Genomic DNA, 121,896 nt, shown 5'->3' on the forward strand with positions numbered 1-121,896 from the left:
CGAACCTCAACCCTCTGGTTCACAGTCCTGCACTCAATTCACTGAGCTACACCAGCCAGGGCGGAAAATTTTCTATGACAGACGCGTCTAGCATGCCACATGAGATAAGGTTTGTTGTTTTTCAGCCAAAGTGTAAGAGATGTGAGGTTCTCGGAAACTCTTACTATTTACTCAACAGTAATGAAAATTCAGATTCCGTAAGACAGGTGGGCAAGTGGTCTTTGGGGGCCTTTAAATTTTTTTAATGAAAGGGCCTTAAGCAATCCATGAGCCCCATGGACACATAGAGTGAAGGGCCACCTGGCTGCAGTCTCCAGCCCTTGGAAATGTCTCATAGAGCATCTGGATCGCACTCCCCCAAACACCTGGTAATCTTGCATTTGCGGAGCCGAAGCAAGCAGGAATTTCATATCTCTGACACGACAGGATGCACTTGGCTCTCGGGGGCCACTCTGTAGAAGCAGGAAAGCAGCCCGCTCAGCAGCATCATGAAGGCAGCCAGCACCGCCAGGCCACAGGTGCTCCCCACGTCCTGTGCCTGCGGCTTGAAGGGCAAGGCGAAGGAGGGTGGGAAGGCAATGCCCTCTGCCTTGAGCACAGAGCAGTAGTTGCAGACCACGGCCACAGAGATACAGGTGCCGGCGGCGACCTTCAGAATGCCTGCAGTGAGAAAGAGGTTCTGGGCGGTGACGTTCGTGTCCAGGCTGCCCACGAAGACGTGCCGCAGCGCCAGCACGAGCAGCCCTTTGCCCAGGAGCCCCAGGATGCTGGCAGCCAGCAGTAGGTTTCGGGAGGCTTGGATGTCCAGAGGCAGGTAGGCATCGGTGTAGTGGTACAGGTGGCAGGCGATGTCTCTCTTGGAGTAGCTGCTATGGCGGTAAATGCAGACTTTCCATACGCCAATGCAGGCCAGGCCTGCGGAGGACATCGGCGTGCGCTCCAGGTACCACATCCGCCACTCGGTGAGGCCCATGGACATCATGCAGAAGATGCAGGCCAGGGTGCCTACCGCGAAACCCGCCACTTGGCGACGGGCGCTGTGCACAGCCAAGGTCATGCTGACCACGTCTCCAGGGGAACTGCGAAGCAATAGAAGGCGTCATGAGTGTGGGCCCCACCGGCCTGGGACAGCCTCCCACAAGAGCCATCTTGTGTTTGGCCGTCTTTTCACTTGGCCGAGCGCTCTCAAGGGTCACCCACATTGCAGAGTAGTGTTCAGATGTGTGGATGCACCATCGTTTGTTTACACACGCATCAGTTTGGGCACACGCAGATGGGTTCTATGTTTTGGCACTTACCAATAACTCTGGGATGAACGTTTGCATAGGTAACCTTGTACGAGCATAAATGTTCTCATTGGTTGCGAGTAGTTACCTAGGAGTGAGGCATGTGGGTCCTACTGTGTGTGTTTAACTTTGAACAAAGTGCTCAGCTGTTTCCCCAAGAAGCTGCCCTTTTGAGATGATGGCCAGTTGGGAGCTTTCTACATTCGCCCCTGCTATATACGAGGGTTCCATTTTCTCTGTATCTTCTCCAGTATTTGACCATTTTAGTCCTTTCGATTACAGCCATTCTTTTTGGCCATTGAAACATGGTGTGACCAGCCCCAGATGGTGTGGCTCAGTAGACTGAGCACTGGCCTATGAACCACAAGGTTACTGGTTCGATTCCCAGTCAGAGCACATGCCTAGGTTGCAGGCTGGGCAGGTGGGGGCATGTAAGAGGCAACCAGTTGATGTATCTCTCACACATGGATGTTTCTCTCACTCTCTCCCTCCCCCTCTCTGTAAAAATAAATAAATAGAAATATTTTTTAAATCGTAACATGACCAATACACCGAATATAAGCAGTATGTTGCAAATTCATGTGCAAGATAGGATTGTGGATATGAAGAAAATGGAAGTCTTTGTGCTGAGTTGCAAAGACATTTTAACTGGGCTACAGGGATTCTGTGTTTTTTTAAGGCTATTTGCATTGTGAGCAATTGCCCACATCAAGAAACGCACACAAAATCTAAGTGTAAAACGAAAATGCACATGGCCACCACTCAGCCTAAGAGACATGACATCACCTCGTCCCTGCTTGTCATTAGTTCTTCCCCTCAGCATGTGTCCCCAAACACCTTGGTTCAGTTCTGCCTGATTTTCAACACCAGAATCATGCCATAGGTACTCCAGTATGACTAGCTTCCTGCAATCAACACGGTGTTCATGACAGCAGATTATCATTTTTTAAAGTAATGTGTGGCTGTGCAATACTTTCAGATATTTGTCATGACCCTAATTTTTTTTTTTTGGAATTAAAAAGAAAGAAACTTGTGAAGTAATGGAGGAGTAATTCTGGCACATAAAAACACTGCAATACCGGGTATGTATTAAAGTAATTCGTTCAGACTTCTGGCCAAGAAGGGGGCATAAGTAGTAGATACACTTTGCCTCCTCACACAACTAAAAGAAGACAACAGAAAATTGGAAAACAAAAAATAACCAGAACCACTAGAAAAATCAAACTGTCTAGAAGTCTGACCACCATGGAGTAAAAGAAGAAAGAGTCATGCAGACTGGTAGGAGGGACAGACCTAGGCAGCCAGGGTGGTGAGGACATGTGGATAGAACAGGAGTAGCAACTGTGGAGTGAGACAGACTGCGCAACCCAGGATTCCAGTGCAGGGAAATAAAGCCTCAAAACCTATGACTGTAAAAGCCTGTGGGGTTGGCGGTGGTAGGAGAAACTCCCAGCCTCACAGTAGAGTTCATTGGAGAGACCCACAAGGTCCTAGAACATACACAAACCCATGCACCTGGGAATCAGCACAAGAAAAGCCCAATTTGCTTGTGGGTAGCAGGGGAAGTGACTGAAGGTGGGGTAGCAGCTGAGCAAGTGGCATTGTTCCCTCTCAGGTCCTTTCCCCCCCCCCCACAGACAGTGCCACAATGCAGTGATGTGGGTTGCCCTTCCCTGGCAAATACTTAGGGCTCTGCCCCTTACTACGTAACAGGTGCGCCAAGACAAAAATATAACGTCCACATGAAAGAACAGATCAAAGCTCCAAAAGTAGAACTAAGCAAGGAAGAGATAGCCAACCTATCAGGCGCACAGCTCAAAACACTGGTAATCAGGATGCTCACAGAATTGGATGAGTATGGTTGTTTGCAAAATAGAGGAAGTGAAAGCTATGAAAAGTGAAATAAAGAAAAATATACAGGGAACCAACAGTGATGGGAAGGAAACTGCAACTCAAATCAAATGTTTGGGCCAGAAGGAAGAAATAAACAACCCACCAGAACAGAATGAAGAAACAAGAATTCAGAAAAAATGAGGAGAGGCTTAGGAACCTCCAGGGTAACTTTAAACATTTCAACATCTGAATCATAGGGGTGCCCGAAGGAGAAGAGGAAGAGCAAGAAATCGACAACTTATTTGTAAAAATAATGAAGGAGAACTTCCCCAATCTGGCAAGGGAAATAGACTTCCAGGAAGTCCAGGAAGCTCAGAGAGTCCCAAAGGAGTTGGACCCAAGGAAGCAATACCAAGGCACATCATAATTACATTACCCAAGATTAAACAGGAGGGAATCTTAAAAGCAGCAAGAGAAATAGAGACAGTTACCTACAAAGGAGTTCCCATCAGACTGTCAGCTGATTTCTGAAAAGAAAACTTACAGGCAAGAAGGGGCTGGAAAGAAGTATTCCAAATCATGAAAGGCAAGGACCTACATCCAAGATGAATCTATTGAGCAAAGCTGGCATTTAGAATGGAAGGGCAGATAAAGTGCTTCCCAGATAAGGTTTGGTTAAAGGAGTTCATCATCACCAAGCCCTTTTTATATAAAATGTTAAAGAGACTTATCTAAGAAAAAGAAGATCAAAACTATGAACAGCAAAATGACAACAAACTCACAACTATCAACAACTGAACCTAAAAAAAAAAAAAAGACAAACAAACTAAGCAAACAACTAGACCAGGAGCAGAATCACAAAAACAGAAATCACATGGAGGGTTATCAGTGGGAAAAGAGAGAGGGAATGGGGGAAAAGGTACAGGGAATAAGAAGCATACATGGTAGGTAGAAAATAGACAGGGGAGAGGTTAAGAATAGTAAAGGAAATGTAGAAGCAAAACAACTTGTATGTATGACCCGTGAAAATGAACTAAGGGGGTGTGGATGCTGGAGGGAGGGGGGTGCAGGGTGGAGAGGCTATATGGGGGGGAGTGGGACAATTGTAATAGCATAATCAGTAAAATATACTTAAAAAATAATTTAAGGATGAAAAACTCCCAAACTCTTTTTATGAAGCCAGCATCATCCTAATTCCAAAACCAGATAGAGACACAACAAAGAAAGAGAACTTCAGGCCAATATCACTGATGAACATATGCTAAAATCCTCAACAAAATATTGGCAAATAGCATCCAACAATATATCAAAAAGATCATACACCATGACCAAGAGGAATTCATCCCAAGGATGCAAGGATGGTTCAATATTCGCAAATCAGTAAATGTAATACATCACATAAACAAAAGCAAAGACAAAAACCACATGATCATATCAACAGAGGCAGAAAAAGCTTTTCATAAGGTACAACACCCATTTAGGATAAAAACACTCAGCAAAGTGGGAATAGAGGGAGCATCCCTCAATATAATAAGGGCCATATGTGAGAGACCTACAGGCAACATCATACTCAATGGGGAAAAACTAAAAGCTTTTCCACTAAGATCAGGAACAAGACAAGGATGTCCACTTTCACCACTTCTATTCAATATAGTATTGGAAGTTTTAGCCACAGCGATCAGGCAAGAAAAGGAAATAAAAGGCATCCAAATAGGAAAGGAGGAAACAAAATTGTCACTGTTTGCAGATGACATGATAGTGTACATGGAAAATCCTAAAGACTCTACCAAAAAACTGCTCGAACTAATTAATGAATTTGGCAAAACAGAGGGTTACAAAGTCAATATCCGGAAATCAAAGGCATTTTTGTATACCAACAATGAATCAGCAGAAGCAGAAATCAAGGAAAAAATTTCATTTGACATAGCAAAAACAAAAATAAAATATCTGGGAATAAACCTAACCAAGGAGGTAAAAAACCTGTATGCAGAAAACTCCACAGCACTGAAGAAAGAAATCAGGGAAGACACAAACAAACAAATGGAAACGTATACCTTGTTCATGGATTGGAAGAATTAACATCATCAAAATGTCCATACTACCCAAAGCAATATACACATTCAATGCAATACCTATTAAAGTACCAATGGCATATTTCACAGACATAGAACAAACACTTCGAAAATTTATATGGAACCATAAATGAGCCCGAATAGCAGCTGCTCTTTTGAGAAGGAAGAACAAAGTAGGAGGGATCACAATGCCTGATATCAAACTGTATTACAAGGCCACTGTAATCAAAACAGCCTGGTACTGGCATAAAAACAGGCACATAGACCAATGGAACAGAACAGAGAGCCCAGAAATCAACCCAACTCTCTACAGTCAATTAATATTCGACAAAGGGTGCATCAACAGAAAATGGAGTAAAGATAGCCTCTTCAACAAATGGTGTTGGGAGAACTGGACAGCTACATGCAAAAAAAATGAAACTTGAGCACCAACTTACACCATACACCAAAATAAATTCAAGGTGGATAAAAGACTTAAATATAAGCCGTGACACCATTAAAGGCCTAGAGGAGAACATTGGCAAGAAAATCTCAGATATTTCATGCCGCAACATTTTTACTGATATGTCCCCTAGAGCAAGGAATATACAGAAAAGAATAAACAAATGGGATCTCATCAAAATAAAAAGCTTCTGCACGGCTAAAGAAAACAATATTAAATTTAAAAGACAACCAACTGTATGGGAAAACATATTTGCCAATGATACCTCAGACAAAGGTTTAATCTCCAAAATATACAAACAACTTACACCACTCCACTCTAAGAAGACATCTAACCCAATTAAAAAATGGGAAAAGGATTTGAACAGACACTTCTCCAAGGAGGACATACAGAACATTCAGAGACACATGAAGAGATGCTCAATATCGTTAGCCATCAGAGAGATGCAAATTAAAACCACAATGAGATACCACTTTACACCAGTCAGGATGGTTATCACAAACAAAGCAATAAACAACACATGTTGGAGAGGTTGTGGGGAAAAGGGGTCCTTAGTTCACTGTTGGTGGGATTGCAGACTGGTACAATCATTATGGAAAACAAACAGTATGGAATTTTCTCAGAAAACTAAAAATCGACCTGCCTTTTGACCCAGCAATTCCACTGCTAGGATTATATCCTAAGAATCCTAAAACATCAATTTCAAAGAACCTATGCACCCCAGTGTTCATAGCAGCACAATTTGCAATAGCCAAGAGTCGGAAGCAACCTAGGTGCCCCTCAGTAAACGAATGGATCAAAAAATTGTGGTACATATACACAATGGAATTCTATGCAGCAGAGAGAAAGAAGGAGGTACTACCCTTTGCAACAACATGGATGGAACTGGAAAGCATTATGCTGAATGACATAGGCCAGGGGTTGAAAGACAAATACCATATGATCTCACCTTTAACAGGAAGCTAAACGACAAACAAACAAGCAAGCAGAATAAAAACAATGACACTGAAATGGAGAACAAGGGGACAGTGACCAGAGGGGAGAGGGGAGGGAATTTAAGGGGGAAAAAAAGGGAAGGGATTTGGAGGAACAAGTATGAAGGACACAGGGACGAGAACTAAGGTGGGTGGAAATGGGAGGAAGGTGGGGAGCACGGGGTGGGGGAGGCTGGGATGGGAGAAATAGACAAAAAACTGTACTTGAAAAATAACTAAATAAAATTTTTTTAAAAAAGAGATTTGCAAAAATATTTTTAAAAAATAAAATAAAATAACTCATTCACTGTGGTATGTAGCAGACATTAAAATGAAAGTGTATTCAGTAACATGGGAAAACATCTGTGGTGGATCACACTGAAAATGAGGAAAACAAGCTCAGTGGATTAGAGCATCGTCCCGTACACCAGAAGGGTGAAGGTTCAATCCCCAGCTGCACCATGTATGGAAAACAACCAGCATGTTTCTCTCTCTCTCAAATCAATGAACATATCCTCAGGTGAGGATTAAAAAAAAATGAAGGTAAGACAACTGGGGACTTCCACCAAGATGGAGGCATATGTGGAGATGCCGTGCTTTCTCACACAAACCAAGTTAGAGACAACAAAATGTTAGCAACAGAAAACACATCCAGAACACAGAAAATTGAACTTTTTGGAAGTCTGATAACAACGAATTCTTCAGCCTGACCGGTAAGAGGGGCAAAGCCAGCAGCTGGCGGAGCGGGGTTGCACAGAAAAACTCGGTCAGACAGACTCACCCAGGTGTGGGGTTGCAACGGGCAGACCCAGTGAACGACCGTCAGACCCAGCAGGTTGACTGTGGTAGCACATTCGTGTGCAGATAGACCAGAGAGGGAGTGGGCAGTGAGATGGGACCGAGCAGGCCCCAGCGGCCAGAGGCAGCAGAGGGGGCCGCCATTTCCCTGCTCTGACCCTGCCCCCACATGCAGCGTCACAACCCAGCGACCTGGGCGGCCCTACCCTGGTGAACATCTAAGGCTCCGCTCCTCATACTTAATGGATGCGAACAGATAAAAAATTGCTCAAGAAGATCTCAAAGCCCCAGAGCCCATAACTCTAAGTGACGAAGAAATAGCAAAACTTTCAGAGGCACAGTTCAAAACACTGGTGATCAGGATGCTCACAGAACTGGTTGATTTTAGTCACAAATTAGAGGAACATATCAAGGCTAAACTAATTGAAATGAAGGGAATTGCACAGGAAACCAATAGTGATGAAAAGGAAACTGGGACTCAAATCAAGGGAGTGAATCAGAAGGAAGAAAAAAATGGCCAAACAGGGAAATATGAAGAAACAAGAATTCAAAAAAATAAGGAGAGACTTAGGAACCTCCAGGACATCTTTAAACGTTCCAACATCCAAATTATAGGGGTACCAGAAGCGGGAAAGGAACAGCCACCAGTGGAAAACTTATTTGAACAAATAATAAAGGAGAATTTCCCCAATATGGCAAAGGAAATAGACTTCAAGAAATCCAGGAAGCACGGAGAGTCCCAAAGAAGTTGGACCCAAGAAGGAACACACCAAGGCACATCATCATTACATTAGCCAAGACTCAAATGAAGGAGAGAATCCTAGAAGCAGAAGAGATAAGGGGACAGTCACCTACAAAGGAGTTCCCATCAGACTGTCAGCGGATTTCTCAAAAGAGACCTTACAGGCAAGAAGGGGCTGGAAAGAGGTATTCCAAGTCATGGAAACCAAAGACCTACAACCAAGATTGCTCTATCCAGCAAAGTTTTCCTTTAGAATGGAAGGACAGATAAAGTGCTTCTCAGATAAGACCAAATTCAAGGAGTTCATCATCACCAAGCCCTTATTATATGAAAAGCTAAAGGGACTTACCTAAGAAAAAGAAGATAAAAAAGATGAACAGTGAAAGGACAGCAAACTCAGTTATCAACAACCACACCTAAAACAAAAGCAAATTAAGAGGACAGCTAGATCAGGAGTGAACCATAGAAATGAAGATCAAGTGGAGGATTAGCAACAGGGGAGTGGGAGGAGGAGAAGGGGGGGAGAAGGTACAGAAAATAAGTAGCATAAACAGTAGATAGAAAATAGATAAGGGGGAGGTTAAGAATAGTAGGGGAAATACAGAATCTAAAGAACTTGAGACACGTGCTCATGAACTAAAGGGGGGGAAATGGTGGGGGAGGGGTGTGCAGGGTGGAGGGGAACAGAGGGGGGAAATAGAACAAATGTAATGGCATAATCAATTAAAAAAATTTTTTAATAATAAATAAAAAAAAGAACCACACCTAAAACAAAAGCAAACTAAAAAGACAGCTAGATCATGGAGGGTTAGCAACAGGGGAGTGGGAGAAGGAGAAGGGGGGAGAAGGTACAGAAAATAAGTAGCATAGATGGTAGATAGAAAATATGGGGGGGGGCAAGAATAGTATGGGAAATAATAGACTCTAAAGAACTTGAGACACATGGTCATAAACTAAAGGAGGGAATGGTGGGGGCAGGGGGGTGCAGGGTGGAGGGGAATGAAGGGGGGAATAGAACTGTAATGGCATAATCAATAAAAATAAATAAATAAAATGCAAAAAAAGGAAACTGGGAGCATGTATCATGCATGATATAACTTTCGTGCGCCATAGACTATATGATAAATAAAACTGGGATTACTAGTGATTTTTGTTTTGTTTTTATATTTGAAGGTAGAAGTCCATTCCTTTTTTTTTTTTTCATAGAAGAAAACAGAGTGACATTGAACAATAAGAGGCCAGAAAGGAGTCCAGGGTGAGCAGCAGTGGACATGAAAGCTGGCTCATGGGGCAGATTGTGGGGCACAGACTTTATCCTGTGGTCCCAGTGAGACCGAGACACAGGGCAAGAGATCTTCGTGACTGACGCCAGGAAGCCCTACCCATGGTTCGTAGAAGACGCATATTTAGAAAGATGGTTCCTTTGGGCCAGGGAATCCTGAACAAATCATTTGGAAGGAGCACTTTCACTGGCGCGTCAGCAGGAATGAGACAGTCAGCTTGAGGGTACTGAGTGGGCTCAGAGGCTTTCTTCTGCAGTAAATACAGGACCCGGCCGCTGCGAGCTGGCTGCTGGGGTGTGAGGAATGGAGAGCAGGAACAACACGCTCAAGGGGATGGAAGGTGTCTGAGAGGAAATTCAAGTGCGGGGAAGAGACAGCATGCTACCTCTGCTGCTGCCACAGACTCAAGTGGCTCAGTCTGTCACCAAGGGGCAGGGGACCCTTCAAGCCCACCCACCTGTTGTATGGGACAGTCCAGAGAATAGTCCCAGGATGAACATCAAAAGTAATGAACAAGCAAAAGTCCCAGGCTCCCTCTGACGTCCCAGGCGTGGGCCAGAGACTCTGACGTCCCAGGCATGGCGAGTGAGGGCGGGTGAAGGCGCTATGCTGGAACAGAGGGGACGCAAGACCTGAAGGATCAGAGGACAGGCATGAGTTACGATGCCCACGCTAAAAAAAAAAAAAAAAAAAAATGGGGGTTGGGGGTTAGCGATTTCCTGCCCAGGGCTGAGGAGCTGTTGAATCAGAACTTCTGAGAAGCCCAGCATGTCAGCCACCCAAGCCACGTGGTCATCGGGAGGCACAGGACAACTTTCTCGCTCTGATATCACTCATAAATCTCCATGACCTAATGTGAAGGAGGCAAAGGGGCGCTTTTGCTCTTGGCTCCAGAAGACAAGGCTTGTAGCTCTCGCTCTGGGGTAACTGGCCCCAGAAACTTGACATTCCCTTCACACATCAGCTGGCCCCTTCTCTGCTAGTGGGCCACTTCCAGCCCACCTGACGTCACCAAGGGGACTTGGAAGGGTGCTGTCACACTGGTCTAGACGTGCCCTCATCAAACTTCTGTGCGCCACTTATGTACCAGGTGCAAGCTACACATATCTAGCACCTTAAAACCATTTAAGAACATTCTGGAATATGGAGGCCTTGCGACGTGGAGCTGAGTGGAAAGTGTGGGGGGGGGGGGCAGGTCGTAGGTTCTACACTGTTTGCTCCAGGGCAGGGGCACCTGGGAAAATCGTAAAGACAAGACTCGGTTCTGCTGTGGCTCGCAGGTGCCTGCAGCTCATTTTTTCACCCACCTGGGCGCGTTTCAACCACGGCTCCATTGTCTTTCCTTCATCAAAACAGCTTAATGACACACCATTCCCACACACAGGAAATCCAGCCAGTGAACAACCGAGCGGCTTCTGCATCTTCACCAGCCTGCTCCACCATCACCAGCCCATCCTTTCAGAATGTCCTCCTCACCTGTGGGGGTCACGCCTCCTTCCCTCCTAGGTTCTGGCGCTCCCCTGGCCCACTCACTCTCTGCCCATCTATGGCAGACACTTTGTATAAATGCGGTCATCACTGAGCACAGTGTTTTCGGGGGTGCGTCCCTCAGACATCAGCACCTCATTCCTTTTCACAGAGCAGTCATATCGTGCTGGGTGCATATTCCAGCTGATCGATCCCTTCATAGCAGTGGATGGAGAGTTGCTGATACTTTGGGGCTATTTATTATACATGATACAGCCACGGGCATTCATGAGTGTCTGTGTGGATGTATTTGTTTGACAGATTTTATTTATTTATTTAATGCTCACCCAAGGATATCTGTATAGTGATTTTGGAGAGAGAGAGAGAGGGAGGTGGAGCGACACAAACGCCAATGTGAGAAATATCGATCGGTTGCCTCCTGCACACGCCTCAACCAGGGACAGAACGCACTGCCTAGGCAAGTACCCCGAGCGGGGATCGAACCCACAATCTTCGGTGGGTGAGCATGACACTCCAACCAACTGAGCCACCTGGCCAGGGCTGGGTGTACATTTTCATCTCTCCTGGGCATGTACCTAGGAACGTAACTGCGGAGTCACAAGGTGACTGCTTTATGTTTAGAGAAAGCCCCCTCGGGTCACAAAGTGGCTGCACCGTGTGACAGTCCCACAGCCACATCTCCGTCCCCAAGACACTTCTTCCTTCCTACCTGTTTGGCTTTGGTGGCTGTGTATCTGGAATTGCTATGTGCTCTTGGTGGGCAGGAACCTTGGGGATGAGGAGCACTTTAAAAGTGATTAAAACACAAATATCTAGCCAGACTCTGGCTCATGATCCGAAAAGCCGACGGCGTCCCTCCTTTGAATTACACACACCTCTAGGAACTCAGAAACCACTTCCCTGAGATGGGGACCCTGTGCGCGCAGTGTCCTGGGACATGCAGGCTCCCAGTGACAATGGCCATTTAGCCCTTACACGTTGCTCAGGTTCTGAGGTGTCCCTGGCTCAGGTGAGCATCCCCAGGAGATGAGGGCGGGGAACAGAGGGCCCAAAGTCGCCTCCTCTCAGGGACAGTCCGATTGTTTCTCCACTAGATGAAGAGACTAAGCGGGTGTCAGATAATAGGGAACATAAAAGAAGAAGGGGAATGAGGTCAAGAAGACACACGCAGAGAAGCAGGTGGGAAAGGTGCATGTCGTGGCGTGTGTAAATGAGCTTGAACCAGGGCCGTGAACTCCCAGTAACCTAGAACAATTAGGAGGGCTGTTTGACGATGCCAGTGCAAAGATGCCCTGCACCGAGGCTGCAGAATGGAGACAGACCCTGCTAGGTGCCAAAGCGGGATGACTACATGGCCTGGTGGGAAGGGTACTGTGGTCAGTGACCGGCTCGCTCCTTCCACCTGCTTTAGTCTCCACAGGTGAGCAACACTCACCTGCTGCTGCTTGAACCTGTGTCAGAAGAGACCCACGGACAGGAATGAAAATGGAAACGACACACAGATGCAGCCGGTCACCATCAAGAGTGAGTGAAACAAGCAGTGTGTGGCCAGGGATTCAGTAAGGAAGGACCAAGAAAGCACAAGACAGAGTCCCCAAATTCATCGTGGAATTACCCCCCAGATCCACCCCCTGCCCCCATTTTTGGATACATACCCCAAAGAAACAAAACAGGGGTCTCACACAGACCCTCGCACGCCCATGTTCAAAGCAGTGTTATTCACAGCAGCCAAGAGGCAGGAACAAGCCCTGTGTCCACCAATGGGTATTTGGATTCAGTAAATGTGGTCTGTTTACACAGGGAAAGAGTATTCAGCCATGAAAAGGGAGGAAGTTTTCGTTCACGGCCTGGCATGGATGGACTTTGAAGACACTCTGCCGAGTGAAACCAGGCAGTAACAGAGACAAATACGGTCTCCTTCCACTTATCTGAGGCACCAAGACCAGTCAAAGTCATGGGCAGAAAGCCACAACGGTTGCCCAGGGCTGGGGAGGGGGCTGGGGAGCTGGCGTTCAGCGGGGACAGTTTCAGGCTGGGAGGATGAGCAAGTTCTGGAGATGATGGCGGAGCACAACAGGATGCAGGTCCTGAACAGCAGGGAGCCGTACCCTGCACACACGCGAAGGCCATAGGGCACATTTTCGTTACCTCGCCTTTCCCACAACAACACACACACACAACAAAGGGGGCGGAGCCTCCACTGACCTGTGCGACGTCTCCAGGCGCGCGGGCGTCCGCACCAAGCGGGGCTGGGGGCCGGCCCTGCCTCTCCGGAGGTCCTGCCCGTGGGCTCCCCGCTGTGGGCAGACCGATTCCCCACCACTCCGCAGGCTTCTGGCCCGTTACCGCGTTCCATCCCACCCACCCTCAAGATTCTCGGTTGCTAGGCCCCACCCACCATGACAACTGCCACTGTGACGACCACAGCCTCGGCTTATTCTCATCAACCTGTCCCTGCTGGGTCTGCCCACTTTCCAGGGCAAGGGGGGGGGGGGGGGAGGGCGGCGGGGAGGCTCAGCAAGGGCGCATAAGAGGCCTTGCAGGGTGTGCCAGACCTGAGCCGTGGCTTCTCACGCCCTCCTGCCCCCACCAGTGGTCACTCACAGATACCCTGCTTCACAAGCGCAATGAGGACGTGCCTGTGCAGGTGTTAGCAGATGGGGACGCCAGTGGGCGAGAGTCAGCGTGGAAACACTAGGGACGGGGAACCCAGGAGGAGGGGCACCCTTCCGGCGTGGGACGTGACCCGCTGCTGGAGTCTTGCATCTCCGCCTTCTCGGAACCTGGTCCGCCCGAGCAGGGCTGGAGGGGGCGTGTCAGGCGGTTGATTCCGCAGCGTGAGAAACTGGCCGGCTAAAGACTGGGGATACTGGCGAAAGGGTTTGCTTTTTTTAATATAAGAAATGACGCTGCCAAACAGGCACAGGGGGTCAGCTAGCCAGCACTAAATTTTATTTAATAGATTTTATCCTTTATTGTTAGAAAGAGGGGGAGGGAGAGAGAGAGAGAGAAATATCCGTGTGTGGTTGCCTCTCCCCTGCCCTGCACTGGGGACTTGGCCCAGAACCCAGGCATGTGCCCTGACCAGGAATCGAACTGGTGACCCTGTGGTTTGCAGGCCAGTGCTCAACCCACTGAGCCACACCAGCCAGGGCTATTTACTTTGTATTAAAAAAAATATTTTATTCATTTATTTTTAGAGAGAGGGGAAAAGGAGGAGAAAGAGAGGGCGAGAAACATCAGTGTGGTTGCTCTCAGGCGCCCCCTACTGGGGACCTGGCCCACAGCCCAGGCATGTGCCCTGACTGGGAATCCAACCCTTCGGTTTGCAGGCCCGCACTCAATCCACAGAACCACACCACCCAGTGCTCAGGACTAAATTTGATATGGGGGTCCAAGCCCCCCTGGAGTCTTCTGCTTACACTTTCTATCATCTGGAGACTTTTCTAAGCAAATGAATGGAGAGGTACAAAGATGTACATGAAAAACACACCCAACGAACTTCCTAACTGAGGTTACAGTGGGGACAAGTAGAAAAAGAATCCTAAAAACCCCGTTTAGAGAATACGTTCAGTAAACCATTTTATGTCTTTATAATGACATATGACACAGGAGTTCAACAGTAGGTTGAAGAATAATTTGCAGAAAAGTTTCTAATGGGGTGACTTAAAAAGCAGGTTCCAAAACTACCGGATCAGCCTGGGTGGTGTAGCCCAGCGGACTGAACGCAACCCTGAGAACCACGGGGTTGCGGCTTTGATTCCCAGTCAGGGCACATGGGGGAGGGGAATTGCAGGCCAGGTCGCCACTAGGGGGCGCACAAGAGGCATCCACACACTGATGTTTTTCCTCCCTCTTTCTCCTCCCCTTCCCCCCTCTAAAATAATAAAATCTTTTTTTGAAACGGGATCATACAACCATTTCTTGGAAAAAAAGGAGGGGGAGGAAGAGACGGAAGGAAGGGGATGGAGAGAGAGAAAACGGGGTCAGAGGGGAGAGGGGAAAGAAGGTCCGTGATGCACACCACCAGGTTCTGAAAATGACCACCGCAGCGGTGGCGTGGCACAGCACCCTGAGGGGCCTGAGAGACGGCACTGCTCGCAACATCTGGATGCCGGTGCTGCCTTGGGGCTGCCGGAGAGACGGATGTGGGGGGGGGGGTTGTCATTACCTGGCGACCCTACCATGCTCTGAACATCCCTTGGAAAGAAACACAGTGAGACTCTAAGCAGAGCAACATCTGATGAAACCCATTCCACTCATCGTCAGCTACTGGATATAAACAGAAGCTTCTATGACATAGTTCCGGCCACAGAAACATCACCAAACTTCAAAATAAAGACCCCAAAAACACTCCTACATGAAATATTGAAATATATGGGAGCCACATGTACGTTTAAGAAAGATCAACGAAACACCAGCAAAACGACTTTTGATTTTCCAACCCGCTGATCGCAGTTGCCTCGCAACCGTCTAAGCTTCAGGTCCCCCAGACATGCTCCGTAACAAGCATTTCTCATCCCCCTCCCCCCAACCAAGGGCAGCCCCTGGGCCTGGGGGGTGTGCGGGTGGGGAAGGTGTCCCCCTCACCCAGGCTGCATGCTGGAAACAGAGGGGCACAGGCTGATCCGTGCTGGCCTGGGTTCGAAGCACGTGTGCCCTCAGCAGCTCACAACCTCCCAGTAGCTCTTCTCCAAATACAAAGGGGGAAACTGAGACTCGGCGAGGCTACGCCAGGAGGGGCAAAGGCAGAGAGGGGCTCTGCTCCAGGAACTTGGGCTGTGTCAGGACCTGCTAGTCACTCTGCACGCACGTGGGCCCTGGTGTGGGGGGTGGACTCTGTGGGAAGCCCTAATGCTTCCCCATAGCAGCCCTTGGCCAGGGGACTGGACTTCCCTACACAGAAGGGTTTCAGCCCTCCCCGCCCCCCTTGGACCTCGGGTTTGGCCGTGGGACGTGCTCCTGCAACGGGAGCAGACGTGGAAGGCACCTTTGTCCCTCGTGTCATTTCCGCACGCACCTGCCACCGGCCGAGCCCTGGCCAGGAGTAGCATGACAGGCACGCAAGGGCCAGAGCCTGCTGGTGCACACGCCCTGAGCTAAGACCTACTTCGCCCTGGACACAGTGGGCGTTTTCCAGCTGCTTGTCAGGCCGTGTTCCCAGGGCAACCGCTGACCCATGTCACCCCTGTCCCCGAGGTTTCTGGACTGCGAACGCACTGGCCCGACGTATCGAGTGGCATCGGCAGGCACACACCCATCACCGCATCCCGTGGTGAGTCCACGGGGTTCGGGATCCGACCAATTGGGAGGACTCTGCACTGGCTCCCGAGAGCTGTCCTCCTCCCGTCACTAAGTCAGAGACACGCGCCGTGCACTCGGAGACACTATTTATTTCGTGAAGGTCAAGCAGGACGATGTGTTGAGAGAGGTAAGTGTCGGGCGCGACCCCTGCACACGCGACCCACGGTGAACCGCAGGCGCGGGGCCGCCCGGAATCGGAGCATTCCACAGTGGGGCGATGCCACGGGCTCAGGACGCAGCCCCCTGCCCCGCCAGGAACGCCAGTGGCGGACAGTAGCACCAGATGGGTTTTCCAGGCAATCATGGAACTATGTACAACATCACGTATATACATCAACTCGCCGGAATCTTTGGGTCCCACCCCCACCCCAACACTGAACAGGCAAACAGGGGAACAGCACTCCATGTCGCCACGTACGAGAAAGTGCTCGGGACACATCAAAGGCTGGGTACAGACACACAAACTCTTAGTCACACGGGACACAGACAGCATCAAAACCAGCACAATACTGTATGCGAGGGGAAGGTGTCACAGATAAAACCTTGGTCTAAATTAAAAAGCGAACACACGGAAATGAGGGTGGTGGCCTCCCCGGGGGAGGGAGACGCAGGGAGGTCCACGAACAGGCAGCTGGACCTTTTGTGGCACGGCCAGTCTTCAGAGCCAGAGGCCACCGTGCAAACAGAGGACACTTCCTGGGCGGGTCGTTCAAGTCACAGAGCTTCATCCAGTGGGAGTGAAGACGTCTGGAAAGGCATTTGTCTTTTCGGGGTGGAGCGGGTGCCAAAGAGAGACTTATCGCCTGTGCTAGCAGGGCATGCCCGTGCAGACCACTCTGCACAGCTGAGGACGTGGGCACGGGAGTCCGGCTCCGCCTCTCCGGCGCCTGAAGGACGGACACATGCCCTGAGACATTTCTGCGCGTGTGCGTTCTGGTAAGGCGGCGGTCCCCCCGGACACAGATGCCTCCCCACCTGCTGGAAAACTTCTTTTATGGAAACAATCCCTCCATCCAGCAAATGTCCAAATGCTACCTTCGCATGAACTCATCCCAGGGGTTCCCCCGCCATTAACCACGCATGTGGTCGCATGGAAGCACGCACAGGTTCTACGGTGATTTAGGTGGGAGCCAGGAAGCTCCCACCAAGCCGGTGGCTGGTCCTCTGTGGTGGAATCTTTTGCCCACAATTCACTGGGGCTGTTTCTCTCGGAGGCTAGAGCTTTAATACAATCCTTTACGTATTCTGGAGACAGTTCCTTTGTCACATGCGTGATTGGCCAATATTCTCTCCCAGCTGGTGACTTGTCCACTAGACATGGACAGCACAGTGGTGTTTTTGTTTTGTTGTGTGTTTTAAGTGAACAGATTCTCTTTAGAATCTTGCTGTTTCAACCCGCACACAGGGCACAGAGGCTGTAAACTCGGTGGTGGGCTTGTTCCGGTGACGGGACCTCTAAAAAACCGGAGCCTGGGCTCTTATAGGAAACGGACCGGAGCCTTCACGGCATGCTGGTCAATTTAAAGACAGGAAAATAGGAGAGTAGCCGGTCACCACGAACGGGACCGTACCCACACAAGATAACTGTTCTGGGGGAAAAGGAACTTAAGAAACATCCTGCTGGTCTCATGAGACAAATACTGAGCGAGCACAAGACGGCCAGATACACGTTCCACGTCACTGAACACCGCAGGGAAACATCCACCCCGTGCCTCCAGGGCAGGCGGGCGGAAGGTCTCCGCCCCGTGCACGCGTGTTAAAGCATGCTCACAATCTGTGCTGCAGGGTTAGCATGAGGAAACCCAACACACAGCATATGCATTTCACAGTTGGTTTTGCACCACTGGCAAAGTAGTCACCTTTGTAACGTGTTAATAAATTACGATCGTCATCAGGGACTCTGCCAGGTCAGGGCACACCATGACAGAGAGAGACAAGGAACACCAATGCTTCTGGACAAAGGTGGATGAAAGGGGCAACCTGTGGCCCGGAGGAGTCCCAGGAGGAGACGGGGACCAGGGCTGTGCTGCCGCCGGGCACCCTGCATGCGCCCTCCTTCGCTTCCCAAGAGGCTGGTTCAGCAGTGGTGGCCAGAGGCGGGACCCACCGACCACCACCCACCAGGCCTCATGCACGACAGCCCCGGAGCCCAAGGCTGCAGCCCAGAAACTGCCGCGAACCCCAGACCGGCGCCACCTCTGGTTCCTTGGGAAGGAGAACAGCCGACCAGGAGCCACGGGGCTCCATGTGCTCAAGGGAAAACAGCAGCTTCCGTAAGTCACCCCGAGCACACACAGGAGTCACTGCTTCCCTCGGGGCCGCTTCGCCACGGGACGGTTCTGGCTGCGAGACACAAATACAGGCTTGCAGCCCGGGGACCGCAGCGCCGAGGCCCCGTGTCCGCGCCCCGCCGGGGACGCCCGTGTCACTTGCCCCTGTCGGGCTGCAGGCTGTCCACCAAGCACCTGAGCTGCTCCTCGCCCAGGTGGATCTTGTCCTCCAGCTCCCGCTGCTCGATGATGAGGGCCGACTTCATCTTCACGAAGTAGGCGTAGTCCGCCAGGCTGTCCTCGCTCAGGTAGCTGGCCAGGATGTCCAGCACGACGCGCTCCCGGCGGTCCAGGTTCTCTTTCAGCTCCTTGGCGTCCTCGTGCTGCTGGGTCAGCACCCGCTGCTTCTCCAGCAGTGACTGCTGTGGATGGAAGGAGAGACATGCCTGTGAAGGACCACCCTCGGGGAAGGCAGGGGGCTGCGGCCGACATCCTGAAATCACCGGACGCTCTGGGACCGGCACAGAACTCTGGAGAATGTGCACAGAGGGGACGCACGGCTGTGGAAGGCCCCTGGCCAGTCCTCCTGTCCACCCCCCATCCACCCAGTTCTCTCGGACCTCACCTACCTGCCCCCAACGGCTAACAGAAATAGCCCCAACCAGCCCAAGAGTGACCAAGACACTAAAAACAGCACAATTTGACCCTGGCTGGTGTGGCTCAGAGGAGTGAGTGCCGGCCTGTACACCAAAGGGTCACAGGTTCTATTCCCAGTCAGGGCACGTGCCTGGGTTGCGGGCTGGGCGCCTGGTTTAGGGACCTGAGAGAGGGGACCACACATCAATGTTTTTCTCCCTCCCTTCCCCGCTCTCTAAAAATTAAAATCTTAAAAACAAATTTTTAAAGAACTCATTAAAAAAAATAAATTAAAAAAAAAACCACGACAAAAATTTGGACATGCTCCGAAGGTACAAAAAGGACTCAGGAAATCTGCCTCCATCAAGGGCCTTCCTGTGATAATACAGTGGCAAAAGGAATAGATTCTAAAGAAATCCTCAGGCCCTGGCTGCTGTGGCTCAGAGGTTAAGTGGCGCCCTGAGAACCAAAGGGTCGCTGGTTTGATGACCAGTCAGGGCACGTGCCTGGGTTGCAGGTCAGGTCCCCAGTAGGGGGCGTGCAAGAGGCAACCACACATTGATATTTCTCTCCCTCTCTTTCTCTCTAAAAAACAAAACAAATAATATCTTAAGAAAAAAAAAAGAAATTCTCGGGCAGGGTTTAGTAAAGTGTTCCGGTAGGACAAGCCTGCGGACAGACTTGCAGACAAGGACACAGGAGGGAGCAGAGAGTGGGGTAGGGGAGCCTCACACGGCTGTGGGGGAAGGTTCCCTCTCTCCTTGCAAGGGTCTTGCTCTGGGCACACAGACGACCCCATTCCCAATATGGGGCACTCGAGGTCACCCTCTACCCACAGAACATGCGCGTCACTTCCCTAAGTTCCCCCCGAGGGTCAGGAAGGTGGACAAAGGAAGCCAGAAACACAACTCCAGCGTGGGCAGGGGCCGGGGGGTGGGGAGTGTGGCAGGAATTCTTTCCTCAGTGGGACTTCCTCATTTTCACTTGGCTGCCACACACACTGCCTGCTACCCGACTGCCTTGCAGCTGGGTGGAGGACTGTTGGCCGCGGCCACAGCCAGTGTCCCAGGAGGCGGACGTATAGTACAGCACGGTAACGCAGCGGGACCTCCGTGAAGGTGAGGCGTTCTGCCGCGGGGAGCTGCCGCAGAGGCTGATCTGGGTGTGCAGCCCCTGAGCACACACTGGGCCAGGGTGTACCACCCGCCCCTGGGGACACCTGCACCCAGGTGCTTGCAAAAGAAAGGTGCCGTGAGCCCAGATCGAAACAGGGGAGGCTACGCCAGTGAATTCCAGGCCTAAAGGGAAGGAGGTGGTAATGGATTCCAGAAATCCGGCTCAGGCTGAAATCGGCTGAGCTCCCCGGTGACTGGACCCTGCCAACATGGGGGGGAGGACCTCGTGGTCTGTCTGCGTGTTCATGGCCTATCTGGAGACACGGAGGAAGCCTTCTAAAACCTCACTCCCTGTCTCCTAACTCGTCGGCCTGTCTCTGAAACCCTGAGCTGCCCCACACCCACACGGAGGGGCTCGTCTGATACCAGCCACACCGAAGACCTGGTCACTGACGGGCACCTAACGTGGCAATGGAAGGTGGGAGGTGAGGGCGGGGAAGCTAGTACCAGGAGGGCCATGTTACCCCTCTATGACAGGAAGAGAGGGCTCGCTCCACTTCAACAGCATCCGTACTGACCAGCCCCCCAGCCCCCGATTTCCAGGTCAGATGCGGTCATATATACCCGGTCACCAGGAGAAGTACTGTCGTCCAAATTGTTGAGGGCGTTCTCCACCCGGGCCAGACGACCGGACAGGGACAGCAGGAGGTTGACCACTTTGTCCAGGTCCCCGATGAACATCCGGAACTTGTCGAACTCGTTGGGCTTGCAGACGTCCTTGGCGATGGCCTCCACCTCGTCCCCGAGGGCGTTGTTGGCCTGGATGTCCTCCAGCAGGCTCTCGCGGGCTTCCCGCAGCACCTGCAGCTTGCGGCTGATGCTGTCAATGAGCTCCTGCTGCGGGGCACAGGGCACATGCAAACAGTCGTCAGGGGCACCACCCCGGCCTATCTACCGCTATGGCAACAGCAGGCAAACCACGTAGGGGCTTCAGCAGCATCGAAGCACACAGGGTGCGTCAGACCAGCGGATGGATACTGACTCCCAGTTAAATCACTGCATTTAATTTAGAAATAAAATAAACCGCCCTGGCTGGTGTGGCTCAGTGGATGGAGGGTCAATCTGCGAACCAAAGGGTCACTGGTTTGATTCCCAGTCAGGGCACATGCCTGGGTAGTGTAGTGGGCCAGGTCGCCAGTAGGGGGCGCGCGAGATGCAACCACACATTCATGTTTCTCCCCCTCTTTTTCCCCCTTCCTTCCCCTCTCTAAAACAAATAAATTATTTATAAGAAAAGAAATGAAATAAACCTATTCTCACTCTCTTAATGTTGTACCAGATTACAAAGATGTTGACCTCTGTGGGCTACTCATGGTAAACCTCATTTCAACCCAAATCTTTGCAAAAGTTCTCAGGGTCCCTGAGAAACTCTGTGCTTCTATTCTGGGAATTCCCAATTTAAAGATTTACATGTACAGCGGGAACTGAGAGGCAGGTCCAATCCTGAATCTCATGATTAAAAAGTACGTTCTACACAGAATTAGCAAATTAACAATTTAGGCAAGCCCTGGTTGTATATGGGTCAGTTCATTGGAGGGTCATCATGGTCATCAAAAAAGGTTGCAGGTTCAATTCCCCGGTCAGGGTGCTTAAGGAGGCAACTGAGTGATACTTCTCTCTCACATCAATGTTTCTCTCCCTTCTCTCTAAACAAATCAATAAACCTATATTTGGGTGATTAAGACAAATAAAGGGACGTCGAGGAACTTAAGTCTTTTAGAATAACCTACTGGTTTCCACTTGACAAACATACATACAAGTGACTAATTTTTACTGTGGCACATCAGATATGACATAAAATGTACCATGGTGCCCACTTTTAAAAAGTGGCATTCCGTACGTACACGTCACCTTCACCTCCATCCACCTCTAGAAATTCTTCATCCTCCCAAACAGAAACTCGGACCCTTACACACACACCACCTCCTCATTCTCGCTTCCTGCCAGCCCTGTAAATGACTCATTTTCAAAGAGTAAAACTAAAAAGTAAAACCCGTAAGACCTTTAACCCGGCCACCGCCCCAAAGTGAAGCGTGCCATGCGGTCTGAGGTGACCCGCCTCCCCCACCCTCATGCCTAAGAAAAACGGCAGGAATGGCTCAAAGAGAGACGAGCGGGCGCCCCTCGCCTCGGAACGCGCCGGAAGGAAACTAAAGGGCCCCTGAGCCCGCCACTGGGCCTGTCAAAGTCCCACAACAAACACTCTTCATTTTCATTTTGTTCCAGGAGAGCTACCATTTCCTAAATTAAAAGCACTTTTCTTCATGTACGGTTCACAGCAGCACGGATCTCGGACAACATCCAAGGTGCTTGCAAGCTCCCAGGAGCACCTCGGACCCAGGAACGATACAAGCTGACTGTCAGTCAACATAACCCTTGGCAAAGGTCTTGTCAAGGAAAAATAAATAGATCGGTATGATTTATGAAAGGCCTCTCACATGGAGAACACTCACAAACTGACGGTTCCCTTCTTTTTCTTCTCCTGCTATTGACTGTTTAGGTCAATAAACATCTTGTTTCTTGTACACTCCCCAACCAGCCGGGGACCGAACCTGCAAGCTAGGCACATGCCCTGATCGGGAATCGAACTTGCCACCTTTTGGTCTACAGGGTGATACCCTCACCAAGTGTGCCAAGACCCGCTTAGGTACTACGCCACCGGATCTGCAAGCAGAAGGACAGCAAAGCGATCCAGGTGGAAAGGACCGGTGTTAGAACGGAAGACTGCACCCCGGGCTTAACACGACCGTGCAGCAGTGACTCTCACTCACAAAAGACAAACTCAGGCGCCCCCAACACGCCGTGCAGGCGCCTGCCAGCCCGCCCGCCCCTCGCCTGCCTCTCCGCGTGTCCCCATGTGGGGCCTGGCTTTCCTACCTTCTTCACAGACAGGTCATGGTCCAAGTCGCTCCCCGAATCGTCTTCGGGCTCCTGCTGCTCCTGCAGATCCTTCATCTTGATCAGCAGCTCCGCCTTGGGGGCCGACGTGCTGTAGTAGGTGGAGTTGGTGGCCAGGAACGCGGCTGCCGGCGCGCTCGGCTCCTCTCTCCTGGGGGCACACGTGGGAACACGGGTCAGCCACGAGCACTCGCTGAGGTCACTCACTGAGAACCTGGGCCGCCACGGAAGGACACCCGCCAGGGCGGTGGCACCGCCGAAGCGGATATTCGCGACTACACATACCGGCCAGGTACATACTCATAGAATCTAACTCATGTGGTCTCTAAAAGCGGGGGAACGCCAATCAGCCAGGGTGTGTGGGTAAACATCCGCACACGGAAGGGAAGAGGACAGAAGGACGCCGTCTATCAGAAATGCACCCTCCTAGGGCAGCCATACTGCCTCCCTGTTGCTCTGGTCCCCACCGCTCCCTCTTGCTCACCTGCGGCTCTGCACTAGGACTCCGCGGAGCCAGTGGGCATCAGTGAGGGACAGGCGGGCCCACGTGACCCCCCTGCAGGCAGATGGCTGCCTGAGGCACCAAGGACGGCGTTTGCAACGCCCATGAAAACTAGTTCTTTCACTCCCATGCACACGCAGCTGCCTCTGCTCTCTGATCCACACGTCTACCCATGCACACGCCTTTACGCCTCCTGGGACAGGTGTCCCCGCCTCCGCGCTGTGGCCCTGGGCAAGCTCGCTCTGTGGCAGGGCCCGCAGTGGGCACTGCAGGACACTGACAGGCATTCCTGGTCTCCCCCCAGCAGACGCCAGGAGCCTCTCTTGCTGCCCAAGACCAGAAACACTGTATCTGGACATTGCGACCCATCCCCTGGGGGGACACTACAGCCCACTAGGAACTGCTGTGCTGTGACAAACGAGCCCTGTGGGCGTCCCCGAAAGCCACACCGGCCTCACGCCAGCAGGCCCGGAACCTACGGAATGTGGCTATCATTCCTGTGCCAGATCCCAAGTCGTGAAGCTGCGGAGGACGTCCGACATGCCCGCCCTTCTCTTTCCAGAGGGTTGCACACAGCCGAAGTGGGCTACGCAGGGGGCCGGTCCCCACCCCGAACAAGCACCTGAGAAAGGACACACACACCCAGGCCCCCCGCCCTCTGCAGCCTCACAGGGAGCACGGCCCCTACTCACTTCTCCTCCGTGGTTCTGGGCGAGGGGACCTTGGGCAGCAGCTTCCTGCGCTGCTGAGCCTCCTCCAGCAGGTGCTGGTCCTGGGGGAAGATGCCCGCCATGAGGTCCCTGGTGGTCTTCATCCTCACGCCGGGGTCCAGGATGTCGGCCAGGGACTTGTCCTTGCCCACGATCTCCCGGGCCAGCTCCTCCGACTTCAGGTCCTCCGCCGTCCGCTCTCTGGCCTTCACGTAGCTGAGCGCGGGCGGGGAGGCGCGGCCGTCGGGGGCACCGGGCGCTGCAGGCGGCTGGGCACGGGGCTCCGGCTCGGCGCCCGGGCGGCTGTACAGGCAGAAGCGTGAGTAGGACTGCTCCGACGTGCTGAGCGTCTTGATCTGGTCCCGCTCCAGCCCGCTGGGCAGCGCGGGCGGCTCGGCGGGGGCGCGCGCCAGGCCCTGGCGGCTCTCCTTCTCAGGCTGGCTCTCCGAGTGCACGATCTTGATGGGCACCATCTTCACCGTGGTGTTGTCGATCACCCGCTCGATCCTGCTGAGAGAGGAACAGCCGCTGGAAGGCCCGGTGCGCCTGGGGCCGCACCCCCACCCAGGAGGAGAGGCTAGCGCCTCTTTGGAAAAAAAAAAAATAGTGTCTTAGTCCAAGAAGCTGGACAGGCGTCCAGAGCACCCACGGGAAAGAGAAAACGGAGAGAGAAATAGTCTGGCCAGTACGATGCGGCTGTGTTCGTTCTGGACACCCTTCCGAATGGCAGCTGCTGTCCCCACCGCCCCTCGCTGGACCATACCCCGGGAGGCCCTGCGGAGGACCGCCACCAGGACCAAGAGCTGTTCCCAGCATTTTTTACGGTCATATCGGAGAAAGAGAGCCTTCTAGTGGTGCTCAAGAAGAAAGAGAGGGGGGAAAAATAATAAATACACCACAAGCTCAACTCCCAGCTTATTTCTAACTCAGTGGGCTTAACCTCACTTCTGCAACGAGACCCTGGCAGACCCAGTTCCATGGAGCACAAGGAGGGGGGCTGTTCTCACCCTTTCCCTGGTGGATGGATCTTTCCCCATTTAGGATGGATCTATTCCTAAGCGTGTGTGCAGGTTGACATGGGACAATTATGTATTCTCTTCTCTCCCAGTGCAAACGTTCACAGCAGACATGTTTAATACAGGTGTTCATGTACCACCCTGATTACACCGCCCTCCTGAGCAAAAAGTAAAAGCCTCACTGCGCAGTCCCAGCCGGGGGGCTTAGCTGGCTGGAGCACCAACCCATACACCAAAAGGTTACAGATTCAACTGCCAGTTAGGGCACCAAGGTCGCAGGTCTGGTCCCTGGTCCGGGTACGTTATGGGAGAAAACAGACTGATGTTTCTCTCTCTCTCTCTCTCTCTCTCTTTCCACACACCCCTCCCTCTCTCTGTAAAATCAATACACATACCCTTCGGTGAGGGTTAAAAATTATTTTTAAGAAAGCTAACTACGCACAAAATACCATTTTGCTTTGCCCAAGTTTAGAGGGGACATTCTGGCCTGTTACGCAAGTGACAAGAAGCAAGATGCCCTGTGCCCTCCTTTCATGGCCCACCCCTCACCCCCGGCCACCAGCTGCTGACGCCCCAGGCAGCCTGCAGCTCTCCCTGCCCCCTGCGCATGGGTGCAGAAGTGCCATTTCCAGCTAAGGTACTGGGGAAATACAGGGCCCACAGCTCCGCCACAGGTGGGGGTGACTTCCCAACACAGCACCCCTGCCTGGTCATGCCTACGCACTGAAAATGGCCCCGACTTCCACACAAAGAGTTGCAAAAACGGTCACTTGGAAACGAGCAGAAAACGGAGGAGACCTTACCAGCGGAGGGACCGGGCAGGGCGAAGCGCGGCAGCCTCTACGGGACTCAGAGGGCGCTCCCTGCGGTCAAGTCAGCGGCCACCCGAACCGGCCAGCCCCCAGCATTGCCCCTGCCATCCTGCTCCACACACAGGGTCACTCCCAGAGCCGGCCAGCCTGCACACCCCCCTGGTACGGTCCACAACCCACTGAGGAGACTCAATCAAACACGATGCTCAAGGAAACCAATCAAACCTAAATCGTCTGCGCCCTCATTTCAGAACGAGATGGAAACTCTCCACTTGTTCCCGGTCTCACTTCTTCAAAGGCACTCAGACAGGAGGGGCCGAAAGCTCAGCCGTCAGAGCCCTTGACTGGCCGGTCCTGGCTCCCCCAGCCCTGGCACGCACCGGTGTCTCCACGGGCACGGCCCACAACCGCATGCCTGAAATTCCGGCACCAGCGCCGGGAAATGGAAGCACTGTTTCTCCTGCTTTCGGACAAGGTGCATGGCAGCTTAGCTTTGTCCCACAGAAAGATGCATGGAAGGATTACATGGTATGAAACACGCATTTCACTAACACAGGTACTGATTACGAACAGAAAACTCGGAGATGCCGGGGGACATCCGAGACATGAGAGGTTAGGGGCTTGGACCAAGGGGACGAGGCAGGGTCTACACCCTCCTTCACATCTGTGGGGGGCAAGGCAGCTCCCCAACAGGTTGCAACCTGCAACCACTGGAAGCTGTGGTTCCCTCCCCGTTCGTCCCGAAGACCAAGTGGAGACCCGGCACCTGGGGCCGATGCAAAGCTCCGCTCAGGCACCACCCAGGAAACATGCACCAAACCCTCCCACGGCTGGAAGGGGGCCTGTGGAAGGGGAAGAAGGCAGAGGCCACCGCCCCAGGACAGCACCTGGCCGAACTGTCATCCTGGATGAGCAGGGGGGGTTTGTCCGTCAGCTTCTGGGGGGCGAACTGAGGAGAAGGGGAGCGAGAGGTCTCCATGCTGGACAGCGGCAGGGGCCGGACCCTGGACGGGGGCAGGGCTTCCCGCCGAGGGCAGGCTGGGTGCTCTTCTACATGCTGAGAGTCTGGGTCCACAGCGGGCTTTGGGGCGTCTGCGTGCTGGCTGCCACTCGGCCTCTCCGCCAAGGCACGGGGGCTGCAGGAGAGAGACAGGCGGTCCACGCACACCTCCAGGGCCTCAGGTGACGGCGGGGGAAGGGGCCTGCCAGGTGCAGCCAGGTGATTGGCCGCAGGTGCGCCCACAGGTGCGCCTGGGGGAACGGCACCGGCCGGTCCCCTGAAATGTCTCGGCTCGCGCTTGGGTGGCGGCGGCCTCTGTGGAGCCGGGCGCTTGGCGAGGGACGAGGCACTCAGAGGCCGGGGGTCCAGCCCCCGCGTGTGCGGGGCTGGGGGGCTGCTGTGCGTCTGGGATCCTGGGCCTGGCGGTGGCAACAGGACGTGTGCAGGGCTGCGGTCCTCTGAGTATCTGTAGTCACAGGGGAGGGTCCCCGCTCTGCTGCGGCCCTCGTGGGGCGCCTCCGCCGCGTCCTGGGCATGGGACGGCTCAGAGCCCCGGGCCGGGTGCCGCGGGGCCCGGCATGCTGCTGCACTGAGTTCCGGATCCTGGGCGTCTGCTCGTCTAGGGGAAGAACGAAGAAAGGTGAGCAACCGAGTCCCAAAGAGAACGGCGAGGAACTCAACCCACAGGCACGTTCCTCCACCGGCTCCTACTGCAGTCCCTGATACAAGCTCCAGAGCCCAGACACATCCCGGGCCCCATCACGCTGCGTGTTGGCACGTCCTGCAGCCGGATATGAGGTAGTAAAAACACATGCACCCGCCCGGGCTGGTGTGGCTCAGTGGATGGAGCACCAGCCTGTGAACCAAAGGGTCGCTGGTTCGATTCCCAGTCAGGGCACATGCCTGGGTTGCAGGCCAGGTCCCCAGTAGGGGGCGTGTAAGAGGCAACCACACATTGGTGTTCCCTTCCCTCTCTCCCTCCCTTCCGCTGCCTAAAAATAAATAAACAAATATTCTTTAAAAAGTAAAAACATATGCACCCATGTTAGACACAGACGAACATACACATCCACACAAAGTCCATTTGGGGGCAAAAACCACAATTTACACCACCACCTTAGAAGCCAATGTTTGTGAAAATTCTCGGACACAGCTCTGTTCAGAAATATTTATTTCACATTGCAATAATATTCAGAAAATGTCTACGGTGGGCTGCACATTAACATATTTTAAAAAAACATTAAAATCAGCAGTGTATTAGCAAAAAAAGGAAAAAGAAAAAGACTTGCTTTAGGAAATGGCAATGACTTAACCATCTTTTCGTATTCTTACCCATTTCCAAATCCAAACTCTGCTTCTTTCTTCCCATACTATGTACATCTGTGTGTATTGATGCGCAGGCACATACACAAACATGCCTGCAAGACCACATGTGCATGCTTCACACACGTTTCCCTGCACCACACCTGAAGCTCACGGCCTAACAGGCGTCAAACTGGCAGCAACTCAGCCGGCCACACCTTTGCCAATACCCTGCCTCTTGTAACATGACACAGCAATAACACAAGCCCCTGAGCGAGCCTCCCAGTCAAGGCAAGAGGTATTTTCCATGGGGAAGACAAGCTCTGAGTGACACTAAAGGAGCCCCTGGCCAGGGCAGGGGACAGAGAACCAGGAGGTAAAGCGTCTATAACCTGCAAGGACCAGGCTCGGACACGTTGCCCTGAGCACCAGCGCCCCCTTGTGGCCCAGGAGCGAGTCTGCAGCCTGGGACATGATACCTGGCCTGGGCAGTACCTGTATCTCCTCTCTGCCACGGTGCTGCATGCCATGTGCCAGGCCTCTGTCCCTCTTGTTAGGTCCTCAGGAGAAAAGCCCCCTCCAGGTTCGGTGGACGCCCCAGATGCTTTCAAGTAGGAAAGCAGGTATCATGCCAGAGTCCGTCCATTGTCCCTGCCTGGTCAGCCGCCTGGGGCTGCATTCCCCGCCCAGCACCACCCCAGTAGAGAGAGAAAACCCGGCCCCCGAGCCAGAAACTGGGATCCCTCAAACAGATGACACAAAGCGTCACATCCTACAGGGGCCCCCAAGAGAGGACAGGCATGCTCTCTGCTTCCCGGAAACTCCCAATACCTCCTCATCTGCTTAGAAAACAAGCTGTGAGGGAAGAGTCGAGTGTAAGAGCTTCGGCAAATGTTACGTTTTACAGATACATGTATTAGGACGGCACTGAGACAAACTAAAACGGACCGAAACGAGCTGATCAGAGCAGCAAAGGGTCACTGGAAAACACACGCCACAGCGGACAGCGCATTCTGGGGGTGCAGCTCCGGGGGCCTGGCCAGGGGGAGCGAAGGCCCCCTGCCCCCCTCCTCCAAAGGCAACAGCCGACGTCCATTCAGCAGGGCCTGCCCAGTGTCTCCCTCCCAAGACTTGGTGACCTTGTCCTTCCCCTCCTGCTAAAACTCTTGCTCCCTGATCAAAGCACCTGGTGCCTGCTATTTCATAACTACTCCCCACCCAACAGAAATGGGAAAGAATTAGTGAGAATTTACCACTTCAATCTCAGGGCCCTTGGCCATCTGGAGTCCCACTGGGTGTGTTCATGGAGATGAGTTCTGCAGGCAAAGTCCCTGACATGGGCTAGGCTGCCAGGTCCAGCCAGATGCAGGAGAGCAGTCACCTGTGGGAGCAAAGTCCCGCTGCCCAAGTAAATGAGGACCCAGAGACAAACCGCAGCTGCCCAGGGTGGGGTCCGTCCCGCCTTCCTCACCAGAACACCCTGTGCGGCAACAGAGGACACGCTGCTCCCCAGGACAGTGGCCCCCGATGGCCGTCGCTCATTCTAGAAGCGCGCTTCACCGTGCTGCAGCCCCAAGCCTCGCCCAGTTCCGTCCACCGCACGCCGCAGTTTGGGGACCAACTCTGCCCCCCACCTTCCATGCCCTCTTCACCTCCCCCCAGAGGTGAACTCTCCTTTGCAAACTCAAAGGCATCAAAACAGTAACTGGTTTTTATTGTCCCAGCTGATAAGAACTCAGGAAATCAGGGCCCCCCCCAAAAGGAACAACCGTGGGTATTGGGGGTTCTGCTAGGTACGGATCGGGTTCCAATCCGTGTTTCTCATAGGTTCCAAGTGACTGCAAGGCAGATAGTCTGCTCACGTCTGTCTGCATCATGAGTGCTGTGTATGTGTGCACCTGAGCCTCGGTGCATATATGTGTGTGGGTACATCTGTGTATATATGTACACAGATGCACACACACCCCCCGATGTTCACAGCAGCACTATTCACAATCACCAAGATATGAAGAAGCACCCCAAGTGCCCACCAGGAGATGAGTGGATAAAAAAGCTGTGGTCCACACCCTGGCTGCTCCGGTTGTGCACCTGAGCCCCGAGTCAGGTCACACAAAGGGACATGGAGAAGGAGCTGCACGTAGCATCCTTGCCATCAATATTCCAGCCAGTTGCATGTTTACGTGCATGCAGAGCACACACAGGACACGCTGCCAAGGAGACACCTGCCTGTGCAGGTCCGGTTGGAGGGCAGCAATATATATATATATCTCAGACAGATGCCCGTGATGCTGAAGGACATGGCTGCTCCCACAAGTTCAACCCCAATGCCATCTCGTAGACTTGGCACAGTCACTTCTTCACGGTGGACGCTCCACGCCAGCTACTCTCTCAGTGCCAGCCCCAAACGGGCCCCCTGGCCCCCTTCCGTGATTCCAGTGCCACGTGGGGACAGCAAACCCTCCAGAAAGTCAGGTGACCATCACTTCCCTCCCAACTCAGAATACCCTCTGCCCGGACCACGGAGGGGGGGGGCAACATTTTAATTTTTACCTGGGGGTATTAAAGCTTTGAGAAGCAAGAACATTCCCACCACGTGCGTGACAGAAGACACGGTCCACCCCCATGTCTCCAAGACATCGAGTGCACGTGGCCCCTCTGGGGACCTCAAGCCCACCCGCCCACTTTTCCTCTAGTGAATTCTGACGGAAAGGACACCTGAGAGTTTCGGGTGTACAGATCCAAGCTCCCCAGAAATCCAAGTGCTCCATCGGGAAGGCAGGCCTGGGCAGAGGTGGGGGCCGGTGGGAAAGCTTCTTTCTCGGAGAAAACCGCCTGGGCACTCTGGACGGCCAGCCAGCCAGCGGTGGCTGCCTGCTCCATGGGGTGTCTGTCCCCCGCCCAATGTCTAACCACCTGCTTGTCCACCCACTTGGCCGTGAAGACGAAAAGCCACTCCCGAGGTTCTCTTTGGCTTCCTGTGTCCCTCCCCTGTGAGATTTTCATCTCTGGAAAAAAATGTTTCACCTTACTCCTCCTAAACCCAGAAAGGCATCTCAAACCCTGGGTCTGGGAAGGGGGCCCTTGGCCTGTATCTGCTGGCCCCCTTGGTCTAGAAGGCAAGGCATGTGTTCATTTTTCTTTAGAAAAAAAAATGCGACTTCCGCCAAGATGGAGGTTTAGGTGGATGTGCCATGCCTCCTCACACAACCAAGTTTAGGGACAACTAAATATTAGCATCAGAAAACACAACCAGAACACGGAAAACTGAACTTTTCGGAAGTCCGCTAACAACAAATTCTTCAGCCCGACCGGTAAGGGGCGAAACCGGCGGCTGGTGAGGAGTTACAAAGGAGGGCTCGGTGGGACCCGGGCGCGAATCCAGACGCACGGGTTCCAAACCCAGGATTGGACCTAGTGAGCGACCGAGCAACCCACCAGGTGAGCGACTGCAGAGGAGACAGTGGGGAGGCGGTGCAGCGTGTTGACTGCGGTTGCCTAATTGCGCGCGAGCGAGGGAGTGGGCGGTTGGACCGGCCGCGGCGGTGATAGACGGCGGCCAAGGCCATAGAGGGCGCCGCCATTTCCCCGCTCTGACCACGCCCCCACATACAGCGTCACAACCAAGCGACCTGGGACTCCAAGGCGCCGCTTCTCCCACTTAAAGGGCCAGAACAGACCAAAAATGTCACAGGAAGACCTCAAAGCCCAACAGATAAATCTAAGCGACGAAGAAATAGCAAAACTCTCAGACGCACAGTTTAAAACACTGGTCATCAGCTTCCTCACAGATCTGGTTGATTATAGCCACAAATTAGAGAAACATATGAAGGCTAAATTAAGGGAAATGAATGGAATTCCACAGGAAACCCATAGAGATGAAAAGGAAACTGGGACTCAAATCAATGGAGTGGACCAGAAGAAACCAAATAATGGCCAAACAGAAAAGAGTCAAGGAGCAAGAATTCAAAGAAATGAGGAGAGTCTTAGGAACCTCCAGGACATCTTTAAACGCTCCAATATCCGAATTATAGGGGTACCAGAAGGGGGGAAAGACACAACCACCAGTGGAAAAACTATTTGAACAAATAATAAAAGAAAATGTCCCCAATCTGGCAAAGGAAATAGACTTCCAAGAAATCCAAGAAGCCCAGAGAGTACCAAAAAAGTTGGACTCAAGAAGAAACACACCAAGGCATATCATAATTACATTAGCCAAAATTAAAATGAAGGAGAGAATCCTAGAAGCAGCAAGAGCTAAGGGGACAATCACCTACAAAGGAGTCCCCATCAGACTGTCAGCAGATTTCTCAAAAGAGACCTTACAGGCAAGAAGGGGCTGGAAAGAAATATTCCAAGCCATGAAATCTAAAGACCTACATCCAAGATTGCTCTATCCAGCAAAACTTTCATTTAGAATGGAAGGACAGATAAGGTGCTTCTCAGATAAGACCAAATTCAAGGAGTTCATCATCACCAAGCCCTTATTATATGAAATGTTAAAGGGACTTATCTAAGAAAAAGAAGTTAAAGAAACATGAACAGTGAAAGGACAACAAACTCACAGTTATTAACAACCACACCTAAAATGAAAGCAAACTAAAAGGACAGCTAGATCAGGAGTGGAAACATAGAAATGAAGATCTCAAGGAGGGTTAGCAACAGGGGAGTGGGAGGAGGAGATGGGGGGAGAAGGTACAGAAAACAAGTAGCATAGACAGTAGATAGAAAATAGATGGGGGGGCAAGAATAGCATGGGAAATATAGAACCTAAAGGACTTGAGACACATGGACATTAACTAAAGGGGGGTAATGGTGGGGTTGGGGGGACAGGGTGGAGGGGAATGAAGGGGGGAATAGAACAACTGTAACAGCATAATCAATTAAAAAAATAAATAAATTAAAAAAAAATGCAAGCATGTACTTGCTCATTTCCGTAAGCACGCTGAAGAGAATGCTAAAGCAGGGAGCGAGAAGAGACTATTTACATGCAGTGGTGGATGAAATGAATTTTTAAAGCTGTATGCCATGTTGAACTCTCTGGCCTCTTTTCAGCCACTAGAGGGAGCCCCACAGCCTGTCCCTGGAAGCCGTCACAATCAGAAGGAAGCACTGAGACCCACTGAGTCCCTGGGAAGAGTATTATTTTGTAGGGCAGACATTCATTGAGCTCAGCCGTGGGGTTTGGAGCATCCATGCCATGCAGTGTCAATGAGGCATGATCTATCTATCATTGGTAAGAACATAGGCTAGATCCCCGGTCAGAAGCAGTACTGGAATTTGGGTTCACCTTCAATCTGGCCCCTCTGCTACACACTCGGCTTTTGAACGACTGACTTTTTTATGTGTTTGAATGTTTAGAAATCTAGCTACGGACCTAGAAGGTTTTCATATGACCCGATCTTTTCAAGTCCATTCGTCCCCACACCCCCACCACAAGGTATGACCCGCGTACCGTAAGACTCACCGATCGGCGGTGGAGACTGGGGGAATGTACAGAGTGCAGCGTTCACCGCCCCCCGGTCACGGCGGACTGCAATTCCGGTGCCCGGAACGTTCTCCCCTGCCCTCACCGTGTCCCTGCCCAAAGCTCCTACAAGACACAGCGTCCTCACCTGTGAGGGTGGGCAGCGTGACGCAGCCCATGCCAATGATCTAAATTCTCTCAAAATGCAGGGAAGGAGGAAAGAGAAAGGAAGGATAGGAAGAGAGGGGAGCAAGGCCGGCCAGCTGCTTTTGTAAAATTTCATCTTTTCGGTAAGTTTCATGTTGACCACGTACATTTACAGCCATCACCGCACTGTGGTCCATGTCCGATGAGTCCTTTCTCCTTTCTGCTCCATCCCTCCGCACTGTAACCACCCCTGCCACCTGCCACACACTTGATTTTCCTGAGCCTCCTGACCCCCCCAGCACCGCGGCCACATACACCGCTGCTGGGGACTGAAGGCTGTGTCCCGCCCCCCCCCCGCCGCAAATTGGCCTGTCCAATCCGAGCCCCCAGAGGGGTGCCGCCAGGTGCGAGGGTGTTTGGGGGGCTGCGGGTGGAGCCCTGCGTGTTCCATGAGGGCTCTTATAAAGGACACCCCACAGAGCTTGCTCCCCTCTCCTTTCTCCACCACATGAAGGCAGAGCAGGAAGACAGCCAAGGGACAGGTCCCGCCTGGAACCGAACTCCCCGCCACCTTGACCTTGTTCTTCCAAACTCCCAAAGTGCGAGAAATCCAAGTCTGCTGTTTAAGCGCCGAATCTACGGCCACTTGCTGTGTTGTCCCCCTACCAACACAGGACAGCTCCCTGCAGGGAGGTACTCTCCGGGCCCACCTTCGTCCCATTCAAGTCACGCACCCACACGCCGCTGCCAGATGCAACTAGGTTTGTGGGCCCAGGAAGGGCCATTTGAAGTAACTCAACTTCTCCATAAAGCAACGACCCTCTAGAAGCAGGAAGGGGTCACTGGGAAGCCCTTCGCTCTTGTCAGTGTGTTTCTATCGCTGGTGACAGGACCTCTGTTTATTTTGACCCATTCACACCCTGAATGTGCAAATGCAGTAAAGGTGGCCCACTGAAGGGAAAGCACACACGTTTTGGGGGGAGGATTCCAACAGCATCACTACAAAGTCACTGAAAAATCACAGGCTTCGGCCGGCTTCCTTTTTAAGTTTTACTTTCATCCTCACCTGAGGATATTATTTTTTCATCGACTTTAGAGAGAGAGGGAGGGAGACACACCACACGGAGGTGAGAACCATTAGTCCACTGCCTCTGTATGTGCCTGGACTGGAGACTGAAGCCCGCAACTGAGGTAGGTGCCCTGGCTGGGAACTGAACCAGCAACCTTGCGGTGCACGGGAGAATGCTCTAACCAACTGAGCCCCGGCCCCGGCCCCAACCCAGGGCAGAAGCCTTCCTTTCTCTCAAGTTCCTGTAACCCCATGTTCTGAAAATCGCACAGCTTGGGTTATTGTCTAAGTCTTGCCACTTGGATGAACTGTATTTGGAAATGAATCATGTACCCAGTAGACTGCAAATATTATTGTGTATGTGAAAATTAACTTTGTGTTCTACAAGTACATGTCTAAGACATGTCTATCTGTGTGATGTGTAGATACACATACATGTGTGTACATGTTAAGTAAATATGTGTTTTCTTTAAAGACTTTATTGACTTTTAGAGAGAGGAGAAGGGAGGGAGAAAGAGAGAGGGAAACATCTGCGTGGTTGCTTCTTGCACGCCCCCTAGTGGGGACCTGGCCCACAACCCAGGCATGGGCACTGAGTGGGAATTGAACTGGTGACCCTTTGGTTCACAGGCCAGAACTCAATCCACTGTGCCACTCTGCCACTCTGCCAGGGCTGAATGAGTGATGTCTTTTTTCTTTTTTTTTTTTAAGATTTTATTTATTTATCTTTAGAGGGGAAGGGAAACAGAAAGGGAGAGAAATATCAATGTATGATTGCTTCTTGTGCGTCCCCTGCTGGGAACTGGCCGGCAACCCAGGCATGTGCCCTGACTGAGACTCAAACTGCGGTTGTTTGGTTCTCAAGCCCGCACTCCATCCACTGAGTTACACCAGCCAGGGCTGGATGTACGATTTCTTAATGGAAATTCACGTCCTGCCTTCTCTCCCAGAAAATCAAAAATCATTACAGCTGAAAGGGGCCTCAAGCATCATGGCATCCGCCCTGTCTGGCATAGCTCAGTGGATTGAGTGCAGGCATGCAAACCAGAGTATTGCGGTTCGATTCCCAGTCAGGGCACATGCCTGGGTTGCGGGCCAGTTCCCAGCAGGGGATGCATGAGAGGCAACCACATATTCATGTTTCTCTCCCACTCTTTCTCCTTCCCTTCTCCTCTCTCGAAAAACAAATAAACAAAAAAAATTTAAAAAGAATCATCTCATCCAAATTCCTTATCTGATGGATGAAAAAACACAGGGCCCTGTACCTGGGTGCCTGGTCAGTCAGCCTGACTGCGGGTCCCTGCCCTGCAGCCCCGGGAAACCTGGGCTGGAATACCCTTCCCTCTGCATTGCTGCCACACCAGACACGTGACGCGTAAGTTAATGAGAACACGGGCTGAACACGGGCTGAACACGGGCTGAGCCGGCAGCTTGCAGCAGGTCTGCATTCAGGCCAAGCTCATCTGTAGCACCTGTCACATTGGGGGGGGGGGGCTCGCAGGAGCCCACCAGATTCAAGACCAACCCCACTCTACACATAAGCCGCCCTTTGAACCCAGTCCCAAAGGCTGGTCTGCCTGCTGCAAAATGAACCTGGCACCTGCCTGGGGAGGCCCCAAGGCACCCGTGTCAAAAGGCTTTGTGACCCGGAAGGCATTAACGCAAAGCATTCCGCAACTGTGATTTACAGCTGGAAAAACGGGATGACTCCAAGATCTCTGTCTCCACGTCCCCTACGAAGGCCCTGACCGCCCAACCCCTGCAGGCGCCCAACCCCTGCAGGCAGAGCTGGGTAGAAGACACAGCCGTCCCGGGACTGGGGGAAAGATGGCTTAGAAACGATGCCCACGAAGTAGCAGCCCGGGTTTTGACGGCTTCCCCACCTGCAGCTTCTTCCACCTTCATGGACAGAGGAGGGAAAGACTGACAGGCGGCGAGAGTCAGACCTTCCCATGCATGGTAAAGGCCGTATGGGCTATTTGCACCTCCCACCCCCCGAATTCAGGGGTGGACCCTGGGAGAGGGGGCAGCCCCTGCTAAGCAAGCAGCCGTTGGGGCGCACTCACTGTGGGGGTGTCTCTCAAGGCGGCCGGGCCGCAGCAGCCGTGTAAAACTGCTATTCTTGCCTGTGGTTCATGCTACCCCTGCAGATGTTTTTTCCTTAGGGGGTGTGTGTGCACGTGTGTGTGTGCATGTGCATGTGCGGGAGAGAGAGATTGCAGAGAGTGTACAATGTTTCCCCTATGCGTGAGCAAAGCACAGAGCTGTCCTTCTCTCTGCCATCCACAAAAGACTTTTCTGCAACACAATCATAAAAAAAAAAAAAAACCCAACAAACAAAAAGAGCCTAGAATACGCCTTCAAAGACCCTGCTCTGCAAAGGAAAAAGAAATGTGCCAGCCAGCCATCAACTCTGTCCCCGACCTCCGGTTATTTTTTGGGACACATGAAAACACTGCTTCTCATGGCCACATTCAGTAAAGGTGCCCACAGTGGGGAAGACCGCCAGCCGGCCGTTCCACTGTAAATGCAGCAACATGGGTTTGTGAAAAGCTTCCTCCTGTCCTGTCACCTGGCATGACCAGGAAGCGTGCATGTCACCATGACGGCTACCCACGAGAGCCCGCACATGCCGAGCTTGCGTGTGCACACATGTGCACACGGGACTCTGCAGCAATTTCCCTGCCACACGGCATCCTCCTTCCACACATAGCAAAGCGTCCTTGAGCGGGCACGCTTCTGTCACAGAGAAACAGCCAAAATGAATAATAATCGATTTCTTTCCTCAGACTACAAAAGGCAAGATAAAAAGAAAACAACCCAGAAAAATGACAGCACACGGGTAGCCAATTTAGCGTGTCCTCTGAATGGTCACAGTCACACCGAGGAGAGCACAGCCCAAGAGCCAGAACATGCTCAGAACCAGAGCCCATTTTCCCCACTTACATTTTGCGCCGCACTGAGCCGGCTGTGTTTGCGCTCAGAGCATTTCCCTCAGGACCGAACATGCACACCTCGCTTCAATTTTTTTTTTCCCCCATGTCGATGCAGCTGACTCACCATTTTCTTTCAATATCCACCCCATGGGACGCCTCAGTTGTAAGAACGCTCATTTCTCAGTGCCATGCAAAAAAATAAAAGGCAGAAAGCAAGGCAGAGCGGGTCCTGGGTGGGCCACCCACCCTCCGCAGGGAAGGGGCGTTGGTGCCCCTCACAGGAGCCGCCCCTCACAGCAAGGCTCCCCCCAGCCCGGCACAAGCGGCGCTGAGGGGCACTGCCTTCTGGTCCCAAGGCCAACGCCACGCTGCTGCAGCTGCCAAGCTGCATGTATGCGCAGGCACGGAGGCAGCTGGGACGCGCGTGCGCGCAGCCCCGCACGCCGAGCGCGCGTGCCCGAGCCCCGCTGCCCGAGGCGCACGACCTTTCATCTCCAGGCGGAACAATAGCACGCAGACTGTGTGCAGATGTCCCCGGGTCTCCCCGCGCGCACTGCGAGAGCTGACAGCTGGCTCCTGCGGGCAGGAGAACAAAAGAGGCCTTGCAAGCCCAGGCGGCAGGCACGGGGCCCCTTCCTGGACACGCTGTGGGGAGGACACCGCAGGGCTGTCTTACCGGGCTCTCTGCGCGCGGCACGAGACGAGACGCCGCGCTTGCTCCAGGGACCCGCAGCCCCTGCCGGCTGCAGCCCTTGTGGGTCACTGCCTTGCAGCAGGGAGTCTCGAAGCCACGCTTCCCGCGTCTGGCCTGTCTGTGCCTGCTGCCTCTGACATGCAGGTTCACGCAGGTGCACGCAGCCTCCAACAGCGCGCCGTGACTCAGCCACCCTTGGATTTCCTGTGAATTCCCGGCCAACTCCTGACCTCCGGGGACGCTCTCCAAGCTCCAAGCTCCAAGCTCCAAGCTCCAACCTCCGGGGGCTTGCCCTTTTCCAACAGCCCCCCACCCCCACCCCTCAAGGCTGGGGTGCCCTCCTTTCTCTCATCCACCGCTTCCTCTATTACCTGCGGGAAGTAATCACGGAACGTGCGTCCTCTGCCACAACCCTAACAACACAAGTCTGACGGGCTAGAGGTTTAAAAAGACACGTTCAAAAGCGCATGGCACATCCATGGGTAGGGCGCCCCCGATTCATTACGCACTCGTTAGGAATGTAATCCAGCACACCAAGAACAAAGTCTGCCCAGAAGTTTTCCTGTGGGCCGGCATTCATCCGGGCAGGCACAGGAGGAGGGGCGGGCTGACCCCGACCCACGCACTGTGCCCCCTCACAATGATGTGTATTGAGAAGACCCTGAGCCATCCGCCCCACCCCCCAGGGCAGCTGGGAGCTCAGCCTGCCCCTTACACCCCGGAAGTGCCCCTCCCCCCAGGGTCCCTCCCACTGGAGACCCCCGACCCCCCCACCCCATCCTACCCCAAAGTCCTGCACTTAACCTTCGGGGTGGATTTTCTCGTTTCAACCCGCTTCTCGCAACCTCTTCTCACGGCAGTTATTTCTGACTCTTGCTCAGTTACCCCAACAACACACGCCACGTTTTGCAGCGTCTCTGGTATTACTGCTACTTCAGGAGCACGACTTCTTCATCTTCTCCCCCCCCACCAACTTGGTCCTAAGCACTGTGCTGATACATGGCTACTATATCCATTAAACAGTTAGGTTAAGTCTGTGAGGAAGGTTGTTATGGGTGCCCCTTCACGAGAGCACCTGAGTGACTAGCAAGCTTAGGGGCACTGATACAATCCATCGCCCGAGTCTGCATTCTTTCTACTTCTCCGCCCTGCCTTTCCCCTCCATCCTTCCCTTTCCTTTCTCTGCTTCCTCTCAGCACTCGCCTCTTTGGAGGTGCCACAAGACACCCCAGGCTCAATCTGTAGCTTCCGTGCCCTTTACAGAGTCCACCACTCCTCCAAGGAACCGCTGGAGAAGCACATTCGAGTCGGACACCTGGGCGCAGGTGGTGCCTGGGAAGCCTTTCTTAACCAAGACCCTCACCGAGTTACTTCGAAAGAGAAAGCACTTTCATGTTTCTTAGAGTGAGGCCTTTAAAGATGAGGAGAGCCGATAAAGATGCTCAAATCCGAGTCCACAGCGACGGGATGTCGTAAATACTTCCAATTTGTGACCTGCACATCTGCGTTTCATTGGTGCAGAGCGTCTGTGCACATGAAAAATCCCTCCACAGAGGGAATGGAACAAAAGCGGCACCGTAGTGCACACGCCTTCCCTTCCACAAGACCTCTCCCTCCCTGCCTCCTCTCAGCAGCCTCTAGGCCAAGCCTCAAACCTTCCTCTTCCTCAAACCTTCCCCTTCACCCTCGCTCCCTGGAGTCAAGCCCTAGCCGCAGGACAAACTCCCCAAGCTAAACAGCCAAACACCAGGCAACTGAAATTCGAGTCACGAGAGGTGGATTTCAGGTGGCGAGAGATTCAGAAATGCTGCATCTCTGTAAAGGTCTGGAAAGGTCCCACCTTCCCAGTGCAGGAAGCCCACCCTCTGCAGGCCACCCCTGTCTGCCTTCACCCCCACCCCAGGGCTGGCCAACCTGCTCTGTCCAGTGTCACTGACTGGACGGCAGTCACGCCATTCCTTGGCGGACTGTCCCTGGCTGCAGAGCCGAGCGACAGAACAGGAGCAAAGCCAATGTCCCTCAAAAGCCAAAACAGGTACTTGTCTGCCCTTCTCACACTTGAGGCACGCACACCCTCATTTCCAGTCATCAGATTTTCATTGGAAGACAACTTACTTCTTTGTGGATTCCCGGTGGTGACCGAGGTTTCTAAAAATGGACATGAAGTTTACACACGCTTACCCACAGGGTCCATGTTCCGAGACCCCCTGGGGGTGCCTCAAACCGCGGACAGCACCGAACCCTCTACCTAGAGTGTTTTTTTCTAATCACACACAGCTTCCCACTTACAGCAAGCCCTTTCCAGCTTCTCTGTGGCTGATCGGAGTAACTGCCAGCTTCGTTACTCCTGCACGTTGGGGCCAGCAGTAAGCACAGTAAGGGTGACTCCAACGGAAGCACTGTGGCACCGCGGCAGGGGACCTCAAACTGACGCAGCCACTGAACAGCCGGTGGGTGGGGAGCGTCCAAGCGTGAATAGGCTGGACACGGGGATGCGTCCCGTGCTAAGCGGGACAGAGCAGGACGACATGAGATTGCATCACACACCTCGGGACGGCACACAACCTAAAATGCACACACTGCTGATGTGTGGAATTTTCCACTTACTATTTCTGGGCCCCGGCTGACCTCGGGTAACCGAAACCGTGGTAAGGGTGGGGGAACTGCTGCCCCGGACCACTCACCCTCTGAAAGAGTGCGATTCCACAGCGGTGGTACAGCCATCACTGCCGTGTGATTCCAGAAACGTGTGCCATGAAGCAGCGTAGGGCTCGGCTTATCTTTTCTTACATTGTTCGCCGTGTCTTCATATAAAACGCCCACCTTCCTTATTTCTACGGCCCTTGGCGTGCACAGCGGAAAAAAATCTGTTCGCTACCGGAGAGCGAAACGACATCGCTCCACCACAATGGCGGGTTGCAGGGAGCCGGGACGCACCCCCACCCCGTCCGAGGCCCAGATGCCAGGGCTGTGGGGGCAGGGGACCTGGGCTGTCCTCATGGTTCAATACGGCTGCTGGTTTAGATGGAACTTTTAAAACAATGAACAACGGGAGGGGTGCCGAGGCGTTGCTGAGAGCACACCATGGCTCTGTGCCACGGGACTTCTCTTGGGTTCAGCCACCCTGGTTCCTGTTGCCACCAAGGGATGCATCACTCGTCTTTTGACCCACAGAACACAGCTCTATTGGCTTGTCACCCAGACGTCTCGTCTCTTGTCTTGAGCAAGAGCTTGGTCTACATGAGACAGCCCGGCCTCCCTCTCTCCTGCCACCAGGAACAAGGACGTTATCACCACTGACCAAGGGACACCCCCCCCCACACACACACACACGTCGTGCAGTTCACCAAAATACCAACCCTGCAAGGCGAGCAGGCCCCAAATGCCATGGGTGTATGAGGAAACCCGAACGCCTGCTTTGGGGCTGAGGCTCAGTCTTGTCGCCGCCCCATGAGAACACGACAGTGCCCGCTGAAATCTGCATGGCCGCGGGAGTGGCCGCTGCCTTGCCTGCCTCGGCACTAAAATACAGGACGATGGTCGGAACCCCGGCAGAGAGAAGGAAGCGTGGCTGGAAGGACCCAGAAGTGCCGGGTGCCGGGGTGCCCGGACGCAGTTCTGGACAAATGCAGAAGCACCACAGGACACCTTCACGTGCAAGGTCGGCCCAGATGCACCCACAAGGCTCGGAGCAGAGCCGTCAATGGACAAGAGGGGACACGAGCAGAGTGGTTATCGCCTCAGAACAAGCCAGGGAGGTCGACCCAACTCACAAAGAGAGCAGCCCCGGCCCAACCCCGAGCCCCATAACCCTCCCACCGCAGCCTTGAAGAGCTGCCTCCCAAATAATGTGAAGCCACAGGGCCACACCAGCAAGTCGGCAAAACCTGCAGGCCGCCGGCCCGGACTCTGCGCTTCCTGAAGCCACGTGGGTGGAGGCGCGAGGAGGAAACACAGCTACCAGTGAAGACTCGGAATGAGGCCAGCAACCTGCCCAGCAGCTCAGAGCACCGCTCTGATGTGCCCAGCTTGTGGGTTCAATCCCGGTCAGGGCACAGTGTTTCTCTCTCTTTCTAAAAAAATCGACTTTAAGTCCTGGCTGGTGTGGCTCAGGGGACTGAGCACCAGCCTGTGAAGCAAAGGGTCGCCGGTTCGATTCCCAGTCAGGGCACATGCCTGGGTTGTGGGACTAATCCCCAGTAGGGGACGCATGAGAGGCAGGCAACCACACATGCATGTTTCTCTTCCTCTTTCTCCCTCCCTTCCCCTCTCTCTAAAAACAATCTTTTAAGAATTTTAAGGAACACGTGCATGCAAGCTTACGTACCTGTCTAAATTAACATGTATGAACACACATAAAACACAAGGCAGCAGACCCGGGGTACCGAGCTTTTCCATAGGCTGCTATTTCTCACCTCTCAGATGACAGGGTTCCACCTGCAAGCCCTCTCTGCACACAGGCTGCGATGGCAGGAAGCCAGGCCTGGCGGGGGGGCTCAGCCCTGCCCGTCCTCGAAGGCTGAGTTTCGCCCTGTTACCCCTGCTTCCTAATTACCCAGCCGAGCAGTTCAGAATGGAAGCCTTCCATGGCCCCTCCTGTAATTGAAGGCCCGGAGACGTTCACGCCCTCCTCAAAGCCACACACGAGGCGGAGCCTGGAGGGGAAACCTGCCTGTCTTCCCCCGAAATCACCACTCTCGGCCCTCAGCCCTGTCCACAAGTTACCTCTCAGGCAAAAAAAAACCACACGGGAAAGTGACCCTCAGGTGGGCTGTAGCTTGCTTATAGATCTGAAAGCAGACCTGGGTAGGGGGGCTCAGTGGATTGAGCACCGGCCTCCAAACCAAAGGGTCGCCCGCCAGTAGGGGGCGTGCAAGAGGCAACCACACACTGATGTTTCTCTCCCTCTCCTTTCTCCTCTCTCTAAAAATAAATAAATACAACTTGTAATTAAAAATATGTAAGTAAATACATAAGTATGAAAGCACATCTTCCCTGAAGACCTTGATTTCATCCAGATTCAATTCAGTGGCTGTCATTGAGACTCGGGATGGGTGGCCATTCTCGACCGCCTCTTCCATCTAACCCAGTGGAATATATCGCTGCGGCTCAGCACCGGCCCCTCACACAGGTGGGGTGCAAGTGGCTGCAAGGTGGTGAAGAAGAGGGGACCTGCCAGGGCCTGCAGCTCCACCCCCAGGTCCCCTTTTGGCTCTGGCTCCGGCTCCGGCTTTAGCTCCAGCTCCAGCTCCGACACCTCCTGGAACACAATCCTCACCCCAGATGCTCAGAGCGGAGCAGCCAGCGATGACCAAACGTGGGACTGACTGCTCGGCTTTCCTACAGAGTTTAGACTCCATACCAGAAAACACACCCATGCTTCTCCCCCCGACCTGTATTTTGAGATGTTGTGTCTTGACTCTAAATGCTACATGAGCCCAGAAGGACCAGGGCAGCCCGCCTCACTTCCGGTCATGTATTCTACAACCTACGTGGGACTTCAGCGTCCAAAGTGCACCGACAGGGAATCATGTTCACCACCCTCCACAAGGACTCACTCAAGGAACCTCAGGCTGGGGTCCCTCCCTGCAGCAATGGATCCCTCTTTCTGCCCGCCCACCCATCCACGGGTGTGATGGCCCTTCTGACTCGCGTGAACTGGTCTCTCATTGTGGTTTTAATTTGCACCTCTGGTGGCTGGCGATACTGAGCATCCTTTCATAGGTCTCTGGGTCCTCGGTATGTCCTCCTTGGAGAAGTGTCTGTTCAGGTCCTTTGCCCATTTTTTAACTGGGTTGTTTGCCTTCCTGGTATGGAGTCCTCTGAGTTGTTTTTATATTTTGGAGAGTGAGGCCCTGTCCGAGGTATCACTGGCAAGTATCTTCTCCGACATGGTCAGTTCTCTTTTCATTCCGATGTTGGTTTCTCTAGTCCTGCAGAAGCTTTTTAATTTGATGTGGTCCCATTTGTTTATTTTTCTTTTTATTCCCCTTCTTCTGTCATCCCAAAATAGGACAACAAAAACGTTTTTATGATTATGCACTGCGTAGCAGATTTGCAATTTATATTCTTTATACAGACTTGTTTGCATTACTTTGTTTTTTAAAATATTTTATTATATTATTTATTTTTAGACAAAGGGGGGGGAGAAAGAGAGGGAGGGAAACAAAAATGTGTGGTTGCCTCCTGAGTGCCCCCTACTGGAGACCTGGTCCACAACCCAGGCATGTGCCCTGACTGGGAATTGAACCAGCGACCCTTTGGTTCCCAGGCTGGCACTCAGTCCACGGAGCCACAGCAGCCAGGGCTTGTTTACATGACTTTAAACCCATGTGAAATTTTCGCGCATCTTGAAATCTTTGCACTTACACTTCTTTTTTGGAGGGAGGATGTCCCTTGCCTGAATTTTCATTTCTTTTACCATCAGACGTCATGTTTCCAGGGCACTATTCCTTGCCAACACTTCAGGAAAGAAACATTTTCTGGAATAAGCAGGAAAACCACTTTTCCATATTCCTGCCCTAGCATTTCCCTGCGGCTTGCCACGCTTTAAAGGCGCCCGCGATTCTGCAAAGTACTAGGTCTGCAGCTGCACAGCAGGAAGCTCCTGGAACTCATTTCTGCTGAGCGATTATGCGGTCTGCCGGAAGACCCGGCCGTGACTCACAGAGTGTGCGGCCCCTCCCCCTTCCTGCTGACCCCTTCACTATGGATAGAGCCACTCACAGCACAGAGCTCAACTCCAAGCAGCACACTCATGACTTGGGGACAGAAGAAAAGCCCGTGCCATGGGCACAGGACGCCGAGAGGCTGCACCCAAAGCCACAGCCGCACCCACGGTGCGCCCTTCCAGCAGGGGCTGGGGGTGGGCTCTGAAGAAAGTCCAGCTGGCGCTCAGCTCTGACGCGTTTGGCATCCGCAGGAATAAAGCTGTAATTGTGCTCCGCGCACTCTGTAGGTGTATAATGCACCGGCCTTTTTGTCTTACTGGGGCTTCTCCGGTTTAGCCGTGCAGAGTGCTCGGTCCCTTGATTCCCAAAGACCACCACCCCCGGGTCTGCAGAGGCACCAAAACACCAATCCCCCCGTGGGTGGCTCACAGCTCTCAGTTTCCAGGTAAGTGAAAAGCAACCCCATGCCATCCGGCTCTCACAAGCAAACATTTCGCTGAGTTCCTTCTGCGAGGGAAGCTGGAACTCTGAGGGTAGTGTCTACAGGGAACATGGCGCCCATCAGCAGAGGTTCCCTAGGTCCGAGAAAACTCGGCACGCGGCAAGCCTATGGTCCAGGGGCTTTATTCCCAGCCCTCGATCAGGCTTGTTCCATAGGGTCATGCCCCAGCTGTGTCCGGGGACCTATGCCTTTCTCCTCCGCCTGCCTCTGCTGTGAAGGGCAAGATGACACCGTGTACTTATTAATGGGAACTCCTTGCTGGCAACACGGAAACAGCTACACCTGCAACATTTTACAACTGTGTCCCAAACTGTCACTCCGGCCGCCACCCACATCCTCCCAGAGGCTCTGAGCTTTCCTTGGGGACCCAGCAGACTTGACCTCTGGTGGACTCAGGAACCACGCCCCCTTTAGAGAGACCCGCCCCAGGAACCACGCCCCCTTTAGAGAGACCCGCCCTCAGGAACCACGCCCCCTTTAGAGAGACCCGCCCCAGGAACCACGCCCCCTTTATAGAGACCCGCCCCCAGGAACCACGCCCCCTTTAGAGAGACCCGCCCCATTCCTTTCTCACTGACAACCCCTGGAGACCACTCGGATTCGCAGCCTGCGCCCCGGCCACCCAGCTGCGAGCGAGGTCCCAGAAGCACCCTTTCATCAGCATCCCGGAGGAAGCCTTCCATTCAAGGGCACAACACTGAGTTTCTCCTGCCGACACACAGAACCTCACTGGACAGAACACGCAGCAGCCATTTTCAGAACTGAAAAATACCACAGTGGCACTGGACGTGTCCACGGCCGTCTGGGCCCCTCCCCAGGTGGCATGTGGGGCTGTGGCTCTGGCCAAGAAGCGGGGTGGAGGCTGGGGGTGGGGGGGCACCCGGGGACACTGGAACGCCGTTAGCAAACCCTTCGGGTTGCGCCAAAACCACAAGCCCAACCCCGTGAACCAAGCAACTACCCCCAGAAAGACAGCCAACCCCAGAGGCTGTCTTGCTCACCCCAAACCCGAAGTCAGGCGCTTACCTTGGGGCCGGACACGGCTCCTCGTCCTGGACTGCGGAGACCAGTTCTGTGTGCTCCCCAGAGTCCTCTGCTTGTCGCCGCGGCTCGACGGGAGCTTCCTGCCAAGGGCAGCACAGGGACACGCGCGTCACCAGGCTGCCTCCTTCAAGACATCTGTTATTACGAACCCCGTCATTGTGGGCTCTCGGGAGAGCCGGCACCACAGGGGCAATGACGCAGCCTGCCGCCTGGCAGTGGCACTCGGCCACAGGGCTGGGACCTCAGCTCCGCAAACTGCTGCCCCAGGACGGCCCAGCCAGACCCCGCGTCCACACCGTGAGGCCTGGAACGCCGGGGGGGACACGACTGGCTCCCAAAACAAAAACAACAAGAAAAAAACACAGTCCTCCAAGCACAGTGCAATGCAACCTAGCTGCGTCGGACAATGCTCTGCAGCAGAGCCTTGAGCCACTGACCTGCCAAAGCTGGGATTTCCGTGCCTTGACTGAGCGAGCCAGGAATTCTCGGTGGTCACTCTGCACAGGCCACGGGCCACAGGCCAGGGCACCCACAGGGGAGAACACCACACTCCCTGCTCAAGCCCAGGGACCTCCCAGAGCCCGGACTCCACAGACCCGGGCCTCCCTCCCTCGCACCCACACCCTGACTGCTCTGTGATAACTCTGCTGCCGGTTCTTCTCGAGAGACTGCCCCGGGTGCCGCCGCAGCAAACCGCTCAGACACACCGACGGGCAGGTTTGGGGGCCCCAAAACGCAGGAGGAGAGAGAGGGAGGCCATCCACAAGGAAGCTCGGACACAAAGATGGAACTTGTGCGGAAGCTTCCGGTCACGTTTGACCGCCCACACTCTCACCTTAAAAACAGTGCAATGCAGGGCTCTTTCATCACCTTTGCCCCAGACCCATCTTTTAAAATGCTTGCAAAAAACTTAAAAAGAGCACTAAAAAGAACAGATACTAAAGATATTCAATGATACCCATGTTCGAAAAGCAGCTGTCGTTCCTTTTCCCTGTTTACCTAAGACACCGCTTTTCATTTCAGAGGACAACTCACCATCTTTCACAGTTTCCTACCAGGTCTTTGCTGCCTGTTAACGCAGGGACCAGCTAAGGGGGGGGGGGGGGGGGGACAGGGGAACCCAGGGATGACAGCAACAGGACTGGGGACTCAAAGAAAAAGGAGGGCCCTTTAAACTATCAGGGCCCTGGCCGGGCGGCTCAGTGGGTTGGAGCATTGTGCTCGCACCGAAAAGACTAGATTTGCTCCCCGCTTGGGGCGCATACTGGGGCGCATACGGGAGGCAACCAATCAATGTCTCTCCGTCTCCGCTTTCCTCGCTCTAAAATCAATCAATACACGTGCTCGGGGAGGATGAGAAAACAGCGAGGCCCACCTGTGTGTAGAGCTCTGTGGACGGCGAGGACCGCGAGCGCTCGTGCAAGTGCTGCAGGCGCTCGCGCGGGCCCAGGCTCACATCCAGGATGTCGTCGGCCGAGTGGTACCGGCCCGAGGCCCTGGCGTCCGGGCCTCTCCCCTGCATCCTCCAGCAGGCCTGGTACTCGGCAAAGGTTCCCAGCCGCTGCGGCGCTGCCGCTGTCGCCGCCTTCCTGGCGCCGCCAGCGCCTTCTCCGAAGGAGGTGGTGCGGGACCTCTCCTGGGGCCGGAGCTCGGGGCCCTGGTCCCCGTGGGCGGTGGCCCACGGCCTGTCCAGCCTCTCCCGCGGGCCCGCGGGGAGCACCTGCCTCGGGCAGGCCCTCTGCGCCAGTGGCCTGCTGGTTTCCTCGAAAAACTTCCACCTGTCTGCGAAGGTGCCCACGGCGTCCTCGGGGGGCGGGCGGGGGCGGCGACCCCCGGAGAGCCCCACCTCATTCATCTTCTCGGGCTCGGAGTACGACTTCAGCTTCTGCTCCGCCGAGAACCGCCTGCGGCCCCCGATGCGGGCCACGTGGGGCGCGCCACCTGCGCAGGAGGGCGGCCGGGCCGGGCCCGCCTCCCAGGCGCGGGGCCCCGCGGTGGGCTCCGGGCGGTGGTGGCTCCCGGCCCTGGGTTCCGGGGACCCCGCGTACGGCTCCGCGGGGCTGGGGTCCAAGTCGCGGCGCTTAAACGACGTGGCCCGGAGGACGCGGGCCTGTGCCTCCTTCAGGTGGTCCTTATAGGTGCCCAGGAAAGCGGGTCCTGGGGCGGCGGCCCCGCGCCAGCCGCCAGCCTCGCCCTCGGCCTCGCCGTTGGGCCCAGCCAGCGCCACGGTGCTCTTGCTCTTCTGCAGCTTCGCTCGCCGCTGCTGGATCTCGTTGCGCAGCGTGGTGGCGAACCGGTCGCTCCTCCGCGTGGGCTTGCCCACCTGGGCGTCGAAGGGTGGCGGCCTCTCGGGGCCCCCTTCCCGGCCCTCCTGGGTCAGCGAGTGCAGCAGGGGTGTCTTGTGAGCGGAGATCTTGCCGCTGTCCCCGTCGGCCCACTGGAAGGCGTCCGCCACTTGCTTCCGGCTGGTGCGGTCGCCGTGCCTGGCCCCCGGGGGCCCCTCCATCCCCGAGGAGCAGCCGCCCGCCGCTCTGTCCCCTGCGTCAGCCCTCTCCTGCGCACCCTCGTGCTGTGGGAAGTGACCGCGGGGCTTCTGGCCCGCCGGCTGCGTGGCGGGACCGTCCAGGGCACCCAGAGGCGACCCGCAACGCCAATAGCCCTCCCGGAGCTGCGACAGCTGAGGGCCCCCCGGAAGGCCCTGTCTTGCAGTGATGGCGCGCTGGTGGCTCTGCCCACCGCTGTCCCCCTTCCGGTCAGCAGCATGCGGCCACCTGGCCTGGGAGGGCTGGTCTTCCAGAAAGCGCTGGGCGGGAACCTCCGGCCGAAGCGCCGCGGCAAGGACCCCGCGCAGCTGCCCTCCCTGCGCCGTGGTGGCCCCGGGGCCCTCGTGCGAGAAGGGACTCTGGTCGCTGGACTGGCGCAGGTGCTGGCAGCCGTAGGGGGTCGGCGGGAAGCGCACGTCGGTGCTGGACAGAGAAGCCTGCAGCCGGCCCGCGGCCCCGGGGCTGGCGGACCGCCCCCCGCAGTCTAGGTGCGCGTCGGCTGCACAGCCGGAGCTGCCCGGTCGCCGCCGGCCATCTCCGGGGCGTGCGGGCCAGCGCTGGGCCTCAGCGGGCTCTGCTCCCCAGTCGCCGCGGGGCTGAGCCCGCGCCAGACCCGCCCAGTGCTGGGCGGCGGCGGCCTCTGCGAACGCAGGGCCCTGGGCCTTCTCGTGGCTCTTGGTGGCCGCGAAGCTATCGCTGCGCAGCGGGGGTGGGGGCGGCGGCGGGGAAGCGGGGGCCTTCTTCTTCTCTGGAACATACCAGACGGGCCCGAGGCTGGCCCTCCCCGACGCAGGCAGCTTGGGCTCCGGCCCGTCCTGGGGCCTGGGGCTCCTGCTGCTGTCACGAGCCACCCTGGGCGCCCAGGGCCCGAGCCCACACTCCAGGCCAGGAGTGTCCTGGCGGCCGCCGGCCGGCCGGGGGGCCTCCCACACCCCCACCGCGCAGAGGATGTTCTCCGTGGAGGAGGCGTCCGCCTTGGGCAAGGTGTGGTCGGGCGTGCTGCAGCTGGTGGAGAAGGAGCCGTAGGCCGAGTCCCGCTTGCTCCGGCCGCCCAGGTGGTCGATGCTGCTGTTGGACTTGGCTGCCGAGAGGCGGCCGGAGGCGTAGGGCTGTGAGGGCTGGTCCAGGCTGTCCACGCTGCCCAGGGAGCTGGAGTGGCCCGAGGTGCGCTGCAGGCTCGTGGGCTCCCATGCACCCGACAGGTCCTGGGAGGACGAGCTGGGGGCGAGAAGAAGCACAGGGTTTCAGGGGTTGCACCGTAGGCACCAGAGGCTGGTGAACTGGTTTCAGTCACGCTCAGCAGAGCGACAACATTCCTGCTTCGAGGTTAAAATGAAGAACAGGCAGCCCTGGCTGGTGTAGCTCAGTGCATGGAGCAGGGCCTGCCAAGCCAAGGGCCGCAGGCTCCATTCCCAGTCAGGGCACGGGCCTGGGTGGCAAGCCAGTTCCCCAGTAGAGGGCGCATGAGAGGCAACCACGCACTGATATTTCTCACCCTTTCTCCCTCCCTTCCCCCTTTCCAAAAATAAAATAAATAAAATCTTAAAAACAAACAAGCAGCCCCCATGGCCACCTTAGGTTGCAAAGGACCACGATGAGACAGGAAACTGTGTGCACAGACCAGGGGCCCCTGTCAGAAATGCAGCCTGTCCTCTGCCCCGCACACCAACAGTCCTGAGCTGACTTTTCCGTGACACCCTGTGGCCAAGGACACAGAAACAACCTTGAAGCACCACCCGCACACAGGTGTGGCCACACACCTGCGTGTCCCATCAAGAAGGAACCAGCCAATGTGGGCTTCACGGAGATCCCAGAATAAGACGTCAGCTCCATCACCAATGAAAAGGCGGGCTTTTCACTGAGGCTTTACTGCTCGGCGGAGAGTCGGCGGTTTTCCAAACCTGCCGGGGGGGGGGGGGGCCTCACCATCGCCCCCTGTCACCTGGAAGAGCCCGTGCCGTGTTTGGCAGGGACGGGGAACACTTCCCACAGCACATTTCCATGCTGTGGCAGACTAGCCCTATCCTCCAAAACCTGACCCAACCTGCATATGGGAGCTCCCACACACACAGGCGGGCACAAGCTCACATATAAGGACACACGCGCTCACACACATGGACACACAGGTACACATGTACATGCACACGTGTAGATGAGTGTGAGCCCTCGTGTGCACACTCACATGTATGAATAAAATGCAGTGTGCTCACGTCCTGCCATGCATACCCATAGACGCACACGTAGAGACACAATCCAGCGCACAGATTCACGTGTGTGCCCACGTAACAGCCACACTACTGCTGTTACTGTCACCCTTCTGGCAGGGCACTAGTGAGGACACGGGCGCAACTGCCAGTGCTAACCGGAAGGGCCGGCCTACCTGGCGTGGTGTCGGCCGTGCCAAGAGGGGCAGGCGCCAGCGGAGGACAGCGGACAGGCGGACGCCTCGCCGTGGCCGTCGGAGAACTTGGTGGCGTGCCAGGAGTGAGGCCGCCAGCTCAGCTCGTTCCTCCTGAAAAAGAAGGCAGACGACTCGGACGCCACCCCCACCCAGGACGGCTCCGCGCTGCCGAGTGTGGAGAGAAGCCCCGGCTCCTTCAGGTGCTTCTGCCCGTCCCAGGCCTCGGACGCTGTGTTCAAACCTCTCTGACCCCAGTGCAGAGCGCCGATCACAGGCCCCAAAAGGGGAGCCAGCCTTCCTTCTCCCAATGTACTCTAGCTAAGTAAAAAAACCTTGCCCGTCCCTCCCCCACAAACAGAACCTGCCAGCCTTCCTGTTTCAGCAACGCTTTGCACCTCGGCTTTGGGCTTAGCTTTGCACAGAGCTTTGCACAGGGCTTCACCCTCCTTGGGAACAAAGCACCAGGGCTGGAGAAAAGCACAAGGAATCCCCAGCTCAGCCGGCTCTCTGTTTAGATTGCTTCTATTTACTTCCTCACTTGAGTAAATGTGGCCACGTTGTAGCTACCTCAGACGAGGAGACATCTACACCTCCAACCCTCTCGGGGTGTCTGGGATGTGAACCACAGGTCCCTGCTGTGGGGCTCACGATGCCCTCGTTCAACAGGGGCAGCGCAGGGCTGCCGAACCTGGTACAAGCCTCCCCCTCCCTTCACTCCCCAGTCCCTACCATCCCCTGGGTGGTCTGCTACACCTGCCCAGGTGTGGCTTTCTAGCCACACCTGCCCAGGTGTGGCAGGTACGTCCAGGTGGAAATCCCTGCAGCTGCGGTGGAAGCGTAACAGAGCCTCCGGGCACCTCTGGCACTTGAAGGCCATCAGCTGAGGACAGTAGAAGCCTTGCAGTGGCTGCCACACAGCCAGACACAGGAGCCTCTTCGGGTCCCCGTCAAAGACCAAGCCTCCTCCCAAGCAGGCAAACGCAGGCAAGAGTGAAGACTATTAAAGGAAGAACCACAAAAGCACCTTCACACATAAACCACCTGACACCTCTGGTCATTCACGAGGAAGCCCACCTGCCTGGCAGCTCATGGAATACACCGGCTTTATCGCAGTTTCCCGGGAACAGAAGCACAGAACAGATGGACAAAGCCCGGGGCGGCAGCACCAAGACCATAGCTCATGGCCTGCCTCAGGATCCTGGTCAGGAAGGTCCTGGCCGCCTGCACGGCCGGCCCAGAGCGCGGCCTCTGCACTATGACCTCCGCGGCCTCCTCCATCTTCCTGCAGGGTTAGTTCCTGAAGGGCATCGGCCCAGCTGATTGAAACAGGCGGCAGAGAAAAGGCCGGCGTGGGAGGAAAAATGCCTTCCACATGGCTAGGGTTGGGGTCCACCGGGCACCACCGCCGGGGTAGGTGTTCTCCTCCTTCTAGAAAGCCAACACGCAGGTCCGTGTGTCTGTTTCAAGAAGACACGGTTGTCCTGGCCGGGCGGCTCGGGCAGCTGGAGCATCGTCCCATGCACCAAAAGGTGGCAGGTTCGATCCCCGCTCAGGGTGTGTGTATGCGAGGCAATGGATCGATGTTTCTCTCTCGCCCTCTTTCTGTCTCTAAGTTAAATAAGCATATCCTTAGCTAAGGATTTTATAAAAATTAGATTAAAAACATAGAAGTCACAGCCAACAGTTACAGTACTAATGGAGCTATTTTTTAAAAAAAGCATAAAAGAAAACCCCGTGGACAAGCTCGCACCTCCAAGATATGAGCGAGGGTGTCCCAGGCACTGGGGAGAGTGGGACGTTCCTCAACTGTCTGTCCTTTTGTCAAGTGCTGTGAACACTTCTGGGGGGTTGCAGGAGGTCCCTGCCGGTGTGTGGGCCCGCACCCTGAGGCCAGGAAGGGCTGGACTGACGGCGGGAACAGGCAGAAGGCCACCCAGCACCTGCATATTTGGCCCACTGCTCGGTGAGCACCCTGTGTTGCGGTCTGGGGACAGAGAGGTCTGGTGCCACCTAGCGTCCTCACACGCTCATTACACCTTCCCTCAGCCCCTGCTGATGCGGCAGAAATGACGAGGGCAGGTTGAACACCCTTCTGTCCCCAACACTGCCTGGGAAACCTTCCCCACAAACTGCACAACAATCCTAATCTAAATTTATTTCAAATCTATAAAATAGTTTTGCCCTGCGCAGTGTAGCTCAGTGGATTGAGGGAGAACCAAGGAGTCACTGGTTCGATTCCCAGTCAGAGCATGTGCCTGGGCTGCAGGCCAGGTCCCCAGTAGGGGGCGCTGGCCCAGACCCCTGGCCATTCAGACACAAGCTCAGGCCTGAGAAGCCCCTCCTCTCTGTCCCTCCCCCACACTCCCTTGCGTGCACAGTCTCTGGGATGGCTGACATGCGTCCACCCTGGGTCTCAAAGCTGGCTCAGCCGTGAAAGAACGTGGCCGTCCCCAGGGTGCAGGGCCCCACGGCGAGAGCTTCACGGCCTGCTGACCATGCTTCTAACATCCGTGGCTTGCACGCAGAAACACAGGGCAGAGCACACGGTATGGATGATTACACATATTTACCCGAAGAAAATTCCCAGCCCCTGGCAGCCTTTTGGAGAACTCTCTCAGGCACAGAGTTCTTCCCCGCTGAGTGCTCAGCCAGGGCGATGCGGCGGATGGTGTGACCACACTGGATAAAACCCACAGTCCTACCGGATGAGGGTCGAGCGGTGCCTGCCTCTACACCAGAGGGCAATTAAAGAAAGGTACACATTCCCAAAGGACCGCAGGGGCTGCAACGGACATGAAGCATGCACGCTGCATTTTAAACCAACGCCAGGGCCAGCAGCAGTTGGAATCTTATTTCCATGGAGAAACCCGTTCCTGGGAAGGAAAAAGAAGCAAAGACTATCTTCGCCAGCACCAGCGGCGCTAAAAAGGCTTTATCCACACCGCCCCTAAATGTGCACAAGGGCACCCACACACTTCCTTTCAGGCCAGTTTCAACAGAGTAGTGTCTGCACAAAAAAAAAACTCGGGAGGTTAGGGAGGTAACTAATTACAAGTAGCCCTAAGGATTAGCGGCAGGGCTGGGAGTCTTATCTATTTGTAACAACACAGGAACAAAAATAACTGAAACATTTTGTGCATGTCTTAATAGGTTACAAGCCAGCAGTGTTTTCAAAGGAAATTTTACAAACACCACTTGCCTGCCTTGCTGGGAAAAACATCTTTTGACCTGTCTGGACTTGACTTAGAATATGAAACATCACACACAATTAGAGATTCATCGGATTAAGTGTTTATGCCGTACACGAACTCTAAATATCAACACAAGCAAGTCTTCCCAAAATAAAACATTTCTGATCTGCATGGTTTTCCTCCCCCTCCTGACTTTAATACAAGCTACACCGTTCTCACCGCCCAAGAAAACTATGTACAACTCTGTGTGGAGACGGCTGTTAACGAGACTCACTGGGATCATTTCACAATATGTATATATATCCAGTCATTACGCTGTACCCCTGAAACTAATAGACATTGATTATAACTCAATTAAAAAAAGAAATCATGGAAAACAGCCCCAACAAGTCAGGATGTCTGCCCAGCATAAACCTCCAGCTTTATACTCTGTTTTAACAAGAACACAGGCACAAGAGCAACTCACAATAATTTCCAAACTTCTCAAAATGCAAACGGTCCCCTGAAACTTGAATAAATGGTCTCAGATCCCCTCCCCCACTGTGGCGCATGGTGTGTGTGGGGGGGACATGCAGACCCCAAGTGCCCACCTCTGCCAGGTCCCACCAGCACCCCCACGAAGATGGGAACCTTCCTTCAGAACACACACAGTTTCTGCCCCCGGGAAGAGTCCACACACAGGGTGGGGGGTGAGGGGAAGACAAGACCTGCCCACAGCCCAGCCTCCTGTGTCCTCCAGCCGCATCCAGGCACCGAGCTGCTTTTGGAACATCGGGGGTGGGGGACGCAGCCCCTGCTGGGGGCACAATTCCCTGCAACCGAGTGACAGCAGGATCCCAGGCATGTTGTTAATTAAGGCACACAGTCCTAGAACGGACAGGCACTGTCGCCAGCTCTGGCCTCTCCTTCCTTCCGGTGCATCACCGGCCACTCCATGCAACTGACCCCACAGCTCCTGCCAGGAACCTCCTCCTCCACAGCCGTGCTTGTCAGCTCCTGAATGCAAACCGAGTGGACGCACTCAGTCCCGAAAGGCCTTGAAGACGGGCAGCAAAGACGTAGGCAATGATCCGAATCGTCCCTCTAGGTAATGTGGCCCTGGAAAAACTTCCTGCCACGCTGCTGGTTCAGAAGTAAGATTCCCCCACCCCCCCGAAAAAGGGCCTCAGAATCCTGGTGAGGTATCACTGTACACACAATTAAAGTCACCGTACAAAAATCAGAAGATGGATATTCTCACAACAAGCTGTACAACACAGTTTGTGAGATGCTGTTGAAAAGAACCTTTCCCCCAAGACATTTGACGTCTGTACATCCTATAGAAGAGCTGGATGTACGCTGACTCGCCTCTAAAGGAGCAAAAATGGGACAGTGCCTGAGCCACAGGGGCAGCCGGGCCACTGGACTCTCACCCCTCCCCCACACGGGGCTTACAGCCTCGGCCACACTAATCGGCATTAAATGCCGCGGATGACCTGGTTTCTGGTCTCAAGCAACGGTACAGCCACGGGCAAAATCGTCCCGGGACCACACTGGCAGCCCCCTCCACCGCAGAACTGGCCGGCAGGATCTCCAGGGAGCTGTGGCAGCCTGCATGCCCAGGACAAACACGCAGGTGACCACCAGAGAGACAGATAAAGAAAAGGTTACCCCGTGGGCCCTGAACTTTCCTGCCAGCAGCACCTGCCTGGCCAAGCAGAGATGGAACAGGAAAGCGCCAGGGAGAAAGGACAAGGCAAAAAAAACCTTCTTGCTCAGCCTCTCCTGCCAGTCTGACCATCGCCGCTGCACCCGGGCAGAAGCCCCCCACCCCTGCGCGCCTCACCGGCCTGGGCCTGGGCCTGGGCACCCGGAAGGAGACCATATGTGCACTGGGTGGGGGCTCCTGTTTCAGCTCTCGGTGTCCAGCTGGCAGCACGGCGGGGAAAGGCGGTGCTCGCTCCTTTGTGTGGGAGACAAACCTCGCCGGGGGAGACAGCGATCCTGTGTCTCCTCACGCACCAGGACAAGATACGCGCTGCCCGGGCCCCCTGAGACCAGACGCTGGGGCTCCCCCAAACCGCCCACCGCCATCCTACCCAACCTGCCCCTTTGGGGAAGTGGGTGGGAGCCCTGCTCGCCACACACAGGGAAACCAAACCAAACCAAAACCGACCTGCAGGGCAGCGGGCTCAGCCGCTGCCCCCAGGCCGGAGGGGTCAGGACGTGGACCCCCGTGCCCATTCTGTTTCCAGAACCAGGGGCATGTTTTTTACTCAGGCACACACACCTCTTTCCCCAGAAGAGTCCCCCTGCCCCCCCACCGCTCAGAACCCTAACTCCTGCGTGTTATCAGAAGACCACTCTTCCTTCGGACGCCACCTCAGGCAGGCAGGTGGTTGACTCAGATTCCACAAAGCTCATTTACTATTTGGACACACACTTGCACAAAGGAATATATCACATTTCTGTGTTTGTGGCTCGGTCGATGAATTACTCACACAGTGCCTTTATATCAAGTCACCACCTTTTCAAAGAGTATCCGATCCACTCAGTAAACTTTAACAATAGTGAGGACAGTAAATTTGCTAGGTGTAGTTTACCACTGCTGAAAGTTGAAAACTTTTTTGCCACGTCCACTGCCGCGTCCACTGTTGGATCCCTCTCTCCGTGACAAGGTCCTGAGAGGGGGTGTAAGACTTCAAGGAAGCAGTTTCCAACCTGGTGGACGTGGCATGGAAGGCCCTGCAATACCTATTGTGATTGTGCTTGCTTTGGAGATCATGACCCTTTTTGCTTTAACCATTATGAATACCCCGGCAGTGATTCAGATAGTGTGCCTAGACCTTTCCCGGCTCAATGAACAGAATAATGATATCATACTAGAAACGTCAGGGAATATAGGTACAGAGAAACAACCAGAACAATCTGAGAATTCAAGCTTAATCAATAACAGATCATTGGAAAAACACCCAAGATAAGATAGAAAACTCTAGGAAATCAGGAGATGATCTCACTGCTTTCTTAGAGGGAATCAAAGTACAAAACATGTCTATAAAAGAATTCCTAGAGAAACTTGAAAGAAGTACCCTTGAAAGCCCCCTGCAACATAGGAATAGCCCCTCCTTTACCTTGAATAAGAATATGTATCAACTAGACAGGCAAAGAAATAACGAAAGCTGGCTAGTTATTACAAACTAAACAGTTACTAAAGAGTCAGAGTTTATAGTACACAGAGAAACATTTTAGACAGAAAAAGATAGATAGCTAAGTTAGACATCACAAGGGCCTTATAAGAAATTTCCTATTTTCTCTACTCAATCTAGCGAATCGTTTTGCCCTATGACAAATTCTGAGAAACTTTAATCTACAATAAGATACTTCTAATTGTCTGATTAATAGCTCTCCTGGTTAAAATAATCTTTGTTTATTATAACTAAATCTATGGGAACTTTCGTACTTCTACTGATTACCTTTGTATTGATTTTTTCTGCTTAAATGATCATGCTATACTGCAAATGTTCATCACTACCTAAAATGAAAATATAAAAACCTGCTTGTACTTGCAATAAACGGAACAGAGCTTCACTGTCCTTTGAGGCGTGTTGTCGTCTGTTACCCAGCGCCGACGCCTACCCTCACCTGTGGGACCCCTTGACCCCCTGTGGTCGAACTGCGGCACTTTTTTTTAAACGCAGGACATAAAAATAAATGCATGCATGCATTCCACCCAACTGGGCTGGACAAGCAGCCTCCGTGTCTAACAAAGCTTTCAGCATTTCCAAGTGTGGATGTCCCTAACTCAGCTCCGTACCCTCCCTCTGCTCCATGTCTACGGTGCCAGAAATAGCATTCTGCGTCCACCCTCTGCCTTTGGAAACGCATTGCCAAACTGCTCACCAGGAAAACTGCCTAATTAATTTGTAATCTAATCAACCTCCCATCACTAAGTCCTTGTCTTCCCACACTCTCACCAGCAGGGGGCGCTGCTGCTCTATGACCGAACTTGCGAGTCAAAACCCTAGTCTCTCCTTTTTAAATAAACGTGCCTTCCCAGTTAAACATGGTTCCACAGGCTTGTCTCCTATTTACACCTCTCGTTTTAGGAACTGCCAGCTTGTGTCTTTCATCTAACTTTCTCCTGGGAGGAACCAACCGATCCCACTCTTTTTCTCTATTACTATACGCCAGCTTTGTTATTAGACAGCTGCTTTTTGAACAGTAGAATAAGATCCACCATCCACCAACATTGTTTTACCTGGTTGGACGCGGCGGTGAGGACAGCCTTGTCTCCCGACTGTCCCCCACTGTCAAGGGCTCTCCCCGTGCTATTTGCTGCTGCCTCCCAGGGCCAGGTGCTATCACACTGACACGTGTTCCTGAACAAACAGCTGGGTCTCAGCATCCCCGCCATCAGGTAGATGCTCAGTGATGTGCATCCAGCACAATCCGATTCAACAAGCCCCGGTCCTTCCTTCACCCCTCTGCACCACGCACTGTGGTGAGGCAAGTTTGCCTGCAGCAACCACCAAGCTAGCACCTCCCCTGCAGGACAGAGAACTCTGCCCCCACAGGCTCGGAGTTTGGGGGGCCCTGGCAGCTTTACTAGGGACACACAAGGGGAGACAGAAGAAGAGAGGCCTGAAATCAGCCCAGAGATGCCTCTCACTGTCGCCGGACCTGTGAGACCTCGGCATCATCACCAGCACGGCGCCTCACCTACCCGGACCGTGTTGGAACACACGGCCCGCCTGAGGGGGCTCCGTAAGCCGGCCACCAAGGAATAATGACACGATACGGCCGCACCTCCCGTGCCCCATCCTCCCCAAAGGGCTCGGGAATGGGCATTCCGAGATTGCATTTTTCTGATTCCCAAGAAGGATAGCCTACACCCCTTAGAAATAAGGTTGCTGAAGTAATTTGGCAAAGAATGAAAGCTTCTCTTTCTGTGTTTGTGAACCACCTCCTTAAATGCTAGTTTGGTCCTCAAAAATTTTATAAAAGGAAAGTCCTCGCCTGACTGGTGTAGCTCAGTGGATTGAGCATGGGCTTGTGAAGCAAAGGGTTGTAGGTTCGATTCCTAGTCAGGGCACATGCCTGGGTTGCAGGCCAGTTCCCAGCAGGGGACGCACGAGAGGCAACCATACATTGATATTTCTCTCCCTCTCTCCTTCCCTTCCCCTTTAAAGATAAATAAAATCTTTTTTTTTTTTAAAGGAAAGTCCGTTGGGAATTTGTCTTCAAATCTGCATTTTACAAAAAACAGAAGGAAGTGCTTGAGTCCATTTATCTTTTAAAATTTTCAGTCGGCTTTGGAAACATGGCACTAATCTTGCTATTTTTTTTTTTTAATGGCATGCTTTCCTGGGAATCAGACAACTAGAAAACGCAAGGTGGAGAAATTTTTCTATATGAAAACAAGTCACAAATACCTTTGTGGCATTCAGGGACACTGCTGTGGTTCCTGTGGATAAAACCATCAAGTCCTTCATTTCACTGTCTTGCCTCGTCACATCATCCAAATTGCTACCAACAGTTTAATTTCTAGGAACCGGCCGCCGCCTTCCCTGAGACCTGGGCACAGCTCTGGGGACACCTGGAAGCCACCTTCCCACTACCTGCAGTCACCCGAGTCTCACCATAAAACCCCACACCCCAGTACACTGCCACCTGGTGGAAGCAACAGGCAACCACACTTCACTTCATTAGGAACAGAACAGTTTTTTCGTCTCTGCCAAGAAAATAATCCACGCGTTGCCAAAGAAAGATACAGCTATCCAGCGTCACTTAAGAAATCAAAGGAAACAGCTCGTGGTCATACAAGGAGTCTTTTTTCATGTGCAATGCTTAATTCATCCTGGGGAAAGAGGTAACAATCTCATTTGCGTGCATGCCTGAATGCAGAAACGCAGCTAGGTGCAGACCCTTCCCCAATTTAAGACCACATCGGGACTGCCGCAGACACCTTGTGCGGCTGCTCTACTCCGTGTGTGCAGTGTGTGCTGGTAACCGCGCCGGGAGGGCTGGGCCTTACCTTTTTACCACCAGCTTCAGGGTCTTGTGGGACCCCTTCACCAGGCAAATGGCTTCCTGCCGAAACCCTGAGAGTCCAATGTCATTGATGCCCACGATCTCGTCTCCAGCCAGTAACTTGTCCACAGCGGCGGCTTTACTTCCCTCCTCAATCTGCAACAAAGAAGCGTGGCCAGTGAGCCCCCGAAAGCAGCACACACTCTAATTCAAACACCACGCCATTCAACCGTATCAATATGCAATGCAGTCACAGCCCTGGGCACCCGCCAGCATCATCCATGTTGGCACGTGCCAGCAACCCACAAGAAGCTGCAGGCCCAGGAAGTGTCTCTTCCTGACCCTCCCGGGCCCCTGCAGCCCCTCCTCTGCTCGCTGTCTCCACAGCTTTGCCAGTCATGGGCGTCACCCATACGGTAAGCTATACAATGTTGCATTTTGCCGCAGCTTCGCCCATACAATAAGCTATATACAATGTTGCATTTTGTATCCAGCTTCTTTCCTGCACCAGGCCACCCCATGGATGTTTTCCAGGTTCCTCTACGCCAGGCAGGTGTCAGGGCCCCATTCCCTTCCACGGCTGCACAGCATTCCCTTGTACAGAAGGCGGCATTTTCTTCATCCACTTGTCAGGGGGTGGAAACAGGAGATGTTTGTGGATTTTGGCTATCTGAGCACTGGCATCCAAGTCTCTGTGTGTGCGGCCTCATTTCCCCTGGGTGTCTCTCTGGGACTGGACCTGCTGGGTGGGTCACATGGGAACTACCGGACGTGCCACGCTGCCTACACAAGCGCCTGCCTCCCCTTCCCTTCCGCATCAGCGTATGCAGGTTCCAACTGTCCCCATGCCTGCACCTTCGAGTCACCTGCTTTCTTCAGCTATGGTCCTAATGAGAGCCCCATGCCAGGCTGCGTGTTTTAATCTATTTCCTACTCAGTGCTAAACACATACATGTGAATATGTATTCACGGATTTCCTGGAAGCTCGACTGTTAACTCATTCTGAGAAAGCTTGGTGTTTCAACCCTTAACCTAGTAATAATCCGATTCGCTATCAATGAACCCAGCCTATTTTCCATACTACTTACTACTTGGCAAGCAAGGGCCCATGAGCACATCCAGCCAGCTGCCTTCTTGTTTTGGGGCGCTAAATACAATTTTATTGGAATACAGCAAGAGCCATCTGTTGACATACTGCTACAGGACAGAAGTGAGAACTCTGGCCCGCAACGCCAAAACTATTTACCACGTGGCTGGTTACGCAAACACTTTGCCAACCCCTGCTTTGCACCAAAACGCCGTTTCTTTACAAAGCGCTAGAAAAACTCGTGAACAAAACGAACGGTCAGGAGCACACCGGCGCGCAATGTGCCAAGTTCACAGTCCCCGAACCGGACACCACAGCTAACCTCGGAGCTAGGTCAAGTGCGCACAGGCTGCGGAAGCGATAGGTTTTCCTGAGAGTTCATGCGCTGGAAACTAAGCCCCTGACTGCGATGCCTCGCTTCTGAAACCTCACAGTCTCTCAAAATCCCCACCTCGATCCGAGGGGGGCGGACCCCTTGGGTTAACAAAGCCACCGTTCACTGAGTACCAACAGGACAGATGAAACTGAAGACCACCCCAGCACACACAGGAAGCAGTTCGTTCACGGAACAACAGGTTTCCAAAGCCTAGACAATTGTGTCCCCATGCAGTAACAGACGGATTGCACATAAATTTCCACCCACCCAAGGTGACCCCTCAGCCACGGTAGCCAGGGTGCCGGTTCCACAGGCTGGGGTGGAACATGTCTAACATGACCCAGGGGAGAGGCCAAGGGGCGGTCCACCGGGAGGGTGCAGTGAGCAGCTGGGTGTGGGGGGAGGGTGCCCAGAGAAAGGTGACCCACACATGGAGTGACCCCCAGCAGGCTCTGGAGAGGCAGAGTCACAGAAGCAAGCCAGCTGGACAGGACACAAACCAGCAAGGACAGACTCCAAGACCTCCCCGCACTGAGAGCTCTGGTGGGGGAGGGGCCGGCCAAAAGTGCAGGAGATGAGGAGGGGCGGGTCTTGAAAAGAAACAGTTTGTACCTGGAAGACACACAGCGGCAGGTGGACCGGTATTTCTCCAACTACAAAGTGCAGGCAAATGCCCCAGGGGTCCCTGAACATGCAGGTTCCGGCCTGGAACCTGTGGGTGGGGCCTGAACCCTGGCACATCCGGATCTCCCCCCCCCCCCCCCCCCCCCCCCCCGAGCTCCCAGGAGCATCGGGGTCGGAGACAGGGACACGCCCTTCCCAGGGAGCACTGGACGGCTGGGACCTACGTGAGCCCTCCTTCCAGGGCAGCCGCTCAAGAAACACTGCCACTGGCTGTGGCCTTGAAGGCATGTCAACTTTGGAGACAGCAAAACGCATGACAGACAGGTGCACGCCAAGAGCAACGGTACAGGTGAAGGCATCCAAACGGACAGGCACCGGTGTCCCCTGGGCACAGGGGCCCCGGCAGGATTCTGCACAGCGGGAGGGCTCGTGCTGCAACTGAGGAGGCTGGGGACGGGGTGGGACGCACGGACACGCCACTGCCAGGTGTGAAGGGGCCGCGTGCACACACACCTGGGCCGGCTGTGCCCGCGGCGGCCTTGGCCCGATTCTGTGCCCCGACAGAACCGCCGAGGGCAGAGTAGAAGAGCCTTCCAGTGGTAACACGCCGTCCCAGGAGACCAGTGACACGCTTCAGCTGTCCGCAGCTGCAGCGGCCCAGGAAGTCCAAGGCCAGCACCGCCCCCTGACTCCGGAGACAGGTCTTTTCTTCCGACACCTGCTGTGTTGACCTTTGGGAACCTCACGTGGCTGCAAGCCCACACCAGCCTCTCCCATCTGTGCACGTCCCACGGCCACTTCCCTCCAATTCCTCCTCCTCTTCTCATACTTACGGCAGGTGGCACAGCTGCCCTGTGACGCAGATGCTGCTGGTGACAGCCAGCGGGGCCCTTTTTAAAGAGTCACACGGCACAGGCTTTCAGTGCCGAGCTTGGGGGAGGCGGAACAGATCAGCTGCTTACGGTTTTCAGTGGAGACAGTCTGTGACTGGCCACGTTCCGAATGAAGAGTCACTCCTGTCTCCCAGAAGAGGGTTCCTCGTGACCAAAAGGAAACCTACAATTTAGACCTGGCGGCTGTGGCTCAGTGGATTGAGTGTGGGCCTGTGAAGCAAAGGGTCACCGGTTCGATTCCCAGTCAGGGCACAGGCCTGGGTTGTGGGCCAGGTCTCCAGTAGGGGGCGCATGAGAGGCAAACGCACACGGATGCTTCTCTTCCTCTCTTTCTCCCTCCCTTCCCCTTGCTCTAAGAATAAACAAATGCTTCGAAATACTGTGAGAAATACATTAAAAAAAAGAGTGAGCAAATAATACCTTGCTATTTGAGTACTCTGAGAAAATTGGATTTTTCTTTCTTTAATCCTCACTCGAGGATATTTTTTCATTGTATTTTAGGGAGAGAAGAAGGGGGGGAAGAGAAAAACATCCATCAGCTGCCTCTCAAACATGCCCCAACCGGGGATCGAACCTACGACTCGGGCACCTACCCTGACTGGGAACTGAACCCGTGAACTTTCATTCTACAGGGATGACACACCAAACCCACTGAGCCACAGGAACCGCGATCAGAGAATCGTCAGGTGCAACCACTAATGACGGGCAGGGCTGCGTGTGGAGACAGCACGGTTTGGAGGTGACCCATCATCGCCTGTGCTGACTGAGTTATGGTCCAGCCTCACCCCCACACACCCGTCTACAAACGAGTTCTCCGGAAGCACAAACTCTGGAAGGATAAGGCCCTCGGGTGTCCTCTCCCGCCAAGTCTGCTGAAGCTCCCCTTCTCCGAGCGGGGACCAGGCTCCCCAGAGACCCTCTCCCTTCCCACAGCCTGCGCCCTTCGCAGGAAAAGAGGCCTGGGTGTGGGGGAGGAAGCCGCTCTTGTGTTCCTCCCTGTGGCTTCCTTGCCAAGACCCAGTCTCCCTCCAGCCTTCCTTGTGCTCCGCAGAGAACGTTCAGGGAAAGAAAAAGCAGCCTCGGAAACCTCCCTTCTATCCCGTGCGCCCCGCCCCATGTCTCGCGGGAGGTGGAACCGACCACACTTGAACTTGGTGAGAAACAAAGCCACACTTGGCACGCGCTTCACAGCCCGAGGGCGCTGCCAGCTGGGACTTGGTAGCGCGCGTGGCGGACAGCAATGGTGACTTGGTCACCCACCGCCCGTGCATCACGAAGGCAAGCCGGCACTTGGCCTTGACCCTGGCCCACACAACAGCCTCAGGCTCTATTCTCGGGGTCACTGGCTGGCTCCAAAAACGCCCTCTGCAAAAAGGCAGACAGAATGCAGAAGCATCATGCACCCACGCCGCCGCCGCCGCGCCCAGGGGACCACGCTGTGCACACTCGGACCCAAAGAGGCCGGTTGCAGCCATTCACCAGGTTGCAGCCATTCACCAGCATCCATTCACCAGCATCGAAGCAGAAAAGTTCTGGCCCCAGTCAGAGGGCAATGGCCCCCAATGTGCAGAACACCTTATCCTTCTCTGCAAACAGCCGGGGAGGGAGAAAATAAGACAGCTGGCGAAAGGCTTTTTGGGACCAAGTTTTCCTACTTTATCGAATGGATGTGAAAGATAACCAGGGAAGAAGCCTCAGAGGCCTGGCCGGTGGGGCTCAGCTGACTGGAGCATCATGCTGGACACCAAAAGGTTGTGGGTTCGATTCCTGGTCAGGGCACCTGCCTACACGGCGGGGGTTGATCCCAGGTCAGGCTGTGTGTATTGGAGGTAAGCGATCAATGTTTCCCTCTCTCTCTCCCCCTCTCTCTCTCTCTCTGTTCCCCTTCCTCTTCCTCTAAAATCGATAAACATATTTTTAAAAACTTTACATTACGATCAGAATAAACTTTAAAAAAGGATGAAGCCCCACAGCAGGAAAAGCATCTTTATCGTAGCAGGGGGACCAGGCACACAAGCAAAGGAATCACGCCCTGTATTTGGGGTGCGGGTGACGCAGGTGATGAACGGTTTTCAGGGGTAGAAAGGCCCCTGAATCAGCAGCTCGGACGGGGGAAGACATTCCAAAGTGGGGTCTCGAGTGGGGCGCAGACACGGGGGCCCGGGCTGTCTGAGGAAGGTCGGCGTTTGAGAACAAGGGCAGAAAGGGGGACAGTAGGAACATGACCTTGAATCAGACTCTGGATCATACCCTGTGGGCAGCGGGGGCCCGGGCAGGGCAGGCGTGGAAGGAAGTACGGGGGTGACCTTATAATTCAAGCCAATACGTCTGGGAGGTAAGTGGCACAGGTATCCTCACAATGAATTTCTTCTCAGAACAAAACGGGAAGGAAGGGGATCGATCCTGCCAGTACCGACCCCATCTCTGCACTGGACCCAAGGTCTCGGACCAACACAGGGCAGAGGAAAAAATAAAAGCAAGGACTCACGGCGCTGGAGAGGAACATCAACCAAGCCAGTAAAGAGCAAAGCAAAGATACTGAAGATACAGTGACCAGACATCGCAGGGAAAAGGGGAGAACAACTCTCTAACTCCGAGACCACAGTTCAAACCCCACGAGTCACTCCCGCCTCGGAGCAGCCATGGAAATCTACGTGGAGAAGACTGCGCCTTCCAGACGGGGAGGTGAGTTTGCAATGCACCCTCCCTATTCCCCTCAGGCGAGGCCGCTTCAGACAATAAAGTGACTCAGCCCGCAAAGGTCCGGGCTGGGAAACAACCAGAGACAATCTCTCATGGCAGATAAGGCCACGGTCAAAAAGGGAACGCCTGTGGCCAGAGGTGTTGAGTCGTGAACAAACGGTAATTCCCAGCCGCCCCCACCAGGGTGATGGCCGCCAGACAGCCTGGGATCCGGCACAAAGGAGACAGGGAAGGGCAAATCTTTGCACCAACCGGAGAGAACAAACACGCTGAAAGGAGCAAAAGACCCGCCGGCGGAAAACAAACTAAACCAAGAAGCATCGGCCTCGTGGAGAAGGAAGTCAAGGCTGATGAACACCATGAGCCAGGCTCGACGTTGGTCCGCCTCTCTAATTTTTTTTTGTTTTTAGCTTTTAAAAACATCTTCACTGGAGGATATGTTGATGGGTCACAGAGAGAGAGACAGAAAGAGACAGAGAGACACATCCATCGGTCGCCTGCTGTGCACGCCCCCAACCAGGCATCGAACCCGAAACCTTGGCACGTCCCCCGACCAGGAATATCCAGAAACCTTTGGTGGCCCTTTAGTGTGCAGGCCAGTGCTCAATCCACTGAGCCACACCCACCAAGACATCCCCAAACCTTTGGGTGTCCAAGGCACCGCTCCGACCAACAGAGCCACCCGGCCAGGACAACACACAGGAATATTTTAGCAACTGCTTTTGAAGTGCGTGATTCACAGCAGCTCCAGAAACACGTTTCAGAAGGCGGGGAATCCCACCTCATCCCGGTTTGAGGTGTAAATGCTTTGTTGTTGTTGTGGAGATGAGGGGAGTTTTTATACCTGACCACACACACAGCGCAGTGAACAATGGCAATCTGGAGTCCCAGTCTGTGCTCACTGCATCTGGGACATTTAAAATGACCCCTTCCCTGGCTGGTGTGGCTCAGTGGACTGAACGCAGGCCTGCGAACCACAGGTGTCACGGTTCGATTCCCAGTCAGGGCACAGGCCTGGGTTGCAGGCCAGGCCCCCAGTAGGGGGCGCATGAGAGGCAACCACACATGGATATTTCCCTCCCTCTCTCCTTCCCTTTCTCACTCTCTGAAAATAAACAAATAAAATCTCCATAAAATTACCTCTTATGTCCATGCTGTTTTCAGTTCTTTTCCTAATAAAAACCCCAGGGGGATTTTATTGGCCACCTCTGTCCCGGGGCACAAGTGTCCAGCTTCCCGAGTGCCATCACTACTCTGCTCTGACAATCACAATGGCGGAAGGTCATTTCCCGATTGGAAACCGTGAGCATGTGGAACAGACCACTTCAGAAACAGCGGACCCGCAGCATTTGAAGATATGAGGACTTCATACTCTCGAGCAGGGGGGGTCCAACCCCGGGTCCAGGAGGGCTGTGAATGCAACCCAACAGAACAGCATCCACTGACTTAAAACCTGATGAGACTTCTCTGTGAGTACATGTCGCCGTGCATTTAATGTGCGACCCGAGACCACGCTGCTTCTTCCAGTGTGGCCCAGAGACGCAGGAAGGTTGCACAGCCCTGCAGGGTAGTTCCGCACGTTACCCTGGCACGTCGCGGCAATAACCCTTCAGAAAAGAACCGTCGCCCCGAAACTTCTTAAACTGTCGGCACGTACCACCGTCAGAATTCCGCACACGTGCAAGCGGCTGTGCGCGGATCCTCCTGTTCAACAACCTATAAAACCGCAACCACGAGAAAAAAAACTCCTCCCCTCGTGGTTGACCACCAAAACAACAGCAACAACAAGGCAGAAAACAAGAAAAGGGACAGAACAATATTCTTTGAACGCTAACAAAATAACCCAAAATCCCACCCGGATGAGCAAGTCGGTCACCAGCCCGGTGCTGAGCAACAGGAGGTTGTGGCCCCAGAGTCTCAAAGGCCGCTTCCAGCAGCCCCTCAAAAACCAGGGCTGGAGCAGGGCCTACGAGAGAGGCGGACGTGGCCCGCCCAGGGCAGGGCCAGGCGAGAGAGAGCTGCAGGAGGGCGGTGCTGGCTGGGTGACCGGCACCTGGGCAAAGGGGACCCACGAGGCCAGAAGACTCGGGGGAAGACAAGGACGAGATGTGCAGACTGCGATGGCTGCGATTAGCAACTGGAAGTCAACAGGGAAGCTGAAGAGGGCAGACTGAGCTCCCGCATGGACGAGGAAGGACAGCGGCGGTGGACGCACCTCGGCCTCAGACACTCGGCAGTGGCGGCACGGAGACCAGGACCAGCGGACCAGAACCCGAGGAGGCACCTTCCTGGAGAGCCAACAGCCCACTGCCCTTGGGGGCAGGGCGAGGCGGAGGGGTGCCTCCTCTGCAGACCCTGGGCAGGCCCAGAGACTCAGGGCCCTGCAGAGTCCGGGAACGTCCCCGGAGCATTGAACACCACGCCCTGTTGGGGGAGCTACAACCCCGAAACAGGAACACATGCGAACACTGCTCCCCTCCCCCAGGCTGGGTGGCACCCGCAAAAGCACAGTCTGGCAGCAGGAGGCGCCGGTGAGAAGCTGGCAGAGCACAGGCTTCCGGGGGCAGCCTGCGTTCCTGGCGGCCACCCCGTGGAACGGCGTGGCACACTGCGCCCAAGCACCTCCCCAGAAAATCCCAGCGGCACTGCCGTGGGCACCTTCACAGTGAGTTTAATAGCGACACCTCAAGGGGGGGCCTGCCAGAAGACTCCAAGGGCATGCCAGCCGGCTGTCCGGCCACTCCCCCGGCACCCCAGCCAGCGGCCCACTGAGCTTGGGGCCCGCCAGCTGGCCTGTGCATTCGGTGAGCCGCTCCACTGTCCCTCGGCACAGACCCACCCACTGCTAGGAGGCTGACTGTCCCGGGGGGGTGGGTGCAGCCGGCTTCCTTAGGGAAGCAACCTGCCCCAGCCCAGGCTGGGGGTGTTCTTCAGCACTTTCTCCCCCACGGCACTTACTAGTTAATAATTACTCCACCCTCAGTCAGTAGTCAGCAATCACCTGTTAATGGTTAACCTCGTGCATCGGGGAACAGCACACTGTTCAACAAGAGCCACACAGCAACACACATTGTAGGCTTCGCGAGGCCTCGGATGTCCAGGGTGCGGGCTCAACCGTGCCCCACAGGCACCACGCGAGCCAAGGGCTTGTCTTGGTGTGTGGCCAGTCTGCCGGTGCCAGCTTTATATTTCGTGCATCCAAGTTCAAACGCACTGTGTGGTTTCTACCTGCTAACAGGGCCCTGAGGGATATGAATTCTCTGTGACAAGGGCTGTAACAGAGACACCCAAGGGGTCCTGGCCACAGAGGGCAGGGGGGCACACAAGTACAGGGCGCAGGAGGTGGGGGAGGAACGGAGAAGTATCCAGGGAAGGTTTCGAGAAGACGAGGGGTGCTCTAACCCCAGAAAACCCTCCCCCTGTCCCACTTAGTTAACTACAAGATTGGGATAACATCCCTCCATTTTTCTTGTGCCTCAGCTTGTCACCCCCCAAAACCAGTGACGGGAGTTGCTCATCTGCCGTTCCGGGACAACCAGCAGAAAAGAAAAAGAGGCCACCGTGGAAGTATGTTGTGAACCAGCAAGTACCACAGGGGCATGTTTCCCCACCACGCTGTGTATGTGATCGTTTCTGAGTGTCCAAAGCACCGGCACGGCCCACGCTGGGCTGTTTGCCTCTCAAGTTCAGGGACAAACGATCCCCTTGTTGCAACATGAGGAAACAAGAAAGAAAACAGCTTCCTGTCCAAAAACCCAAGGTGTTTCGGTAGCACGGCTTCTGACGAAGTCTTTTTATACAGATTGTTTGCGACGGCGGGGGAAAAAAATCCCAGAGCCGATTATTTCAGACGCCAAGGTTCTTCCCCCGCCCCCCTTCTTTGGCTCCTGTAGCATTCCGGAGAACTCCTAAACCACAGACAGTCGCCACAGGCGAAGGGGGCGTTTTGGAAAACCTCTGCCTACGTGGATCAGGTGGACGCCGGGCCACGCTTCCGCCGTAGAAACAACACAGTTTAAGTGGCAGTTAGGTTGTCAGGCTGAGACACAAATACCTCTCCACAACTGCCACACTTTCAGTCCCTGGCACTGCAGTCAGGCAATGGGGGAAAAGCCAGCAAGCCCGCAGACGGCCTTTTGAACGTGTCAAACGTGCAAAATCAGGAGTTCAGCGCGAAGACCCAGAGGTGGGGTCTGTTGGTTCAGACAGGCCCGCGGTGTCCAGAGTCCCCCCATCTCGATGGGTCTGCCTGAGACGCAGACCCTGCTGCACGCAGCAGTACAGAATACGGAGGAGAACAGGCCCACCGTCTGTCTCGCCCGCATTTTATTGATCGGACATGCGGGTGGTGTCCGGTTTCCAGCTACTACAGACGATGCTGGGGTGGACACGCCGCCGAGGGTGGGGTGCACGGGCTGTTTTCCCGAGCGGTCATTTCAAGGCCACACGAGCGCCACAGGTGTCGGAAGCAGCCCCAGGACCCATCGGCAGACAAGAGCAGAAACAAATGGGGCAGGTCCGTATGGTACAACGAAACAGTCTTTAAAAAAAAAAACAACTTTACATTGACTTTTATGTATTCACTTTTTTAAAATATTTTTTAAATTTATTTTTAGAGAGAGGGGAAGGGAAGGAGAAAGAGTGGGAGAGAAACATCCACATGTGGTTGCCTCTCCTGCGGCCCCTACTGGGCACCTGGCCCGCAACCCAGGCCTGTGCCCTGACTGGGAATCGAACTGGTGACCCTTGGCTTCATAGGCCTGTGCTCAATCCACTGAGCTACACCAGCCAGGGTACACTGATTTTTAGACAGCGAGAGAGAAACGCTGATTTGTTGTTCCCCTCACTGATGCATTTCATTCATGGGTGGATTCTTGTCTGTGCCCCGAGAGGGGTCTGCCCTCAACCTTGGAGGGTCAGCAATGATGCTCTAACCAATGGAAATACCCGGCCACAGCTCCGCAGCAACACCATGGAAGTCTGGCACTGGCGACCCTTCACTGTGGGGCGTGCTGCACACAGTAGGAGGTTCATTAGCAGCATCCCTGGTCTCCACCCCGCAAGAGGCCAGTAACCGCAAGCTGTAACAGGCAGGTATAACTCAACAGCCCCTGGGAGACAAAAAAATCCCCCTCTTCCCAGCAGAGAACCACTCCTGTAGAAAAAGGACGGAGTAGCTGAGATGACCTACATAAAACAAGACAGCTCTACCATCCCGTTGCAACTCCCAGCCTGCACAGCCCACCCACCACGGCACCAACTGGCCGTGTCTCCAGCAAGGGGCCGTGACAGGGCCAGGCACAGCCGCCAGCCACCGCGCAACGCAGCTGCAGCTGCAGCGAGACCATGCAAGACGGGCCTTGCGGTTCTGGACACCGCCCGCCCCTCCCTGCAACACACGTCGCAACAAAGCAGCCTTTCTGCCCAGACACAAGGGTCTTTCTTGCCCGCAGGCCTTGGGGACAGGGTCCCCTCTGTTCTGCCCCACCCCCTTGCCTACTGCTCCAGCACACACTCCACCCGGCTCGGCCCTCGGACGCCATGAGACCAGACCCCTGCCCTGGCCCCCTTGGCATGTGTCTCAGCGGCTCCCGCAGCCCCGCACAAGGCCACCAGTCCCTCGCCCTACAGGACACTGAGGCGGCGCCTCTGCTTCTTCCTGTCCGAGGCCACTGCCTGTCACAGGGCAGCAGGCCACACTTCTGCACAGGAATCAGCGAGGACAGCCCCGTCCCTGCTGCAAGCCTGCTCCCGCCCCAGGCAGGGGAAGGAAATCGCCCGCTGCCCTGCGCTGTCAGGTTGGCGTAAAACGCCCATTACATCTCTTCCACAAAATAAAAGACACGTTTTTCATTCTCACCAAGAACTTGACTGATCTGGATGTTTTGAATACGTCGGCTACCTCCCACCTATCGGTTTCTAGTGGGTACAGGCTGGGGCGCTGCTGAACATCTTCCCGTGTCTAAGACGGCTCCACCGCAGAGCACGATTTGGACGAGACGTCAACAGTACAAGAAACTTCACAAACCACTGTTAACACCTTCGATCTGTTGGCACCTTCTCCACACACTGCACAAATCTTTTTTTTTTTTTTTTTGCATTTCAGGTGCATATTTGCCTTTCTTAAAACAGTAAAGCACAGCCCTAGCTGGTGTGGCTCAGTGCATTGAGTGCAGGCCTGCAAACCAAAGGGTCACCAGTTCAATTCCCAGTCAGGGCACATGCCAGGGTTGTGGGCCAGGTCCCCAGCAGGGGGCGCTCGAGAATCAACCACACATTGATGTTTCTCTCCCTCTTTCCCTCCCTTCTCCTCTCTCTAAAAATAAATAAAATCTAAAATAATAATAATAATAAAGCACAATACATACACCATAAATGTGTTTTTTCCTTCTGTCTTCAACACTAAAATAGCTACACAAATACCAATTTTGGTCAGTTTTTTTAAAATGCATGCTGATATGATGGCTGTCAGAATACAATCTCACACAATTGTTGCAAGTGACATTAAAGACAACCAAGCGACCCTAGCACTATCGGAGAGAGAAAACTAAGGGAACGTTCCGCCCATGGCCATCTGAGGTGCGGTCAGGAATGGTCAGGGCCCAGCGCCCCTCCCGCAGCCCCACAGCCTGGAAACACACACCCACGGCTCCTCCTCGTCGACTTTCTGGAGACCGGCACCAGGAACCTGCGCAGCACCAGTTCAAACAGACATCATGACAGTGGCATGACTTCACGCTGCTGTTTTCCAAGCGAACGGGGAATCTGACAGATCAGCCGGTGGGCGGTGAAGAAGCCGGAAAAGGAACTGCCGGACACCAGAACAAAGTGTCCCTGCTTCTCAGAAGCCACGGCTGTTTATTTTTAGTGGCTGTTCCCGGCCTGCTGATGCTTCAAAGAGACTGTTGCCTGCTTGTTCCTCCCGATAACGCAACCGACAGTGAGTGACGAGAGGCACGGGCTGCTCCCAGGGCCCCCTCTCCTTGCCTCTGGGTGAGTGACGCAAGTCCCCCTCCCCTTTCTTGGGCAAAATGTGGGTGAGCTCACCTGCCCCAAGGGCTGGCTTGCTTTTTGGTAAAAAACCTTTTCAGGGTGGAAAGTTTGTTTCCCCAAAACTGACTTGCGAGGCGGCAGGGCCTCCAGAACGTGACCAGGCCATGCATGGAGCCCTCCTCTGTGGGGCTGGCCTTCTTATAAGGGACACTGCCCTGCCTGGCAGCCTCTACCAGTGTGAGAAAGCAACACTGCGTGGTTCCAAGACACCCAGTCCGGGGCATCTGGCTCAAGCAGCCCAAGTGCACGCAGAGGGACGTTGAGCGCACACCATGGCAGACACGGGAGGGCCTGCGTGCCCTTGACCATCAGGGAGGGGCTGCACGGGCAGCTGACCTTGAGAGGTCAATGATACAACTCCCTACAATGACGCAATCCCTACCCAGCGCAAGCCACTGGTCGCCCTGTGTGAATCAGCACCCCACGGGGGCAAGCCTTCCAAGTTTTTGTGGTTTAATTTAATTTATGTATTTATTTATCTTAGAGAGAGGGGAAGGGAAGGAGAAAGACAGGGAGAGAAACATGCATGTGTGGTTGCCTCTTGCACGACCCCTACTGGGGACCTGGCCCACCACCCAGGCACATGCCCTGAGTGGGAATCAAACTGGCGACCCTGTGGTTCTCAGGCCAGCACTCAATCCACTGAGCCACACCAGCCAGGGCAACATATGTTTTATTGATTTTAGAGAGGAAAGGGCAGAGAGAGGGAGGGAGTGGGAAAGGAACGTCCATGTGAGAGAGAAACATCAACGGTATCCTGACCGGGGATCGAACCCGCAACCCAGGCATGTGCCCTGGTGGGGAATCGAACCCACAGCCTTCTGGTGCGTGGGACAGCGCTCCACCCACTGAGCCTCCGTCCAGGCTGCCCTTTGCTTTTCAGGCCAGGAGAGACCAAAGTCGCACCATGCCGGAAGGTCACCCAGCAGTCACCCCAAGGGCAGCGTGGGTTTGGGTAATTCCAGGCCTGCGCCTGCGGTTCGGACGTACTCGTCCTTGTGCAGACCCACAGTGCCACATGGGAGCCCCACCCACCGAGAAGTCCCTGCGACTTCTCTTTGTCTGGGACCTTGTACAGAGGCTGACCTTCACATCCCCTCCCTGCCTCTTCAAAGGAGACCTCTTGGGGCCTTGTTCGGGTGCCAAGTTCTGCCGGCTCGCACCTGGCGGGCATCTCTCTGGAGCAGCGGCCCCTCACCGCGCCCAGCCTGTCACCATCACTGGTGGGCAACAGCCCTGCTCTCCCTGGAGCTGGAACCTACCCCCTCCACCCCCGAGCCAGCAGCCCGTGCAGGGAGGGTGGTGGCCCTGACATTCCTGGCAGGAGACGAAGCTGGCGCCAGCTGGGGGCTTTGAGGAAAGCCTCGGTCTCGCCATCAAAGGGGCAGAAACATCTGGGGCCACGCTGTCCCTTTGCTCTGGCCATGAACAAAGACACGTGCCCACAAAGGCAGCAGGTGCCCGGCAGCCAGGAGGGAGAGATCTAACGCGTCCCAGCGCCGGGGCCAGAGCCAGACGCTGCCTGGGTGGGGCAGTTGGGCGGCAGCAGCAGGGAGCTCCCCCCGCCCCAAAAGCCTAGGTGACCGGCCACCCAGAGCAACTCATCCACGGACATGGGTCCTTCCGCGTGAGTCAGCGTTCTTTACAAATCCACGGCACTTCCCCGTAATGTCTGTGATGTGTAAAACTCAACACCACACAGAACGTGTTCAAAACAGGAAAACGATTGAGGGGTATCACGTATCACCATGGCGGAGAAAGAAGCAAAGAGCAACTACAGTGGGGCCGTATTTATATTTCTATTCAACAGCGACACACAGTGCACCTGTCCGAAAAATCTACGGGCTGCGAGTCATTACATCTCTGCCCGTCTGACGCTGTGTTCCTTGCCAACCCACAAACGAACCCGTAGAAGGCATTTTTCTAAAAAATAAAGTCCTCATCCGAGGGTATGTTTATTGATTTGAGAGGGAGGGAGGGTAGAAGGGGGAGAGGTGGGAGGGATGAGACAGAGAGAGAGAGAAGCATTACTCAGTTCCCTCTCATTCCTACCCCAAGCGGGGATCGAACCTACAACCTTTTGGTATAATACGGACGATACTCCAACGAACTGAGCCACTGGGCCAGGGCCAGAACGCTCTTTTTACAGTAACACCACACCACAGGGGAGCGATAGTCGGGTACTTACAAAAACTAGGCAGTGTTAAATGCAACAGGACTCCGTGAAAGCACGTTTTTTATTACACTAAACACATTGCCCGACTCACTGGTAGTCTCATTGCTCTACCGCAAATTGAAGCTACAATGAAACCAAAATAGCCAGATGATTATCTAATGTGTAGCCCTTACCAGGAGACGCCTTTGCTCTGTCAGTCCCAATCACATCTCCCGGGCTCACTCATAGCTTTGGGAAGAAACGCAAAGGGTCTCAAATCTTTCGAATATAAAGACTCAGCCCTGGCCAGTGTGGCTCAGTGGACTGAACGCCAGACTGCGAACCACAGGGTCAGTGGTTCAATTCCCAGTCAGGGCACAAGCCTGGGTGGCGGGCCAGGTCCCCCAGTAGGGGGCGCACAAGAGCCAGCCCCACATTGATGTTTCTCTCTCTTTCTCCCTCCCTTCCCCCCATCTAAAAATAAGTAAAATCTCTTTAAAAAAGTATTGACTCAAAACCGCTTAAACCTTCTGACACCATCATGCCACGGCTACCGCGAAGACCAGGCGAGAAGCTTCTGGCTGTGCTGTGGGTGGGTGGAGCGGTGCAAACTTGGACCAGCGGTCCGAACTTCCCTGGAAGCCCGCCTCTGCTTTCTCCCAAGCGGACGACCGAATTACTGCACGCCACTTTTGCAGCTGGCCACAGCCTGGCTTCATTCCACCTCCTGCGTCCCCATTCCAGCCTTTTCGGGGCAGCACTGGGCGCAAAACACACACTTATCTTTGGGGGCTCGTGTGGAAATATTTCCGACTCCTGGGTTCGGAAAGAGGGAGGAGGTAGCTCTCTCCCAGAACAGACCCTGAAGTCAAAGTTTCCTCCCGAGGATTCGGAACACAAAACCAGCATTAGGTAGGTGAAGGATTCCGAACATAGCTAAGATGCCAATGCAACTGCGCCCCCCCCAAAAAAAACTCTTCTCTATTGACAAATCGTGACATTGAGGGCTCAATTCGAAGATAAGAAGAGGTACCTTTTAATGGTCTCCCTCAAAAAGAGGTCCTGGACCCTCTCAGAACCACGCTGGGCTTTGTTTGACGTGACAGGATGATCTGTGCTGTGTACCTGGGATCACAGCGCCCAGGAGGGTCTGGCCTGTTGGCCGAGGCCCAGATTAACCCCGAAAGTGCAAGGCCGACCACAGAGCCCCAGGAAATGCCTTCCCACAGGCATTTCCTTAAAAGGTGTGCAGTGATTTTACAAGTACTTGGTGGGGGGTTTTTTTAGTTGTTTGTTTTTTAAAGACTGTCTCTTCTTTCTTCTGGGTGTAGGTTTGAGGTGAGATTCTCCACATGAAAATCCACCCATGTTTAATGCTTACAATGTCAGCACTTTTTAAAAAAACACATTTTAAAAATTATTTATTTATGAGAGAGAGAGAGAGAGACGTCAGTTTGTTGTTCTACTTATTTATACTGATTCATTGGCTGATTCTTGGAAGTGCCCTGACCAGGAATTGAACCTGCAACCTTGGCATATCAGGATGATGGTCTAACCCACGGAGCACGCTGGGTCCCCAGTGGGGGGGCCCATGAGAGGCAACCACACATTGATGTTCCTCTCCCTCTCTCCCGCCTTTCTAAAAATAAAATGTTTTAAAAAATAAAATAAACAATAAAAAAGAGCCTTAAACTCCAGTGCACACAGCTTGCACACCAGTAAGGCGTGGTGCGTGCCCCAGGGGACACTGGGCGTGGGAACCCCGCCCGGAGGAGGCAGATCTCAGCTGGACAACACCTGTGGGCTGTCTGGGCATCGGCTGGGAGTGCCTTTGGTACCTGCAACGGGGCCAAAGCAGGGAGGGGGGTGAGGATCCTTGTTAAAAGCAGAGCATGGAAAAAAAGAAAGTCTAGTTAATTCACAGAGCCAGTTAATCAAAGCCCCCGCTGAACGGGTTGCCGGGACATAGTGTCGAGTTTTCATGGACTATTGTGTAGCCTCTTCTCGGGCACTGACCACCCGCAAAACACTGGAAGGGCCCCGGGGGCCCAGGCAGCTGGCGGTCACGCCCCACACCTCCATCTGCCCCCCGCCCCAGTCTGCCTGTCATAAGCAGGCCCTCTGACGGACCCCAGGCTCTTTACGGGCACAGGAAGAGGCAGAGAGAGCGCCGCTTCCCCACGACAGTGACCACCAGTTAATTCAAAACTAGATGCTGGCAGGAGAAAATAGACGCCTGCTACCTGGGAGGGAGACCTCCGCGACTTGGGTTCAAGTCCAGCTTGAATGGTCCACGAGAAATAGTTGGACCTCGGAATGATGTGTTGAACTTTGTCTCTTTATAAAAGCAGAAGCTAACGAATGACACAGTGCCAGCAGAAATGGGAGGCAGCAGTATTTGGAGTTGAGGACACGGACTTGGGGGTGTTCCCACACTTCTCCACGTGCCCCCGGCGGCGGGGGGGTGGGGGGAGCACACACGTGTCAGAAGCACCCACACTGGCTTCTCTCTCTGAGCGAGAGCAGGTGCTGCAGGCCCAGGAACCACGGGACTCCGGGCCCTGGGCCATTCCGGGCTCCAAAGGCAAAGGGGAGTTACGACAACGAGGCAGGTAATCAGGGGGACCGCAGGGCTACAAACCATTCCAGGAGGTTCCAGGCAGGGGAGGGGAACAAAGCGGGAAGTCAGCGACGACCGGGGCAGAAACTGGACGGTCAGGATGCCGAGGGTGATTGTGCCCCAGTCCCAACTCGCTGCCTGCACCCCTACACAGCCACTGCCATCCTGGGACTCTCAGAAACAGCCCCGCGTGTGCCGCACAGGACATGACATGACAGCCAGAAGCCGCAGGACACCCAGCGCCACCGAGACAAGTCACCAAGTGCTCGGGAGGCCGTCACAAAGAGGCCGGGAAATAATGAATTGTCCCCCCAGGGGCAGCCAGACACAGGTGTGGAGGGAGCCCAGACGCCAAGTCCGTGTTCGAGACGGCTCTGCTCTGGGGAAGGGTGACGAGGGACCGCAAGAAGGTCAAAGCCACCAAAGATTTTTAAAGCCACGAGAGCTTTTCAAAAGTACCCTTAAGAAAACAAAACAAAATACAGAAAAAACGCTCAAGTTCAGCAAAGAAAACACATATGCGATGACTGCTATCAGCCATAATGGGATTGTCAGAAACCCAACATTGAGCGAAAAAACGTCCATGCAACAAGTCTATTTACTCCATGTCGATGAAGGTCAAACAGAGGCAACCATACAGTGTGACGATTCAGGGCGGCCGTTCTTGACGTCTTTTTCGGACAGGCTGTGGGGCCCCACAGGGCCAGGTACGACATACAAGGTGATGTTCCACTTTTTTTTTTTTTTTAACATTTATTTATCTACTTTTAGAGAGGGGCAGGCAGGGAGAATGAGAGAGATAGAAACATTAATGTGTGGTTGCCTCTTCAGCGCCCCCTACTGGGGAACCTGGCCCACACCCCAGGCATGTGCCGTGACTGGGAATCGAACCAGTGACCCTTTGGTTCACAGGCCAGCACTCAGTTCACTGAGCCACACCAGCCAGGGCTCATCTGTTCCACTTCTCGACCTGGGGAGCAGATTACAGCACTTTGTTCATTCCACAAAAAGGCCTCCAGGTGTTCAACTCATTCTTGGGCCACTTTCCTGAACGCGAGTCATTCTTTAGCACAGAAATATATTAAAAATAGAGGCGAGGCATCCATGTCACTGGCGGGAACACTTCCCCGAGAGTAATAAACACATCATCACTGTCTTTTACCAAGTGCACATCCGTATGTCGGTCTCTCCTTGTTGAGATACCGACCACTCAGTACAACGTATATAGGAAATTCTTACAGAGTTCAACTGAGCTTCCGGGGCTTTTCCAAGAATAAGCCCGACTCCTACAAAGTTCTCAGATGTCCCAGTCGAACAGAAAAATGAGGCCCCGCCCAAGAACACAGCTCAGAAAGGTCTGGGAGTCCCCAGGTCAGCCCATCCTCGGCCAAGGGGCCTGCCGAGGTCCACCCTTGCCCTGGACTTGAGAAGGACCCTACGCTCTAAAAAGTACCTTCGCTCCTTCAGTGGCCCCCAGACCGGAGCCCCGAAAGGCTGCCATGCGTGTGCAAGAATGATAAGGCCAGTGACGGCAGGAGGAGTCGGAAAACCTGGCCTGGGCCAGGAAGGGGGTGTACAAGCTGTTCCCTGTTTCCCATCAGCACCCCGGGGTCCCCTGCTGCAGGGTGGGGAGCCCTGCCCTTCCCGAGACTGCCCCCGGTGAGAAAAATAGGGCTCTGTGAGCCCCCACTGCAAACACCCCACCAGGCCACAGAAACAGGAAATGTTACCTGACTTAAAGGGGTCCATGCAAACTGACGTGGGTCCTTGTGCTCCCACGGGCCCACCCTGGTGCCTTCGCCCCAGCCCAGTCCCACAGAGCCACCCCCCCAGAGCTCCCGGCTCATCTCTCAGCCGGAACAAAAACACGTCGGACCTCCAAACTCAAACCACTGGCAAGACCCGGGGGTCCCCACTGTACCAACGAGGCCAACTCAGGGGTGCACACAGCCCAGGGAATGCAGGGGCCAGTGAACCCGTCGGAGGCAGCAGCAGCCGCTAGTACCCAGAAATCAACAGCCTGACCCAATAAAGGTCAGGGAAAGTGGATTTCAGGGGTGGCATGGAAGAAGGGGTGAGGTGCAGGGCGCTGAAGTCCAGGGGGCAACACACGGAAGAAAATGGGGTGGCAGAGAATCCAGGGGTTCCTGCCACTGAGGAGCTCACCGGGGTACTTAGTAGGTCCACAGGCAACACAGCCAGCCCACACAGGCTGGGTGGAGGCGGGCAAGTGGTCCCCTTTGCCCGCGGTTATTTTTAAGACTCCATGGGCTGTGGAGGTGAGGCCGTCCCTGTATGTGGAGCCGGGGACTCAGGTGAACATGCTCCCACCCCCTGCCAGAGTGAGAAGGGCCAGGGCAGACAGGAGGCCAAGGCCTCCGGAAGACGGGCCAGGTGGCAGAGGACATGGAAAAGATGGGACACCCCTGAGAGGCTGCCACCGCCTGGGCAGGGCAGGGCAGGCGGAGGCTAGGACATCGGGAGAACTCCAAGCCGGATGCACCTGGTCCCCCTCAGGCAACAGGGAAAGTGCAGGGTGCAGAACCTTCCTTCCTTCCCCAAGGCCGAAGCCAGTGTGGGGTAGAAGTTGTTGGGGGGGGGAGCTGGAGCTGGGAGACAAAGGCAGAAAACATGGCAGGGAACCCAGGAGCACTGATGGCGTGGTGTGGTCCAGCCCCTGGACTCTCAGCCACCTGACTCTAGAAGCTTCCCCCTCCCCCCAGCCATCTCTATATTTAGGGCGAAGAGACACACAGCCACCCCATGCCTGGCGGTGGAAACTCTCTCCTGAGCTCCCAGCACGGTGGAGGCTTCAAAGGAAAAACAGGAGAACATTTCAGAGAAAGCTCTCCACGCCCCGCCTGGACGTCCACCAATGCCTGTAAGCAACGGTGCGTCCATCCTCCACAGAGCAGCAGGTTTCGGGGGAAAGGGTCCACATTCCCTCAGTCTACAAAACTGAAAGGAAGGAAGGGCAGGAAGTCATTGACCAGACCCGTGCACAGCACAGAGCGCCTGTTCATGGGGTTGCCAGAAGACACACGCCCCCCGTGCAGGACTGGAGTGTACTCCCACACGGAAGCCCCGGCTCCGTGGCCACATACAGGAAACACCCGTGACCGTGCTGTGCACAGCTCATTCTGAACAACTGCCCAACGGCGCCCAGCACCGCCCGCCTCAACCCTTCCTGCAACACACTGAGCGGCGTGACCTTGGGCAACAAAAAGGCTACCTGAGCCCTCAGGTGAGGGACGAGGCCGTGAGCACCTGTGTGTGGCACACAGCAGAGCAAAACGATAAACGGCCCTTGTTCTTCCACCGCGCCCACTTTCTGCCCTGACGTCTCCTCGTCCTCTTCTTAAGAATTCAAGGTGGCCCAGCGTTTTACCAGCTATGACGGAACGGGGTTGGTAAACATACCACGAGGTGTGTACAATGATTTATACATTTTGTGCATTGCAAGAACCTTTGCATCCATGTTATTTTACCCTATTCAGTGCCATGAAGGACCTGAAGAAATTAAAATTTTTATTCTATCATTTTGGAGAGAGAGAGAGGAAGGAAAAATTGAGAGACAGACACATTGATTTGTTGTTCCCGTACTGACGCGTTCATGGGTGGATTCCTGCAGGAGCCCTGACCAAGGATCGAACCTGCAACCTTGGCACATCAGGACGACCCTCTAACCAACTGAGCTACTTACTCGGCCAGGGCGGGACCCGAAAAACTGTTAAAAGAGAGAGCAACCTTTCAGTCTCCATGAAACGCTACTTGGAAAGGCCAGGTATTTTGCCAAGCAAGCTGGGCCCAACATTCCTGTGCTTTCTTACACGCCTTCGGTACGGGACACTTTTAAATTATACAAAAAGACAGAGAAGGGGAAGGGAAAGCCCGCCCTTCCCTTCTGCCTTTTCCTCAACGCTGCCCACACAACGTTGAAGTATAAGCGCTTTTCCTCACGTAAACTCCTCACAAATAGCAGCTGTAATTGCCACGGAATTAGTCCACGGTCTGCATCCGTTCACAGAACTCTCAACCTGCTTTCACTTACCAGCTAGGGAAAAAGAGGCGGCCGGTTCTCACCCTGAGGTGGAAGCGCTGGTTTGCTTGCATACCTTCCTCCGGCATTTCTGATAGGGACCGAGGGCGTGGCCTCCCGGGGGACTTTTCCCAGGCCTGGTGGCTGTTCCCAAGCCCCTAGGTCACAAGGCGGCCAGGAGTTTCACTTGTGGTTTGCAAAGACTCCCTCTCCCGAGCCTGCTTGCTTGCCTGCCTGCCGGAGGGTTAGGGGGATGGGGAAACACAACCCTCTGGAGAAGCCGGATTACAAACAGGCTTTCCTCTCTGGCCAGATTCTGGACAAACACAGGTGACGACAGAAGGTGACCACGCCCTACGGTACACTGCACTCAAACCAGAGGTGACGGCAGCAAGCCTGCCCCCCCAGCCCGCCCACTACAAGCCACCTGGTCGCTATAGAAACCCAACCTCTCCCGGCCCCACCAGGGCGCGCAAGGGCTGGCACAGAACGACGCACACCCAGGAGGAAGTGGTTGAAATAATTAATATTGGGGTCACCTGACACTCCTTGGGGACGGTGCTCTCCACACACAGGGCCCCCTGCTGAAATTTCAGTCAAGAAAGTGACTCCCTGCTTGCAAGCCTGCGGGTTTCCGATGTCCCCCCCAGGGAAGCAGGACCACGGCCCTTTCTCGGTGGCTCTGACAAAGCCCGCCAGGCCCTCCTTGCCCACCGAGTGGACGCGTCTCCGGAACAACCGAGGCGTGAAGCCGGGGTCTCACAACTCTCTCCTGCGACAGCTTGCTTTCCTCCCTCTCGGCTTACCTCTGGAAGACTGAGATTTGGACCTGCTGTGCATTTTTCAGAAGAAACACGAAGGGTTCACTGTGATGAGCTGCCCCCTAGTCCAGAGAGTTCCGTGCAAGCCCTGTGACCCCTTCCCTTTCCGCAGCAGACAAGACTTGGTCTTCGGTGGGGTATGTACATAATAAAATAGCCCAGCAGCAGGCATTTCAGAAGTGGTTTTCAGTGGTTCTGGGGCTCGGCAACCCCAGCCCTGGCTGGCTCCATACATATGTCCTGACTGTAGTTAGCGCTCCTGCTACCTAAGGAAGTGGCCAGGGCCACCGACTCAGGTCTCCCACTGACCGGCTGCTCCCCTGTCGGCCAGTGGCCCGGTCCAGGATGTGGGGGCAGCCGTCACAACCCACCCTGGCTAGGCTCGGAGGACCGAGAGCACAGAGCCCCACAGGAGGGTTCCCACCAGGCCACAGAAGACTTGGGAGCCCGGCCACACTGTGACCCCATGAAGGAGGGGCTGGAGCTGGAGGGGCTGGAGCCCGAGGGGCAGAGGGGGGCAGACAGCTGCCCCCCGACCCCACAAAGAACACAGGGCCACACTGTCGAGAAACCCCGTGCAGGGCGCGACCCAAGGGGACAGACCCCTGGCACCCGCCTCTGTCAAAACAGTGTTTCCTTCACTGGCTGCACATTCCACCCTGGCAGGAGGGCCAGACGGGACCTGCACCCCCACCCGGCCCGGCCCTGCATTCATCTTCAGGGAACCCAGGCGGAGAACAGGCCTCCCCTTCATTCAGAGGCGCAGACCCTCCGGCCCGGCTGTCAGCTTTGACGAAGCCGGGCACTTTTCTCCACGCTGCAAGAATCTAGGTCCTTCCCGAGGTCAGGCCGACAGCCGACATGAAACACATTTTTCAAATATTTGGCTTATTAGGTTTTTCTAGCAATCCTATGATAGTTTATAAAAACAAAAACGCACCATGCCGGCCCACACGTGGGGGCACCGATAAAGCCTGGAGCAACCTGCCTTCCCCGGGCCCCAGAGCCCGGCCCCCTCCCGGGGCGCCCACAGGAGGAGGGACCGGCCCAGCAGGGCAGCGAGGGGTACACAACTCTGAATAAGAGTCGCTACATTGTGCACGCAGGCTGGGTGAGTTTTTCAAAACGGGTTTGATGTCAGCCCTGGCCGGGTAGCTCGGCCAGTTAGAGCGTCGTCCTGATATACCAAGGTTGCGGGTTCGATCCCTAGTCAGGGCACATACAAGCAGCAACCAGTGAACACGTCAACACGTGCAACAATGAATCGATTGCATCAATTTTTTAAAAGGAGAATGTGATGTCCTTCATCCGAGGGACGACAAGCCATCATGGACTGAGGGGACTGTCCCTCACCAGCAGTGCGGACTGTTCCCCCAACTTGGTGAACATTCCAGACTGGAAATCCTACACCTGCCTGGAACTGTGATGGACAAGGGAGGGGCCAGAGGATGGGGAGGGAGAGAGAAAAGAAACAAAGACACAGGCCAGCCGAAGAGTAGACAAGGTAGCAAGGCAAGGTTCCCCTTTTACAGATGAGCCAAGGGAGGCGGACGGGGGTTGCATCATTTCAGCTGAGTTCCCTGTCCAGAAAAAAGGAGAGGAATGACAGAACGGTGCCCAGGAGTGGGAGGAAGAAAACCAGAGGGGCGGGGACGGGGCGGGGACGGGGCGGGGAAGGGGCAGGAAGGTGGAGGCAGCCAGGGAGATGAGGAAGGGCGCAGACAGACAGACCCACTCCCCGAGTCTACTCAGCAGAGACGACGCCTCCATCCTGGGCTCCTTCTCGAGGCCTCCCTGCCCCCCGGATCCTACCACGCACCGCACCGCTGGTCCTCAAGCCTCCGCCAGCCTGAGGGACAGGTTTGACGGGAGGTCGCCTGTCCAGAAGGGAAGAGGAGTGGCGTTCTGAGTCCAATGTCCTGACTCCCCCCATTTTGGAGTGAAAACATCAGGCCACTGTATTTACAGTCAACACGGGTACCGGTGCTTTTCCCCAGTCCGTGAGCCGTTTCCAGGGTCAGCAGGGTGAAAGCCACCGCCGGGGACATTGAGGACAAACAGAGATGACCTTGGCTGGCCCAGCAGGACCCCCTGGCAGGGCCCCTCCCACCGCCACCTCCCGCTGAGGCCGCTGGTGAAACTCGAGAACATGTCCTGGGGCAGCCACCTGGGGTGCCAGCCAGCAGCCAGGCCAGACGGTGCCCCTCGCAAACCCCCTCCCTGCCCAGGAGCAACCAGCTGCCTGGGGTGCGTCTGTGTGGAGCCCGGTTCTGCTCACCTGTAACGAGAAAGCGGGCACCACACTCAGCACCCAGGCCTCCTGCCCGTGCTGGTCTCAGCCTCTCTCCCAGGGGCTCCGGGCGGTTTCAGGGAACCGCCCACACCACCTGCGAATTTGCAGGAGGAGTCACGGGAAGGCAGGGTAGAGAGCCTCTGGCCAAAACACAGAAAAGAGGCTCCTTGGGGCTGCTGTCTCACCCAAGGGTGTGCCGCCGTGATTCTTCTCCTTCCAGGGCTTCGCTGTCTGCGTTACCTGGCCCCATCCACCCACCCACACCTGCCCCCTGACCTTCTTTCTCCCTTGCCCACCCCGCAGTCACTGGGGATTTCTCCACCCAGCAGCACCCTTCCCACCGAACTTGACCTGCAGCCCTTGACCTTGCTCCCCCTTGCCTCCCGGACAGAGGGCATTTCCAGCCGCACCCTGAATGCCTGCCTTTCCTTGTGGAGAGGTAAAGGCAGATTTCACAGCAGCAGAGGCCACCGTGTGGAGTGACTGCACAGCGCTGAACGACACCTGAATCTACAAAATGCAAAGGCAGGAAGCGAAGATGGCGCCAAGGGCACTGAGAACCCAGACAGGTGGACTGAGCAGGAAGGGAAGGGCCCCCCCCCCAGGGGCTGGACGCACAGATAAGAGCAGGCACACAGATCGGCTCCTGGGAACAAGGGGACAAACCGGGGGGGGGGGGGACAGAGGGGACAGCTGACCCTTTTAGTTAGGTGACGATATTCCTGGGCACACGGCGGGGACCAATGCCCACAGGAGACAAGCTGCTGGTTAGCTAGGAGGTGGGTAAATGGGGGAAGGGGGGTAACAACCATCACTTCCCTCACTCTTAAACTATCGAAATTTCATTCTGTACATAGGAACAATTTTCTGCTCCACAAGAAATCTGAAAATCAGGTGTTTTCAGAGCTGAAAAGAAACACGCCCCTAAATTATATACTTACAAATGGTTAAAAGAGTTCATTGTATTTCACACCTCTTACTGTAATAAAAACTGTCCCTTGCTAAAATCTAAAAAAAGAAAGAAAAGAAATGCATGACAAAGCCGTGAGAGACGTGGAGAGACTTTCATGCACGTTTGTAAGTGAGCAAAGCCAGTCTGAAAAGGCTACACGCTCTCTGACGGCCGTTGTAGACGGTTCTGGAAAGGGCAAATCCATGCAGACAGTCTACAGGTCAGCGGCTGCCAGGGGCAGAAGAAGGCAGGGGTGGCCGGCGGACCACGGAGGACATCAGCGCAGCGAAGCCCCTCTGTGGGAGGATGCAATGGCAGCCTCCTGGGTCCACACCCATCGGCTGCACGAGCCCCGGGCCGAACCCCACGTACACCGCGCTCTCTGGGAGGCTGCCGGGCACCGGTTCCTCCCGAGAGAGAAACTTGAAGACTATAGGGATAGTCTTAAAGTCATCCCTGTAATTTCACCTGCCCAGTCCACAGACTTGCAGCTGGAAAAAACGCTCCGCAGTAGAGAGATAATAAGGTAACAAGCCTGCACTTATGTTACCTGCATCCCCGGAAGCTGGCGCTAGGATGACTAATTTTTAGGCCTGTTCAAAAGAACCGTCTAATTTTGTGCCATTCCCATAAACCGTTTTTACAGGACAGAGCCCTAAACAGACCTTCGTCCAGGCATCCTTAGGGCCGTTCAACATTATCCTGCCTGAAACCCTCTCCGTGACCTTGGGGAGGGTCCTTCGTATCTTTGGCCTTCAGTGTTTTCTCCCTCACATGACAGTGTCCCCACGTGTGTGGGTGACACATGAAGAAAGAGGTGGGGGTCCCTTTAAGAAAGGAGACCTCCCAGGCAGGGGAAATGAATGGGAGCGAATATCGAAGAGGAGGTTTGTACAAAGGTAAGGTGGAGGAAGAGGAGGAGGTGTGGGCAGGAGGGCGGGCGGGGGATGGGGTGCCCAGGCTCACTGGTGACCACCATCAGATACTTTATTCACTTATTTTTAGAGAGCCAGGAAGGGAGGGAAAAAAACATCAATGTGTGGCTGCCCGGTGCACGGCCCCTACTGGGCACCTGGCCTGCAACCCAAGCATGTGCCCCTGACTGGGAATCGAACTGGTGACCCTTTGGTTTGCAGCGTAGGTGGTGGTCTGGAGCAAGGGATGGGGCCTGGACACAGGGCTGCTGACACACTGGGTGTTCGTGGAGCCGCAGCCCCATGCGTGGCGGGATGGTCAGCAGCTCCCCTGGCCCCACCCACACCCCAACACCTCCCCTTACGCAGAAGACGTCTCCTGCTTGGAGCACAGCAGGGAATCTGAGAGGCCGGGAGGGAGGGAAGGACCAGGCCCAGAGCTCAGAAGTCACGCCCACAGGAAGGAGACAGCAGACCCAAGTGGGCGGGGGCGGGGAGACGCAGGCACGCCCTCTCCAACCAGGGTGAGACCTCTCAGCTGGGCGAGTCCGGGCATCCCCTTCTCCGCCGAGGGTGTGGATGCACCCTGGAGTTTCGTGCAACCAAAACAGCTCTGAGTCTGCAGTCGTCAGCTGGGACGGCCAGGCACACTGATGGACGGGCGGGCCGTGGATGCCTTCACGGTGGGCATTGCCCAGGGCTCCGCGAGGCGCTAACTCGTGCTCCGAGCTGCCAAACTGCTTCCAGTCGTGTAGGCGTGCAACGATGAGGCCCAAGGGAGGCTGGACGAGTCAGAACAGATTTGGGGAACAACCGGCAGCTGCCAATCAGACACCAGCCGCTCCTTTGAAGCATTCGCAGGCATCTTCGGGAAGGGAATCCCAGAAGGACGAGACAGCACGGAACAGAACGCCCAGGCAGAAGCCAGAGAGAAAGCGGGCACACGTGCGTGCCTTGCACCATGGGGACCGGCGGTGCCACCTGGTAAGGTCCGCCAGGACGCCTCCCAGGAGGCCGCAGCTTTGTTCAGGCCTGTCCTTGCCTAGGAAACAGGCCAGCCGCGGATCGCCTGCCTCTTCCTGCGCCAGAACTACCAGCAAAGTCAGCTCACCAGCAGCAGGGAAACACTCTCCGCAGCCCGGGCAGCTCCCTCCTCCAATCTCTCTCCCCTCCTGACAGCCAGCAAGGGCAAGGTCACGTGCAAACCCTCCTGCTTGGCCCCCTGCGGCTTCGGGGACCGGGAGAGACAAGTCCTCACCTTCCCTTTGACCCAGGACGACGTGGATTTGTACTAGGGCCCCGACACAAAGCAGACACATCTTGTTTTGGACATGTTGACCTTCGCCAGAGAACACGTGGTGGAGCGGCCGGCCAGCCAGGTGTCACGGGCAGGGCCCCACTGCGCTGTGCACACTTTGGTGTCCCACAAGCAGCCAGTGACTCCTGGCTCCACCACACACCCACCTGCATGATGTCCGGCCACACCTGCTGGCAGGGGAGCAGCCTTCACCCGGGCCGCACCCACTTCCTAGCCGGCTGCCCCTTCTCAGTAACCCGACGGGCTTTCCGGAACCTTTAACCAGTCTTCCTCCAGAACACGGGGTTGGACTGTCTGCCAGCTGGACCTGACCCTGAATCATCACGTGACGTCTGCGGCTCTGCTTCTCTGGCCCTGAACAGAACCAGCAGAATGACTACCCTGGCTTCCCACCCCCACTCGAGTGTTCCCGCAAGCACAGTCAGGTAAACCCTGTGGCAACAGACAAGTGTGCGCTTTTCCCAGGCTGAGTCATTCTCTCTACCTGGCCTCCCTCAGGACACCTTTTCACTCATGAGTCACCTGCAGCCAACAGGGAGTTCTCGACCCCAAGGTGCTCTGATCACTTTCCACATGCAGGAAAAATGTCTCGTACCAGGACCGGCCCCCAAGCTTTTACCAAGGACACTTAATGCGCTCCAGTCGGCTGAGGCCTCAAAGGGAAGCAGGGGGCACACCGCCAGCCCCCGGCTGTCTGCACACACGGCAGCCCTCAAACGACTTGTCCCACTGGGCACAGTCACTGCCACCACACTGGCCCAGGCCTCGGCTCCTGCCCCAGTCACGCCCACTGCTAGGACGTTTGGAAAGCGGGGAGTCTGCCGAGGTTTGCTGGAAATACCACATGCAAGCCCCCGAGTGCACCGCTGTGGCGTTCCGCCAAACGCTGCGGCCCACTACTCACAGCGCCCCGTGCGGGGTTCTTTTCCCAACCTCAGACACGGAGGTGCTGCGCAGGGAAGGAATCTCATCCGTATTCTGGGGTCTTTACGCTGCACCTGGCTGAGGGCTTTGGTTTGGCTGGGTCCCTCACTGGAGTGTGTGCGAGAGGCAACCGATATTTCTCTCTCACATCCATGGCTTCCCTCCCTCTGTTCCTCCCACTGTTCTCCTCCATCTAGAAGTACATAAATATTTTAAAAATAAAGAAATGATTAACTCCACACCCAAGCGCTGCCACTGTGCACAAAGTAGAAGGGGAAAGGAACCTTTCTGCCCCATGCACAACGTCCCAAAGGCCCAGATCAACGATTTTTTCAAAGCTAAACATCTCACACCAAGTGCAGGCCACATGCTCCCATTCCTCAGTTCATCTGCTCCTGTCAGCTCTGGGAGTAGACGCAGTAAAGGTGGACTTGGGGTGCAGGGGCTGGTGAAAGGAGCAGCGCCACACCCGGGAGCCACGGCAGAACCACGGGCATCGAGCCGACCTTGGTACGGGGCTCTGCTGTCCGCCAGATCAGCCCCAGCCTCCGTTTCCGACAGCTGGAACGTGTGAAACGATAATGATTCCCCCAGCCGTGCAGGGGAAACATCAGCACGCCCACAGAACAGGCTGGAGGAGAAGACAAGATACAGCTGAGGGGCCCCAGCTGGAGCCCCCAGTCAGGGTGCTGTAGAGGGGCTGCACCCCCGGTTCTGGGGCCCGAGACTCCGCATGGCAAGAGATGCTGTTTCACAGACCCAGCTCAGAGAACCCCTGCTGGAACCCGCTGCACCTGCCGCCCACAGCTGGTCCCAGGGCCCCGGGGAACACACCTCATCGCCCCAACTCTCCACTTCCAAATCCCCCACTGCAGCCTCGTCAGCGCAGAGACTGCCCCCTTCCCCTCCTGTGACCCCGTGGCCACCAGAGCCCAGGCAAAGCCAGACCCTGCTCCCAGCCCAAGGGAACCAATGTGGCATCCGGGAGCCCACAGGACACGTCTGTCCAGGGTCCCCCCCTGGCCAGGTAAACCAAATTTTGTTTTTTCTTGAGCTTTGCCACAAACCCTTGGGGACCGTCTGTAACCGAACACAAGTCAGGGCAAAAACGTGAAGCCCTGATTCTCCACTTTGGCTGCATCTTTGGCATCTCTTGGTGAGATGCGGAGTTCGGGGGCCCTGGACTCACCCCCAAGCTCCGGGCTGGGATGTATCTCAGCAGCAATAGCTTCCAAAGTCCATCATCGCCGTCCACCGCAGTGATTCAAATGTGCACCAGGGTTTCAACACACTGCACAGGGGGAAACAGTCGTTCCTGGTCATCTAGCTACCCAAAGTCCACAGGGACGTCTCTCGGGGCCAATGTTACTGCGGTTTCCAAGCTGCACACAGGCCCCCAGACTCAGTCAGGAGGTCCCATTTCGAAGCATCTGTGCCTCTGGTTGACCCTTCCCAAATCTGGCTCCTCCTATGAGAAGCGAGCACACGTCTAGTAATGCTGCTTCTGTCACTGCTTTCAAATGACCGACAGCAGCTAAAGGGGAGTTACTTTTCAGAATGGAGATTTTACAAAGTGTAACGAGACCTACCCAGGAGCGGTTATTTGAAACGAACTTCAGACGTTCCAGGAGCCTTCTATTACTCAACCGTGTGGGTGGCCCAATGTCAGCAATGATGCATAAGGCCAGGTTTACTCACAGACAGCATGGGTTTGATGACAGAACTGCGTGCAAAACCCGACGTGCAAATGAACATGAAGAAAGGCATCCCTGAGTCTGACCAAGGTCACATGCACAGAGTATGTAAAACCTGTCAGACACTGGGCAAGGAGTTGGGGACGCTGACCTCAGGGGAACTGTAGCCCCCATGCCAAGCCCTGGAGTTGCTAGTGGGGGAAGCTCGTGCTTAAGGGACCAGCACAACTGCAGGCCAAGGTGGACTGCCCTGAGAGCTTAAGCCGCAGGCGGCGGTTCTGGGTTCTGGTGGGACTGCAGCCTGAGGGGCCCACCCCATTTCAAGGTCTCAGGGTGACTGCCATGTGCAGCCAGGGAGGCTGAGCACCGAGAGTTAGATCCTCCTTTTTCTCCCTGGAGCACACACTCCCTGCCTACAGGGCCACAAAGGTGGCTGGAGCACGCGGTGTCTAATGAAAAATAAACAGACTTCCGGCCAAGATGGAGGCTTAGGTAAATATACTTTGCCTCCTCGCACAACCAAAAGAAAAACAACAACAAATTTAAAATTGAAATATAACCAGAACTACCAGGAAATCGAACTGAATGGAAGTCCGACAACCAAAGAGTTAAAGAAGAAACATTCATCCAGACCAGTAGGGGGAACGGAGAGAGGAGGATGGGCAGCCAGGGTAGAGAGGACTCCCAGCAAGGCGGCAGCTGGAGAACCCAGGCAGGCAAAGCAGCGGCTGGCGGAGCAGGTGGTCCCACATTTGCATGTGCATAAACCAGGAGAAACAACTGGAGAGTAAGACAGGCAACACATCCCAGGGTTCCAGCACAGGGAAATAAAGTCTCAAAACCTCTGACGGTAAAAACCCGTGGGGGGTGCAGCAGCAGGAGAATAAACTCCCAGCCTCAAAGAGCTCATTGGAGAGATCCACAGGGTCCTAGAACATACACAAACCCACCCACCCGGGAATCAGCACCAGAAGGAACCAATTTGCTTGTGGGAAGTGGGGGAAGTGATTGAAAGCCAAGTGAAAGCTGAGCAACCTGCACTGTTCCCTCTCTGGCCCCGCCCCCACATACACTGCCTCAAGGCAGTGACCTGGATTACCTGACCCTGGTGAACACTTAAGGCTCCACCCCTTATAATGTAACAGGTACACCGAGACCACAAAATATGGCCCAAATGAAAGAACAAATCAAAGCTCCAAAAAGACAACTAAGTGACGAAGAGATAGCCAACCTATCAGATGCAGAGTTCAAAACACTGGCAATCAGGATGCTCACAGAAATGGTTGAGTACGGTGGCAAGATAGAGGAAAAAGCAAAGGATATGCAAAGTAAAATAAAGGGAACCAACAGTGAAGGGAAGGACACCAGGACTCAAATCAACAATTTGGACCAGAAGAAGAAAAATAAACATTCAACCAGAACACAATGAAACAAGGTATCAAAAAATGAAGAGAGGCTTAGGAACTTCCAGGTTAACTTCAAATGTTCCAACATACAAATCATAGGGGGGGGGCAGAAAGAGGAGAAGCAAGACATTGAAAACTTATTTGAAAAAATAATGAAGGAGAACTTCCCTAATCTGGCAAAGGAAATAGACTTCCGGGAAGTCCAGGATGATCAGAGAATCCCAAAGAAGCTGGACCCAAGAAGGAATACACCAAGGCACATCATAATCACCCAAGATTAAAGATAAGGAGAGGCTCTTAAAAGCAAGAGATAAGGGGACAGTCACCTACAAAGGAGTTCCCATCAGACTGTCAGTGGATTTCTCAAAAGAACCCTTACAGGCAAGAAGGGGCTGGAAAGAAGTATTCCAACTCATTCCAAGCAAGGACCTACATCCAAGATTGCTCTATCCAGCAAAGCTTTCCTTTAGAATGGAAGGGCCGATAAAGTGCTTCTCAGATAAGGTCAAGTTAAAGGAGTCATCATCACCGAACCCTCATTATACGAAATGTTATAGAGACTTGTCTAAGAGAAAGAAGAAAACCAAAAACTATGAACAATAAAATGACAACAAGTTCACAAGTATCAACAACAGAACATAAAACCAAAGCAAACTAAGCAAACAACTAGAACAGGCACAGAACTAGAGATCACACAGACGGTTATCAGCAGGGATAGGGGAGAATGGGGGAAAAGGTACAGGGAACTCTTAAGAAGCATAAATGGTAGGTACAAAATAGACAGGGGGGGAATAAGAATGAATAGTATGGGAAATGGAGAAGCCAAATATGCACAACCCATGGATATGAACTGAAGTGGGGGAGATACTGGTGGGATGGGAGGTACAACTCAAAGGGAATAAAAGGGAGAAAAAATGGGACAACTATAACAGCATAATCAGTAAAGTATATTTTAAAAAGTAATAAAAATAAATGTCCCGGAACTTCCACCTTGTAAGGGCTACCCGGACAGATTGTTCTTAAGCCCCACATTCTCCAACACTGAGCACAACTCCAGTGCATGTTCATGGGCAGGACGAGGAGAAGGGACAAGGCAGGTGACTCTGAAACGCCAGCCCCTTCCTTTTCTCATCCCCCTCCGAGTTTACAGGAATGGAACACTGAGCGGTTCTCACTACTGTCTGAGAGCCCAAAAAGTGAAAATGGAAATGTCATGCTGTCGTGGGATCGTGTGCACAAAAATATCTTCATGAGGCAAGGACTTCTTGCTCAACAAAACTGTGGTCTCTTTGGGGGGAGGGGGGGCGTTCACAAGGGCAATTAAGGCAGCCAATGACAGGGGCCTAACATACAGTCCACATGCTTTCTCTCCTTTTGTACCACTGATGGGCCACTTTCCCCTTCTCTCCCACTGTTCTCCTGGGAACCACAGCGCTCCTCTCTCCTACAACCCTTCCTACCATCCACAGTTACCCGTCCCTCCCACAGCACACTACATGTTCTCCCACAATGTCCCTTCGCTACCAAGTCGCTGTCAGGACCATGCGTGCTTTCTTCCACAATCTCCTGTCTATTCACTAACCTATCCTACCCACAATCACTTCTCTACTGATTTCTACTCTACCCACAATCACCTCTTTCTCTTCCGCATCCCACTGCACCAATAACACTCTTCAATCAATCAGCCTATCACCTTTGCATCCCCCTTGTACCCACAATTCCTTTCTCTTCCGCATCCTAGTCTACCCACAATGCCCTTCTCTTCCGCATCCGATTCTACCCTCAATACCCCTCTTCTGCATAGTACTGTACCCACAGTCCCCGACTCTGCTGCAGCCTATTGTGCTCACAATACCCCTCTACAATCCCTTTCTCTTCTTCATCCTATCATACCAAAAATAACAGTGTACAATTAGACCCTCCTCTCTTCCCCATCCTATTGTACCCACAATCCCCTTCTCTTCCGCATCCTATAGGACCCACAATCCTTTCGTCCGCATCCTATAGGCCACAACGACATTCTCCTCCCTAACCTATTCTACCCACAATCCCCCCTTCCGCACAGTTCTGTACCCACAATCCCCCTCTCTGCTGCAGCCTGCTTTACCCACAATCCCCCTCTACAATCCTCTTCTCTTCTGCATCCCATCAAACCAAAAATAACCCTCTATAATCAATCTCCCAGTGTCTTCAGCATCCCAGTGTACCCACAATCCCCCAAAGAAAAAAAAATTTAAAGTTTAATATTCTCAGTAAGTCTTTTAAGCCACTGCAAGCAGGCATTATTGTTCCATAAACTCCGCAGTGTGACATTCAGGGATGATCTGTCCCAAGCTTCTATGGCAGGACAGTGAACTCACCCATAAGTGAAGTTTCCCGCCGCGACCCTGTGACCTCTGAACACGACAGACTCCACTCGCGGAGGTAAAGGGGATGCCCGGCCCTGACCTCCTCCCCAAGTGCTGACCCACAGAGGGGGTTCCTACTGAAGGAGCACAGCCACGCTAAGCGGCCCCACCCAGCTCAGACGCTGCACAGTTCCCAGGGCAGGAGGCGTGTGTGCTGGGATCTGCGGCACGTAGCGGGGCACCGATCGCACGCGGGCACGCCCACACCCAGAGCGCCCCCAACAGCCTTCCCTGCAGTGCCGGGGACTGTGGAGGGTGAGGCAAGCTGTCCAAATGCATTATTCCTAGGGGGTCGCCATGTCGAAATGCATTATTCCTAGGGGGTCGCCGTGTAGAAATGCATTAGTCCTAGGGGGTTGGAGAACCACTGGAAGATTTCTAGCTTGACATATGTATGCCAAATTATATGGCCTTTCTTACTAGAAAGCAATGAGCCTTTAACGTTTTAACAGTTGAGCTGTGTGGCTCAGTGGACTGAGCACCAGCCTGCGAACCCAAAGGTCGCTGGTTCAATCCCTGGTCGGGGTACATGCCTGCAGTCAGTGTATCTTTCGGACATGTTTTTCTCCTTCATTTCCCTCCCTCTAAAAATAAGTAAAATCTTTTTAAAAATTTTATTAGCCCTCACTGATGTAGCTCAGTGGATTGAGCTCCAGCCTGCTAACCAAATGGTCATGGGTTCGATTCCTAGTCAGGGCATCGTGCCTGCGTTGCTGGCCCGGTCCCCAATAGGGGACACACGAGAGCCAACCACACATTGACATTCCTCTCCTTTTCTCACTCCCTTCCCCTCTGTCTAAAAATAAGTAAAACCTATTTTAAATTTTTCAATTTAAAAATCATAATTTTATTAAACAGTTGAATTTAAAACATTTGAGGGGAAACTGAGAAAGTACTAACCTCCTTCACCTAAAACCTACACGCTGCTTCTACATTTAAATCTGAAACACGACTTCACGATTACTACCAAAACCAAAACAAAGCAATAAACAAGAGCACCTTTGTACAACCCTCCCCCTTTCTGAGAAAAGTAACGCATGCCCAATGGAGTTTTAAGCCACGTCATACACTTCCACGTGAATTAAAGGCACGACTACAAAAATAAAAGGTAACTGCTTATGAGGACAATTCAAATACAATCTTAGGATGATTAATAACAAGGAATTCTTGAGAACACGGAAAAGATCTATTTGATTACACAACCGGTTTTTATTCCAGAGTGGAGTCAATTTGGCAGGAGCCACAGAACCAGAATGGGTCTGAATCTGTACAAAATTGGGTGACTCATTTGATGAGTTACAGTTTCGTGGTGATTAATACATTTATATTGGGATACAGCTAGGGGCTGAATTACAAGGCCAAGCCCGCCCTTCAATGCTGCTATTGTACCTGGGGGCCCCAAAACTGTTTACTATTCACTCTGCCTCCCAGTTGGTCTGAACTTGAAATTACCGTCTTCTCTATTTAGGCCGAGGGTCACTTCCGTACCTGCTCTGTAACCCCTGAAAGCAGACAGCACTGAGCCCAGTGGCCCTCTCCACGATGCCCGTCAGGGCGCCTGCAGCTACCTGGTCACTTCTTCGCCTACTGAAAGCATAATCGAGACACGATCTGTCCACCAGAAAGAGCAGGCTGAGTGCTACTTTCTTTCAAAAAAAGGAAAGAGACTCTCTCTCATCTTCCCTTCCAGAGAAGCCCGGCCAGCCTCTCTCCTGCATTTGCCTGGGACATCCTTACCTGACTCCTGTTTGAACTGCTTCCTTTAGGAGCCAGTAGGACAGAGCACAGAACACACACGAGTAGGAGCAAGACAAGCCAAGTGTATGTCAGGAATGGCGGGGAAGGACCGGGACCCAGTGGAGCCACCCCAACACACCTGCTCCCCTAGGCCCTGACCAGGCAGGTCAAGACTAGCACCTGCCCCTCGACCAAATGCAGCGGGGCACACACAGGGAGATCCGGGGGTGCCCTGGATGCGCCAGTTCCCTCCACAGAACTTTTTGGAGGCGCCCCCCCCATTGTCCCAGCTGGGGCCCCTATCCCTGCTCAGCCCTGAACTCCACGGGGTGGGTGGGACGGGAGAGGCAGCAGCACCTGCAGCCCCACCCCTAGCTCAGGTGCCTTCTGCAGCACCCCCCACGTGCACGTGGGGGGGGGCACCTCCTGTGCCTCTGGGGGGCCACCCAGGCCCCTTGACTTCATCCCCACCAGCAGCCTGAGGCTCCCCGATTCCTCTGCACCCCTGTACCCACCTGCTCTTCTGCTGCCGCAGAGATCCCCCCCAGCACCTCCTGCCCACCCCACCCACCTGCATGAAAGCGGTTCCCCCAGCGCGGGGGGCCTTGCAGCTGCCGGGGTGACGCTCCCTGAAGTCCAGGCACTGACTCTTCCCACAGGCGTCTGCCTGGGGTGGGGGTCCCTGTGCCCTGCATGAGGGCCATGGAGGCACTGCGCAGAGGCCGTGACCTGCAAGGGAGGGGGCCTTCCTGGTCGGCCTCCCCTCGGCCAGGTCTTTGCAATTCACGAACGAGGCTGACCACCTGGACCCACTTCCTGTCATCAAGTCCCAGCCGCAGGAGGTGTCCCTCACATCCCTACAACACACCATCTCCAGGGTCCAGCTCAGCAGTTTTCAGAACCCTCAGCGTAGTGGGACCAGACCCTTATGTAGTTCTGGAACACGGTCAGCACCCCAAAAACCCGGGCCCACTAGGAGAGCCCTCCTCTGCCCTCCCCCCTGGGCCTGGCAACCCCCAGTCTGCAATCCATCCCCACCCGCTTGTCTGTGCTGGGACCCCATATCCAGGGGGTCACACAGCCCGTTCTCCACCTGTTATCACTGCAAATACTAAATGTCCCCTAGCAAATGTGCTGGTTCACACAGCTATGGCAGAAGGGCATCATTTTCTCTCTAATATTTACAATTGATTTTATGGAGGCGGGAAGGGAGCGAGACACAGAGAGAATCACAGATGTGAGAGAAGAACACTAACCACTTGCCTACCACACACACCCCTGCCGGGGACCGAACCCACAACCTTTGGGTGTACAAGACAGTGTCTGAGACGACACTCCAACCAACTGAGCCACCCAGCCAAGGCTATAGGAGCCGAATTTTAAAAAGCAAGAAGAAGTCCGTGAACCCTGGCTGGTGTGGCTCAGTGGATTGAGTGCTGGCCTAGGAACCAAAGGGTCACCGGTTCCATTCCCAGTCAGGGCACAGGCCTGGGTTGTGGACCAGGTCCCCAGTAGGGGGCGCACCTCCCTTTCTCCCTCACCCTCTAAAAATAAATAAAATCTTTTTAAAAAATAGTCTTTTAAAAAAGGAAACCCATGAAATTAATTTTCATAAAACTTTACTTAACCCCAAAAGGGCCAAAACAGTATCATTCCCACAGGTAATCGACCTGAAGGAATTACTAAGGAGATAGTTTGCAGCGGCCTTTTCTCCAGACTAAGTCTAGAGTCCAGTGTGTATTTCCACTTGCCACGCATCTCACTTGGGACAAACGCCACATTCCAAGCGCTCAGGAGTCACACGGGCCAAGTGGCCAGCAAAGGGACAGTGCAGCCTAAAGGATCGAGGCAGGGCCTAGGATACGGGAGACAAAGACGAGAAACAGGAGCAGAACGATGGAGAGCCACAAATACCCGGCCGAAGCGTCAGATGAGCCGTCCCCGAGGCCACGATCCCTGACACGGAGTTGCAGCCAGGGCAGGATCAGACACAGGAAGAGGCGGAGGCGGGGTGCAAGTTCAAGAGCACCGTGGCTGTGCTCACAAGCAATCCCGCAGACAGGAGGACATCACGGGAGAGAGAAAGAAGCAATGAACACCAGACACTTGTCACTTGGGGGTCTGCTGACTGCAAAAGCTCGGGGAGACAGAGACCTAAGGACGAGGCCATACCTGGGGCTAAAGCTGAGCACAGGAGGGGCAGTGCAGCGGAACTAAAGAAGGTGAGGCAGACGGATGGGTGAATGGGCACCATCCGGATGCCTCCGAGTTTGCAGGGGCCTGCCTGAGGCTCGGGAAGACACGCGGGGACTCAACATCAGTCTGCGTATACTCAGTCTGTCCAGCGAGCTCGAGGGACCCCACAGACCCGAGAGGAGAGATAAGGGCGGCAGGCAGCACCCTCGAGAAACCCACACTGCAGGGGATGGCAAAGGAATGAAGAGCCTGTGGAAAGACATATGTGCAAAGCGATGCCTGTCCAGGAGACAGACACACCGTTTTCAGGGGACAGCACCACCAGGGGCCATTTCGGAAAGCAAACCCAATTCCTGTCCCAGGACCCCAGGAGCAGCCCCTCGCAGTCAGCAGCAGACAAGAACTTCCCTCGGTGGGTAAAATTCCACCACCAGGCACCCCGCTAGGAGGGTCCGAAGGCTTCCCTCCACAGCACCACCCCCTGGACATGGGCAAGGAGCCGGAAACAGGGCCACCGGCCGCCACCCCCAGCCCCGTACCCCCTGGTGGCATCGGCTGTGTGAGATTTGTGCGGTCAAAGGCACATCAGATCAAGCAGATTCGAGCTGCAACAGGCCTATCTTCACAAGTCCAGATGCTTCCTGGGCAAGCTTTATTCAAAACCCACAGCGAGCCTTCATGAAGGGAAACGAGACGCCGGCCGCACCGACCACCAGAAGCGCACATTGTTTACACACTGACATTCCTGACCAACGTAAGGGATGCAGTTTTCCAGAAGTTGCAGCTGGGTTGTTTTGTTTTTTATAGCCCTGCCTGGAACAAGCTAAATGATAAAATGCAAAATACTCAACGATACGAAGCATGTCCTTTTGTAAATTCCGAGCCGCAGTTAGGAAACTAAGCTTCCTTTAAGCGATTGGCTGATTGCAAAGAGGGTCAGCAAAGTCATTCTTTTAACGTTTTTATTTCAGAGAGGAGAAGGGAGGGAGAGGAACACGCGTGTGAGAGAGAAACACTGACAGGTTGCGTTCCGCATGCGCCCTGACCAGGGACGGAGCACACCACCCAGGCAGGTGTGCGGACCTGGAACCAAACCCAGGACCTTTCAGTTTTGGGGACAACGCCCAACCCACTGAGCCACACTGCCTGGAGCCAGCCATGTAATTCTTAGGAGAATTTACCTTCAACCTGGCTACATAGCTCAGTGGGTTAGAGCACCATCCCAATACACCAAGGTGGTGGGTTCAATCCCTGGTCAGGGCACAAACAAGAGTCAACCAATGAATGGATCAATCAGCGGGAACAGCAAATCGATGTTTCTCTCTCTCACTTTCTCAAATTACTATCAATAAAAAAGAGAAAATTACCCTGAGGCAGTTAATAATTACATCTATGTTTAATATATGCTGTGAAGCAAAGAATTCTACAGAGAGAGGGGAAATCAATATAGCTACATTCCCAGAAATAATGCAATTGTTTGGATCACTCTTTTCCTTTATTTTCACTTTTCTCCAAGATGGTTTCAGTGTTTCTACAACAAGAAAAAACAGGATCCCCAGGCATACAAATTGACTAGCCTGTGTACAATTAGCCTGTGTACGATTAGCCCAGATAAGCATCACAGTGCTTACAAACGTACAAACAACCGCCCGGCGAACAGTCACGAGCAGAATTTCCTCAGCTGCAGGGTCTTCAAGCCACAGGCAAAGAAGTACCTTCATGTCCAGGGAAGCTACACTCCCAGGCTCCGGGCACCCTCCCCCACTCCCCTGCCCCCAACGCTGGGGTCCCCAACCCGAACTCCACCTTCCTCGCCCTTTCTTGGATGGTCTAATTCATGCGTCCCATGCGCTGGCCCCCAAGGAGGACAACAGTCTGCCAGAAAACATTAGTAGCTCATTCACCCGAGACAGGCAGCCCTTTTCATGGAGGAGGACTGACCGTGTGACCCTCCCGGACAACATCTCCTGCGCTCGCTCCAACCCAGGCAGCGAAGGAAGGGGCAGGGGACCAGGAAGGTCCCGCCCCCACATCACCCCAGCAGCTGGCACCCGGCCTCCCCCGCCCTCTGTGAAGGCGCTTGGCCGGGCGGGGGCGGGGTGGGGGAGCTCTCTGTAGCTGCCAGGCAACCCTTCTGCAGGGCGGGGCAGAGCTAAAGCCGGTGAACATCCCATTAGGAGCTGCGAGAAACAGCTCAGGGGGAAGGAAGCCAACACTCCAGGCATTCGGGGCTCGTTTGGGAGCAATCAGCGGGGCGCTGACTGGACTCCCAGCCCAGAGTAGCTGCTCCCACGAAGGCACGAGGCACTGCACCCTGTTTGGGTGGCACGGGCACGTTAAACGCCGCACATTCAGTCTCTGGAAGCTAAGTGTATTCGCAGAAGCAAAACGGATTTCCCTCCAGATCCCATTTGTTGCAATAGACCTCGCTCTTAGAGCAAAGAAGGCAAGAACCGGGTCACGGCCCAAACACAAGGGAGGCTTATTTGATTTGTTGCCCAGGTAATGGTACTCCTAGGAGGGCCCCCCCCCCGTGTCCTGAGGAGCCCCCTGCTGTCATTCAGGCACCCAGGATCAGGGGCGGTCCAAGAGCCATCTTTCTTCCAGACCACCAGCAGAGCAGGGCAGGCTCTTAGGGGCAACCCTCACTCCCAAGTCCACCTGATTGGCCAGAACCGTCACATGGCCATACCTAACTGCTAGGGACGCTGGGAAATGTAGTCCGACAGTGTGTCCAGAAGGAAGACAAGTGCAGAGACCTCTTCCACGCAGGGCGGGTCCAACTCTATGCCTGGGACACCTCCTAATATTTAACCTGGTCTGAATTCATCTGAAAGTGCTACTCTTCACTAACATTATAAAAAGGGAAAACATGATTATAAAAAGTAAAGGGGGGGGGAGGAAAGAATCATTCCAGTGGGCAGTAAATAGAACAGTGAATGTATTGCTGGACAAGAGATGTACTTTAATTAAATGCTTTCTTTCAAGTGCGTACTAAATGGCCACAATCAGTAACAATCTCTAGCACACGTATTCACATGTTCCCACACAAAACCCAGCCTAAATTCTTTATATATATTGGTGGTCCCATACAATGACATCATTTCTAGTTTCCCAAATTCTTAATGAAGCAGGGTTCTATAAGGAAGCGGGGGAAAGGCAGAGGAGACCTTTCATTCACTAGGGCAAGCTTTACGCGTGACCTCATTTAATCCCCATGTTAGCATAGCAAAATGGGAATGATTGTCGTGTGACAGCCTGAAGGATTAAGGATTAGAAAAGCTTAGGGACAAAGGGCAAGATGCAACCACGTCTACCAGCACTGCCTCTTCCAGTAGCAAGCACCTTCCCTCCAAACCGGAACCACTGTGGCCAGAGCAGGGGGCGGGTGACCGGCCCCTCTCACCTGCCTGAACAAAGGAGGGCTCCTCTAAACTGGCAGAGGTCCCTGAAACCTCACCTTACCTTTCAGATCTGCTGATGCCAAAAACTTATCTTCAGGAGAGGAAAATGATGGCGGATGAGTGCACGGGCATTGGGGAAAAAACACCCAAAGCTATGGTCTCCAAGACCTCCAGGGAGGCCCTCTCTCTCCCTGCCCAGAGAGCTGCACCACCCACTCTTCACGACCTGCAGCAGCAAGGACACGGGACACTGGAGACAGCCTCCAACAGGGAAGAGAGAAGCCAGAGCCAACAACACGCAGCAGAGCTCAGCACTTGAATCCACGCAGAAAAACATTAAAAACAACCACAACAACTAAATAACCTCAACCACAGGAAACAGGAACCACGGGACACGATCCGTCTGGTATCAAGAAGCAACAAAAAAGTTCGGAAATTGCAAACAACCAAGAGCACAGATTTCAAACCCAATGGAAAACCTGGAAGATAAAGTTGCACAAAAGTCCCCTAGAAGCACAAAAATACAGAGAAATGAAAACATCAGATGGAAAAGCTGAGAGCTAGGTCAAAGGGTCAAGAAACAGAAAGGCCGGCCCTGGCTGGTGTGGCTCAGTCGACTTAGCACCGGCCTGTGACCCATAGGGTCGTGGGTTCAATTCCCAGTCAGGGCACAAGCCTGGGTTGTGGGCCAGGTCCCTGTAAGGGGGTGGGAGAGAGGCCGCCACTCTTTGATGTTTCTCTCCCTCTCCCTCCTTTCCCTTCTCTCTAAAAATAAAGTCTTTAAACAAAGAAAAAAACCCTTTTCTAACCAAAATGATGATGTAAGTGCTCACAGGCAGGGTGGGAACCCAAGAAAGGGGCACGAGTAGTTAGTTTGGTGGGAAGGAGGTGTGGGGGCGGGACGGCTGAATCCCTGTCTGCTACAGCAGGAAGTCACTAGTTACTTCCAAAGAGAGCAAACAAAAGTAGCAGCAGTGCAGAAGGTGAGCGCATGCCAACAGAAATCGGCTACAAAGTTTCAATGGCTGTCTCCAGGGAACAGGAAATGAGCCGGTGCGCTGACAACAAGCCGAGGAACTGTCTGATTATTTAAACTGCCCGAGAACCACGCCGATAAAAACAAAAGCTCAAAAAGATACACTAACAGTTTGTCCCTGCCCTTCTACGGCAAAAATGTTGACTTTAACCCTCTCAGACCCTCCCCTGCCTGGGCTGAGGTTGACCTTCACACTTTCGCCTTTGATCTGAACATCTCAGTCCCCTCGGCCCAAAAGAAAGATAATCTGAGAAACTTTCCCTCTCGTCCCCACCCACCAGAGGCAGCTAAACAGTCCCTACCACTAAATACGCCAGAGATTAAAAAAAAAAAAGACAAACAAAACAAAAAACAGCCCAGGTCAAAAATGATACTTTTGATTTGCACTTCAGGACATGCTGGCTTTCCAGAACAACCGGATTGGTTTGAACCTAAAAGAGGGTTCGTCCAATCACTGTTTTGTTTTGTTTGTTTTTTTTAAACAAAACTCTAGTGTCCTTCTACTCAGCTACGTTCTCCCGGAAAAGAAGCTAAAGAAGCTTCAATTTCACAGTCACCCGGTGGAACAGAACCGGATCTACCGCAGGAGAATGCCAACGTCAGCTCCAGGAAGGTAACAGGGAAACAATTCCTCCAGGGTATTACTCCCTTTGTTAGGCACTGGCCACATTTTTTAAAAAGGCCAAAGACCCGTGACCCCTGTGACTCAGCTGGTTGGGCGTCTGGGCGTCGTCCCAGAAAGCGAAAGGTGGCTGGTTTGATTCCCAGTCCCGGCACTTGCCTGGGCTGCAGGTTCAGTTCCGGGTCGGGGCGTGTACAAGAAGCAACCTATTGATGTTTCTCTCCCTCTCCATCTCCCTCTCATCCCCACCCCCTATAATAAATAAGTTAGTAAGTAAATTTCATCCCATTAAAATAAAAAAAGAACAATCACATCAGCATGCAGCAGCCAGCTCTTTCCCGGTCCTTTCCTACAGGGGGGAAGGTGTGTTTGCTCCAGAGAACATGTCTTGTGGAGTTCCTGCTGCAAGAGCTGCCCTCTCACCGGGCCACGGGGCTTGAAAGTGAAAGAAGACAGACCTGAATAAAACGTCTGTTCAGCCCTCAAATCCTTAAATGATCCTGCCGAATGTTTACACTGTGCCCAGCGTCCAAGAAAAACTCCACAGAGCCCGGAGAAAGCCACAAGCCCGGGTTTCTTTGCTCACTGACACAGAACCACCTTGGCCAGGGGACAGCCTCCCAGGGCTTGCCAAACAGAAAGCCCGGGCCCTCTGTGAGAAGGCTGGCATTCCTTTGGCCGTGGCACAGACAGCTGAATCCAGAAACCCCAGCTCCTCTTGTGGGTGGAACACTCTTTTCCTAGGCCTTTGATGACCATGCTCTTCTGCAGTTAGCTCTCGGGCAAACTCGTGTGAGTCTCTCCCAAAGACAACTGTTGGGACATGTTAAGAAACAGAACGGAAGCCGGGAGAGCCAATACATCGTGGTGGAGAAGCGAGGTGCGCGTCCGGCTAAGTTAACGTCTCCGTGGAAGCCTTCTGCGCGGGGTGGGACCCCCACGCCCCAGGCACCGGCAGGGTGGGGAGAACTGCCCGCCGATTCCCAGCCTGCGGAGCAGCCAGGGCAGAGTTCCCCCTGGCCAAGGCAGGCGCTGGGCTGGGACAGGGCAAGACAGAGAGAGACCTGAGTGCCCGCTGGCAAGCAGGTGGGCGACGGAAAGGGTCTTGGAGCACAGGAAAGAAAACTCACCTCTTCCCCGCCCCCTGCCCCGTAATTCTCCTGCACCCCAGGAGCCTTCAGAAGCACACTCATCTGACTGCGCCTGACAGCACAGCACCCCCAGCACCTGGTTTTGCTGCATGGCGGGGTCCCAGCCCTCACCACCAGGGCCCCTTGTTTCTGCCCGGCCCTGGAAAAGCAGCAGCGAACCTCAGGGCAGGGTCTCAGGCAGGCAGGCGCTCGACCCAGAAATGCAGCGAAGCCCCTGAGGGCCTGCTCCACGAGGGACACTCCCTTCATTCTCAAAACCCTCAGAGATCACCAACACAGGACTGGGCTCTTGGGAGCACATCTGAGAACAGCAGGGACACCCTGTCCGGATCAGGGTGTCCGGGTCGCCCATGACACACCACGGCCCTACACAATGAGGCTCCTACTCAAACCTCAGGACACGCGGCACATCGCGGGCCAGTGCCTCCCCCCCACCACCCGCCACCCACCACCCTCTCTACCCTCTATCCGGAGATCTGGCCATGAGTTACACAGCACATTTGCCTCCTGGGCAGTGTGAGACACTGCTTCCCCCACCCCCACCTGCCGGGATTCCCTTCGGTCAAACGAGAAAGAACATTGCAGGACTCTGTCTCCCACGCACTGAAAGGTTTCAACAGTCTGAAGCCCCATGGGACAGTGAGTCGGGGTGGGAGGCATCCCAGCCCACAGCCCCCCATGTGCTCCAGGACCCCCCCAAAGGCACCCTGAAATCGGCCCTGGAAATCGACCCCTCTAACGGTGCCAGAGAGGCTCCTGTCATCCTGAAACACGCGGTCTCCTCCAAGAAATGCCGCAAGGAAGGGCTGGGGCTTCATTCCTTCCCCGGCACAAACATTCCTGAGGCCGCAGGGGGCCCCAGGACACCCAGCTGGGGCCCTGCATGCGTCCCTGGAATTCTGGCCCCTCCGCTGACAGCTCAGAAATCAGCACCCCCCCTCGCATTCCTGACCCCCACGGAAGTTCCCCTTTGCTGGAGAGACAGAGAGACGAACAGGCAGACAGAGCAGGGTCTTATGTGTCTTATCTACTTACAGGTCCCGGGAACACAAACCAGTGAAAGTCTCGGCGGGACAGGGACAAGGACAGGGACGTGCCCCTCCCAGACAGCACAATGGATAAGCAACTGCTGTCTTTCCTAAGCCTCATCCAATGGCCACCCGCAGTGGCAGCCAGGGGCACTTCACACAGGTGCTCCAAATGTCCGGAATGCCACTCCGGGCCCTCGGTGTCCCCCTTCCCTTCCAGCGAGACCCGGAGAAGGCCAGTCCCTACCCAGCAGGGCCACGCCGACCTAAAACACAGCCAGTGCTGGGCAGCTCCTGCTGGACTTCCTTGTTCCAGCTGCAAAAGTGCAAATGAAGCAAGTATTTGTTTGTGTTTTGCCAGGTAAATAAAGCCTGTTATCAGGGCTGCAGCCTGGGAAGAAAACAGTCCCCTAGACCCAGTCCCTGGCCATGCCAAGGGCCCCCAACCACAAGCAGGAGATCCTACAAGGCCAACTCACGAGCTTTGCAAGCCTCAGAGCAAAGGTGGGGGAGCCCGACCCACGGTGAGTGTGGTGAGGGCACATGGGCAGTCTGGAGACTTTTTTGGAGAGCGGGTGCCCGGGAATCCAGGCCGGGGATGCCCTCAACACCCTGCCTGCCACGCACAGGGCAGCCCCACGCCAAACAACCACGCAGCCCAGCGTGCAACAGGGTCAAAGTTTAGAATCTGGCACCCCGTGGAGGCCTTCCCAGTGGCACAGCAGCGCACCCCGCACAAGAGCAGACAGCAGTGACGGCACAAACTACAGGGATGTCCCAGGTCCAGACCTGGTCCTCGAGCTCCTTCTCCACACTGGCCAGGGTTGCGGCCCGAGGGCACGTGTATAAACCGCACGCCTCCGCCTCCGCCGACGCCTGCAGACCGGGATTGGAGCAGCCGTGCTCGGACACGCCTCCCAGGTCCGAGGTGTGGGCGGCTCGGGTTAAAATGAGGAGGCCTCCGGGTCAGAACAGGAGCCCACCTCCCGCCAGGTCGGTGCTGTGAAACCGGAACTGCGTGGTGCGGGACCTCGGAGCTAAAGACTGTATTTCTTTACCTCTAGAAAGAGGGGAGGGGAGGGAGAAAGAGCAGGAGACAAACATCCATCAGTTGCTCTCAACCAGGAGACCTGGCCCACACCCCGGAATGTGCTCGCTGGGGATTCGAACCTTCTGTGTGCGGGGCTGACAGGAAACCAACCCACTGAGCCACAGCAGCCAGGGCTAATCAGACTTTTGTAAAGGCACAATATCTCAAGCCCCGGTCAAGTGGTCCAGTTGCTGGAAGCGGCACTCCATGCGCCAAAAGGTTGCAAGTTCGATCCCTAGTCGGGGCACATACCTAGGTCACCAGTTTGATCCCAGTTGGGTTGCCCACGAGAGGCAACCAATGGATGCTTCTCTCCCGTACCTCATTCACTCTTTCTGTCTCTCTACCCCTCCTTTCTCTGTCGCATCAATAAACATATCCTCGCTGACAGTTTAAAAAAAGTGCCCAAAATCCATCCGAACAATCACTACCCAACGAACCCTGAGGATTTGTCTGGAGCTGTAAGGAAAGAAAAGATGAGAAGCTGGGATTAACCCAAATTCTGGTGGTGAAACGGTCGCCCACAGTCTCTATCACAAACGGAGCCCATTTCCATGTGTTCCAGGTAGACACACTCCGCCTCATCCTTTTCCACTAACAAGACTCTCTGGTACCAGCCATGGCACTGTGAGCAAGTATCACTCATAACCCACCCAGGAGAAGAGATGGCTATGTGAATAATACGGGCACTACCATGCAGGGTGTACATGCGTGAGCACGTGTGTGTGCACTTACGAGTGTGCAGGAAAACTCAAACAGAACTCCCACACGGTTCTGAAGCCTCTGCCGTGAATTGAGCACCTCCAGCCTGCGAACTGAAGGGTCGCCGGTTCGGTTCCTGGCCCCGGCCCATGCCTGGGCGGGGAGCACTGGAGAGGCCACCAACTGATGTATCTGTTGCACAGTGATGTTTCTCTCCCTTTCTCCCTCCCTTCCCTCTCTCTAAAAATAAATAAAAGCAGCAGTAGTCCTGGGTATTTTTTAAAAAGCAGCATTTTAAGGGAGGGACATTATGAGCACCAAGAAGAAGACTCAAACACGTTTTATTCTGCACAATCCTGACGCACAATCCGGAGAGGCTGTGTGCATGGACTGCTACTACGCTGGCCACAGAAACTTCCCCCAAAATCCCTTAGCAACTACCATGGGGACCCCACCCGCAGGCCAAATCAGGAGCAGACCGCCCCAAAGGCCCCGGGCTGCCCTGTCTCCAGTTTCTAGGATGGGGGCCCCTTGGACAGGGAGAATGAGAGCCCACTCTGGGCTTCTTAGAACTTGGGGTGCCTGCCACCAGCTGGGTGGTAGACTGATCGGGGTGATCTATTTGTAAGTTATAAAAATGTCTAATCACTAACTTATATACCTGGAACACATGTAGTACTAAATGTCAACTGTAATTAAAAATCTAATAGACGATTAAGCAAAAAATTTTTTTTTCAAACTTTATATATTTATTTGTAGAGAGAGGGGAAGGGAAGGAGAAAGAGAGGGAGAGAAACATCCATGTGTGGTTGCCTCTCACACTCCCCCGACTGGGGACCTGGCCTGCAACCCAGGCATGTGCCCTGACTGGGAATCCAACTCTTTGGTTTGCAGGCTGGCGCTCAATCCACTGAGCCACATCAGCCAGGGCACAAAAATTTTTTTTAAAAAAAGAGGTGGGCCGTGTCCAGTGTGGCTCAGTTGGTTGGTGGTCACCCTGCAAAGTCAAAGGTCACCGATTTGCTTCTCAGTCAGGGCACACACCAGGGTGATAGTTGGTCCCAGCTTCCCAGCACCGCTTGGGGGTAACATCTTGTCCACTTTGGAACATGTTGGAGAAGCCACCCATCCATGTTTCTGTCTCACCTTGGTATGTTCTTCCCTCGCTTTTCTCTCCCTTCCCCCTCTGTAAGAATAAATAAAATCTTTTTCAAAAAGAGAACTTGGGGTATGTATACAAATGAGGAGGTGCTTTGGGGTCCCTTTGGGGTTCTAGCAGCTTCTGGTAAAACAACTAATTTTTTTTTAGAGAGAGAAACATCAATTTGCTGCTCCACTGAACAACACATTCATCGGTCCTTGTGTGCGCCCTGGCTGGGGATCAAACCCCACAACCTTGGGGACGACACTCTAAGCCACAGAGCCACCCGGCCAGGCCTAAAATAACTCCATTGTAAAGTGACTTCCAGCTTTGTCACACTGTGTAAGGCCGAAAGGCAAGGCCTTCCCTTAAACCATGTTTTACAACTTATTCCATCGGCTACCAAGGCAAGCATGAAAAAGATGCACCGTGAGAGAAAAGTTTTACAGCCTCGGGCACACAAAACAGACTTTGCTGCTATATTAATATTTATTTTTATTATTATTATTATTTTTTAAAGATTTCATTCACCTTTAGAGATGGGGAAGGGAGGGAGAAAGGGAGAAACATCAATATGTATTTGCCTCCCATGCACCCTCCACCGGGAACCTGGTCGCACAACCCAGGCATGTGCCCTGACGGGAATCGAACCTTTAACTCTTTGGTTTGCAGGCTGGTGCTCAATCCACTCAGCCACACCAGCCAGGGCTATTTTTATTATTTTAAAAAATGTTTTATTTAGAGAGAGAGAGGAAGGAGAGAGGAAGAAAAACATCAATGTGTGATTGCCTTTTGGGCGCCCCCTACTGGGGACTGGGCGCACAACCCAGGAATGTGCCCTGACTGGGAATCGAACCAGCAACCCTTTGGTTCGCAGTCCAGTGCTCAATCCCCTGAGCCACACCAGCCAGGGCCTGTATTTACTAATCGCGGCATTGTTCTCCATCCAAAACAACTGCAAACCTCCTTTTTACGGTGAAACCTGTGTGTATCTTTTCAAAAGTGACCTGAAATACTAAAAGTCTGAGTGCTTTGAGCACTCAGATGGTACAAGTTCACTTGATGGTACAAGTTCAACCCAACAGGTGTTGAACTTGTCCCATCAGAAATGCGCCGGGAGGCCTTTACTGAGAAGGCACAGGCCAAAGACGCTGTGACGCACCCATGTGCGGGAAGGTGCCCCTGCTGGGCACGACAATGACCGCCCACCCTCTTTTCAAAGCACCCAGGTCAACACGAAGCCAGGGCCCACCTAACCCCATCCTCCCCCCTCCACATCGCTAGTTCTGTGAACAGAAGAAAAACGAGGGAACAGAGAGAGGAGAAAGGTGTGGCGTCGTCGCAGCCTCTGCTTTCTGAATGACAAAAGCCACCCTCACTTCCCCAATTCTGCACCGCAGGGGTGGGTCTGGAGTCGCCAGATTTCTTCCTGGGGCGGCCGAGCAGGAAAGCAGAGAAAACCGGTAGGTCACCTTCAAACGCTTCCCGTCGCCAAGACTAGTTTCCATTTTAAAGGGACCTTTGTCCCTGGCCGCGACCCGGCCCAACCCTTCCCGAAGGGACGGCCCAATCCACACTTTTTAAGCAGAGGTTAACCGGGACGGGAGACGGGTAGTTGGCGCGTTTTCCCAAGTTGGTAACACGGGTGCCGCGGCCCGCGCCCAGGGCGGAGCGTTCTGTTTCCCGACCACGAAACTCAGTTCTGAAAGAGCCCCTCGCATCCCCACATTTGCAAACACACGTTGGTGGGGAGGCACAGAAAGGCATCTCTCCTCGGGTTGGAGTTCAAACTGCACTTGGACAAAGGCGGCCCGCAGTTCTGCGCGCCGGCGCAAGTCTCGGAGAGCCGCGCAACTGGGAGCCGCAAGTCAGTAAATATTGATGGGCTGATGGGAATCGAGACGCCGCGCTGCCAGCAGCTGCTGCTCCTCCGCGTTTCCCGGGGCCAAGGGTGCAGGTCCGGGGGTGCAGGGCGCAGGGGTCCGCAGGGGCAAACAGCGGTGGGCCAGTTCTGGGCACCCGGGGGCGTTTCTGCCGGACCTCGGGGCAGCCCCACAGGTGCGCGCCGCCGCCGCCGCCGGCGAGACTCGTAGTGACTAGAGACCCTGCCGGGCCCCTTCCCGGAGGGGGAGGGGAGGGGACCCGGAACAGAAGCCATTTAAACTCTCCGCGGCGCCGGGAGCCAGCGGGGCTGGAAGCCGCCACAGAGCGGCCGGAGCGGCGCCCGGACCACACGCCCGTGCGGGCCCCGGAGCCCCGCTCCCCACGGCTGATCCGAGCACACGCGCGCCCTGGAGCCGGGGGGGGGGGGACGCGATCGCGCCGCTCCCTCCGCTTCCCCCACCCCCCACTCTAAGCCCCCCCGCCCGCCCGCGGGCTGTCACCGTGCGGATCTCGCGGTCGCCTCACCTTGGTGATGACCAGCGGCTCGCCGTGCTCGCGGCCGCCCTTCACGGTGAAGCCCCACGGGGCGCCGCCGTTCAGCTGCACCTCCACCAGGCGCCCGCCGTCGGCCGTCCGCGCCTCGGCCTCGGCCAGGCGCTCGGGCCGCGCGCGGGGCTCGGCGCCCTCCATGGCGCGGGACGCGCTGGCTGCGCAGCTCCTCAGCCCCCCGGGCCCGCCGGGCCCGCGCCCATGCACTCGGGGAGCCCGGCCTGGCCGTGGGAGAGGAGGCTCCGAGCGCCCTCCCTGCCTCCAGACACAGGCGAACTTGCGCTGCAACTTGAGAGGAAAGTGCCGGCCGGGCCGGGAGGCAGCCGGGAGGACTGGCGGCGGGAGGGCGGGCCCGGAGGGGGCGGGCCGGCGGGGCGGGGCGGAACGAGGAGGAGGGCCGGCGCGCGGGGGGCTCGCTCGGCTCCGCGGGCAGGGGGTGGGGCTCACTCGGGCCGGGCGAGGTGCCGGCAGAAGGAGCAGGGCAGGGAGAGGCGCCCAGGCGCGCGCTCGGGGCCCCCCTAGTACCCGGGGTGGGAAGGGGGCGCGATCAGGGCGCGCGCTGCTCCCCGGGGTTAGGGGCGCGCTCTCGGGACCCGGGGGCCGGGGTCCGTGGCGCGAGGCACCGCCCCTCCGCAGCAAGCGCCGCCCCCGGAGGCTCGGGGCGCGTCAGCCCTCCTCCCGGGAGACCGGGGCGCGGCAGGTGAGTCGGCGGAAGCGCCCGCGCGAGGCGGACTCGGCGGAGGCCGGAGCCCCCGGCGCCTCCATCTTGGAGCGCGCTGCCGCCTTTGTTGGCGCGGGCCGCGGGCGGCCGCGCAGGTGAGGCCGGAAACGGACCGGAGCCGCGCGCTGCTGGCCTGTCCCGCGCGCACGCACCTGGCCCCCCCCGCGAGGGCCCACGCTGCGCGGGCCCCAAGCCCCTACCCGCGGGAAGGGGCGACCCCCGCAGCCAGGACGCCAGCGCTGGACCTGTGCGCGGGAGGGACTGCCCGTCTTTCCACCAACGCCCTCCTGCAGCGCAGACGAGGAATGGCCTCTGGTCGGCCTTTCCGATAGTTAGAGCCCCCGAAGTGGGTGCGTCCAGGCCCTGTTCTCACTGTCATGGAATTCTGTCGCTGGGACTTGGTGACCCACGGCGGCATCCCCTAGGAAGGCGAGGTGCTGGTGTAGTACGACCGAGTGTTTGCGACTGGAACGCGTGCCACCTAGTCCCGCTCCCTCTCCAATTTCCGAGAAAGTGCGGACTATGAAGAAACATCTGCCTTGCTAGGCATTGGCACGCTTTGCAAAGCGCGAGTTTGGTTGTTTGCAGCCGCGTGGCAGCACGCTGACCCACACCTGTTCCCCTCTCCCCAGCAGCTCCACCCGGGGAACTGTGAGCAGGTGACGACGCTGGGTGTAGGAGGCAAGGACCGGACGGGACAGCACCGGGCAGAGTGTGAGGGGCCCGGGTCCTTGCCCGGGCTCTGCCGGGGTAGAAGAGCCCGGGCGAGCAGTGTGAGCTCGGGTCTCTTTCTTCAGCGGCCAAGTGGCGACCGATCTGCACTGCGTGGTCTGCACTCCGCATCCAGGCCATTGACACCAGGACGCGCAGACCTACCTGGCGCCTACCTGGCTGAGCCTTGCTAGCTGCCCCGTGAATACCTCCCAGCCTGCAGTGTCCTGGATGCCTGTAGTTACAGGAATGATTCCATTTTTTTCCTCCCTGTTTAAACCGAGACTTAAGGAAGGCGCATCCCTGGGGGAATCCATCTCGAGTGTACCTTGGCTGTGGTGGCCACGGGAATCCACACAGACTGATGACATTGCACAGAACTAAACAGACGCAATCACATATGGGGAGTGCGTGTAAACGGGGAAGCTGAATAAACTCGGCACATTGTATCATTGTATCAGTGTTAATGCATTGCTGTGTAATGTTGTCAGATGTTACCACTGGGAGAGGCAGGGGGCGAAGGATGCCCCTGTTTTATTTGTTACATCTACATGTGAATCTGTGATCATCTCCAGATAAAAAGTTTCCTTTACAAAGTGGATGCCCGTGATGAGCCAAATGAGAAAGGACCCTATACACACACCCAGAGTTTCCGGAAGTCCCCTGGTCCCCAAAGAGCCACCTGCTTCCATCCCTGCGAAGGTGGCGTGGACTTAAATCCCAGTTCTCACCCAGGGCTGAAATTCCAGCCACTAGATTCATTAAAGCAGGGACACCAATTTCATTGTCTCTGTCCATCGCAGCCAAATTCATCTTTAACATTTTACATTGTGTAATCACAATCAGATTACCCATCTGTCACGGGAAAGGGTTGTCCTGTGGTTGCTTAAACTGCAGTGGAAATGTACATCCACCCATAACACCACTTTGCTCAGCTTTTTTAAAAAAGATTTTATTGATTTATTTTTAGAGATGCAATGAGAGGGAGAAAGAAACATGGAAACATCCAAGTGTGGTTGCCTCTTGTGCGCCCCCTACTGGGGACCTGGCCCACAATCCAGTTGTGTGCCCTGACTGGGAATCAAACCGGCCGCCTTTTGATTCAAGGGCCGGCACTCAATCCACTGAGCCACACCAGCTGGGGCTGAGTTGTTTTGATTTGTTTTTTAAACGTCACATTAGGCATCCCTCCCCACTTTGCATCATTTCAATATGTATAAGGCTGCAGTCTGCATATTGATAAACATGCTGAAAGGCAGTGGCCCCCATCCTGGGCCGCCCGCTGCCCGGTAGATGCCCACCGGTCAGACCCACCCCAGCCTTGGCGTCTGGAAGTGCACAGTGGACCACAGCACCTGCACTGCCCTCACTCTGAGACGCCTGCTCATGTCCCTGACACCAGCACAAGAGCCCGTCGAACATCTTCTGAAAACCTCAACTTCTGAAAGCCCTCCTCCTGACGAATCAACCTTGGACCCTTCTGGAAGGGTGTGGCGTGACATTGGGACCAGGGTGGACTTCTCAAGGTGACAGCTTTCTTTTCCAAGAACTCACAACGCCGCCACAGCTCCTGAGACCGAGATGTTCACCGCCATCCAGCTGCTGTTCTTTGGGGGAGCCAGGGGCCCTCTGCTGGAGTGCAGCGTCTCACCCCTGGGGTGTTCAGCTTTACGGCATGGTGGTATTTCTTAAAAACATTTTATATATTTATTTTTAGAGGAGGAGGGAGAGAAACATCAATGTGTGGTTGCCTCTCACACCCCCTACTGGGGACCTGGCCCGCAACCCAGGCTTGTGCCCTGACTGGGAATCGAACCAGTGACCCTTTCGTTTTAAGACAGACCGGCACGCAATCCACTGAGCTACCCCAGCCAGGGCTCATGGTGCTATTTTTGTAAAAGGCAGGTTGAGGCATTTCCTGTTTGCCCCAAAGTGACCCTGAGTGAGGGTCCTTATGCATTCAGAATGCACAGGAGAGGTAGCAGTGAAGGGACCTCACACCAAATGACCGGGCCCTTCGTCACCAACGTCGGTCAGCTTGATTTCTAGAGAATGTTATTGGAAAGGGTGCAATTTCACTTCGAGGCCGGTCCTGTCCCGGCATGAAAGCCAAATGCCCCAAGACCCCGCCCGCCCCGCCCCTCCCTACGGGTTTGCCCCTGGGGTGTTTTCAGTTGGAACATTTACAGACAGACTTCCTCCTGGGCAGGGCGGTGAGGGACAGACCCTGGTCCCCACCTGTGCTGCCCCCTTACCTTGCGTGGGGAGTTTGCATCCGAGGGCCCCGCGCTTGGCTGAGGAAGAGAGCAGTGGGCACCACTAGGAGATGGTCGCCGTGGTTAAACTTTTGCGCACTTCTCAGGGCCTGCCTCACCCCTGCCCCGAGGGATTGCGTGGCTGGCCTGAGGTCACGGACCATTTCCCCCAAGGACGCGTGAGCTTCTTGCTGTCCAAGTCTCCCCTTCTGTCCACCCAGGTAGGGCAGTCTTCACTGAGCAAGCGGGTGGACCTCCGTCCCTGGACATTTGGCCACATCGGGGGCCGGGGCTCCCTGCACCTGCAGACACCCACTTACAGGAGAGAGGCCGAAACCTATGGGGAAGCTTTGCCCATAAAACCCAGTGCCCCTCTAAAGTTCCTGCTATGCTTACAAATGCTCTTTTAAAAAATATTTCTAGAGAGAGGGGAAGAGGGGATGGGAAGGAGAAAGGGTGGGAGAGAAACATCAGTGTGTGGTTGCCTCTTGAGGGCCCCCTACTGGGGGCCTGGCTCACGCCCCAGGCATGTGCCCTGACTGGGAATAGAACTGGTGACCCTTTGCTTCACAGGCCAGCGCTCAATCCACTGAACTACACCAGCCAGGGCAGGAATGCTCTTTAAAATGTGGTATGTAACCAGCCAAGTTACCTGCTGGGAACTAAAGAAGACTAAATACATGGCAGTTAAAACATATATTTAGGTGACTTTTTGAGAGAGAGAAACATCAATATTTTGTTCCACTTATTTATACATTCGTTGGTTGTTTCTTTTACACACCCTGAGCGAGGATGGAACCCACAACCGTGGTGTATCCAGACGACGCTTTAACCAACTGAGGTACCCAGCCAGGGCTGAACGTATGTTTAATACAAAATTTTCCCAATAGGAAATGAGTGAATGAAAAACTAACAGACAAACTGAACCAACTTTCAAAGAATAATCAACAACTAATCCATTTTATGAAATATATATACGTACATATAACACAACACCTATTTTTTCAAATCAGGAGCACTTCAGAGGGAGTATCTAGCTGGCGCTACTGAGCATGTTTTATGTTTTAAAATACCATTTTAGAAGGACATTGGCCAGTGTTCAGTTTGGATTTTTCTTCCTTTCTTTTTTTTTTTTACAAAGTAGCCAGTGAGCATGCGTTTCTGGAGCCTTGCTGAGGCGGGGCAGAGGTGCGGCAGGAATGTGAAGGATGCAGGAAAAATGGAACGTTAACTTGAGCCGTGAAGAAATTGCCACCAGCAGGCCTGAAACAATTAGAGTGCAATTCACCGCCCAAGGGCTTGTGACTGCCAGGTTTTTCGACAGGACACAAAGCAAAGAGGAGAGAGGGAAGAAAAAAAAAAACAGTTACGAACGCCAGAGGGGAATTTTTAAAAATTTTTCATCTTATGTGATAGAGATCGCCAATGGACACAGAAGTAAAACTCTCACTTTGTCCCTGCCCACTCTTTTTTTCCCCTAAAGTATTTCAAAGCACAGGCAGGACGGAAGGAACAAGGGAGCTATTATCTGGAAGGCTGACAGGAAGCGGGGCCAGGGTTCAGCGGGTGGGGACCCGTGAGCCAAGGAATGTTATTTTGTGGGGAGGTGGAGATTTCGTCAATGAGGGTCGAAGTTGCTAAATGAGTCTGGTTCATTTCGACTCTCTCTCCCCACCGGGCCCCACTCAGCTTCCCGTCCCCCGGGCAGAGGGCGGGGGTGGGGTTGGGGGGGAAATGGCGGGGGGTGGGGGGGTGGGCATCCAATACAAGAGGTATCCTGGTTGAAGTGACTGAGTTCAGTGGCGGCTGACCCATGGCCATTCCTGGCCCAAGAACAGGTGAGGGAAGAAAATCATGAGATTCTTTGGGGCACGTGGAAATCTCAGGTGCCCCCCCCCCTTACTGCTAGCGTCCTAGGGCTGGCCATTGTCACAAATCGCCATAAACAGTTTAACAACATGAGAATTTTTTTTCTTGCCTCCCAGAGGCCAGAAGTCTGAAGCCAAGGTCAGCAGGGCCGTGGCCCCTCCGGAGGTGGTAGGGGACAAGCTGTCCCCTGCCCCTTTCTCCAGGTGTGGTGGCTGCTGGCATTCCTGGGTTGGGGGCCGCGTCCCCCCCATCTCCTCCACCTCTGTGGTCACACCCAGCGCTCCCACCTTCCATCTGGGCCCCGGCTCCTTCTGCCCCTCTCCTACAAGATGCCACTGCAAGGCCCCTTTAGGACCCTCCCTGGTGAATGAAGGGTGAGCTCTTCCTCTCAAACTGCCGAATCCAATCCCACAAGCCAAGAGTGACAGTTCCGGGCTCAGGAGTGAAGACCTGTTATCTTTGGGGACCGGAGGGAGCCTGCGGCCTGCAGACACCCAGATGGAAACCGGGCCAGGTGCTCCGAGGCACCTCGGTAGGGAGAGCTGCGGGTAAAGCCCCAAAGGTCAGGCTGCTTGCTCATTTTAAGCTGCTGCAGAGCTGGCTGGTTATCTGCTTCCCCCCAGGGTGACCGGGGAAAGGCTTGTCGTGCCCTGAGTTCATAAAGATAGGAGAGTGACAAGGACAGAGAGTGAAAGAAAGGGACTTTACGACTGCAATTAGCAGGATCCCCATGAAGTTAGGGATCCTTTTGCTGACTAAATTGCAGTACAAACATGTACAAACAAATGCACAGCCTGAGTCCCCTACATCACGCGGTGGGGTGGGGGGACTTGTGAAAACCAACAGGAGCCACTTCGAGCAGCAGAAACATATTTCCACCTGCAAGAACCCGGCGACTTCTCCAACACACAGCTTTTCCCGAGCGCAGGCCGAAACTTCCAGGGCTTCCGTCTGATATCACTTGTGGTTGCAGAATGCCCTTGCAGCTCCATGCACTGACACAAAAAAATAATAAAGATAGTTCTATGAGAGTCTTGGCCAAGGTAGATGAATGCGCACTTCTGACCGGCTCTGTCGGGACCGTGGAATACAGTGAGCCGGCCAGCAGAGCCTGAGGATGGTGGGCTCTCAGTAAAAGTTATTTCTTCCCTTCCTTTTCACCCCACAAACTGAGCACGGCCACACACACCCGGGAGACAGGACCGTCTGTGTGTCCTGAGAGCTCAAATAATTCAGGGGCTGCAGCAAGGAGGGGCCGAGACCCCCTGCTTCTTGGCGGCCTGCTGATTTGAATTCAGGAAATTCCTCGCCTGGCCGCAGGCCAAAATATGTGGTTCGGTGGATCTATTGGCCTGAACTTCAAGGAATGTAGGAGTGTTTGGGCAGCAGCAGAAATATCAGGAAGTAGCAGAGGGCCACTCTCTGAAAGGTGGTACAGTTTTGACTACAAGAAACAAATTCCTTCTGGGCACATAAGCAAAGTTTCTACAGCCTTAGTTGATTGTGATCATTCTTTCTTAAAAAATATAATTCTATTAATTTATTTTTGGAGAGAGTGGGGCAGGAAGGAGAAAGAGACGGAGAGAAACATCCATGCGTGGTTGCCTCTCGCGCGCCCCCTACTGGGAACCTGGCCTGCAACCCAGGCATGTGCCCTGACTGGGAATCAAACCTACGACCTTTCGCTTTGCAGGCCAGTATTCAATCTACTGAGCCATGCCAACCCAGGACCGAGTGTGATAATTGTTCACTTTTGCATAATTATACACTGCAGGAAGGGCCACAGCAAATAGGCAAATATCCCATGACTGAATTCAAAAAATAATAATTAAATGTTATTTTGGGATTATTTGAGATTTACCGGGAAGTTGCCAAGGAAATAGAGGGTTTGTACACCCTTTACCAGTTTCTCCGAGTGGAATGTTAACACCTTTCACAGCTCCGGTGTTTTGGTCGAAACTGAGAAAGCAGCATGACTACCTTGCGACTAATTAAACTCGCAACCTCACGTGGGGTTGCCCACTTTGGGTCCCGGGACACAGGGGCATCCAGCTGTCTTGTGTCCTCAGCCTCTTGGTCCTGCCTGGGAGCTGCTGTGCCTTGCTTTGCTCTTCGTGACCTGGACCGTTTCGAAGAGGACTGGCCAGGTCGTTTGCAGAACGGAGCCCCACTCGGGCTTGCCTGGCTCTTTTCTCAGGACTGGACTTGGCCATGGGTTTGAGGGATGAATGGGCAGACGCGGTGTTGGCGCCTCAGCGTGCCACGTGGGAGGCAGTTCCCACGCACGCGGTCTGTGGGTGATGAGGGATGGACACGTTGGTCACAGGGGGAGGGGGGGCGTGCGGCCAGGCCCTTCCCCTGCAGGTTACTGGGGAGGCGTTCCCTCTCCTGATTGGCTCTTTTCACCCTGTGCCTTTCACGTGCGGCCAGGCCCCTCCCACTGCAGTTTACAGGGTAGGCGTTCCCTCTCCTGATTGGCTCTTTTCGCCTGGTGCCTTTCACGAAGCGCAGGCGTTGTGCGGGCAATCACCTGGATTCAATGATACCAACCACATCCCTAACTGGGCAGCGTATCACTGAGACCAAATAATGATGCTGATGCCAGAGTCACAGTGTGGAGTCAGTCTATTTAAAGCAGAGAAACAAAGGAGAAGCAGGGCAGGAGGAAAGGGGAGATGGATCCCTTCAGCCCAGGATGCCAGCTGGGGGAAGGGGTCTCTGTGGTGCAGGCTTGTGTAGTATAACATGCATGTCCCCTCGCTGTCTGTCTGTCCCTGTGTCTGCCCCAGTCTCTCTGCCTTCTCTGAAGGCTGCAGTGTCTACATCTTTGGGACGCGTGTCTGCAGTCCTTCTGAGACATGCGCTCCAGTGAGAGTCAGATTGCTATTTCTGCAGTGGGCGCCACCGCGCCAGCGTCTGGTTCGGTCCCCTGCCGGCCCGCCGGCGTTGCAACCATAAGCCCAGCCCCTCAGGGTGAGTGTGGGCTTCCTATCCCCTTCCCACGGCCACCCGAGGACCGGCGAAGCAGTCATTCCAAAAACCACCCCAGTCTGGCATTGACGGGCAGCTCTCGTTTTCAGGAGATGTGTGCCATGGCTTAGCTGTGCCTCATGTCACTGACTGCGGCCACCAAGCGCAGAGCCGCCCCAGAACTGACCCTCATGGCGTTACCCTAGGGGTACAGTGTGCTGCAGAAGTGAAAAAGCTGTGAGCCAAGTTCAAAGTCTGGACCATGTATATACACGTACACCCTAGTCACTTCCCTCCTCCTGGTACCACGTCGCCTTCCTGGAACGTACAGTTCCAGTCCCACGGCATCCCATATTCTGCCTCCAGCTTCTGCAAACTGGACGCCCCCTTGTCGCCTCAAGACCCAGGGGAGGGGGGCAGGAAGGCGCATTTCCTAGGTCTGACTCACTGAGGACAGAGATGTGAATCTCAGGCCCCCCCCTGGGGGAAGTGCTTACGGAGTCCGGGGCCTGGCCAGCCACCCCGTGACCGTGGGCAGGTTTCCACCCCCTCTTGCCCTGCCTCACACGTAAACGGGACACGAAACCGTGAGCCACTGGGTGGCGGTGAGATTACGCAAGACGAGAGGCCCCAGGCCCTGCAGTGAGAAGAGTCTAGTCAGCCCAGATTCCTTCCTCCTCTCGGAGTTCACTCCGCCCTCTCCTTCCCACGCTGGGTCTTGCCTCCCCTCTGCCCAGACAGGGAAGACTTAGCTCCCAGCACTCGCTGTCTGAAGCTGCCCAGCCAAAGTTACCCTCTCCAGCAGGGTGCCTCAGTGCCTGAATTCCTGCTGTGTCTCGGCGGGAAGGGCAGGGCTCCTTCAGAATCTGCCATGGCAGGTGAGCTCAAGGCCAAAAACAGCCCCGAATCAGGCCTCTGGGGCTCTTCTAAGCCTGGGTCCAAAAGCTATTCATCGTGGGGAACATCTGCTACTCTATTCCCTGGGGCGGTGGGCATGGCAAGGGGGTCAAGGCCAAAATAGGAGGCACGGAGACGTTTCCCCTTCGGAAGCTTTGTGCACGACTCTGGGCACATTGATCTGTTCTGAGGGGTCACTCGAAGCCCACCTCTGTGGTCTCCCTGTCCTGGTCACTCTCCGCCCCTACTGGCTTTCCCTGGAAACTTCCAAATGAACCTTCCCTAGCAATGCCCACATCCGGTTCTGATGGGCGGGGGCCAGCGGGCCACGTGAAGCCGCACTGAGGACGATTTCAAGTCTTTCTCTGCATCTTGTCCCTTTGATCCGCCTGATGAACTTCAAAACGGCCCTCGTTATAAACAATAATAGGGTGATGTC

At 54.5% G+C, this 121,896-nt stretch overlaps 3 protein-coding genes across 8 annotated transcripts in view; 1 reads left to right on the forward strand and 2 right to left on the reverse strand.

Annotated features, from left to right (window-relative positions):
- Positions 1–1,385, reverse strand: part of CLDN34 (claudin 34) — a 1,386-nt gene extending 1 nt beyond the window's left edge. Inside the window, exon 1 of the mRNA XM_037157565.2 lies at positions 1–1,385. This exon is cut by the window's left edge and continues 1 nt beyond it. Within this exon, the coding sequence (XP_037013460.2) occupies positions 407–1,057 (651 nt within the window). The 5' untranslated portion in view covers positions 1,058–1,385 and the 3' untranslated portion in view covers positions 1–406.
- Positions 1,386–16,293: 14,908 nt separating this feature from the next.
- SHROOM2 (shroom family member 2) lies at positions 16,294–112,368 on the reverse strand. 6 transcript variants are annotated; one of them, XM_037157577.2, is made up of 10 exons: positions 112,011–112,368; positions 61,219–61,370; positions 51,994–52,125; positions 48,446–50,831; positions 47,053–47,150; positions 27,129–27,860; positions 24,396–24,920; positions 23,181–23,352; positions 20,868–21,140; positions 16,294–18,914 (listed from the first exon to the last, which is right to left on the reverse strand). In XM_037157577.2, exons 1-10 carry the CDS (start codon positions 112,173–112,175, stop codon positions 18,648–18,650), a joined length of 4,902 nt encoding a protein of 1,633 aa, XP_037013472.2. In that variant the 5' UTR covers positions 112,176–112,368; the 3' UTR covers positions 16,294–18,647. The 6 variants fall into 6 exon arrangements, with proteins under 6 accessions (XP_037013472.2, XP_037013471.2, XP_053529397.1 ...); XM_037157576.2 differs by having other exon boundaries at positions 24,396–24,923; XM_053673422.1 differs by lacking the exon at positions 112,011–112,368 and adding an exon at positions 106,676–107,168 and having other exon boundaries at positions 24,396–24,923.
- LOC119058354 (uncharacterized) lies at positions 112,236–114,074 on the forward strand. Its single transcript, XM_053673424.1, has 3 exons — positions 112,236–112,334; positions 112,611–112,850; positions 113,391–114,074. The coding sequence occupies exons 1-3, from the start codon at positions 112,236–112,238 to the stop codon at positions 113,658–113,660; spliced, it is 609 nt and encodes a 202-aa protein (XP_053529399.1). The 3' UTR covers positions 113,661–114,074.
- Positions 114,075–121,896: the final 7,822 nt, after the last annotated feature.

The sequence above is a fragment of the Artibeus jamaicensis genome, unplaced genomic scaffold (genome assembly GCF_021234435.1).
Source record: "Artibeus jamaicensis isolate MK-2021 breed Jamaican fruit bat unplaced genomic scaffold, CSHL_Jam_final contig_859, whole genome shotgun sequence".
Lineage (NCBI taxonomy): Eukaryota > Metazoa > Chordata > Mammalia > Chiroptera > Phyllostomidae > Artibeus > Artibeus jamaicensis.

Coding starts and splice junctions, on each gene's coding strand:
- SHROOM2 (XM_053673420.1), bottom strand. CDS start 69,358: ATGTGTTCCTGTTTCGGGGTTGTAGCTCCCCCAACAGGGCGTGGTGTT. Junction 47,151..48,445: donor CCACAGAGCTCTACACACAG/GTGGGCCTCGCT, acceptor TGCCCTTGGCAG/GAAGCTCCCGTCGAGCCGCG. Junction 24,921..27,128: donor CAGGATGACAGTTCGGCCAG/GTGCTGTCCTGG, acceptor CTCTCTCAGCAG/GATCGAGCGGGTGATCGACA.
- LOC119058354 (XM_053673424.1), top strand. CDS start 112,236: ATGCACTCGGGGAGCCCGGCCTGGCCGTGGGAGAGGAGGCTCCGAGCG. Junction 112,335..112,610: donor CGCTGCAACTTGAGAGGAAA/GTGCCGGCCGGG, acceptor CCCCGGGGTTAG/GGGCGCGCTCTCGGGACCCG. Junction 112,851..113,390: donor GGCCGCGGGCGGCCGCGCAG/GTGAGGCCGGAA, acceptor TCTCCCCAGCAG/CTCCACCCGGGGAACTGTGA.